The 144,179-nt window shown below is 36.2% G+C and overlaps 3 protein-coding genes and 1 long non-coding RNA gene across 6 annotated transcripts in view; 2 read left to right on the forward strand and 2 right to left on the reverse strand.

Annotated features, from left to right (window-relative positions):
• Positions 1-47,538: 47,538 nt before the first annotated feature.
• On the reverse strand, positions 47,539-83,087 carry LOC145670304 (uncharacterized). Of its 3 annotated transcripts, none has more exons than XM_081738776.1 (3): positions 82,970-83,087; positions 63,418-63,578; positions 47,539-50,057 (listed from the first exon to the last, which is right to left on the reverse strand). In XM_081738776.1, the coding sequence occupies exon 3, from the start codon at positions 50,036-50,038 to the stop codon at positions 49,361-49,363; it is 678 nt and encodes a 225-aa protein (XP_081594902.1). In that variant the 5' UTR covers positions 50,039-50,057; positions 63,418-63,578; positions 82,970-83,087; the 3' UTR covers positions 47,539-49,360. The 3 variants fall into 3 exon arrangements, with proteins under 3 accessions (XP_081594902.1, XP_081594903.1, XP_081594904.1); XM_081738777.1 differs by lacking the exon at positions 82,970-83,087 and adding an exon at positions 82,873-82,953; XM_081738778.1 differs by lacking the exon at positions 82,970-83,087 and adding an exon at positions 82,882-82,948.
• Positions 83,088-91,120: 8,033 nt separating this feature from the next.
• Positions 91,121-103,170, forward strand: LOC145670305 (uncharacterized). The gene is made up of 3 exons (XR_014128254.1): positions 91,121-91,263; positions 94,989-95,083; positions 102,468-103,170. It is a non-coding gene; the product is annotated as an uncharacterized LOC145670305 (long non-coding RNA).
• Positions 103,171-116,455: 13,285 nt separating this feature from the next.
• On the forward strand, positions 116,456-117,223 carry LOC145669984 (uncharacterized). Its single transcript, XM_081738324.1, has one exon. It carries the CDS (start codon positions 116,456-116,458, stop codon positions 117,221-117,223), a length of 768 nt encoding a protein of 255 aa, XP_081594450.1.
• Positions 117,224-124,111: 6,888 nt separating this feature from the next.
• Positions 124,112-144,179, reverse strand: part of LOC145670306 (protein kibra-like) — a 118,753-nt gene continuing 98,685 nt past the window's right edge. The window contains exons 11-17 of the mRNA XM_081738780.1: positions 140,690-140,882; positions 139,160-139,457; positions 137,534-137,706; positions 134,469-134,669; positions 132,185-132,526; positions 129,721-129,854; positions 124,112-125,861 (exon numbers count right to left, since the gene is read on the reverse strand). Coding sequence (XP_081594906.1) covers positions 125,582-125,861; positions 129,721-129,854; positions 132,185-132,526; positions 134,469-134,669; positions 137,534-137,706; positions 139,160-139,457; positions 140,690-140,882 — 1,621 coding nt within the window. The 3' untranslated portion in view covers positions 124,112-125,581. The remainder of the gene's footprint in view (positions 125,862-129,720; positions 129,855-132,184; positions 132,527-134,468; positions 134,670-137,533; positions 137,707-139,159; positions 139,458-140,689; positions 140,883-144,179) is intronic.

Consider the following 144,179-nt stretch of genomic DNA (forward strand, 5'->3'; position numbering starts at 1 on the left):
CATGCATAGGCAATTTACATGGCAAAACCACACTTGAAGGGGTGGTAAAAATCCATGTAAATAAGTCTGTAGTTGTATCTTTATAATACTACTTCTGCAGTTGATTAATATTTAATCTGTTGTCATGTCTGTGTTGTCTGTAGTGTGGAAGTGTTTTGTTAGTGGGGACTTTGTTATTTTTTTTTAATATGTCATGCAATTCTGCTGCTTGTTCCGTTGCCTCGCCTGGTCGTCGTGATTTATTCCTGAAAAGAGAAACTTAGGTTGCTTTTGTTATTAGTGTCTATTGTATATGACTATTACCCAGATTCGTCAATTTGTGCTAATTATATACATATTTGTACATATATATTGATATGCTTATATACAAACATACTATATTACCCTATTGATTCTCATTTGGTCAATGAAATGTTACGTGTTTTAGTTTTTTTTTATTATTTATTATTTTATTATTTTTTTTTATTTTTTATTTATTTTTATTAATATTTTTTTAAATTTTTATTTTTATTATTATTTTTTTTATTATTTTTTTTTATTTTTTGTATTTTTTTTATTTTTATTTTTATTTATTTTTTTCTATACATATACATACACTCTACACACATACATACATATATTTGAAAATGTTTTTTGCGTCTAAAGTATACATACGCACACACACACATACATATATACACATATATACAATGTTATTCATGTACATATCCACGCATACACGCTCGGACATACGCACACATTCACAAACATATAGATATTCGTAAACACAAATGTACATACATATACTCACACATACAAACTTACATACTTACATATGCATTCGCACCTACATACGTATACGCTCGTACATATTTGAATATTTTACGGTTAGCTTAAGATAAGTATTTCTCCATCCTCTGAGTAATAGAAACTTTTATGGGTTTAATATTAGGTGTAGTGGTCTCTTGTGTTTGGTGTAGGAGTTTATTGTGTAGGTGCCTAGTGTATTTATTAAAGTGTTATTTATGTTATGTTTGTTGTTGTAAAGAGTTTTCGCTTGTGTCTTTATTATTTCAGCAATGGGCAGGATGTTCATACTATATTGTAATGGTTTTAATCTAGTATACCTAGGACAGTTTGTGATTAATTTTATGATTTTATTTTGAAATGTCTGCAATTTCTTCATATTTCCTATCAGTGCATGTCCCCAAGCAGGGGCTGCATATGTGAGTATCGGTCTTATAAGTGTTTTGTATAGGGTTGCTTTTGCATTTCTACTAATGTTTTGGCTTGTTAATAGCGGTTTTAGTTCGGAAAGTCGGCCAGTGGCCTTGCCTATTTGCAGCTTGGTGTGTTCTTTGAAATTTAGGTTTCTATCCAGGGTGACACCGAGGTATTTTGCTTTATTAGACCAGTTTATTGGGGTATCAAAAATTTCAACGTTGGTGGTAGGGCTCTTTTTACGTTTTGTGAAATATACAGCCTCACATTTAGTGCTATTTATTTTTATTTTCCATTTGTTAAACCATTCTTCAAGTGTCGGAATGTGTCTCTGGATATATTTTACTGCCTGATTTGGTTGCCAGCTATGAGAATATATACATGTGTCATCTGCAAAGAGCGCTATGTTGGTGTCTTTATGTTTTGGTATGTCATTTACATAGATACTGAAGAGTACCGGCCCTAGGAGAGATCCCTGGGGGACACCTGCTTCTATTCTGCGATGGGTAGATTGGGAATTTACAACTGATACATAGAATTTACGGTTTTTCAGGTACGAAGAGATTAGTTTAACATAAATATCGGGTAGGCCAATGTTGTTTAACTTATATATAAGACCCGTTTGCCATACTCTGTCAAAAGCTTTTTCTATGTCTAGAAATACTGCTACTACACTTTGGTTTTTGTTAAATTTATCTGTTATTGATTCTATGACTCTAACTAGTTGGTGTGTAGTAGAGTGGTGGTTTCTGAAGCCGAACTGTTCTTTTATTAGCACATTGTAGTTTTGTATGTGTTGTTTTATTCTTGCTAATATAATTGACTCGGTTAGTTTAGCTAGTGTGTTCAGTAAGCTAATTGGTCTATAGTTTTGTGGAAATTTAGGATCTTTTCCTGGTTTCGGTAATGCAACTATTTTTGCTGTTTTCCATTCAGTGGGAAAGTGGGCTAGTTTCATTATTGCATTTATGATTTTGACTAAAAAGGAAATTCCTTTTGGTGAGAGGTTTTTGATACAAATATTTTGAATGTTGTCAGGACCTGCAGCTTTGAAAGGCTTTAGTTTCTTTATTACTTTGTACACTTCTTTCTTGTTTGTTTTTCTTGCTGACGTTAATGGTTGACTTTCTAGCAGTTCGTTTACTTGTCTTTTAACTTGCCTTTCATGTTGTCTGAACTCGTCATTTTCATTGGGTTTGAAAGTTTTTTCTAGTGTATCAGCTAGGGTGTTGGCCTTATCTTCATCAGTAAAGACTAGCCCATTTTCCCCATGTATGGAAGGGGTGGGTGTGTATGGCTTGGTTAAAGTTTTAGTTATTCTCCATATACTGTTATCTTTGAAATTCGCGCTTTCTACTTTTTTATCCCAGGTATACATTTTGTATCTCCTAATTTCTTCTTTTATTATTCGTCTTAATTGATTAATCTGAGCTTTAAGAGTTTGGTCTCTATGGTTTCGGTATGCTCTTCTAAGTTTATTTCTGGTTTTAATTAACTCCTGGATTACATTAGGTAATTTATTGCTATGTTTATTATTGTCTACTAATGGTATTGATTTGTTAGTTGCTAATTGTATAGCTTTAGTTAGTGTGTTAACTGCTTTTTCTAAATCTTCCTTTGTGTGTATAGGATACTCGCCTGGTAAGTTTTCATCTATTGTATTTTTGAATAGATCCCAGTTAGCTTTTCTGTAGTTGAGTGCTTTTTTAATTTTTTCCAGGTCTGGTTCGCCATTTATTGTTATTATAATGGGTTGATGGTCTGAGTCTAGTTCGTTTCCTACTTGTATAGTGAGTCTTGAGTTAATGTTTTTGTGTAAGGCATAATCTAGTACGTCCGGCGCGTTTCCGTTGTGAGGGTAGTGAGTCGGTTGAAATTGGGATAGGATCTGCAAGGGAGATCCTTGCAAGAAGTTATATAGTTTTCTACCATTGTTGTTGGATTGTCTGCTACAGAAGTGAGGATGTTTGCTATTAAGATCCCCTGCTAGTATTATTGAACTACTTGTATTGGCTAGTTTTCTGATGTCTTCTGTGTCGATTTGTTTAGAGGGGGAATTATACACAGAGACAATGTTAACGTGTTGGTTGTTCACAAATATTTTGATGCCAGTAGCCTCAATAGTATTGAGAGTGGGTAGGATTATCTCTGTATGTTTTAAGCTTTTCTTAACTGCTACCATTGTGCCTAAGTTGCTGCCTATTGTATGCCTATCATTTCTGTATATTGCATATCCTCGGATTGCTGTTTTAGTTAGCGGGTTCAGCAGTCTTTCGCTAATTAATGCAATGTCTATTTTGTTTTGTTCAATGTAATCACCTAACTCATCTACTTTCTCCGTCAACCCTTCTGCGTTCCAGGCTAGTATCCTGAGTGTTGTTCGTTTTCTATTTAAGCTGCCCATTGCTTTTTTTTTTTTTTTTTTTTAGTGTGTTTGTGTTTGCTGATCTAATGTTGATTTCTTTGCAACTCTGCCCGCCCAAATTAACAGATTATTTATAAAGTCTCTTAAATGAAATAATACTGAGTCTACATTTTTATTATCTACAATTTTAGGAAACAGGCCTAATGATTTAGAGACAATGTCTGTAAAGTTTTCTGTTTGTGGTTTAGTTATGGGTTCGTTTTTATTTTTATTGTGTTGTTTTGATGGCTGTGTACGTATTGGTGTGGTTTCGTCTTCTGTGTCACTACTAGATGTGCTTATTGCGTGTGTTCGTGTTGGCTTTGATCTTTGGTATGACTTCTTTCGTTGGTTAGGTTGCTGGGTTGATGTTTGGTTGGAGGTAGAAGGTTGAGGGATAGGTTGGGTTGATTTTGGTTTTTGTTGGGTCATTTTGTTGGTTTGTTGTGGTGTCGTATCTGTTTTTCTCGTTCTTGCAGCCCTTCCATCTCGCAAGTTGCCAGATTTTCTGGACAGAATCTTCTTGTACACCTCACAGCCTCTGTAATTGGCGGGGTGGGGGCCTCGACAATTAGCACAGGTTGGTGGTTCGCTTCTGGGCTTTTTGCAATCCTTCGTCCAGTGTTCAAGTCCACATTTAACACATCTGGGCTGGAGATTGCAGCCGGCCGCAGAATGCTGGACGTTCTGACATCTGTGGCATTGAATTACATCTTGGGGGGAAGGCCTATATTCCTCGAATCTGACTGCAATATGCAAAATATGCGGCAAGTTCACGAGCTTATCCTTTAGTTTATTATCGGGCAACTTAACGAGATAGAGTGGCATTGGAACCTTTTCTTTTCCCTCGGTTTTCTTGTTTTTGTCACTGTACACCCGTTTGGACATTTGGTGCACTGTGACCCCTGTTGTCTGTAGAACCCTGTTTATGTAGTCCTGCACGTCTGTTATAGGCATGTCGACTGGTAACCCCCTAATTACCACCCTGGCATGCTTTGCGTTGTTTCTTGCTGTGTGGAAATGAGCTATTTTGTTTTCCTGTATGTACGCTAATATTTCCTTGTAAGCTATCTCATTCCACACGTTTAACCTGAAGCCTTGACTGGTGACTGTCGCGGTGAGATTTCCAAATTTTCTTGAGATGTCACTGAAAGTTTCTCTGTTTGTAACTGTGATGTAAGGATATTGTCGTATTAGTGGTTTCTTTTGTTTTGTGTTCAGTGTTTGTGTCGTCTGTGTAATCTTGGGTGATTTCTGTAGTGCTCTAGAGTAAGTTGTCTCGCAAGTGGTGTCACTAGAATCGTCTGTTGTGCTATATGTGATGTTTAGTTTAGAAAAATCTGACTCTACATCTGTGTCTGAGCAGCTACTACTAGTATCATCGTTTATAGGACTTATATTAACTTGGCTTATATTCTTATCATCTAATGACAAATTCCGCCTATGTCTGCCATCTCTAATGTCATTTGTATTGATACTAATTGACTGACCTTTGTCTTGATCTGACCTGATCACCTCCTCGGCTGTTTGTAGTTGCTCCGGGATGCATCCTACTTCTGAGTCTGATGCCGCTTTCCTCTTCCGCCGGGCCATCTCGATTTAGCACTGTTACACTTGTATTGGTAGTCACTTAGTTAATAGCACTTTGACCACTCGTCGCGTTCAGTTGAGCGTATAAGGCACTTTACACTACGATATTTACTTTGGACTTTGAGCTTTTAACAGATATATTACCTCTCAGAGAGCGTCACTGTCAATTAATGCCAGGCGCCGAGCGTCCTGCGTGGTCCTTGAAAGGGCCGGTTACGTCTAATACACGTTCCTCGTATTTCTAGTTTATTATTTGAGGACGGTACCTCTAACCTAATTCTTCAGGGTTAGGTCCCCCTAGAAGGGTAAGGGCCTAAATCCGTACCCCGAAGCACTCCCGAGTACGCGTAATACTATTTCGGCACTCCCGCACTGCCTTAGCCAGCCATTTTCACACAAAAAATACGAGATGATAACTATATTGAGGGACGGTTCCCTTGATCCCTATTTACTAGGCCCCTACTGTGTAGGATCCGATAGCCTAGTCACTCCCGAACTCCTATCAATTGCCTCACCAGATGGATCGATGAGATGAAGGCATATATATATGGTAACTATTTAAGGACAGAGCTACGAATGGGAGCTTGTGATTAGCTTAGGGAAATGCTGGTTTCTGGTTGGCTGAGGGTTGCTGGCTCCTGATTGGCTGTTGTTGTATCTACGACAAATGGATTTGTTGAATGTCTTTTTGTTCCTGAAAAGGTTAGATCAGATAGGGCTAGTTGAAACCCGTGTAGCCAGAATGGAAGAAAGTAGGAACGCTTTCAAAGTTTCAAGTGGAAATCCAATCGGAAAAGACCATTAGAAAGACCTAGGCGCAGATGGGAGGACAATATTAAGATGGATCTCACAGAAATAGTAATACAAAGTAGAAACTGGATCCAGTTGGCTAAGGATAGAAGTCAATGGAGAGCTTTTGTGGAGTCGGGTTAATTCATGCAAAGTGATAGTCCAGCGGCAATTTTTCTTTTTTCTCTATCTCCCAAAAATCTAATTTTTTCATAAATGTTTATCCTATATCAGGGTACTTCAAAACCAAAATTAATTATTTTTTACATCCCATGGCGACGCAACGGGTGCCGCCATTTTGAGTTTTTTCGATTTTAGGCGTTTACGTTTTTTTTTTTTCTTGAATATCTCAGCATGTATTTGTCCTGCCAAATTAAAAATTGCTGAACGTCTCCAACTCGTGGAGAGCTGAAACTTTGATCTCTTAACATTTTTTTCCTAAAACCACTTGAAGAGGGTGAAATCAGGGTCTGCAGAAGCAACATTTTTGGACATTTGAAAACATGTTTGGGAAGAGGAAACAACTGACGTAGAGGTCTGAATTTGTGTATGCATATAGTCCGGGGTCATATGTTAATACAAAAAATGTACAGACCTGTAGCTGCTCCCAAAGGCCTGAAAAAAAGTAATGCTGGGGAATTATGCCAAATTAGCACATTTCGCTGTCGAATATCTCCAATGGGATTGGATAAAAAAATCTGAAATTTTGGGAATAGTTAGTCCTTTAGTATACCATAACACACAACAAAGCGCAGAACGCGATCAAAGTATTAAGTAATGACGCCATACTCTAGGAGGTGTTTTGATCATAAAATCTACTGAAAATTTGTTGTTGTGAAGTAAAATAAAGTAGGATGAATGGTTAGTGCAGTGAAGGCTCTCAAGCTCGTTTCTTTCCTCTAGTTGTGACACTGTCTTATCAGTCCCACAGCAGCAATGGTGAAGAATGCCGCTATCAACAGAAGGCGAGGAAAGTCAAAATGCACCCTTGACAAAAAAGTCCATAAGTATTCCTTGCTCTTGCTGCTTGCTATATCAATGATACTCAATCATGTTTATTCTTGTTTTAAGTGTCAACTCATGTAGGAGACTGTTGTCCTTTCGGTTGATCTACATTCTCGAGTCAGTGAACACTTACTCGCTGTAAACACTGACTGCGGAATGTAAACGTCAACATGTTGTATATTCAATGTGTCAGGAAGGATAGCAAAGTTTCCAGCTCTTCGAACTATCAGATCGTGTTAGGTATAGTGGAAGATTAAAATGCTTATTACTAAACTCATTTTTAAAAGCAGTTGCTGGGATAAAGTTAAATATTTGGGAGTAATACTAGATAAAAAAAAAAAACTTACCCTTAAATGCCACATGAACTCCCAAAGAAATAAAGCTAGAGCTAGAATACGAACTCTAGCCGGACTTTTCCGCTCATCTGCCCTCAATACCCAGAGCAAAGTTACATTGTGCAAAATGCTTGTTAAATCAATAGTCACATATGCAGCACCAGCATGGGCTTTTTCAGCACGTTATTATACGCGGGGTTTGAAGAAACTCCATCGTTCTGTACCTACGACTGCGTTTAGGTTTGACTCCGATAAAGGACCACATACAATATTTATTAAGGAGTCTGGAATACAATTTCATCCGACTACTACAAATACAAACGACCACTTCATGCGCTACAACAGAAGTCCAGTTAAATATACTTTTGACAATGATTAAAAAGACATGTAAATATGTAAATAAAGACGGTATGACGAGGCCTGTTTGGCAGAGAGACAATTGATATATTTTATTCAAATGGTTGAATTATTACTCATTAACAAAATTAACAAGTCCAAATAGGATGTTAATATCAAAAACTAATTAAATACAAACTCATTATTTGCTGAGCAAAACTATATTTTCATTAAAATTCAACACGTGTTGAATTTTAATGAAAATATATAGTTTTCCTCAGCAAATAATAAGTTTGTACTTAATTATATCAAAAACTTATATATCACAGAGAGTATAATATACTTATATACTACACAATCATATTACAGGGATGTAATGGAGGGTATACGCGGTATTACGGCGTATGCCCTTTTCTAATTTTTGGAAACTATCGTATAGCCACTTAAAATTTAGGAATTTTACAATCGAAAAATCAAGCGCGCCCTCTCCCCTGCTGGAACTGCTACACATATGGCCACCTGAAACACCAATGCACAAGTAAGAGAGTTTGTCACAGGTGTGGTGATTCCCACAATGACCCATGCAAACTACCAAGCAACAGGAACTTCTGTGTCACCTGCAAGCACTCTGGCCACAGGATAGGGAGTGGAGAGTGTCCTAAGAGAGCAAAGGCTACTAACTAGAAGTACACACCAAGGATAATCTCAGAAGAAAATTTCAAGAAATCCGGCCCTTATCAGAGACAGGACCAAACCAGCAACCAACAATACAACAGAAGCACACAGGAACAGGATGAATCCAACTAGCCACCACCAATAGCAGCAATAGAAGAGGCAATAGAAAGAGCAACACATAAAATCATAACATGGGTCACTTCAATACTGACGGTCACAGCAACAGCCAGATCCAAACTTACTGAAACAATAGCTACAGCCACCAAGAATATCTTTCACCTAACAATAAACACTCTAACCACGACGAATGGTCAGCTGTACATCACCAAGCCAAAAACAGTAAGTCAGAAGCCAAAAAGCAGGGGGAACTGTGAGAAAGCAGAACCATTGGAGGTGAAGAGATAGGACGCTGTGACCACTGCAAACCGATGACGACCAGCGAGGCCAAGGAACAAGACTAAAGACTTGCATGCTAAAAAATAACAGATGCCCCACTAACAAAACACTCCCCAATACAGACAACACAGATTTGCATTTAAAAAATTAACAGATTCTAAGCTAGGTTTGCAATATAACAGATAATTTATTACTACAGACACTTTTACATGGATTTTGGCCACCGTTCAACTGTGGTTTTGCCATGTAAATACTATTGCATGCAGCATGACCGATACAGGTTTTTTATCCCTCTATCAAAACATAATAAAATCTTCCGCGCTTTCCTATCTTCTAATTTACCCTTCTTTCTTTCTATCTTACACTTTAGATACAGATCCGCGAGTAAATGTCTTCCGTAAAAGATAGAAACCGCGACACACACCCACCGATAGCAGCTTTAGTTTACTAACTGCATGGGGGGAGAGGCATGTAGAAGTTGGTTGATGCCTTACCCACTATCCAGGGCGCGGGCTTTCCCGAGGAGCGTCCTTATTTTTAACTTTTCTGTTTCTGTTTCTCCAGGTATTGAATTGGGGTTATCTAGATCGAATTGGGGAGACTAACAGAGAAGAATTCTGCAGTCAAGAATTGAAGATGCCGAGTTTCGCAGCTGAAGACGCCGTGACACACCGGGAAACCTTGCACTGTTAACGAAGGTATAGTCACCAGCAAAGAAGAACTTACTCTTAGTATAAAGAATAAAACTTAGAGAAGAGTTGTGTGTTAAATAAAGAGAAAACTGAAACAACACATATACACACCGCTTCCTGGAGAAATAAACATTGTTTTCCGTCGGCTGGACCCTCTATTGTGCGTCAAGCTTCGCGCTGGCCATATCGTTTGAACAGCCTTTGGCGACAGTCGGCTGACCGGAACGCAATATTATCTCTCTAGGATAGCATAGAGAGGCACGATACACAAATTAGAATAATGTACCCTGTTTAGCCAAAACGAGTGCGGACATTATCAGAGCCATACCCCGCCCGCCCATCAGAAGAACGCCGTCAGAAGATGATCCAGTTCTCTGGAACGCCAGAGATGGAGCAGGCAAAACAAGAAGACACCCAGACACTAAAGATGATCACAATAATAGAGTGAAGAAGCTTTTAGAGCGTTACCAGGGGAATGACCTTGAGGCATTCCTGCACACTTCACCAGTACTCATGAAGGGTGTCTCTCACAGATGAAGACATCAGGGCTATCATCGCTGAAAGGATGGACGAAAATTCATTCCTGGTAGTAAATGATGGAACACAAATAAAAGTATTCTTCAGGAACAAGGCCGCGCGGGAACTGTTTCTGAAGACTTTCCAATCAGAAGACTGGTAGACACGTAGTGTTAAATACGTCGTTCAACTGGCCAAAGATGGACCACCACGAACCGAAGTCTGAAGAAGCTCAACAAGGGGAAGCAACCAAAGAGGACCACCTACCCCAAACTCCAGAAGAACCAAGCACACAAGAAGCCCTAAACGTCAATGAAACCCAATTAACATCTACCCGCAAAGATGAAGGAGGACAATTTGATAACAACAACCAAGAAGACGAATTCCACGTAGTCCAGAGAAAAAGCAGGAGGAAGAGACCCACTGAAATGAGAAAACCAAATCAAGTTTCATCACCAAAACTAACACAGGAAGAGACGAAACTCACACAGGGAGAGACCACACACACGCTGGTGGAAGCCAACACACAGGTGAAAACCAAAAACGTGCAAGAGAATGCAGTAAACTCCGGCCTTTCTCAGGACCACGAGGAACAACCAGGCACCAACAGAGAGCAAGAAACCACGGCCCAATCAAAAGATAGGAATGAAGCACCAATCAACCAATCAGAAGCCAGAAAAATTCAACAAGGAACCAATCAAACAAAAGCACTGAAGACGAAAGTACAGCTACCAGTACAGCAGCTATAGGTTCTAACCAATCAGAAAATAGCACCAGAACAAACACAAAACAATCACCCAGTTCCAGGAGGAAACAAGGCAAAGAAGCCTCCCATGTTTACATGTGTAATCAAAGGCTATCCCATAAACAAGGAAATAAAGGATCTTGAAATTGAGCTACACAATCAGAACATCAATTTCAGTAACCTCATCAGAATCAAGTCAGAGAATGGTCCCACACAATTTGTGAGGCTTTTCTCAGCTAGCCCAGACGATGTGAATAAACTAATCACATATGGCTTAAAATCAGGATCCAGAACATACAAAATAGAGCAGTTATGAAACCAGCAGCGTCCCATCCCCTGCTGAAACTGCTACGCATACGGCCATCTGAAATACCAATACACTAACAAAAGCATATGCCACAGATGTGAAGACACGCATGAAAACAGCTGTAACCTCCCAATAAACGACAACTTTTGTGCTACTTGCAAAAAAGGACATAGAACAGGTAGCAGTAACTGTCCCGAAAGACCAAAAACTTCTCAAAATGCAAGACTGAAGCTGATTCTTGAAGATAGACCCAAAACGACAGGCTCTTTTCAGGGAAAGAACACCAGCCAAGAAGTATCAGGCAGCACAACAAAACAAGAAAAGACCGAAAAAACACCAACGACAGAAACAATAGAAGAAGCAATAGACCGGGCCACACACAAAATAATAACTTGGGTCACATCCATCCTAACAATAACAACACCTCCAGAGGAAAGGCCAAAACTAACAGAAACGATAGCCATAGCCACAAAGATCTTCAATCTGTCAGTCCACAACAACAGGTCAGCTGTACGTCACAAATCCACAAACAGTTGCCAACAAGATTCATAGCAGGGGGACCGGCGGTAGAACCAACAACCTAAAGGAAAAGAAAGGAGAAAGCCAGCTGTGACCTGCGGACCGATGACGACCCTCAGCACCGACAATGGAGAATGATATCGATAAATTGCATGCGAAAAAATAACAATGTCCCCACCAACAATACACCTCCCCATTACCGACAACACAGATAAGCATTACTATTAATTCAGATAGGGTTTTAATTTAACAGATAAGTTAACATATTACAGATATGTTTACATGGATTTTCGCCACCCTTCTATGTGGTTTTGGCATCTAAATACTTATACATGCAGTATGACCGATTTAGGGTTTTTTCCTGGCTTCTAGGTTTTTTTGTCCCTCTCTCAAATCAAAATGATCTTCTCTCGCGCTTTCCTATCATCTCTTTTACCCTTCTTTCTTTCTATCTACACAACTTTAGATTCGCGTGTAAGGGTCTCCGTTTAAGATAGAAGCCGCGACATACACTCCCACCAGACAGATGCTATAGTTTACTAATTGCATGTGAGGAGAGTCATGTAGATAGATGGTTGATGCCTTACTCTCTGTCAGGACGCGGGCTTTCCCGAGGGACGTCCTTATTTATAATTTTTCGGTTTCTGTTTCTCCAGGTATTAAGAGAGGCAAGGACAGTCCACTCGGTGCACAGGGTCACAGGGTCAATTATAAATAGCGGTGTACAGGGCCAATAGTTTTTGCAACAGGCAGTGGACGGAGAGTTCGTGCTAAGTACAGCGTCAATTAGTACGTCTGGTAAAGCTGCTAATAACCAATGTTAATTTCCAACGATCGGTTAGATCACTTGACTAAGACTACAGGCTTTGCAAGTCTTTATTAAGATCAGACTTAGACTTGTACAAAAAATCGTTGTCCTAAAACTACTTATCCGGGTCTTTTAAGAGCCAAGAACTAACATATTTCCTTTATGCCTCCCGATGGTTTGACAATGATCGTTCTGTTCTTCAAAGAACAGTACTTATCCGGCTCTTTTTAGAGCCAGGAACCAGTGTTAATTATCAACGTTCGGTTAGGTTATACGACTAAGAATACAGACTTTGCCGGTCTTTTTTAAGATCATACTTAGACTTGAACAAAGTATCATTCTGTTCTTCTAAGAACAGTACTTATTCGGTTCTTTTTAGAGAAGAGAGCTAGCGTATTTCCTCCCTTCCGACAGTGCTGACGTTTGAGAAGGATCGTTCTGTTCTTCTAAGAACATTACTTATCGGGTTCTTTTTAGAGCCAAGAACCAGTGTTAATTGCCAACTACAGGAAGACTACAGGCTTTGCCGGTCTTTACTGATACCAGACTTAGACTCGTACAAGAGATCATTCTGTCGTTCTAAACACAGTACTTATTCGGTTCTTTTAAGAGCCAAGAGCTAACATCGCTGGCAGACACACTGGGATGAGCAGATTCACAATAAGCTGCATGCAGTGAAGCCCCACCTTGGAGTCTGCTCAACGAGCTCCCGATCATCTCGCCTGAAAGAGCGGACTTTGGGCCGCCTTCGGATTGGACTTAGTCATCTCACTCATGCACATCTTCTGCGACGTACGCCTCCGCCTGTGTGTCGTCATTGTGGTCAGCCCCTGAGTATTCGTCACCTCTTAGTGGAATGTGTTCCTCTTGATCCTGAGCGAGCTCGCCTTGGATTACCAGCCGATCTGGCCATCTTGCTTGAAGACGATGAATCCATGATCCAGAAAGTGTTCACTTATTTGCAGAATCTGCATGTTCTGAATGCACTGCGAGTGCATTTCTCACGTCACTTTTAATTAATTTATTTCTGGTTTTATCTAATATTTCTTAGCTTTCTTGATGATTTTATGCTTGTCATAGCATTTCCTTGCTTTTATTCTATTACTGCACTGTTATATTCAGTACTAATTCTGGGCTGCCCTAGTGTGTTCACCTATTGCCGAGCTGCCCCGGCAGAGAAGATTAACATGTCATTGTGTACTAACCAGTCCTAGTATTTGTGTATTGAGTTTGCACATTTTCTAAATGCTATGACATTTTACTTCATCCATGCCCTGACACTTTAGCATGCTCCAGATATCTCTTTTATTTTATTATGTCTGCGCTACTATCTTTTTCTTATTGGATACTTTTATTTTGTTGCTGTCAAAGGGTGCAAAAGACCCCGTTGTCGACGCGCCCATCCAAACCATTTCAATTAATCAACCAAGAGCTAACATATTTCCTTCCTCCCTCCGGATCGTTCCGTTCTAAGAAGAGTACTTATCCGGCTCTTTTTAGAGCCAAGAACCAGTGTTAATTACCATCATTCGGTTAGGTTATATGACTAAGGCTACAGGTTTTGCCGGTCTGTATTAAGATCAGACTTACACTTGAACAAAAGATCGTTCTGTTCTTCTAAGAACAGTACTTATGCGGCTCTTTTTAGAGAAAGAGTTAAAATATTTCCTCGCTCCCGACAGTTATGAGGGTATCAGGGTTCGATCCTTGTACGTCCCCGCTCGGGAAAACATTTTATGAGGCTGTGAGGGTTCGATTACCGTGTGTCCCTGTTCGGGATAAGCCATATATTAGAGGATATTTGGGTTCGTTTCCTGTGGGCTACTGTTTGTAAGAACAGATTTAATGGTACCGGATTTGATCCCTGAACGTCCTTTTACTGATTCATGAAAGAAAACAGATTCTTGAAGTAAAAAATATGAACCCCCAAGTAAGCATTAACCAACTAAGAACTAAACTGGTGAAACTCAGGATTCGAACCATGGACTTTTGATACATACCGTGTTCGTGATTACTTCCTGCTTCCACCTCAGCTGGATCAGCTGATTGTTCCATTCATGGTTACCCAGTGTACGGTGTGTTCGGGGAACGCTGGATGCGATATGTATTCCTTTTCCATATATTCTGCGAAAAATAATACCAATCTGTTCACTGCTGAAACTGTAAACATAATAAATAAAATACATGCACAATACTTATCCTCTAACGCAAAATATTATTATATAGCATGCACATTTTTACGTCACTTGCATAGCAATTAACACACACAAAATATATATTTGATACATATATTTCAAACTAATTAATCATTGTGGCACTTCACATTTTACAAGCACTAATATATATATATATATATATATATATATATATATATATATATATATATATATATATATATATTAAAATTGTAATGATGTGGCTCCCGTATTACGCGATGACCGAATATTGATATTTCCGCGCACGTATTCTTGGTTACGAAAGTTGAACAATTGATAACGTAGGCATGAACACTGTTCACTGATGACGAGAGTTTTTAGCACTGTTTATTAGAATATTCACTCCTCCTGCATGCTGGTTCCATTCTTGCTAACAATGGCTACTCCGCTACAGCATTTTGTAGATAATTAAAACTTAGGTGCCTTTTTATATTGAAATCTTCCTTTTAAATTACTTTTCTAGTTGAAACATTACTAATGAAATTAACACAACAAATTGCATTGAAACTTTTGACTTTGCAATTATCACTATAAAATATTGGAGTGGTTGGTGGTATATTCTAATCTCTTTTGATGTCAAAGTTCCACTCCACGCCTTCTTGTGAGAGCCAATTTTTTGTTACAATGAAGGCGTATGAATACAGTGATAGGACGAAAGATAGTTCCCACAAAACGTTTAGTTTTTATGCAATTCTTTCACTGGCAAGAATTAATTGAATAATTAGTACATCATTGGGTACTCATTAATTACATTCAAACACATAGTAATGTAAATAATTAGTATTTACTTTAAAAAATGCACATTATGGCATATAGACTAACACTGCCTTTTAGCTTAGGAATTCAGCTTCCAAAGGTAGGGAAAAAAGGCAAGCTAAGCCGCATTTTTTGTCCGTATTTGGTCGTACGAAGACAAGAGTAGGTGGGCAGACGCACACACACACAAAAACTTGTCAGCGAGAGAGTTTGCAGCATTTTAAATTCTAAGAATTCTGTCTTGGTGCGCACTAATTCCAAGAAATCTTGTTTCGTATACGAGGGTTGATTGAGAGATATATAATGATAGCGTTACACAATGCTGACGTTTGAGGATTGTTCTGTTCTTCTAAAAACAGTACCTATCCAGCTCTTTTCAGAGCCAAGAAGCACTGTTAATTACCAATGTTCTGTTAGGTTATATGACTAATAAAAAGGCTGTGCCGGTCTATTAAGATCAGACTTAGACTAGGACAAAAGATCGTTCTGTTCTTCTAAGAACAGTACTTATCCGGCTCTTTTTACAGAAGAGGTACTGTATTTAAGAGGTCTAAGACTACAGGTATTGCCGGTCTGTATTAAGATCAGACTTACACTCGAACAAAAGATCGTTCTGTTCTTCTAAGAACAGTACTTTTTAGAGAAAGAGCTAAAATATTTCCTCGTTCGCGACGATGCTGACGTTTGAGAAGGATCGTTCTGTTCTAACAACAGTACTTATCCGGCTCTTTTCAGATTCAAGAAGCACTGTTAATTATGAATGTTCTGTTAGGTTATATGACTAATAAAAAGGCTTTGCCAGTCTATTAAGATCAGACTTAGACTAGGACAAAGGATCGTTCTGTTCTTCTAAGAACAGTACTTATCCGGCTGTTTTTAGAGAAGAGGTAATGTATTTCCTCCCTTCCGACGGTGCTGACCTTTGACAAGGACCGTTGTGTTCTTCTCAGAACAGTACTTGTCTGGCTCTTTTTAGAGCCAAGAGCTAACGTATTTCCTCCCTCATGATGGTGCTGACATTTTACAAGGATCGCTGTGTTCTTCTAAGAACAGTATTTATAATGATAGCGTTTTAAAGCCAAGAATCACTTAATTACCAACGCTCGATTACGTTATGTGACTAACACTAAAGCCTTTACCGATCTTTATTAAGATCAAACTTAGACTCGAACAAAGGATCGTTCTATTCTAAGAACACTGCTTATCCTGTTCTCTTTAAAAAAGGGGCTAAAGTATTTTCTCTCTTCCGATGGTGTTGACCTTCGACAATCATCATTGTGTTCTTGTGAGGACAGTACTTACTCGGCTGTGTTTAGAGCCAAGAAGAAACGTTCGCTTAGGTTATATGAATAAGACTACAGGCTTTTCCGGTTTTTACTAAGATCAGATTTAGACTCGAACAAAGGATCGTCCTTATTTATCCGGCTCTTTTTAGAGAAGAGAGCTAACGTTTTTCTTCCCTCCCAAAGGTGCTGACGTTTGACAGGGATTGTTGTGTTCTTCTAAGAACATTACTTATCCCGTTCTTTACAGAGTCAAAAACCAGTGTTTATTACCAACCTTCGGTTGGGTTATATGAGTAAGATACAGGCTTTGTCGATCTGTATTAAGATCAGAGTTAGACTCGAACAACGGATCGTTATGTTCTTCTAAGAAAAGAAGAATATACGGTTATGCTGGCTAGGCTAAAGGAGACAGTGATGATGAGAAATGAACGAAATGGTGGAATGAAGGAAGTGGGAGGAAATACGAGAACCCCGAGAAAACCCACGCACACGGTGTTCATCTACCACAAAGTTCACTTGGCGCCAGCCGGGATCGAACTAGGGACCCCATGCACCGGAGGTGAAAGCTCTACCACTGAGCCACTGGGGCCCCTTAAAGCATGTACATTCATTCTCAGGTTTCTATTTATTCATCTGGAATTTCTTGTATTAATGTCTTCATTACTTTGTATTAAGTTAGCATATCTGGTTATTTACGAAATCCTATTTTCCAGCAACGAATACTATCACGCGAGTAAACTAACTTCCCATGCCAGAAAGCACGAGAGAATAGCAATTCCTGAGAAACATAAAATCCTGTCCTGGAACACTTTATACACGATCATTGTAAGTCGTTAATGCAAATTCGTAGTTTCACTATTCCCCAAGGGGCCTTAAGATTATTGGCAGACGAAAACTAATTGCTTAAAATTTATATTTCATATTACAGTATTAGTTTGTCCCTCAAACGAAACAGTAATTGGTGAGTTAAATGATGTAAGATCGAAAGGAATATGAACAGGGAAAAACCGGAAGAAACCCCAGAATACCCGCCTACTCGGTATTTATTTACCACAAAACCCATATCGCACACCCGTAGTTTGAACGCAAGAACTTTGGCGCAAGAATGAACGCTCTCTAGCGAATTTCTGTTTATGTTAGTATCAACATGAATAATATTTCAAACTAGCAACCTGAAATATGATCGATCGCTTGGATTAGTTTTCGTCATTCAACGCAACACGGGACAATGAAGTCAGTAAGAAAGAACCTGTTTGCTTCTCTAGTTGCACAACATAAGGATATTGGCGAAGAACAAGATCAACAGCAACACAAAAACATAATGGAGTTCCCATTTACGATTTCTTTTCCTGTAGTAAACTACGAAGATATCAACATTAAAACAAGAATTGCTCATTAAGAAACTCACTTCCACATTGTACTCCAAACAAATTATTGATATTATTTTACGACAATTTGAATCTCAAATTCCAATCGTCCTTTTTCCTTGTCTTTGATTTCACTGCAAATGGTTGAATAAATAAATCCAGTCTGTGTTACATATTTTTGGAAGGGTGCAAGCAGAGCTGTCTCGATGGGGCACATTTTCCAACCCCCGGAACAATTTTTGTGTCCATCTTTCAAAACCTGGCTTCCAGGTACGAAATCTTTTTTTTACGCGTCTTGTCTAAAAAAATGTTTTATAAAACTTGGAAAATTTCGTATTGGCGTTGAAAAAGCATACAAAGATTTGACTCAGAGAATGACTAAGAAAGAGAGATTGAAACTTTATTTGAACTCATGTACCATAAATATTGTCCGCAAATTGCTGTATCATTCTTGAGAGGAGAATATTAAAATAAGAAAAAAAACAATTGTTTTAAGCTTATCAGACGAATTATCATAATTAAATCATTACAAATGTATAATTATTGATGGAAAATTATTAATATGTACCTATAAATATATAACAATAAATATTGCATTACAAGCGCAAAGTAGAAAGTACACTTTAGTATCTACAGATGTATCCTATATTTAAAGATCAAAAGTCTGATGAAATTAGTCCGGCTAGCCAAAGAGTATTGATGCAATCCATAACATTAATGTGCAAGTTTATCAGCTATTTTCGTAAACACATACGCACTTTGCTTCTTTGCGAATTAAAATACATTACAATGAAAATACAGAAGCTTAAATACAAGTAACCGCATTCCAAAACCCTTTCCTTTGTGTGATAAGCTACCTTCACTTACTGCACGGCAGGAAGCTCCGTTAAAATCGAAATTAGTAGAAACAAAAATGAAAAAAGGTTCGAATTATGTGTGCGTCGAAAATGAGTTTCTCATTGGATCGTTGATCCAACTGCGTTTTGTGGATGATTTACCAATATGTTCCGCTGCACAAACGAAAGCGAAAGATAATGCGCACAACTACAGAACATAGGTTTGTTACACATCATTAGCAGAAAATACAGATAAGTTTCTAAGTTCAGAGTTGCTAATTAAAACACGAGCACTCAACTACATTCGAAATAGTCTTAAAATTTCATTCTTAGCAAATCGACATTTCCAAACACTTAGCAGAATTCCCTGACTTTTCATGGTTTTTCAGGTCTATAGCCAGCCTGTATTCATCTCTTAGGGAATGTGCGACAAAAAAAGGAAAATAAATCCCTCACAGAGATATAAGTGGGATGTTTCCCCAACCTGTTGACAGTAGTACCCATCTTCATTATTTAAAAAAAAAAAAAAAAAAAAAAAAAAAACTACGTTCTTAAGGTAAAATACAACAAAAATTTTACACCTATCTGCTTTAGTGAGATATTCTTTGTAAAGAATATATATATACATGGGTTATTCCACGGGAATGTACACCAAAAATGTATTTTCTAAACTTATTTGTTTCGCTTGTTTTTGGCACCCATATCTTCGATTGAGGTCTAAAATTATGAATGCTATATAATTTGCTGCAGTTTGTAAAGTGCTGAACTGACAACAGTGCTGATCCAATATGGCCGCTCTGTGAGACAAGCTGAAAGCCATATCGACTGACATTTAATTGTCGATCATTCATTTTATTGAGAATAGAAGAAAATGGTGTTTACAATTTTGAGTGCAGAGTACTGTATTGTGTATCACTACATATGCGAATGTTGTCTACTTTCAGCTGTCTAAGTGGTATTTCATATTAGAAAACTAGTCTTGTGCTGTAGTGTGCGTCACGAAAAAAAAAACATTTTTTCCTGCTGAAAGTTAGTTATTGCATATAAAGGTTTAATACTTTCAATTTTCCTTCTTGATAGATAGAGCATCTATTTGCCGTGGTATTGATTTGGAAACTCAAATAAACACAGACTTACAATTACTGAAGTGTATGTAGTGTGCGTCACTGGTAGTGTGTGTCACGTTCAAGCATGGCGAAAACTGTTGCACAACGTAAAGCAGAGTACGGAAAAACTCCGTACGTCCGGAAATAATGCCGAATTTCGAAGAAAAGAGACTCAAAAACAGAGACTTAGACGTGAAAGGAGAAAGAGAAAATATTACAATTGAAGAGAAGAAGCATATGCGAAAGAAGAAGAGGGAAGAAATGAGACATATCGTCAGAAGAAGAAATTAAGCACAGCTATTGATGCTATGGTAAATAAAGAAGTACCAGTGCATCTTCACCTAACAAAGTGTTTTCATCTCTGTGTTCATATGGAAAAGCTATGGCTAAAGTTAAAAGAAGCATACCTCATAGTTCCAATAAACGTAAGGTTGTTGTTAAACAATTGTTTGAACAGTTTGCACCCAACAATAACAAGCCAGCCAAGACACTAGATCAAAGTTCATCAAAAACGGCAACTGAAGAACAGTTATTCAGTTTTATTTAAGCGATGCAATATCTTACCAGGCAGTAGGACTTCGAGATTGTTTAATCATCAGAGATTCATTCGGCAAACAAAAAGTTCAAAAACGGTACTTGTTCCTAACACTCGGTGAAACAGTTCGAGAAACAGATTCCTGATATAGGGATTGGAAGATGTAAATTCTGTGAACTTCGGCCGAAACACGTCTGCTGAACGCAAACACCACCAAATCTGTCTGTGCATCAATCACGAGAATTTTAGATTACTGTTAAATTCATGTTAATTTCTGTCAAACAGCACAAATGATCTCATTTCGTCTCGAAGTGTGCGACGATGAATCTGAGACCTGTATGTTTCATACTTGACAAGAATGTGGTGAATTACCAAAGTTCGTTTCGCTTCTCAACTCTACTCAACCAATAGACACGAATATGGATAAGGATGCGCACGAGACGAGACGAGACAGAACTTTCCTGACAAAATTCGAGTCAAGACACAGTTCTTCCAATAGAAAAATATACATTTTTCGAGTCGAGACATATCTTTTACAGTACATTTTCGAGTCGAGACAGCCTCAGATCTTGTCTCGTGCGCATCCCTAAATATGGAAATCCCCTATCAACAATACACTACTGATGAGACTGGCAACGTGCCGAAAGAGAAAATGTCAGGAACATTAAAGGAAGTGATGAAAAAACTATAGAATAAACTACCCCATTTTTTTATAACATGCATTTATACTGCGTCACCAGGCAAATTATTTTAAAATCCTGAAAAAATTGGGTTGATATAGTTTAACGTCCCAAGATTATGCCTGCTAGGCTAAAGAACACGTGGACCTACTGATAACAGTGGAATCCTAACCACTTTGGTCCTTCAACTGTACCCCCACCGGGAATCGAACCCGGAACCACGCTGTCCGAAGTCAAGCGTGCTAGCCACTAGGCCAAGCAGGGGTTCCCTGAAAGAAAATGTACCGGAAAACACAATAATCATGCAAATAAATTTTAGTGAAAACTACACATTTCCGAAACATACTAAATCGTTTTTTGGTCGCCCAATAAAGTATATTTGAGTTTGCTCTTTCATTTCTCGAATATCTTTCGACATATACCTCAGTTTCCTAATTTTCTTAAAGTGTGTTTTGGCTTCTAACAAACATTATTGAAACGAAACTACTGCAGGTATCGATAGGCATTTGAAAAAATAAAAGAAACAATGTGCTTATTGAATAACCAAAATGCGTTTATTTATTTAACGAACACCAGATGCGACTCAGAGGCTTTTTACACTGGATACGTAATAATAACAAAGGAAAGGATTTGGGAAAGTGTCGGCCGGAGTAGATTTGCTAGGTACCATCCCGGCACTGAGGGAAAAGCAGAAAAACCCGTCACAATGGTCGGCAGCGGTATCGAACCCACGATCTTCCGATTGCGAACCAACGCTGTATCAACAGAGCTACCTCAATAGCATGTTTTGGAAATACATTCCACAGTTGTACGAGGTACGATGAATAACAAATTCAAACAATCAATAAGATCCCAAACAATAGGAAAATTTAAGTGTTGTCATTGAAGGAAGTGTAGTGTGTGTCACAGAGAAATTTAATTGTCATATGTTTACTACAGTGAAGTGCGAATGAAACGGTGGTTGTGAGAACACTGCATTCCTTCTGTAAAATGTTTATGTACAAAATACATTTTGTAAAGTCATACGGAGGAAGATTTCCTAAATTCAAAATATGAGTAAAATTTTACTTCCCTTTCTGTAGTGTGGGTCACGTTTCAGTGTATAAATATAACCTGGTATTTTAATAATTAAATACAAAAATATCAATATGTGGAAATTATAATGTCCTTTCTATAATCATATTTGGTGGTTTCTATTTAAAAATCGTTACATTCATTACCATAGTTAAGGTTTAAAATATACGAGCATTTTCCCTTGTAGAGTGCCTCACGCGTGGAAATAGCCACATATATATATTGGAACATCCTATATTTTTTTTCAGACATTTGGTAGGCACTGAACAATTAGATAGCATAAAATCTGACTGCTGGCTTGACCAGGACTTGAACCCTGCTCTCCTGTTTGCGGACGATTGTTTTATCAATTAAGTGGCTTCCTCGCTGAAAAAAAGTTTCCAATTTCTTCGTTGTCACGGTTTTGTCAATATTTTTCTTGTCAGCATTATCATCTACATAAATTCTCAATAGTAGGAAATCATTTCTTTTAATCTTACGCATTAACTGAACCGTGCCTCAGATAGAATTTGAGAACTTTTTAAAATTAAATTCACTACAATGTCAAAATGAACGGTATTACATTTGGTAAATCAAAAAAAAAAAAAAAAAACTTTGAAATAACTTTAACTTTAATTTCCAGATTTGTATTATCCTGATTTAAAAAAGCAATAACTTTATGTCGGAGGCAGAATATGATTTTTGTTATCTACTTTTAGTTCCTATTAGTCAGTATTCGACACAAGATATTTATTTTTGTATTGAACCATCTTTACCATATTTTCATCAATATTTTGGTGAATATTTGTCTTTCATAAATTGTTTTACTATTCGTAGAACGAGAATGACCTTGAGTTCTCCTTATACTCCAATTAGCAATCTACGAGGTGTGATCAGAAAGTAAGGTTACAAAGACTGCGGTGAAACGTGTATATATTATTTCATACAATCAATACAGCCAACAGATAGTATACATTAGGTTACTTTTCGACAGTCTGCATATTGATCGAGGCACTTGTCGCATCGTGGAATGAATTTGAAGATTCCCTCATCCTGTCCTTGCATGTTCAGCTACATTGTCATGAAATGTTTCACCTCCTCATCTGAAGCAGAGCGACGGCCTCCTAGGTGCTCCTAGTAGGTGAAAGTCGCCTGATGCGTGATCCAGGCTGTAGGGAGGATGGTGGATGATGTCCCAGCGAAACTGCTTCAACAGCGTGGTCGTCTTCTGCGCTGTATGCGTGCGCGCGTTGTTCTGAAGGAAGATGACACTCTCGGTGGGAAGTCCTGGTGGAGGTCTCTCCGTAAATCTCTACCAGCTACCGGTGAATTTTAGCCGCGGTTATATGTTTCGCCCACAGAAATCGAATAACTGAGCGAACTTCTTCGTGAGACCAGTTTTCCAAATGAGTCGCCATTTGTGTTTACCTACAACCAGTGCCGTAGGTGGCGAGTGGCTAAGTTGTCAATTCCATATATTAAACTTACAGCACACTCCTCATTCTACTATAATAGACAAAACTCTCCAGAAATATGGTCCTTGTAACCTTAGTTTCTGATCCATCCTCATAGTTATAAGTCATTAAGTTATTTATTTTTATTTAAAAGAAGAAGTAAGATACAGCCAGGGGTGTAGCCAGCAGGTTTATGTAGGAGGGGCCCGTCGTTTTTCACGGGGGGCAGCTACAAAGCCAAAAGAAATCATGTTGCAGCTAGTGTTTTTGAGGCCTGATAAAAAGGAAAATTTCAGTTTCATTCGGGAAACTAAAAAAACACTGGTTTCTAGCTTATTATTATTATTATTATTATTATTATTATTATTATTATTATTATTATTATTATTCGCTTTTTGTCCATAAATTATATTACAGGTAGTTTTTATTATGTTTAAACAATAATTACTGTCCCGGACCAAACATGCCTTTGTGCATAGCTATTTTAGTTTAAGCCCTTGTACATAGCCCCTCAATCTACATAAAGCTGATTTTCTTTAAAATTTCACTTATTTTCTTTAAGATTTCCTGACAAATATATTTATTTATTATTCGTGACTAAAAGAAGAAACATAATTATTTTATTAACATCTATGTCTCATTTCCTGTTCTAGGGGCCGTCCACATATTACGTAACGCTATTTTTGACCAATTTTTACCCTCCTCCCTCCTGCTTGTCACATTTCGTAACGCAAGGCCAAACTCCTCCCCTTTGTTACGTAACACTTTTTGAGTTTTGTTTTTTCATTATTTTGATTATTTTAGGGGTTATTACAATAAAAAACTCTTTTTAATGGTAGAACTTTTTATTACAAAATGCTTATATTATTGTGAATATATTTGTAGCGTTTTTCGCTAACAAACCAAAGTATTAGAAAATAGTAAACTCGTAATAATATTTTATCCCCATAAGGTTGTTTAATTAACCAATCCTAATTCTTCAATACTACTGTCGTTTCCCCAAGGAGATCGCATCTATCATTTTAGGTCACTGGTGATTGGCAAGGAGAAAGTACTGCGGAAGATACAGTTAAAACAGGATTTAAAGAAATAAAACCTCTTCTTCCGAGATCCAGGATGCTTCGTGCATTTGAAGTTCGCCAATGTCAACGATGCAAAGTTCTGTTCCTCGTCGACCATAGATTCGAAGTGGCTGAACACGTGAAGTAGCAAGACATCTCGTTTGTGAACAAGCTTTCGAGCATCTTCTTTGGACTTCGGACTTCAGTTTACTACTTTACAAATTCTTTCTTTCCTAAATCAGATCCTAATTCTCAGAAGTAGCGATACAAGTGGGAATGCGAAGGAATTATAAAGCGGTGGTTACGATCACTAACAACTAACTCTAGAAAAGCGTGTGGCGTGAATGCAATGCTGCGATAGCCACAAAACGGAGTTTTATTGTATTGTAATACACATAGGGTTCTTCACCATTCATGCTGGTGTCTAATGTGTCTTTGAATCCTTTCTGTATGATTCAAATTATGTAGGCTATAGTTCGCAACTTTTCAAAATAATGGATATCTTAAAGAAGATCTTGAAGAAGAAATGAAACAAAATAATTTAGATTTGGTAGGCGTTTGTGAAGTTAGATGGGAAGGTAATGGGGTATTGAACAGCGAAGGATATAGAATGTTTTACTCAGGTAATGAAAAGGGCGGTCATAATGGCGTAGGAATAATTCTTGCAAAGCGCTTAAAGGAGAAGGTAGTGAAAGTAGAATTTATTGATGATAGAGTTATGATGTTAAGACTTAAAGGGAAAACGAAGGATCTAGTGGTGATACAGACATATGCACCGACGACTTCGCATGCAAATGAAGTAGAGGAAAATTATGAGAAAATAGAAGAAATTATAGATAGGGAGAAGAAGGGTGCATGTATAATTCTAATGGGAGATTTCAATGCAGTTGTGGGAGAAAAACTGGAAGGTAGTATCGTAGGCAAATATGGTTTAGGCGAAAGAAATGAAAGGGGAGAGGGACTGGTGAATTTCTGTAGACAGAATTCACTAGTAATTGGGAACACTTGGTTCAATCAGCACAAGAGAAGAAGATATACATGGAAATCACCAATAGACGGCGGAAGATATCAGATAGACTATGTTATGATTCAGGACAGGTATCGGAATAGCTTAAAGAACGCGAAGACCCTTCCCGGGGCTGATATTTTCTCTGATCATAATCTTGTGCTGGCCGAAGTAGATATTCAACTGAAAAATGTAGGCAGAAGAAAAGTAGGTAACAAAGTGTTGAATACTGAAAAGTTGAAAAACGAGGAAATAAGAAATCTTTTCGCTGAAAAATTCGAAGAAAAATGTTCAAACGAGGAAAGGATAGGCGCAGGTAGTAACGCACGGTGGGAACATATTAAACGTTGCTTACAGCAGGCTGCAGAAGAAACAGTAGGTTACCGCGAACACAAAACTGCTAAGAAACCATGGGTTACAGAGCAGATGTTGCATAAAATGAGGGAGAGGAAGATGTGGAAACAGGTTGATACAGAAGAGGGCAGAAAGATGTACAGAAAGTTAAATAATGAATTACGAAGAGAAACAGACAGAGCGAGGGAAGAGTTTTACAAAAGAAAATGCGAGGACATAGAAGAATTAGAAAGAGTTGGGAAATATGAGGAAATGTACAAGGAAGTGAAATCTATGGAATTTCGGAGGAAACAAGGAAGTATTATGATGGCAGTAGAAAATAAGAATGGGAAAGTAGTCAGCGAGAGAAATGAGGTCATAAGAAGGTGGAAAGAATACGTTGAAGACTTATATGAGAGTAGGGATAGACCGTGTAGCCTAAATGTTGAAGTAGAAAATGAAGTAGGCGAGGATGATAAAGGATTTAGTATTCTTCGGGATGAGTTTGAAAAGGTTATATCCGAGATTAGGAATGGAAAGGCAACAGGAATAGATAACATATCAATAGAATTCATCAAAAATATAGGAGACAAGGGAAAGAAAGAATTGTGGCGACTATGCAATGAAATATATGAAACAGGAGAATGGCCAAGAGACTTTCTGAAAACGATAATGATACCGATGGCTAAGAAATCGAGCCCAAAGAGATGTGAGGATTATAGAACTATTAGTCTCATATCTCATGCAGCTAAAATTCTGCTCCGAATACTGAACAGAAGGTTATATGGAAGAACAAATAAAGATGTTGAGGAAGAGCAGTTCGGGTTCAGAAGAGGTAAGGGCACAAGAGATGCTATTGGATTATTAAGGGTGATCGGTGAAAGATTTATAGAAAAAGGGAAAGAGATGTATGTTGTATTTATTGATCTAGAAAAGGCTTTTGACCGCGTGAATTGGGAATTGTTGTTGGGAGTTCTAACAAAGATAGGGTTGGAATGGAAAGATAGAAGACTCATAAGAAACTTATACATGAACCAACAAGTAAGTGTTAGGATAGGGGAAGAACTGACGGAAGAGAGTGCAATTGGAAGGGGAGTTCGACAAGGATGCTGCCTCTCGCCAACACTATTTAATGTCTATCTTGAAGAGATAGTGAAAAAGAGCCTACATGATGATGATGGCATTTCGGTAGGAGGTAGAATGATTAGATGCATAAGATTTGCAGACGATATGGCGCTTGTTGCAGAATCTGAAAAGAAAATCAATAAAATGTTAGAAAAAATGAGAAAGGGCTTTGAGGAATATGGGATGAAGATAAATGTTAGAAAGACAAAAGCCATGGTGATTGGAACGAAGGGGTCTGTGTCAAATATAAAAGTAGGGGGGGGGGGAGAAAATAGAACAAGTGAATAGTTATAGTTTCTCCTTTTCATTTGGAAATGTAAAGTTTTTCTATGTACTACTGGTTCATAGAAAAATGGTGCCATATAATATTTACTGTTGTGTGAGTACATATTGGTTATTTGTTTTTCCGTGGAGTTAAGATAGCTACAGGAATTGCATTTTAATTGCAATCCGAAGCAATTAATATTACAATTGCTTATTTCTTTAAATGTCGTAGCATATGCTTGTAGTATTTACTGTCTTTCATTTTCTAAGAGTAATAACATACATTTAATGGCATGTGTGGAATTAAAAATGTAAGTTTTTCATTAATTCCCAGTTTCAATATAACCTACAAAACAAGCTTCATTATTTATTACTATGATTAATTTTATCCTTTCCATTTATTTGTTTCGCAAATTTGTTATTAAATAACCTAATCACAATTTTCCAGACTGAATTTTAAGATGTTCATGAGCAAGGAACCAAATCTCTTCTAACAATTTCATTGTTTAAGACTACAAAAGGCTAGTACCTACTTGCGTTGCTCTTGTCAATTTACTTGATAAAATATGAAATATGATATACGATATTTTAACTGTAAAAGATAGTATCCTATTGCATACTATCTTTTACAGTTAAAATATCGTATATCATATATAGTAACTGTAAAAGATAGTACCCTGTAAAAGATAGTAGTTATGCAACCTTTCGTCGAATATCCAGATCATGTCTTGCTCCCCTACTTTTAACGTCCAATCGCCGCCACTGAATCTACCCTCTGTGGCGTAATATATCTCATGGAACCAGGGCCTACCATCCAGCTTGTGCCACTCATGTCTTTAAGGCAGGGTGCGAATCCCGGGGCGGAATTTCCTTCTATTTTGTTTTAATTCCTTCCAAACGCAACAAACTGAAACATTAATTCCTCATAAAGCAACCAACTATTTTATTCCCCTTCAAATATACACAACCTAATTCGCGCACTGCTTTTGGGTAATATATGCTCAGTACATCTGCTGCTCTTGTAGAATCTAGTCCTTAATGGAAGGGTCAAGAAAAAGAAGGAAAGTCAACCGTCTCCAAGTACAAACAAACGAAGTTTTAATTTCGAAGTGTGACTTGACAAGTTATTTAGAAATTACAAAAGCATATCTACAATAATTAAAATTTAATATATAGAAAACGAATTAACACTTGATCTGAAGTACAGCATGACCAAATGAAAACAATATCATTTACTAATATGAAAGGCGGTAACTAATTCACTCTCCTGTTTTCTTTCCCGATCTTTCAAGCATAGCATTTTTTCTAACAGTGGCGATATTATTGCACCATGCTACATTACATTGGATAGTACATTTGCCCATAAGAATAAGTTGCTTGAAAGTTAAAGTATCTTTTTAAAATAAAAAATACTTTACTTTAAATACAACTTACATTTTTAAATATATAAGTGCTTGTGTTATCTCTTATCCGTTTAGCAACTGTAGAATAGATTGCTGTATATTTAGAATAGTTCTCATCAGAGCCGTAGCTAGGGTAGGGGCCAGCGGGGAGGTTGCTCCGGGCGCTGATAGCAAGAGGGTGCCGAACGAGCAAGAAAAAAAGAAAACGTATTAGAAATGAATAAACGACGCGTCGCCCCGAAAAAGTATTGGCGCCCTATTAAAGCAATATTGTTGTTGGTATGGAAAGAAATAGATTTGTTAAAAATTTTCTTGCTAGCTACGCTCACAATCCAAACATTTCAATAAGATTCACAACAAGTTTTTACTTATTACTTTTTAAAAAAAAGCTATTATATATGATTTTTTAATTACGATGTGACATACATGCTGCCAAGTAATGACTTACAGTGTACACAAGAGCGTTTTCAAAATCAAAAACGGTCAGTCTTAAATATGTATGTATTCGGCGTTTTGATAATGATGAGTTTGGTTAGTTAATCGTTTTAATCACAATAGTCAGAATAAAGGTATGAAAAATGACAGGAGTGAAGAGACACACACAAGTTGCTGTTTGCGCGGGAATATTGAAAATAAAGGTAAACAAGGGGAATAAGAACGTTCTTGAATTTGAAACAGTAGTAGAATAGGGGCTTAATGGGTCAGAACTTAACCCCACGAATTTCGTCTTTTTCAAAGACTGATCACTACCAGTGATATTTTTTATTTCATTGACATATGAAATACTTCCAGTTTAAAGAAATTTATTGGGATCATTTCTCCATCAACTACTTGTATCGCCAGGATTTTTTTTTTTTTCTTACGTATCTAGTTGTGTGATATTTTTATCTATCCCCTCATGAGAACTTTTGAGAAAACAGGCAATGTACAGTGCCTATTTTCGTATGTTTTAATCATGTGCTACAGGTATTACCTGTAAAGTAAATGGTTTGGAACAGAAACAGACACTTATCCGGGAAATAACACCTGTTTTTGAATGTAATAATTCTTGTTCTGACAGGAAATCACGTGTGCGCACTGTACATTGACTGATTAGTACCTGTGCGACGCGCATGTATCCATGCAATGTTCAGAAGAAAATTTTGCGGGCTGCAGACATGTGCAGATCAGCGAATGTAAGTTCATGTGTGTCGTGGTACTTAGTGAAAACGTGTCTTCGTATGTAACGGTACCAACACATACACTGTACTCCACCGATATTGTAAACATGTACATTCGCGTTCCAGGCCAGCCGGTATTTTAAATGTTGAACGAAAATTTTCTGCATATTACATATAATGTATTCCGTTTTTTAACGTGATTTTCAGCTATGCTGAATTTTCAAAAGAAATCTGCTGTGAACATGAGCTGTTTTTTCCCTGTATTGCCGAATGTTCATGTAGGTTCCAGAGAATTGTTCATCTAGCAGGAGTTTGTCGTTTACATGTCTGGTACATGGTATGTTTTTAATACGGAAAATAGGATTTCAAGGTGGTTTGTTTTAGCAGAAAAGGATTTATAAACATGAACTGTACATGGTATGTAGTGACAGCATGTATTTGCAGGTTACAGAGAAACAGTACACTGTCTGAAATATAAAAGAAACATGCCCGGTAGACAAAATGTTTTAAATCCGAGAAAAGGCCATTTTCAGATGGGTTTCTCATTAAAAAAAAGAAAAAAAAAAAGGAAGCTGTTTTGTTATTAGGTGTATGTTGCTTGTATCAACATCATGTACATGCAGTGTCCAGCTACATGTTGCTTTCGAATGAATTCTTGAATTTCCAGCAAAACAGACTAATCCCGACAATATTGGAAGGCTCAATGTGTGGGTAAAAATTTGCAGGTGCGAATTTATATTTTCCTGGACCAGCAGCAGATACTGGTGTTTAGAAACACTGTGTTGCTGGAAATCCAGTCTTGATTCTTATTCCTTCAGCAAAATTTCGAACTCAAGTTTCATTCAACAGTGTACACCTTTTATAATTACCACAAAATGGAAAATAACTAGTAGATCGAAAGACCAGGGACAGGTTAAAAAACCGAAAATTGTGCCCTATAGTGTAGATGCCCGCTAGTTTGAAATAATGGCTGCCATCTTGAAATTTTAAGTCGGATAGCCACCAAAAACTATACAGCAAATTTCGGGTGTCGTGTTTTTACCCTCAAAGATAAAAGACTAAAAACTGCGCCCTGTAGCGTAGATGCTTGCCATTTTGAAATTTGATGTTGAATGGCCGCCAAAATCTATACAGCAAAATTCCGGTGTCTTGTTCTTCTACCCTCAGAAATGTAAGTTAAATGGCCAAAAATTACGCCCGGTAGTGATAATGCCAGCCACTTTGAAATGATCGCCGCCATCTTGAAATTTGACGTTGAATGGCCGTCAAAATCTACTACAGCAATTTTCGGGTATCGTGCTTTTACTCCGAAAGTTTCTAGTTAAGAGGCTGAAACTGGACCCTAGAGTGTAGATGCCCGCCAGTTTGAAATAGTGGCCGCCATCTTGAAATTTTAAGTCGGATCGCGGGCGGCGGGGCATGAAATGGGAAACAGCAGGGAAATGAAATTTTGAAGTTCCAGTGCTGCCTATTAGTTTTTTTTTTTTTTTGCATTACTTCCTGTTTTATTATGTCATTAGTCCTTTAAAAACAAGAGAGAGAGAGATACGTGTGTGTGTGTTCTAATATGTTTATTAATAATAAGTAACCTTAAATTCAAAATTTTCAGTCATTAAGAAATTAAGTAAGTACTTTAATTTTAAACATATGTAGTAGCCAAACTATATTTTGAATTTCAAGTACAAACATTATTCAAACATTAAACATATTCTTCATCTCTATCGATCAGTATTAAATATTCGCAAAGGAGGTCCGTTACATTTCACAAAATATTTTTTACCGTAAAACAATCAAAATTAAAATCTTTATGTGGTCACATACAGAACAAAATTACAAAAGTTTACAATTATTACTGGAAATTGATACTGTAACCCATTCGAACATTCTTTTAAACAAACGGTTTTTAACGTATTAAAATTTCATTTCTTATAGATAGTATGAAACGTAAATAGTTGTAAATTTTCATAACTATTCTCAAAGTGGATTTGTGTACAGTCAAAGGCAGTTTTGTAAGTTTAACAAAAAGTCCAAAATAATCCTCTTGAAAACAGCTTTTATTTGTAAAAGAATAGAGAATGATCACTTTTGATGTTGCAATAGTCTGTGCAAGCAGCTTGATAAAAATTCAAAGTACCATAACAACAACAGCTGTTTCTCTTACTTGTAAAAAGAAAAAAACAAAGAAAAGCTTGATAAGGTGAGTGTAGGGGCGCCGAAGTCCCTAGCTACGCCTCTGTTTTTCATCCCCCTTCTGAACATTTCTGTAGTTTACTGACACATCGATTCGACTGTGATATTCCTCATTGTTGTAAACAAAAATATAGGAAATTTTTCGAACTTTTAATATTCCCCTTTCACCGGACGCAAATTCTTATTAATTAATACACTGAGAAAAGTCCGTTATCCGGACAGCGGTATATTGTACAAATATAAGGAATCATTGTGTTTACCACAGAAATCTGCACGGAGCATACGTTATCCATATGCTACAGACTTGCCTCGCTTAGATGTTATATCGCGCCGTTGCAAGATGTATGACACCTAACAGGCTTCCATATATCACATATACGCCAGCTGTATGTTACATGCGTATATCTGTATGTGAGATCCTGAGCACTTATATAGTTCTTTCGTTCGTACAGAAAATACTTTATTCGAAACATTTATACGGAAAGTATGTATAAAATATACTTTTTTCAGTTACACGTTTGCTGTACGTTAAGTTCAAAAACTACAGAATTTACACATGTAACCTACGTTATTACTACGCCACATACATTATTTCTCAGTGTATAATTTCACAATACGCCCTCTGTCCGCCTCTCAAGTTAGTGTATAAGATATAAGAAATTTACAGCATTCAATGTAGGGCCTACTGAAAACCTTTTGACGCAGTAAGTAGACACTTTTGATCGATGTAAAGCAACTTTTAAACTAAAAAATGATTGATTCAAATGACTGGACCAAACCACATGTTCAAATTAAATATAAACAAATTTGTTTTTTCTAATTCATTTAGTTAATTGTAAACAAATTAATTTAAGTTATTGGCCGATGTAATGACTGTTAGTGAATATTCTGTTTGAACGCATCGTTGGATGACTAACAGTTAATGAAAATATAATGAAACTAATTGTAGATCTGAAGTGAAGTGATTCAAATAAAAGCGTATAGATATAATTAAATACTACTAAAATTAATCCTCAACAACGTCTGAAAAATCACTTAAATTGGGAATATTATTAACAAGTGTGCTGTCCACCGGCGATTAGGGGCGTGGAGGTAATTGCTGCCCCCTTTTTTGGCTTTACACTACAACCTAATTACATGCTCCCTTACTATTAGTGGTGTTTTATCTTCCTTTTTAGTGTTCATGCCTAATTGCCGTCACTGGTACTTTCCATTACAAAAGAATGGATCTGTGTTTTTGCGCAACTACAACTGATCACGGAAAGTAAGATAAATTTAACGCTTTATTAAAATTGTTTAGTTATTTAGTATATGAAATATTAAATTTGTCTAAAAAATGAGGTTTGCACGTTTATGTTATATAGGAACATAAACTGCAGATAATAAAATGTAGGGTTGTTACAAATGATTGGAGCTGTTTCATAAATTTGGCGTAGCTATGATATTTGGCATATTAGCACGAAGCTTTACCATAATTTATTTAATTTATTTAATTAATTTATAATTAATTTATTTAATTTTGAACTTATAGTAGTCAAATTTGGTCCAAACCTTAGCTATTCACAACTCTCTATCCTCCAATTCAATTCAGATTAGGTTATTTTTAAACGAAGTTAAACTATTCTAAACGATTGGTTTATTTAAATTTTACTACATGTTGGTACAAACATCCAACTGCTTATTAAAATGAATTGAGAACTACCCAATCTTGGTTCAGATTATTCGTTTTCAAATGAAGTTTAAACTGTTAACTCATTAAAGACATTTTGAACCAAATCCATTCGTTCGTTTAAATTTATTTTTTTACTTCATTTATTTCACAACTTATGAACCAATGATTTGAAGCAATCTAAATCGGAAGAGTTTCCATACTGCTTCAGAAAATAAACAGATATTTATTTTATTTTAAATTTTCATTTTTCTCAGTGTAAAGATCCCGTCGAATTGTGTTTTTAAATACTCATAGTCAGTGGTGCCCACCCCCCTCATGTCCATGACGCACCCCCCTCAATTGTCTACCCGTAGGTGTTCTTCCATGAAAAAAAAAACTTTTCGATTAATTTTTACACCCCCTCAAACATATTTATATAGATTTTTACCCCCCCCCCAAATATTTCAATGACGCAGTTTGCGTCATAGCCCCCCCCCTTGTGGGCACCCCTGTCATAGTTCTTGTATTCATTGTATAAGGCATATTTCACTGTAAGAAAGTGTCGTTATAAGGAATTAAGCAGAAAGTAAAAAGAAAAATGTAAACAAACTTGTATGCTATACGAAACTGAAAACAATTAAATATCAATTAATTTCGAAGCTCTAGTAATAAAAATACCACTAAAATAACACACTATTAAGTAGGAAGTTGCGTCAATTAAAATATTATATAAATTCTCCTGGCAGTGATGGACATGCTACTTATAAACATAGTAAAACGAATAAGTTGAGTTTAACGTCCCTTTTCGTAGCGAGGCTATATGAGACGAGGCCTACTGATTAACGTGGAATCCGAAGTACATGAGCTCCCACCGGGAAGCGAACCCAGGTCTTCCACGCCAAAGGCACGTACGCTAACCGTTTCGCCACAAAGAAAATCAGTAAAACGATTAACTCGTTTGTGAAATAAATTATTTAAGTGTCAGGTATTCATTGTTATTTAATACTTTGTAGTGATATACCTTAAGTTAACGTATATGTGGGAAGAATTGATAGTAATCACACCACAGACGTTGAGAAATGCTTACATGGAATACTACAAGTTAACATGAACTATTATGAGTGAATTCCTATTTCCTGCAAATGTGTCATTTCAATTTTGGTGTTAGATATGTTTCGTTTTGAACGTACATAAGCTTTTCAAGTAAGTGTTGGTACAGTCCCCATCATGACGACATATAATAATAAAATGTTGAAAAATATTCAACATAGCTGGTACTTTGGATTGAACTAGAACTTTTAGGCTGGAAAGCAAGCACACTAAAACGAGCGGTACAATGATTGTGCTATTTAGACTTAGTACGTGAGCATAAATGGCGAAATAGGATTATTAGGTCTATTAAATTTAAATATGTGTACAATCTGAGGTTTGAAATAATACACAAAGAAAAAAACATTAGGCTATGTATTTTGGTTTATCACATTTTACTTTTCACGAGTAATGTTAATATCACGTGAAAAAAAAAAATAGTGATTCTGAACCTATTTTGCTACAAGTTCTTGTACGATTGAGAAGGTACTTAAAATAACAAACAGCAGGTGGCCGAAACAGGAAAAAAAAAAAAAAACGAATTTCGATACTCAAACGTAATTTTTTGCTCAGTTTTATCAGGCAGATATCGAGATAGTATCTTATTGAAGGTCAGGATTATTACTTTTTATTCTTAAATATACCTACTAGGTACCTCTAGCCTCTATGCTGGTGATGATTCTTTCTAAAAATATTGTACGGGTAGCGTGGGACAAAACAAAATATCAGAGAACTGCATTTGAACATTATGTGGTGAAGGAGTATTCTCCACAAGAGTGAAATGTAATTTATCTTCGCTACTGGGAACATTTTTATTCATATTCGACCGGAGAGAACCAAGTGCCCGAAAGTATGTCTGGAAGTAACATTGCTGTTGGTTGCCCTAACCTTCTTTCCCATCTTTTGCTTTCTCTCTCTTTTATAAATAGCGTGAAATTTTCAGTTTTGGTCACATGTTATTAAAAGTCATGTTATACTTCTCTTTTTAAATGGGGAGGGGGCGCGGTGGCTTAATGGTAGAGCGTTTACCTCCAGTGCTTGGGGTCCCTGGTTCGATCCCAGCTCGCGCCGTGTGGTCTTTGTGGTGGGCAAACACCGTGCTCGTGGATTTTCTCGGGGTTCTACCGTTTCCTCCCACTTTCTTCAATCCACCATTTCACTCATCTCTCATCATCACCGTCTCCTTTAGCCTAACCGGCATAACCATGGGACGTAAAGCTTAAAGAGTTCATTTCATTTTCTCTGTTTAATATCAGAACATGAGCAACTCTAAATGTATGGCTTCATCTTTAAAACCATCTCGACCTTTATGGGAAAAAAAAAACCTATTGCGCAAATATTAAATTTAATGTTAAATTCGCAATCGAAAGCCATCATGTTCGATTGGATTGGGTTGGAATTTACCGACCCCTTAAACAGCGAGGCTACATAAGAAGTGGGATCCGAACCGCATGAGCTCCTGCCGAGAATCGAACAGGATGTCCCGCGCCGGAGAAGCGTACGCTGACCATATAGCCACGGAGGAGCTCTCATTATTTGCGAATTCTGATTAAGAAGTATTGGATTTAAATACCTTTTTCTCTATGCACTGAAAATTATGAATTGTAATTAGGAAATAATATCTCGTTTTGTGCAATAGAAAATATTAATTTAGCCGAAATCGTGTATTGTATAGAAAGATTGAAACTAGATTGGAATTATGATTTCTGGTAAGTCTACCAGCAAACCTCAGCAACGATTCGCGAGGACAACACAAAAACTGGTTTTCTCTTCTGAAAACAATAAGACCAGACTGCGAAGAAGGCCTGGAAAGGGCAAGGGACCACCTGCTGGTCGAAAACTCTCATCTCAACAGTTTTTACGCTCCGTATTTACGCTCGAAGTTAAAAGCAGCCAGACTTTTCCAGCGTATAAAAGTTCGGTACGTAAATTTACCCCAGGTCCCATACACTAACGCAGCGTTTCCCAACCTTTTTCAACTTGCGGCACACTTATAGATATTATTATTTGTAAATATAAAACACAATGGTATTTTTCTGTGATTATTGATCTTCTTACAGAGAAGAAAGCTCTATCACTGGTTTTTCCCCGTGGTAAATCATTATGCTTATGTTTCATTCTAATTTAAAAATTGAAAACAATTGCAATGAAATATTGAACTTAGGTTTTTAAAATACGTTTTCTTTTTAAAAACTGTATCCAACCTTTCACTAAGAAGGAAGATCACTAAATAACAAACAAACAAATCTCTTTTACTTTTAAAACACAAATGTAGGTAATTTGTCGAAAGGATTGAATGATATTTTAAATTTTCAAGTTACGAAATAGTCCGTAATAATAACCATTTTTTTCAACATTAGAAATGTACAGAACAGTAACCTGGTATGAAACTTAAAATTGTAGATTCATAGTAGAGGTTCATATTAATGTGAAATACAAATATTTTCCCTACGTTTTGCAATTTGATTACTATAAAATTAATAATTTTGTTTCGATTCCTCGCGGCACACCTGTTGGGAAACGCTGCACTAACGTATTGACAGCTGATAACAAGGCTAGCATATGAAATTTTATGGCTACGTCGGAAAAATACGTCAATGTATGGCTCACTTTACTCAGACAAGATTATATTGTATTTCTTATTTTAAATTTCTAATTTTGATATAGAAAATCAATATAATTTATTTATTTATTGATTACTTCTTTTACGTGGCGAAGTTAAAACTCTGCAGCCTTCTCCGAGCACATCTACGTATCTCGTTGGGCGATTCTCATCTACCTAAAAATAATTTTTTCGACAAGAAGGAAATAATTATTCACAGAAGCATTACATTTCGAGAATTGTGTTGCAAAATGAAGCCTGCAACACAATTGTCAAAATGTAATGCTTCTATAAGTGGTAAGAGGTGTAAAAATTAGTGTACTGTTTTAATTATTTTTTGTATCTAAACATTTGCTACACAACTCCTCAAAAGGTATAGAACACACACCTTTATGACATACATGACATGAACTGTTATAAAATGTATGGAAATGTATATGGATGAAATACATTGCGCTATGTGGGAACTGTTTCAAGAGCAAGGGGGAATAGTAATGATAAAGATTTCGAATCGGAAGGAGCGCGGGAAACGTCTATTTGAGTTTTACGTCCTACGGTTGTGCTAGAGACCTGCACGGGCCGGGACGACTCTGTTATTTCTTTAGCCCGGGCCGGGCTTGGGCGGGCCGACAGATTTCTCTTCAGGTCTGGCAAACTGGGGCCGATTAATTGAAATTCTTTAATAATTATTGACTCTCGTTAAACGATAATTAGAATAAAGGCAAACGTTGAAGAAGTGTGCCCGTAAAAAATGTTACAAAATGAAACTTATAATTTATCCGACCCGGGCCGGGCTTGAGCCAAGAATTTTAAAAAACTTATCGGGCTGGGTCGGGCTCTGGCCGAAAATCTCCAAAACTTTTCGGGGCTGGGCAGGGCCTAATTACATTCGGGCTGGATTGGGCTCGGGCCGGAAAATTCGGCCCGTACTGGTCTCTAGGTTGTGCCGGGCAGGCTAAAGGAGACGATGATGAGAAAAATGAATGAAATGGAATGAAAAAAGTGGAAGGAAACAGGAGAACGCCGAGGAAACCCACGCACACGATGCTCAGTTCACTGGACGCGAGCGGGGATCGAATCAGGAACCTCATGCACCAGAGGTGAACGCTCTACCACTGAGCTACCATGGCCCCTCCTTCCGATTCGAGTACCTATTATTATTATTATTATAGGATTATAGTTTAAAATATTTTTTAAAAAAATTTAGTATAGGGCACTTTCGATTCAACAAATTTCCAAGTTAGCCACTAGCCTATTAACTGAATTTGCACTTTGCTACGTTAAAAAAGAATTGTACAATCGGCTTCAGTACTGTATGTTTTACATGAGGGTGATTCAGAAAGTAATGCCTCCAAGGTGATACCTTTATTTGTGTTTGACAGATAGCACTGATATAGGTATCAGTGCAAAGCTTGCAATGTAAGCTGCAAATGGTGGTATCATTTTTCAACATAATCTCCATTACCGGCAACACACTTGTGCCAACGCGAAATAAGGATTTTCATGCTCTCGGTGAAGAATTGTGGTGGCTGCTGGCGATACCATTGCCGAACTGCTGCTTCCATCTTAAGGAAGAGTCAAAAGTCGCAGGGCACAACGATATATCCGTAACTACGAGCATGAAGTGCATAAGTCCAATTTTGGCGAAAATGAGTTAAAACCAGTATTATATATCTTTCGGAGGTCTCCAATGAATGGTTGGTTGTATTTTGTTCTATACGGGTTGATGACGTAATTAACCAAGTATATAATGATGTATGTCCAGTATGTATTTGGTGCTTTAGTAAGTGTTTCTGCGGTTTTCTAGAAAACAAGGATTTGTGACACGCACTTCATGCTCTCAGGTACAGATTTATCGAACTGTTCTTTCTGGAGAGCTTTCAACACATCTAAATTTGTTACTTGACACGCCCACACTAAAAATCTGATTATCATCGTGTAATTAAGAGAAAAACTATCTGTGTAGTAAAGAGAAAAACTAAAAGTACAGAAATAAACATGCTTAGCTTATCTGTGAATGAAAGTACTGTTTCTTACACTGAATTAAAGGAACAAGTTGTCTTTTCTTCTTTCTTCAAGACAATGTCAGTTTACATTTTAATTTACTATTATTTCTTTCCTTTGCTATCAGAATCATTTTTTTTTTTTTTTTTCACAAAAAATACTGCTTTCTCATTTTCACTTGTAAAAACAGAAATCAACGAAACTGAATAGCAACAATTGCACTTATTCCCCCTTATCAATCCAAAAAGAAAATTGTTTTGAATTTGAAAACACGTTGGGAAGCTTTAAAACTGGTGGTTTTTCTCTCTTAAGAGCCAAGGTTTTAACAGTCATTTCTGCTAAAAGAGAATAATAATAATAATCTATTTCGCTGCAACAGTTCTATAACCATGAGGGAAGAAGGAATGGTTCGTTACAACTTTTCTCATATTTCCCTTGTTGGAACCGCAAGAAAATAAAGAAATAAGTACCAATTTGCCAACTGTACTGAAATGATTAGTATTTTTTCTTCAGTCTTTCTCTTGAAAGGAAAAAAAAAAAACATTGAAACGAAAACGTCACACACATACATACATGTATATACAGGGTGTTTCAAAAGAACATCAACAACGTTTGGGTTGAGTTGATTTTGAGTTTAACGTCCCGTTCAGCAGCGAGGTTATATGAGACGTGGACCTACCGATTAAGGTGGAATCCGAACCACATGAGCTCCCGCCGGGAATCGAACCCGGGTCTCCCGCGCCAAAGGCGCGTACGCTAACCACTTAGCCACGAAGGAGCTCCCGACAACGTTTGGGAGGTGATTCCTGACACTAAGATAAGACGAAAAGTATAGACCAACCTGGGTGCACAAATGCTTCCTTTCGGAGTTGTAGGCTGCCGAAAACTTGAAAAAATGAAGTTTAAGGGTCCATACCTCCGATATTATGGAACCTACCGTAGGCGGGTCAAGACTTTAAGAACTAGTATGTGCCCTATCCAAATATCCATGTTTCAGAATCCTGAAGTACTTTCTTAACAATTTTTATAGAGGTAGTTGGTGAGTACTTCAAATTATATGTCAGTATCCAAACTGTCTCTATAAAAATTGTTGCGGAAGTACCGCAGGATTCTGAAACATGGATATTTGGATAGAACACATACTAGTTCCTTGACATTTTTCATGTTTTCGGCAGCCTATAACTCTGAAAGGAAGCATTTGTGCACCCAGGTTCGTCTATACTTTTTATCTTATCTTGGTGTCAGGAATCGCCTCCCAAAAGTTGTCGGTGTTGTTTTGAAACACCCTGTATAATTTAGTTGAGTTTGATTCTGGCGTTGTTTGCTCCGATTCAGCGGGATTTCCATAATTTTTGTTAGGTATTTTAGCGAGACTAAGGACTGAGAATTGACAACCCTGGGAAACAGTAGTTGTGGAAAGATAACCATAGGAGTGGGTATCTCAATATTGAAGATGTACTAAGTTACAACATTGTCTACTAATTTGCTTTTCTGTGTATTTTGTTTGCAACACAATGGATGTCAAAAATACAAGAACAAATTTACAAAAAGGAGATAACACTTTATGCACTGAACAGCGGGAAATTTTCATTACTATAGTTTTTTTTCTTTTATTTATTTATTTATCGCGAAATTTCTTCAAAATCTTACTTTTACCGCGCTTCTTTTCCACTAATACGTATTTTCAAGTTACTCAGCTTCAAAGACAGAAAATTCGCATTTAAACAGACATGTTAGTACAATTGTTCAAGATCAAAGCAAAATCGAAAATTTTCTAAATCCTACTCCATATCAGCTTTCACAGAAAGCTCAAACTGAAGTAATTAAAGCGTATATATATCTCTCTATTGTAAAGACATTGATATTATAATTGCTGAGAGATTCTTACAATATCCTCAAACGATAGTTAAAGTAGGATCTCAAAATGGCAATGTAAGTGTTTAAGATTTAGTGCCCCAACCTATCAACAGTTCTCGAAAACGATAGTGATGTGCAGAAAGAAACCGCTATACTTCGAACTTCAGTAGTTGAAACTAGTCAAACAACGATAGACAGAAGACAATGTGCAGCAACTACCGATGTGTGGACCGACGATTACAAACATATTTGTTGTATAACTCTTTTTTTTTGGAACAAGGTGTTTTTTACTGTAGAATTTTCCGCTGAGTGAAAAGCAAGTGTGAATATAAAGAGTTGATTCGGAAAACCACTGCTCTGGAACTGAAACAAAAGACCTTTTCATAAATAGTTTTCGTGCAGGTCAGGGAAGTAACAGTGAATGCTCTTTAGGGTTGTACTATATGAAATTGTTGTGCCCACATTATAAATACAATATTACGGAACACTTAAGAGCTTTTGGGAAAATACCTCCTACATGTAAACTTACTTACATTAGAAGTTAAAGAAATGACAACATACCTGAAAGATACAAGCTTGACCAATCAGTTGAAAACTACCCTTCATCAAGAATATGAATCGCATTGGTATAGCAGAATTTACATGTATCAGTCGTTTGAGAGTAATTTCAATGATATTGAAACTATTTTGGTTGAGCGCATTAAGAAGAAACAATGGAACATGTCGAACAAGATTTATTGAAGATGTTCATCACTTTCCTGAAACTATTCAAAGAAGTGTCCCTACAGCTGGAAGCACACACATCCCACACTACCACTTGGTCTGCCATTGCGATTCAACCTTATTATACATCTAAGTCAACCGGATCCAACAGACTCAGAAGACATGATAACATTGATCTCATCAATTGGCATCAAGATAGAACCTTGAAGTTACTTCATGAAAAATTTCCTGTTAATAAGATTCACCAGATTGCTTGTTCCCTATGGCCAAACTTTCGTCAATTAAGGATGCTTTCAGACAAAGGGGAGGAAGAAACAAGGTCTTTTCTTAATAAATGAGATGAAAGCTGAAGGATAATTATTATTATACCTTGCCATTAATCTGAAGATTTTTCCTCGCAAGATGTTACAGTGGCTGGCGCTGGAACGCGTGGAGATAAAAGAGTTGGAGAAGCTGAGAGGCAATAAATAAATAAATAAAACTTTTGAAGACGGAAAAGTTTCGGAAGACCTAATGAAGAGGAGGACGATGAAACAATGAAATATTTGGAAGGAAACTTCAGTGATACACTTTCAGTTGATATAAAAAGTTTATGAAAATGGGAAATCATGAAAATTATCTCCCGTATTTGTCGAGATTAGCCAAACGGTTTCTTTGCATTCCCGCAAGTGAAAGTAGTGAACGATATTTTAGTGCAGAGGGGACAGTGATTCAGCAGCGTCGAACCAGTTTGAGCAGCCGGAGTGTGGATTGCGTTCTTTTTCTTCATAGCAATCAACAATAACTACTTTGAGAACTGTCTGAGCGAGTACTGTACACATTCATTTCAATAAGAATTTGCACACATTGAAATTTTACTTTAATATTTAGAATATTCCTGTTTCAATTTCATTAGAATTTACATAAATGAAATGATGTGAAATAATTAGTTTAACGTCCCACGGTTATGCACCAAGGCTAAGGGGAACGGAATTTATATAAATAACCATTTTCTTTAAAGAATTCATATAATTAGTAAGTGTAAACGATAACCTTTATTCCGTTTTTCTCTCTGAATCATGTACGCTTTTAAATAGGAAAATGAAACCTCTAATTGTTTTAACAAAAGAGACACTGACCAAAGCTTAAAACTTTATTTTAAATTATAATTTGTAACTGTTTCGGATATCTAGCTTTGGTCAGTGTCTCTTTTGTTAAAACAATTAATCCAAAGCCATGAATAGTCTTACTATCTCTAATTGTTGTCAAGAAAAATATAATTTTGCGTTACTTATTAAGTTTCTGCAATTCGGACTTATTTCAGGCTCATTTGATTATCTCACGCGCTCGAGCCAGGCTCGGACCTCACATTATAAATTCACGGACCAGGCCGGACCCGGGACAAAAATCCAGCCCGTGTAGACATCCACTACGTCATACTGACTCCATCACAGCGTCAGATATATCTTACTCACGGAAGGGTCCGGTGATTAATGGCAAGGCAGTGTATATAGAAATGTAGGATCTTAACTTCGATAATGAAAAAAAGAGCTAGTTACAAAAATATTTTATGTGGTTCTTTGCAAACTTACATTATGTTGTGCTATATGGATTCTCCATCTTCTATGACCTGCACAAATGTCTTAAAATATTGAAGATCAATATTACACAAAACCTGCGTTTATATGTTCACAAGCCTGAAAGAAAATCTTACTTTACTTAAAATACCACATAATAGTGTTCTAAAATATACATAAAGTCTTTAATAGCAAACATACAACAAACGACATAAGTGAAAACAGCGAACCGCTGAAAATTCAATAATTATATACTACATACAAAATACTTCAACTAGAATAGTCGAATCACGTTTGAAAATTAGTATAGTTTTGTTTTAGGAATATACGACGGTGGTTCAGAAAATAAACAGAAATTTAAAGTAACACCTATTGACTCATCGCACACACAGCACAAATATTATTTGTAATTCTGATTACCTACAGTCACAAACTCGACATCTCTACAAACAGAAATGTCCACCACGATCCTCTGGAGCTTGGATATACTTATCATACATCACTTACAAGGAGAAGGCAGACTTTGGTAAGTGAACTTTAGAGCTTTTTTTTTTTTTTTTTTTTTTTTTTTTTTTTTTTTTTTTTTTTTTGAGAGGTGGTAGTGCATACATATTTAAAGAGTTAATATTACAAACTGGGAGAGTGCAATGGCCAAAAATAACCAAGAAAAACCGTCTTAAAGTTTTCTACTCGCCGCATGTATCGCAAGACGCGCAAAATTATCAAGTGACGGCGTGGAAGAGTGAGAAGAACCTGAGATTCATGTGCGAAGGTTCCCGGGTTCGATTCCCATTCGAGTTAAACTTTTATTTTCGTTTTTAGCTTCAACCAATAAAGTAGCATTCGCAACTATAAGTAAAATATTATTTCACCATATGTTTATAAAGTATTAAAACAATAGAAATTTTCAATCACTTGTAAAATCTTTCAATGTTCCATGTTAACTAGGAACAAAATTTAATCTCTTCCGTAAATATTATTGTTACCTCAGTCGTAGTGTAAAAATGTACTTCAAGCTGTGTGTCTACATCTGTTGACAGTGTGCGAATTACAAGGGGAATGAGGGGAAAATCTCCTTTGGTTATAGCAACATCCAGTATTAGCAAAGGGAATTTTCCCCTCAACTTCTCTGTAATTCGCACACTGTCAACAGATGTAGACACGAAGCGTCAAGAATATTTATTACACAATGACTGTCGTAACCATAATATAACTCGTGATATCAGTATATTTACGGAATAGATTAAATTTTCTTGCTAGTTAACATGGAGCATTGAAAGATTTTACAAGTGATTGAAAATTTCTATTGTTTTTATACATTATAAACATACGGTGAATTAATACTGATAGTTACAAATGCTACTTTATTGCTTGAAGCAAAAAACGAAAATAAAAGTTTGATTCAAATGGGAATCGAACCCGGGACCCTTTGCACTTGAGTCTCAGTTTCTTCTCACTCTGCCACGCCGTCACTTGATAAGTTTGCGCATCTTACGATACATGCAGCGAGTAGAAAAATTTAAGACGGTTTTTCTCGGTTATTTTTGGCAATTGCGCTCTCCCAGTTTGTAATATTAACTCTGTAAATGTGCACTACCACATCGCAAAAAATGGCCCCGAAGTTCACTTACCAAAGTCTGCCTTCTCCTTGTTAGACATGTTACCGATCTAATACTTTCCCACATGACCTAGGTAAATTTAAGCATTTACTTCAGTGTGGTATCAGTACTTTTACACAGCCGGGTACTCAGTTGCTGTCAATGTATTTAGGCAATTAGTGACACTTGTCTTGAATGCAGTGGAAAGAAAAGTTTTAAGCTTTGAAAACAAGTGACACTCGGTGGATGCATGATTCAACAAACATTCGCCGTCTTGTAACCTTGCTCAGACAAAGCTAAAAACTATACGGCACGAACTCTATCAGTGACAATGCCTTGGCGGCAACCGAATAAAATGACGGTGTAGAGAAACTGATTTTGCGCTATAATACTAAATTTTCATGATGCCTAGACAAGTAGATTAGCGTTAATAACATGTATCCATAGAATTTTTTCAATCTATCTTCTTTCACATTTTACATGTATAACATATATATATACGAAGTTTAACCAATACTATTGATACAAATTAATATTTTAATATCATCAACTAATTGATTATTATTAATAATAAAACAATTACCTTTTAGTGGTTATTTCTTTTAACCAATTGTACATATAAACTATTGCACAAAACGTAACATAACATATGACTTCTTCCATGCTTCTTTCGTTTTGGAAACCGCATCATTAAAATTTGCTTTGCCGTAAAATATGAGAGAGGATATCGGAAAATTATAATTATCCCCCAGAAGTAATTGAGTGAGTCTGATATAACTTGGCCTGTGTAGACATTAGACCTTACATTATGATTTCGTGAAAATTATTCATGTATGTTATTTACTTTCTCTACATATGGTGCAAGTTGTCAGTGCAAGATGGAGAAGACAGAAGTTAGGTTAAGTTTCAGTATTTGAAAGGTTACAGTGCCCGGCAAATTTATGATAAAATGATGCTTGTGTATGGTGATAATTGCCCATTCCATGACACTGTCGTGAGATGGAAGAGGAATCTCCAAACAGGTCATATGTTCCGAATGTTTGATCTATCTCTACGATTCTGAAACAAAAGAGATGAGGAAGAATGAAAGCACTTCTCTCTCCTCAAAGAGGCAAAGGTGCAAAAGTCTGCCGGTAAAGTCATGGCTCAGTTTTCTGGGACTGTCGTGAAGTCATCCTCACAGACTACGTTCAGAAAGGTTGTACTACTGATCACTTCTGAGGTTACGAGATGCTGTTAAGGAAAAATGTCGCGATATGCTCACCAAAGGAATCTGTTTCCTTGCGAACATTGCACTCGCTCATGCATCCCAAGCAGCGTCAGTGAAACAATGATTTTCCGTGCAATCTACAGAATTCTACAATGAGGCCTTCCATAGGTCAAAAAAGTATGGGAGAAATGTGTAATTCTGCACGGAAACTATGTCGAGAAGTCTTAAGAAAGGACATAACAGTCGTGTCTCTATTAGTTCATGGTGGTAATTGAAACTTCCCGATACCCCCTCGTACTTGCTTTGTTGTTTTTTCGATAACGATAAAAGCAAAATCAATAAAAATTAAAAACACAAAAAGATCAAGTAGAGGTGTAATTACAAATTTGATCAAATTATTTTGATATACACAAAACTTAAGTATAAATTCATTCTATTCAAATGAAATTTATACAGGGTGTTTCGGAACTTGTCACATTTAAATGGTGATGCTACTGATGATCGAAAACCAAGATGTCTGAATGGGTTGTTTTTGAATTCAAATTCACACCCTGTCGAAAAACTAAGTTAAAACCACCACAAAATAACTTAAAAGCAGCACAAACACTATTGGCTTTACACGAAAAGGTAATGAAAATTTTCAATAGAAAGTTTATATATCATCATTATGGAGGTTATTCGACATTCTCAACATTTGCAGGAGTGTCCGTTTTTCACACGGGAAAGATATTGTTTTTTTTAATAAATATAAGCAGAAACTGCCTGAATATTATAGACATTTCTCCTTTAGCCACGGAATTTTTCGAAAGCGTCAAAACCCCTGTGTTCAGTTATTTTTAATGTAGAGTTTATATGAGAAGATTTGTCTCCCTAACTTGAGGCATTCGCGAATGCTCTATCCTTAAAAGAAAAAAATAACTTTACCCCCTTGGAATATGTATTTCAAAAAATTTCTCCTTATCCTTTGGTTTCGTAACAAAAGGAATTTTCTGCCCCAATTTCATCTTTGAAATGAAATATTTAAGTGTTACGTCCCACGATTATGCCGGCTAGGCTAAAGGAGAGGGTGATGATGAGAAATGAATGAAATGGTAGAGTGAAAAAAGTGAGAGGAAACGGGAGAACCGAGAAAACCCACACACACGGTGTGTATCCACCACAAGGTCCACTTGGCGTGAGCTGGAATCGAACCCAAGGACCCCATGCACCAGCTCTACCACTGACCCCCCCCCCCCCAATTTCACCTTTCTAGCTTCAGTAGTATGGCCTAGGAGTTGATAAGCAACCACGTTTACTCTTCTATACAATAATATAGATGAGAAATTGCTTGCACTACGTTCTTTATAATTTCAATTAGACGCTTCTGACTCGTTCATGTTTATCTCTTCCACACTGTTCCTTGGGAAGCTAATAGTATCTGCGTCGCTATGTTTCAAAAGTTTATTTTTCACCAAAGCTGATTGGGCTTTCCTTAATATAGCATTCTTCGCTTGTTTCCGTACACAGAATGATCTCCAGAATGTTGTAACATGGTCTGTGAAGCACCCTCACATAACGACAAAATTTATATAATTACAATATATTCTGTAATTCCTAAGCATTTAAAAATATAGTGTTACTTGGTTAGATGACTACTCTGTGCTTTATATGTTCATTTTATTGGTTCTATTAGACAGAACACATAAAAGATGGTAAAGTCTGTTAGTCAACACACATTATATTCTCTTAACATTTTAAAGCATTAATACGTTGCTTGGATTAGAATAGACATCAAATTATGATAGTTTCTACTGTAAATGTCACTGGAAGTGCACAAAAGACATAACAGACTGATCTTGTGTACGAAGTAAAGCATTCAGTTTCATAGTTCTTTATATACATATACACAGCAGAAATGTACACAAGTTACGAAAATTTTCAACAATTTTTGGCTATATAAGAAACTACAACTACTATTTACATTGCATTTGGGATGGACGGGCAATATATGAAGCAAAACAACAAAGTACGTAATGGTCAATTACGTTCGATCTATGTTATAAAAGAACGTAGAAAAATATTAAGTTTAAGCAACTTACATAAAAATACTAACAATATATTTATAAAATAACAGTATGCGAAGAATATACACATCAATAAACATTATTTTATATTTCGTAATTTTCTCAGTGAATGTTGTACGTATATTGTGATTTCTTTGTACCACAATTCTACCATAATGTTCGTCTCCTTTAATCTGTGCAAAAACGTGGGATGTAAAGCTCAAAAAATAAAGCAAAAAATACAATAAAATAAATTAGAAAAACACCATGTCTATACTTATTCTTATGAACATATTACAAATGTTTCGTTAAAAATAATAATAATAATAAAAAGGCAGTGACTGGAAGAAATTGTGATATTTAAGATCTCTTCATAATATGTCATAATTTCTTATTTTATTTTCTTCTTTTTAATACTTGTCAATTTATTTCACAACTTATTAAGACTATGACACCTAGTTATCATAATTTTCATACGATACTATAACTACAAATTCAATTTTCATTTTTAAGCTAAACAGCTTTAATATGCTGGTCAAGGAATTAGACTGACAAAGTAGAATCTCATCTATGACCATAATGGAAGAAAGAAAAAATCTACCGATCAATTCTGCTATTTGGTGGAGCCAGCAGCAACCTCCCTTCATTATCTTCGGACAAAATATATTGCTTCTACCTAACTATAAACTTTACATTTACTTTGTAGATTTGCACTAAATATTCTTGGTAATAAATAAAATAACGCTTGACTAAGCCATTTGCTTGAGCACTTGAAGTAATTATAAACATGGCTTTCTTCTTGAAGGTAGCTCATCCTATTTTAAAACGAAAATAAATATTGATAATCTACAAAAGAATCTCTTGAAACCACCAAACTTAATTACTTTAAATTACTTTCAAACTGATCCATTAAGTTTCTTCTACATCTCGCGTTGTCTTCGTAGTAAATCTGCCATATTTTCCAACCAAAAGGGTTCACGCCATTTAAGGGACCCTCAAACGCAACTTGTAACCGACAAGGCCTTCGAGATTTCGTAATTTCAAATTTACATTGTGATTTTCTAGGATCAGAAATTCGACACAATTCTACACAACCACGGACGTCCACGATCTTCTGGACCTTGGATATATTATTCATACATACATCACTTTGACCTGTAATCGGTGTGTAATGAGAAAAACTGGCTGTTTGTGTATCCATCATTTTTTGGCGTTTAAAACTTGGACACAGTAATAAATCACTGTGGGTTTCTTGCAACGAAAGATCTGATAAAGGGATCGCTAGATCATCTTCAACATCTTTCCTTCGAACACCTTTCCGTTTCGCAGGTCCTTGAATAGCATCGCATAGAGTAACATAATCAATGGTGTGTGTTGTAGCAGGTACATCATTCATTAGAATTCTAGCAACATCATACTTCCCTGTTATATAATTTCCAAACCAACCTAACACGGCTTCATCTACCAATAAGTTCACAAATTGGTCTCTATGTGAATCGAATAATTCACAATAAATTGACATAAATCTTAAATGAATGTCATCTGGAGAGGAATCCATTTTACACGTAACTGGAGATCTGAAATAGAATTGTTTAAAGAGTATTAATAAAAATATAAGCATGGTTTATTATGGCTTAAAATCAAATGGTCTTTCTCATTATTAGTAAATCAACACAAGGAATGATACTATGTTATTATTACATGTCGAATTTTAGGTCAAAGGTTACTTTTCTTTTACAAGTATTTAAGGGATAGCAAGTAATGCCAACGTTTGATTAGCAAACGTTAACTGACAAGTTTGGTAGTGCCTAAAATAACCTATAATACAGGTGTAATTTAGTGACCCTTTATTTTCTTCCGTAATGAAATACTAAGTAACTGTTCGAAATATCTGAATAGGCAGTTCTTTGATTAACGTCTTTCCATATTGCTTTCTGTTTATAATATACATTAGAGAAAGACACAATGAAATAAATAAATAAAATATTGTAGTTTAACGCCCTACGGTTGTACCCTTTTGGTTAAATGAGACGGATGATTAACCCTTTAATTGGCAAGCATTGATAGCATTACCATTAAAATATTTAGTTTGCTTTTATGATTGAACCATGTCTTCCTGATTATAATTCCATAATTTTTAAAATATTTCTGTACTTTGGTTACAAAATACAGGATGTTTATCACAAAGTAACATTGTCATAAAATAAGTCTTGTGTGTTGCTACTGAGCAACATTGCCCTATTATGGTCAAATATCATAATATTTTCAGTAATTAGCAGCAGTTTCGTTTAAATATCTTCATACAGAGAAAGAAACCACAAATAAAAAAATAAAAAAGAACTTTCGCGGAGCGTAGGAGATAAAGCTTCGACAATACGAAATTTGACTGTCCCCTGTTGACTAAGATTAAAAATATCTAAACAAGTAACCCACAAATCATGTATATATTGTATGAATGCAATAATACCAATTAAATGATCACTGAAGTTATAATTCGTGCGGATAACGCAATAGACTGCGATGTTGCTTGAGAGCAACGGTGCCAAATAAAGAGTTAATGAAAGTAAATGACGGTGAAATTAATTTTTTTGTACACTCTCACCAGAAGTCGAATTAGCGGCCATCTGAACATTTGAGACAAAAGGAGAAGGATTTATGGTTTGGTTTAATATATATAATTTATCATCCTACTTACAGATTTCTGTAATTCCTGAATATTTTTTGTACTTCTGAGCTTTACGACTCTGCTCTGGAATCTTGATCGAGGAGGAAAAAAACAGGAAGAAAAATAAAAACATCAAGGAATAAAATGGAACGGACTTCATCAAGGGAACAGCGATGCTGGAAACACATAGCTCGAAAATGCCATCAAAATGTCACAGCACTGAAGATTACATCCAAATTAGAAGCTCAACGATACATTTCGTATTCTATATTGAGGCTAGTATATAATCCTTCAAAAAAATTCCAGACTACGGTTATTGTTCGTATGAAAGTTTATATGGTTTATATATATATATATAAAACCTGAGATTGATTGACGTAGGTTCGCAGTAAGAGAGAGAGAGAGAGAAACACAAAAGTGTTACTGAGTCGTTGATATTTATACTGCATTTGAAATAATCACCCTGAAATACAATGGCAAGAGTTCCAGTTGAGCTTTTGACGTGAGTCATTGCATCTGTTATTGATTAATAAGTAAGGCAACTATAAAACATAAAAAGCAGTAAAAGCATAATGGAACCTTTCACCTATAGTTGGTACCATATCTGTGATTTTGACTACTTTACATATTCAAATATGCTAATTTTATAAGCATAGTAAAGCATAATGCTTAATGCTTTTTATTCCAGAACCTATATATGGTACATCAAAGAAAAATATGTTAATATATTTTGTCCCAAAGAAAAAAATTATCAACAAAGGCTGTTATCAATGCTGCAAACAATGGAAATCAACTAACAATTGCCTTTACGCGTAACAATTGAAAGTTCGAATTCCTCCTCTCTTCGCACCTTCCGCTCAGTTTTGTTTGTTTGTTTCCTCATTTTGTGTTGAAAGGCAGGCAAGGCTGGTTGTGCTTATTCCAAGATGCCAAAATCAAGAGTTTATGCAATCTCAGAAAATAAGAGAATTCTCAACTGACCATTTCAAAGCAGAAGGTGGTAATCTGCTTTGTACTCTTTGTTCTGAATTCATTAAATATGGGAAGTCTACTGTGCAGCTACATGTTCCTTCTTGGAAACATCGCTTAAGGAAAACTACACAAAATGATGATGTATTTATTGATGTAATTTTAGTGGGAAAAATTAATAGTTTCATATACATAAAGCATAATATACAACAGTTGTATAAAGTTGGTTGCCCTATTAATAAGCATGAAATATTTTGGGGTGCGGCTATTGGAATGTGATATCTTATCATTTAACTACCTACTATACAGGGTTTTCATAAAGTCTGGACGGATTTAATTCGCTTATAATTTACATAAAAATGCTCATATTGAAATCAAATAAAATGCAAACGGTAGCGGAAGGATTAAATTTTTACCTGTAATCTGCACCAGCTCAGTTCCGAGTTCCATGGACCGTCTAGGAATCGACTTCTGTGGGCTGTTGATGATGCTTTCCCTTACCCTGCTCACTGTTGCAGGCGATGTTGGCGGCCTCCCACTTCGAGGACGGTCCAGGACGCTTGCTGTCTCCAAGAACTTAGCATGCCACTTTCGGATTGCACTCTCAGTCGGTGCCGGCTTTTTGAACTCTTTGGTGAACTTTCGACACACCAGAATTGGTGATTTTAGCTCTGCGTACCACAGAACACATTGCGCTTTCTCTTTCACCGACGCCATCTTTGATACGGTAAAAAAAATAGTCTTCTCAGAGGAGTTTTTCATTTATTTATTTCTTTAAAAGACACACACACCAATACAGCTTACAACTTACTTTTAACAGTCAACATTGAAACAACAATGGATGGAATTTGGTAAGAAACTGACCCTTGCCCTCCCTCTCCCTCTCTCAACGTGTTCAGAGTTGCCGCTTATCTAACAGTGTTGCCAAGTAAAACTTTAATCCTTCCGCTACCGTTTGCACTTTATTTGATTTCATTATGAGCATTTTTATGAAAATTATAAGCAAATTAAATCCGTCCAGACTTTATGAAAACCCTGTAATTAAAAACGATAAGCAATTTCATGATTTGTTTGTTTGTTAAGAGCTTGAGAATAAAGTGAAAATTTATAGTTTATAATTTATGTTAAAGTTCTTGAACCTTATATGAAAAAACTTTTTAAGTGTTATGTCCCACGGTTATGCCGGCTAGGCTAAAGGAGACGGTGATGATGAGAAAGAAATTAAATGGTGGAATTAAGGAAGTGGGAGGAAATAGGAGAACCCTGAGAAAACCCACACATACGGTGTTTGTTCCCCACAAAGCTCACTTGACGAATCTTCAATGAAGAATGTTTAAGGATATATAAATACAATTATACACAATGTTTATTGTAGTAGGTTGCCATTTCCGTATTTTATTTTAGCCAATGTAGAAATGAATTGTGAAAAATCTGGTATTATGATGAAATACTATGATGAAAAACTAAATGTTAAACAATCACTCTATAATGCGGGCCATCCAAACTAATAAATGTGTTGGGGAATGAAAAGTAGGAAATGTACTGAGGAATGAAAAATATACTAACTACGAAAATAAATACTCCCTTGCCGCTCATAATGATTGTGGAAATGTATTGCACACCAAGAAAGATACCATTTAAAATAAAGCTAAAAACAAGCACTTCTATTGTGTAGCGATCGGTTTTCCGATCGCTACAAATCTGATTTGTTTGGTCCACATTGTCATTATTGATTGTTTTATTTTATTATAAATATTTGTTTATTTAATTTTAAGCTTGCTGTTACTAATTTTAATGTCACTATCAATTTTCAAAACAAATTTTATTTAAACGAGTCGATGAATTATAGTTTTCTGGAATACTAAATGAATCACTGGGCGGAAAGTGCATTAAATTCTGTATACATGCATTTTTTTTTATCTTTTTCTTATTATTGACCGATTGAAGAATATACAAAAATGTCGACGTAAACAGTGAAAGTTATTAAATGTAAAAAAATGAATTAATTTGACGTTTTTAAACAATTTAAGTATTGTCTAAGTTAACTACCATAAAATATTGACAATCATATTCTTTTGTCCGCTAAATGAATATATATGGTAAGATGTGTTCAAGCAATATCATTGAGATATACCATAACATGAATTGCTAAGAGCCTAGCCCCGCCTACTTTCGTATCCCAGATGATTCCCAATGTTAAATACATTTATCAAGTTAGATTTGTATGAAATAACTATTTAACAAATAATAATACTTTTCTGAATCTAGAAGGCTAATATTACAGCTTATGTTCAAACTACGAGATGGGTGTTTTCGGGTGTTTTCAGATACGTATTCTTAGCTATTGTTATATAAAGCTCTGCAGTCATGTACTGATATGTCGCTATCTTAAAGTAATGAATGAGTTAATTGAAGTATATACGTCGAATTCTTGATAGTAAATGAAATAATTTAGGTACTTGCTGTAGGAAGTAAAATAGTGTTAAGATAACTGATGTATCCTATAATCCGGATCATTTGAAACCAGACAGCTGTAATATAGCTCTTGTATCCTGGTATTTGAAATAAACATCAAATTTTGGAACTGAGATTTGGAATCCGTATGACTATTGTAATGACTGTTAAATGCTGTGAATCTGCTTCCCCGCATGATATCCGGACCTGCTCGACTGGTGATAATTGGAATGAAAGTCCGAAATACAATTTATACAAGTTAAGGTTTCCTTAGTGCAAACGAATGTCTGTTACTATAGAAAGAAATGTGGCATTACTATTGAGTGTTTTAGAAAATTTAATCCACAATTGTAAAGAAGAAATTAAAACCAGCTGAATATTTTGACTTCATGAAATTGTGCCTATTTTGTTGGAGAAACTTATAGCTAAGAGTTCGTGATTGAACTTTCGAAAAATTACTAACCTTACTTAGATAAAGGTACACTCATGTCCAAAATGATTGTCGCATGTCTATAACTGTCTTGTAAGAATATAATTTGATAATCATTTCGCAGGGTTCTTTTAATACTGATACTATGTATATAATCGAAAAACGTATATTTGTGGTAAATTTCATAAGAAAAGAATTACAAATACGAAAATTAGAATGAGTAAAACAAAATGTTCCTAAATGGACAAGAAAGTTTTATTTTCGTTTTATTGTTCTTATTTACTGCTCTTTTGACATGAAATTTGCCTCATACATGTCTGCCGATTATACACACACTAGCATTATAAGAAATACCGGGCGAATTTGTTATCAAATTATATTCCTACAATAACATATTTATAGACATACCGCAATAATTTTGGACATGAGTGTACATATTCTGCGCACGTTAGTGAAGAAATTTGTTCTCTGTATTGGGCAAGATAATTATCGAAACAAAAGCCAACATATGATTCAGTCAATTTCGTTCTGAAAATTTCAATGACCAAGATGCTCGCACCGGGCGACCAATCAGAACAAAAGTGTATGATATTCTGGCATAAGTTGAGCAAGACCAGCATGTAAGTAATCACGGCATCGCCAATGACCTAAATATTCATCACCAAACTGTGATATACCATTTAGAGACAACTGGGTACAAAAAGCTCGACGTCCGGATGCCACATGATCTACAAGGGTCGTTAAGGTTGAGCGGCATTTTTATTTCTTCAGAGGAAACAGAGCACAAGAAGCACCCAACTATGTCAGCTTTTTAAAGTATTCTCCGAGGTACCGTTGTCATCTTTGTGGCAGCTACCTGATTCCTTTGACGTAGAAAGAACTTGGTTGTTGTCGTAGCCACTGGAGGACATCGTTCCGCAGTGCTTCATCTGTCGTGAATTTCTTCCCTCCCAAATGTCTTTAAGGGGTGCAAACAAATGATAATCACTGGGGGCTAAATATGAACTGTAGGGGGATGGAACAGAATTTCCCAGCGCATTTCGGCCAGAGTTGTTGTTGTCACATTGGCCGTGTAAGGGCTTGCATTGTCATGGAGAAGAATGACATTTTCAGACAACATACCAGGTCTTTTCTTGCGAATGGACTTTCGTACAGCACCACTCAACAATGTGGAGTAATACTGGGCATTAATTGTGCTCCCTTTGTCCAGAAAATTCACACGGATAACACCCTTCATGTCCCAGAAGACACTTCCCATGATCTTTCCAGCGGACGGCTGCGTTTTGCTTTTCTTATGCGGGAACCTTTATGCCGCCACTCCATGCTGCTTCTTTTGGTCTTTGGGGTTGAATTGTGCAACCATGTTTCATCACACGTGATGATGGATTGCAACAATTCATCACCTTCGGCTCGAAACTGATTCAGAAGCTGTTCACAGACCGTCATGCGTGTCCACTTCTGATCAAATGTCAGCTGGTGGGGAACCCACCTTGCACAGATTTTGCGGAAGAATAAGTGGTCGTGAATGATTGTCTCAACACTCCCGACACTGATATTCACCTCGGCAGCAATATCTCGCACTGTTACTGGCCGGTTCTCAAGAATCATTTGCTCAACACGTGCGATATTTACTGGTGTGACTGCAGTCGGGCGAATGTGTCTATGCACTTCATTTGTCACCAGTTCCCGTCCTTCGCGAAACTGTTCACACCATTCGTACACTCTTGTCCGTGACATCGTTTGTTCACCATACTGTGCTTGCAATCTTCTGAAAATCTCAGCTGGTTTAACTTTCTCCTTCACAAGAAATTTGATTACACACCGCTGCTCCACAGACACACTGCTTGCCACCATGTTAGCTGCAACTCCTGCGCATGCGCCAAATACGTCATGCCGGGCGCTAGTTACTCGAGAAGGAATACATTACGCCATCCGCAAGTTTCATCATGATCCGGCTAGTCATCGATTATTTACGTACGAAAATCCCGGTCAACCTTGAACGACCCTTGTAACTCACAAGCATTTACTCGATCGAATTCTCATCTACGAATCTCTACTGAAACGTAATGAACTCTACCCATTTGAGAAACAGTTAATCACGAGTGACGAAAAATAATGGACGAAATGACCAATCAGAAACTGAAAGAAGTTGGCTGGAAGGGTGTAATGCATCCAGTATATAGCCTGAATCTGGAACCGTCAGATTATAATTTGTTTCAGACCCTGCAGAACTCACTGGCGTTAAGTTAGTTTCAACAGAGGCCTACGAAAACCATGGCTCATATGTGTCATAATTGACCAAAAAGACAAGAGAAGTCTTATAGCAACGGAATTATGATACTGTATGAAAATGGCAGGTCATCGAACAAAATGGTGCATATGTGGTTTCATATTGTTATTTTCACATCCTAATAAATGTCTTCTCAATTTTGACGTTCAAAGGCTAAATACTTTGCAAACAACCTGATATTTCACATCCTTACATAGCAAGTCAAACTCTAGCACCATTCTAAATTTGATCCCGATCGGATGAGTTCGGTGAATGGGTTTGTTATCTAAATTATTGCGCAGTTTTATATAATAGTGCGTATGCTTCTGTAGTAGGTCAAGGGCTGCCACCATGCCAAATTTGATCCCGATCGTATGATTTACATATAAATGGATTTTTGTTTTCGAAAATATGATGCAAAATGCAACTAGTCATTATTGGGGAACCGTACGCATCAACAAAATAATATTTCTCACGCTTATACAGCACGTCAAAGTCTGCCATCGTACCAACTGTGATTCCGATCGGATTAAGTTGTTGAACTCATATAATATAAGAATTATACAGTGTACTTAATTTCTGAGAAATAAAAAAAAAAAGTACAAAAATAATTGAGGAGCTTGCTGTAACAAGAAATTAGCTTCAAATTCGACGGTTTGCAGTATTTACCCGTTCTTTTTCCCAAAATAGCTCAAGCGATTGACCTAAAAAGGAGTTATCTACTCCTACTAGTTCCCAAAGGTTTACTGTTTGTAGTTGGTTGCATTGTTCGAGCTAGAATAAAACTTGAATTGTTAAAATGCTTTACATTTCCGAAAACAAAACAGTAAAAATGGAGCTCCCTCCTTATTGCAGCAAGACCTTCAATTTTATTTATGCACATTGTATACCTTCATTAACAACAGTATATATAATCTTGCAAAATATTTATAAATATATTAAACCCTACATTTAACTCTATCCATCTTGACTCGGGAATTATTACTTAAATAATTAATATTTTTTTCTGATCAGAGTATGTACTTCTTTATTAAAATTATTCGTGATAGTTTCAATAACGTAACGTTATCTTCATCAGAGTTAATTCGCATATGTATATATGTTCACATTAATGTAGGTACCTACATATTACCTACAATTAACCCTTTCGTGCAGAACGTCCACTGGAGTGGACACTGCTGATTGGTAACGATTGTCTGTCGGAACTCTCCACCCGCAACCCAAGTGCATTCTTTTTTACAAGAAGTTAGCTGGATGGCCTAACGATCTGAATTTTTCTGCCACCTATCTTGAAACTCTGAAAGCAGGGATGAGACGTCATGGTGCATGCTTGAAACGTGGTGACTTCTTCTTTTTTATCTGCTGACATCTTCTACGGAGGACTTGCCAAGCAAGTGAGATTTTTTTTTTTTTAATTTTCTTTGTTACTATGTCTGAAACAAGTTGTCATCATGATATTATCAGGTTTTGTTCTTGTATCTACAGAAATCATCCAAACAGACATGTTCCATGTAGTGGACAGCATGCATTTGAAGCACATTTGTCTTCAACAATCTGTCCACTGTAGTGGACTTCATGCATCTATTGGAGATATGATTGGTTTTGCAAAAACTGTTGCTTGTCACTCTCAAATATATAATTGGAGCCTCTGTGGAAACCAATGAGCCTCATCAATACTTCTGACTAATATATATGTGAAATCTGGGTTCGATTTTAGTTGGTGTCACCACACTTGACTCCAACACGCTATGCAGACAAAATTGGTATGTGCAGAACACCTCCCAAAAAGACCATCTTTCCTGAAATCAAACTGAAATCAGGAACATGTAGTCCTGTACACACAAAATGCCATGAACATATGTTACTCAGTATGTTGAGGATGACAGACGTGAACCAACATCAGCGAATAAAGAAAAAGAAATTGAAGATCCTTCTCTGACTAGAAGCAACCAAAGGCAACAACAAGCAAAAGTGAGGTGATCAAAATGTGGCAACAAATTTTCCAAAATGTTTCTCCATTTCTTGGAAATAAAAATGTAAATATTACAAGAAATGAACAAATTTATTTGTTTTCGCAGTTATTTACAGATGACCTTGTAAATGACTGTTTCAGACCAATGTGTGTGCAAATCAAAATGGCAAGGAACAATTTGGATTGACTCAGGTGAAATCAAAGTGTTTCTTGAAATAAATCTTGTACTCACTTATCTGTTACCCAAGAAGACGACAGGATTGGTCTTCAGATGAAGTTTTACGTTGTAAAGTTGTAGCTGACGTAATGTCAGTAAACCGGTTTGACATCATATGGAGAAAAGTTGCGATATGTACTGAATAAACTGAAGGAGAGATTCGAATTTGCTGTGAATAATGAAGAGTATGAATGCATTGAAGGGCAAATCATGCCATTCAAGGGCAGACTTATCATAAACCAATATACACCCACGAAGCCGAAAGGTTGGTGGTGAAAATTTGGGTAAGGGCATGGAGAAGTGCTAACATGTACGATTTTGATGAATATGTTGAATTTTAAGTCTTATTATTTGTACCAAAATCACATTGGCAAGTTTTTTTTACAATTTAACTTTTATTCCATTTATTTTTAGTGTAATTTTGCAAACTTTATGTACCACAATTCAGAAATGATTATCTTACCCAAAATGCAAAAGGTCCAATCAAGTGGACAAATAAAGATAATGATTAAATTCTGCTAAGAAAATATCAAATTTCAAAATTTTCGGTTTTACATGTCATAGTACATCAAGAACACTTTGTAAGAAAAAAATCAACATCATATGTCAATGAGAACATAATTCATGCACGAAAGGGTTAATATGAACATATGCGCCAATTATCGTCTGATGAAGATAACGTCACGTTATTGAAAATGTTACGAATTATTTTTATTTTAATAAAGAAGTACATATTCTGGTCAGAAAAATATTAATGATTTAAATCCTATAGCGTGTGATTTAGCAAATCTATGCTTCGACATGTATTTCGAAGAACTGAACCCCTTTCGAAAATCCAGGTGAGCAATTGCGCTCTCCCTTGCCCCAACCTGCAACCGGCCTGGTTATTATTTGTGTGATATATGGGTATTCTTCAATATTTCAAAGTCCTTTTCAACCCCAAAGTTGTATAAGACCGTCAAATGTCTTCGATAAGAATATCTTAGACTTATTAAGAAATAGGCAGATAGTAACGTAAAGATAAATATCACGAGGGGATGGATCACATATAATCATTTTAAATTAGATTGCTTTTACTTAATAATAAAATTCAATAAGATCTTTACTTCTGAATCCTTAAAGATGCAAGGTCCTTAAATGGTGTGGTTAATTACAATATAATAAAAAAAGTATACAGATAAGCCAGAGCAATTTCTTCAATGTATTATTTATTAGATTGAAACTGTGTTGCTTTGTGCAGAAATAGGTTGTTACACTTCTAATTGAAGCCCAATTGACTGCAGATCCTAGCCCAAAGACTAAATGAGAATTTCAGGGAACAGGAAATGTATTTATGGTCTGAACTTATTTGTGTACAATCACCAAGATTTCAGCTCCTGAATGGGCATACGATTTTGCTTTTCACTTTTTTTCCCCTGCTATACATTATGTCTCAATCGAACGTTCTTTTTAATAAATCATCATCTCTGGAATGGGTTCGAAACGTAGTTCTTTGCCTTTAACAACTCTGTTTATCCAAAGAATTATCCCTCGGATATTGCTCCACTGAATGAGACGTCTCGCTTGCTAATTTATGTATGAAGACAATGAGTGAAGTATGCAGTTCACGGGTTTTCAACATGTTTGTATATTTGGTATATTATGTACTAGAGCGACACAGCAAATAGTGTCAATAAATTTCATGACAGGAAAACAGTGGTAAACATTTATGAAAGAAAACTAAAATGTTAAATCCCATTCCTGCCTTGAAGAGGACTGGTATGATTAACATCGGAAGATTCACATTAATTTAAAATCAGGAAAGGTTATTTTTACATGATGAAACATAAGCAACCTTCATCAGTATTCGCATGCTTATTTTAAATACTAATTACAGAGTTACTTGTGGTAGAACTTTTCACTGTTACTTGATACTACTTACAAAAACTACACTACAACAGAAAGTATGCTACAAAATTCTTTATCTGCTTCGCTGAAAGAATAATTGTTTTAAGTGCTCGACATTAAAAGAAAGAAAGAAAAGAAACACTAGTATACGCAGCAAAATGTATTAACGCATATCAGTACTTCAAGTTTTGTTTTATTCTCTACTACATTCTAACATATAATAAGATTACTGTGTCATGAAGGTTGCAATACTGACACTGCAAACAAATGTTATTTCGGTTTGTTTCTTGAAATATTGAACCCTTTCAGAAACGAAGACCGCTCAACTTCCTATGCAAAAGATGGATAGGATGACATATATATCACTAAAAATACCAGTATGTGTTTAAATATTCTTGCGGTTACCCTGCTACTTTCGGTAGTATTTTGGTAAATGACTTCTTGGTTTTGCCTCTAATGAAGGTAACTGGACAAGAGGACACCCAAACTGACAGGGAAACAATTAACAAGTCGGATAAAAAAGATGTTTAATCATTGTGGTCTATGTAATAATGATATTGCTTCCATCTCTTTCTTTTTAATCGTTCTAGATTTGAAATATAAATCTTGTATCAAATTTGCGACTTGAAATTACCGTATTTCCCTGTATGACAGCTACGGTTTGATCTACAAAGAAATTACAATATGCATACCGAAATATTATCGTTTAATTTCTACCCCTGTCTGACAAAAATGCAGGGAAAATGAGTCAGGCCTAAGAGAATTCGTATGGATCTAGTCATTTTCTCAAACTTGTCTCTGAAAGCCAGTCTCGGCTTTTGTGAACACAATTCCACCACCATATGTACAATTCTAAACTAAACATTGTAACTACTGAATGTTAAAAGAATTCAAGATTTCTCTTCAAGTCTCCTGTCCAATATTTGTGGTGGACATCATCTTATCTGTGAATTTTTGGGGGTACTCCCGTTTCCTTCTACATTTTCATTCCACCGATTTATCCATCATCATCCACTCCCTTAGCCTAAAGGGAAAAATCATGGGACGTTCAACTGAAAGATTTCATTTTCCTATGCAATATGAAGTGACTAAATCAAGCATATTTTTAAACTTATTGGTCTACTAAATTTGATCTAAAAAATGAGATATTGATTAAGATGCGACTTTCATGCCTGCATTTGATTAGGGTCCCAGAATAGTCAAAAAATACCGCACGTTATTTCTGTTTTAAGCAAAGTAAATTTGATTTAAATCAATCAACCCTTAACAAAATATAGACAGATCTCAAAATAATGGTAACACCTGTAGTTTGCAACACGTAAAATATGTGAGGTCAGTAGTCAAGTTGCAGCGCCTAGCCGTTGTTAGTGATGTGTTAAGAGAATCATCTCTAGCACATGAAGCTAGGTAAACGGAAACACGTGTTAAAGCGAGCAGATGGTGGTGATGCAAAATGGACACCTCTCTGAGTTTCAAAGAAGCCAAATTGTGGCTGAGCGGTTAGTTGCTACAAGTGTATGTAAAGTGGCCAGTGTATTAGGTGTGTCGCGAGGAAGTGCTCAAGGTAATGACGGCCTACCGAACTCATGGAAAAACAATATCCAGTAAACGTTCGATTCTTGAAAGCACTGCGTTCCCGCGTTTCTCTCGATTATTGTTAACAATTGCTCATCGCTAGTGTAGTCAGGTGAGTCGGCAGTGGACAACTAGTGTACTCAGAAATGAGAATCGTAACGTCATTTTGTAAATGGCTTTTCTTTATTACTTATATTTATTTTCGTATATAGTAAAATTGGTCACTATTTCAAACTAGAAACCACAATTTTTCTTAAAATTACTTCTGTTGAAAGAAACAGCAGCTTCCTAAAAATTCATAGTATGTTTTTAATATTAGTGTTTTACATTAGATAAATAATTATTACAGAAGGAAAATATAAAGTATATTCATACTGAGTTCCCTTTTCCCTACGCGAAAATTTCACAATCATAGTCTTCAGGTCTTTTCTCAGCCTGTTTAAGGTTATTAAATTTAATAAATCTATAACTACTTTGAAATTATACATAGATATAATACCTTGATACAATTTTAGTCGTTTCCTGAGCTGGAAATCTTCATTCTTCTTCAGAAAAATGAAAGACAGCAGTATGTAAATCAGGTCAACTGGAAGCAATCACATTGCTTCTATCCAAGTAAAACACATTAAGCGATGCGTAGAATATTCTTTTACAGCTAACCTGTAATAAATATATATACCTTAATCAAGTTAACAACCATCTTCTTTTAAAATTATATGTACCATACCTTAAATATTAACAACACTAGTACAATGACAAATTAACACCAAAAAAGGAAGAAAAAAATCACGATTTTCAAATAAATGGATCCTTATGGTCCTAAACGTACACAAATCGTGACGGAACCCTACATATATTTACAAAATTCAAGCAAAAGATGGTATTACTCATTAGGCAAGATCTTAAAAACCTTAGTCAGTGGTAATCGGAACTGTCCGAACAGTCATATCCTCTTACTAGTAACACTAACTTAATGTATGTTCAACGACGTTGCCATAGTTTTGGTCCGCGTTACACTATGATTAATGACTTACAAAGTGGGTTCTTTCTTTCTTTCTATACAGAGAAGGGGAAAATGAACAAACATTGACCAACTTGCCTGCATATAAGGGTCGTTCCTTCTCAACAGAAGAAATATTCTGTTGAAAGCAGGTTGAAAGTGTCAAATAACAAAGCAACATCAAGCACTTGGAGTTTCCAGACTACTTTTTTTCTTCGCCAAAATATTTAAGACATTCCATTCTTTATTCATGTGACAGAGAAGATCAGCTTTTGCTCATTCCCTATTTTCGCCGAGAGCTGTCGTCCAGTTCAAATTTTGTTGGAAACTCCGAATTTCGGAGAAAATATCTGTTACACTACCATGCAGTGGGAGGAGAACGCTAATAGGTCAATTTTCTATACCACCCACTAAGGCTTTTAAGATCCTTTCTAAAGAGTGTATGATACAACTCTTACACTGGCTCTAATATATGATTTAGAGTGTGTGTGTTAACCTCTGAAAACTACTATACGGCTTCGTTAACTGCACGAAATTCTGACACTTACACGTCCTGTTTCTAAAAAGCTGGTAGGTTAGAAAAAAATGTTCGCGTATGTTCATATCCTAGTCGTGTAAACAACTACACAAAGTTTAATTTAAACGATCATGCATTCTTGGTGTAGTCGATAACGTCATGGAGCTGTGTACCATCGTTCATTTTAAAGCAGGAGGTAAAATAATACTTATTTGTGAATATGATTCCCACTTGAATCTGACATTGAGTGTTATGAATTGTTTACCCGAATTGAAATGGAGCCGCGGTGGCTCGGTGGTAGAGCGTTTACCAATGGTGCATGGAGTCCTTGGTTCGATCCCCACTCGCGCAAAGTGAACTTTGTGGTGGACAAACACCGCGTACGTGGGTTCCCTCCCACTTTCTTCATTTCACCATTCCATTCATTTCTCATCACCATCGTCTCCTTTAGCCTGGCCGGCATAACCGTGGGACGTAAGATTTAATTTAATTTCATTTTCACTTCCGAATTGAAATTAACTGTTTTCAAGTCAGCTCGATTCTTCTGAATGGCGACTTTTCAACTTGTAAGGGATAATTTCAGTAAGTTTAACTTTGAAAACGGTACATCTAAATGTAAAACTTTAAGTAATTTTATGACTTATTATAATTTAAAATTATTACACAATGTTGTTAATAAATTTAATCGGACCTTAAATTTAGTCTTGTCAAATATGTCAGAAGTGGGAGTCAGTAGCGAATCATATCCTTTAGTTGAAGAAGATATGAATCACATCGTCATTATAATAAACATCAAATAACAGTTGACAGCAAAGTGAAGCAGAAGAGTAACATCTCTGAATACAATTTTACAAAAGTAGACTTCTTCAAGTTGTATCCGGGACTTTCGTTAGTAGATTTTAATTGCTTTAAAAAATATGATAATGTTAACGATTTAGTGAGAAAATTTTATGATGTTAGTTATAATATATTTGATACAAATATTCTGCCTAAAAGGAGCTCACGTTATAACTATGCTTGCTGGTTTACAAAGGAAGTTTTGTAAAAAAAAAAAACAAAAAAAAAAAAAAAAAAAACGAAAGAGAAGTATCATAGTAAATATAAACTTACCAGCTCAAGTAAATTAACTTCTACAAAAAAAAAAAAAAAAAATGCATAAGGAAATTTAAAAAGACACCAACGCAATATGTAATTCATTTATCCAAAATTCGGAAGAAAATATTAACACTAATCCTAAAGAACTCTGAAACTACTTAAAAAATATGACTAAACATCTTCCTGGATGCACATTGCAGTTTGAAGGGCAAGACCTCAATCATAATGACGAAAGAGCTAATACTTTTGCTCAATACTTGGCCTCCGGCTTCCGTATTTGTATCCTCTCCATCAGACCCGAGTGTGACTATGGCATACATCTTATCAAGTAAAGCGAATGAAATCATAGGATCGCTGCGTGCGAATGAAATTCATTTACACGAAATTTAAATATCAATAGAAACCTTAGTCCAGAACAGCTGTAAAATCTGATGGACTACTCTCGTATATAATCAAAGCCTGTATTGACATATTTAAACATCTTTTACGGATTGCTTTCAACCTTTCCATTAAAACATTCACCTCTCTTGATAAATGGAAATCCTCGTTAGTCTGCCCGATACCTAAATCTAATAATAAGTATGTAATTAATAACTTTAGACTTACATCAATTTTATGTACTTCTGCGGAAGTATATAAATAGATTACTGACCATGTTAAACTAGTAATTCCAACAGTAAATAGAGTGGTCACTTATCTTGACATGCACTTACAACTTGTAAATTAATAGACACAAAAGCTGGAACTTCATACCATGCAAATATCGACTGGGAGATATTGTTTAACCTCTTCAATACCACCAGATTAACAGTATTGCCAACCAAGCATAAAGTTGTACTTTTTCAAATTCTACTACGTCAGCTTATGGAATATTTCAAATAATCAGGTAAAACGAGAATTTACAATTTTAAACCTATTATGCAATGTTGCAAACTGAAGACGGTACAATATCAGAAATATCTAAAATTAAACAATTTTGGGAGGGTTCTACAATAATAATTACGCAGATGTTACCGACGGGGTACACACACACATCCAAAGCACCTTTGTATCGAACATTATGATCACCACGTAACGTGTTTCGAATGAGCAGAAACAAAGTTTAAAAGGAATTGAAAATTTAACTTATTTCAAAGACTTTATTTCGAAAAAGTGTTTAGATAAATATCACATCCAATTACGAAGATGATTTTCAACAGACATAAACATCATAATGTGTTTACAGCAATTTGATATCTCAAACCACTCCGAAGGTATGAAAAAATGGCTAAAGTGTCTTTCCTAGTAAGACAGTAAAATCGGCCCTTGATCCAAATTGGGTCGTTATTAACCCAAAAGGTTACCTCAAGGTGAGGGCCCCTTCAAACAATTCTTTGCCAGAGTTCACTCCTTTCTCTTGCGTTCCTTCTCCATTTGTTCTTCGTCTGCTTCGATTATGTCCATTTTAAAACAGAAACATCAAATACAAAGGTTGTTCAGCCTACGTTTGGCCAATTTCGTTCCTTCCCCGTTCCGGGCAGAATGGACTCACCTGACCTGGCTCGTGGCGTCCTGCAGAATTGTGCAGTGGCTTCCTGGGAACGGAATTGTTTTTCCGCGCGGACAACAATAACGCACAAAACAAGACTATTGTTGTGAGTGTTGTGTTGTTTCCAAGTGTGTGGGTTTCCGCTCTGTGACCAAAATGCCACCCAAACTAAGCCGGTTTTGGGAAGGCTATGTTGCGGCTCTTTATGACGCCCACTTTAGTATTTCTGTCATTAGATAACAGTGCAAGAAGAATGGTTGCAACATCAGTTTAAGTGGAATAAAAATGTTATTAAAAAGTACAAGGGCAACGAAGCTCCACCATTTGGATCACCAACGAAGTTGCCTAGGAAGCGGGAATGCACCAAGGCCACCTCCACCATGCAGAGGAAACTTCACAAAATGGCAATGTAAGAAAATCCGCTAACACAAAGGTGTGTGGCTAATCGTCTTGACGTGTCTTTGGGGACTTGGAGCCGGACGTTACACCATCAACTCAAGCTGGAAAAAGTCATGAAAGCTCGCGGCCATCTTCTCACGGATGCCCACCAAAAAGAACGAAAGTGTAACGCCCGGAAGCTGTACGAATGCCATCTAGAAAAACAAAGGTGGATGTAAGTCGTAACGCTCGATGAAGCATGGATTTACCTTTCCGACTGCGGCAAACCGAGAGCCATCATGTACCGAGAGAAAGGCGCCAAGAACTTCAGAAGGTGGGTCCGTGTCTGTAAAGAATCCTTCCCAAAAGGGTTCATGGTCGTTACTGGCTACTATTACCGAGATAAACTGAAGATTCGTAGGGTGGCGAAGAACTGCAAAATAAATTCGCAGTATTTTCAGGAGCAGATCATGCGGCCGATCTACGAGCTTGAGATTCCAACAATGTACGGAAATGACACCAACCTGGTGCGCATTCACATGGACAAGCCCTCATCACATACCTCACGATCGTCCCTCACATTCTACAGGGAGATGGAGGAGGCAAGTGGTATACAGGTGATACCTTTCAATGAGGTACCTGTTAAATCTCCAGATGCAAGTCTTATGGACAATTGTGGATTTGGATTGCTGAAGCGGGCTTTGGGAAAACGGCGTGTGACAACTGTGGAAGGACTTTGGAAAGATGTGCACGGGCTATTGTTAGGAACCAAGGGAAACACGTTGAGCAGTTACGGACTGGCGCCATGGATTCTTCTAAATTTTTAGGTAAGTCGAAATTGACCAATTGTAAACTGAACAACCTCTGTATATCTCCGTAACAGTGCTTCCACTTTAACCGACTCTTGCATAACAAAGTTACATACACACACCTTGCGTCGCCTCCTCGTATCTACCAGTGCTTGCTTCACTGGCTGCACACAGTGGCGCTCTGTTAGTTGCATCGGGAAACGGCGATTTGCTACCGATGAATGTTTTTCCACAACTGACGTTTCGAATACGCACTAGAGGCAGCGGAAAAACAGGGTACGCCTTCTATTTCTATGTTTTGCCCGGAATCGAAGTAACTTCACGTATCTTTTTACTGTAGAGGGACCAGTAATTATTTGGATAACTATTGGATAACAGAAGAAGCGTTTTGTTTTAGATATTATGTGTACCATATTTACCAATTTACTTTCTTTGTTTCGATTTTTCTTTGGTGATGTAAGCTGTATTTCGTTGCTGTTTCGTTTCTTCATTTACAGGTATCTACACCTTATTCCAAAAAGTTGGAGGGTACTGATTATGGCTGTTTTGAGGCACAACTTTTCCAAGTTCAACTTCGGGTATCTTCGGAAACGGTAAACCAAAAGGTGGAAAGTTCGAGCCTCCAAGTCAACTTTTGCAATCGGCAGAAATTGTGCAGATATATTTTTCTTTTAAGTATAATAAGACATGTTGAAATGTTATTAAGTATAGAAAAGAAGTAAAATTGATTGAAAAACTGAACGATACAATATTTCGAAACTAAGTATACATGTGAACATAGCTGGCTTTGTCATTTATGTTTCCATACGTAAAAGAACATTTCCAATAAAAGAAAAGACAGCGAAAACTTTCAAATGAAAAGGTATGTCAAATTGGGTGGCATTCAAAAGCTCTTAAGAAATAAGGAATGGTAACGTTTATACCATACTGACACACCAAAGGGGTCACGAATGATGACAAGTCAAACTGGAAGTTCAATTTCTTTCCGTACGATAAAGTAAAGTCTAAATCTAGGTCATTTTTCCAGAAAGAGTTCGGAAATGATTTCTAACACATAGTGCGTGTGCCACGGAGGCTCACTGTTTGAGGGTCAACGGAAAAATTTCAAATGGAAAGATATATCACACTGGATGGCATTCGAAAATTCGTAAAAGAAACAGAAATGACAAAGCCAGCATGTGCTCTAATGTATACATATTTTCAAAACATCATTAAGTATTTCAATCAATGTTACTTTTTCTACACATAATAACATTTCGACATATCATATTAACTTAAAAGAAGAAGAAAAAAACATCTGTACACATTTTCCCGATTACGAAGTTGGATGGCCTCAAACCTGGGATCTTTGGTTAATTGTCTACGAAGATACACGAAGTTGGACTTAGAAACTTTTTGCCTCAAAACAGCCATAATAAATGCGTTTAACCTTTCTGGAATGTGTACATACTCGTAAATGAAGAAATGAATCAGCAACAAAATACAGCTTACATCATCAAAGAAAAATCAAAACAAAGAAAGTAAATTGGTAAATATGGTACACATAATATCTAAAACAAAACGCATCTTCTGTTATCCAATAGTTATCCAAATAATTACTAGTCCCTCTACAGTAAAAAGATACGTGGAGTTACTTCGATTCCGGGCAAAACATAGAAATAGAAGGCGTACCCTGTTTTTCCGCTGCCTCTAGTGCGTATTCGAAACGTCAGTTGTGGAAAAACATTATTCATCGGTAGCGAGTCGCCGTTTTCCGATGCAGGTACCGGAGAGCGCCACTGTGTGCGGCTCTGGTAGATACGAAGAGGCGACGAGAGGTGTGTGTAACTTGTGCAAGAATCGGTTGAATTGGAAGCGCCTTTTTTTTGTTTAAATAATTTGCTTTATGTATTTATATCACATATGGAGAGAAATAAGTTTGTTTCGCCTTGGTGTTATTATGCAACAACCAGGTTATGCTAGAAAGGCTCTCGTAAGCTTAAAGCGGAATTCAAACCGCTTCTTGTCTTACATCCGAGAGAAATTGTCCTCCATATGAACTCGAAACTGGGACTAATTAGCCACAAATGGATACGTCTGCTGACTCACTCATGAAGGACTCCTGATAAAATGCGTTGTATTGATCTTTACATGTTAATATAATTGTCAAGAGTCACTTCAGAAGGACTAAAAGATACACAGTTACACAAGTGAAACCATTATACTGAATTACATATGGGCAATTACAAAATACTGCAGAGTACAGAAGAACTAATTTAGTCCAAGTTAGTTTACTACGACTTTTATTAGTCCAAGTTAAAGAAATAAGACTTAATTTGCACATCAGTAAGAAAAGTGAATAAAGATATTAATTATTTGAGTCCACTTTCGCTCTGACCCATTTATACATAAATAGATACCAAAGATACTTCTGATTTGAATAAATACCTCTCGTGGGTTTGTATAACCCCTCCTTCCATCCCCAAAAAAGTATGGCATTTCGATGTATTTTATCAATAGTAAACATTATTAAAACGAAACAATATTTAGAATTTTTCTTTGATTGCAACTGCGTAACAATAATAACGAACTATAAAAAAATTACAAAAGAAACATTGATAAACTTTTTTTTTTTTAAATGCTTTTGTACTATAATCTCTCTGAGTACTGGGGCATTTAGGTCTGAATATAATACGAATAATATACGGGAGTGAAACGCGATAATCCACAAGTGTGTGTTCATCAAGATTTTACGAACACTTACATTTTTCGTTTTTTGGTTTAAACCAGATTCTTTTTATTTATTTTATTTTTTTAAAAAAAAAAGCTGGTTTAAGCCAGCCAGCCCTGCTTTCAAGCAAATAGCTCCTCCAGAAGCAGAAGAGTTTATTCATTATTTTGAATCAAACGTACGTATCCGGTTTATAAAGGAGGGTGGGAGGGGAAGAAATCCTCCCCAAAATTGGAATGTGGATCAGGCTACTCTTGGAGAACCCACGTAATAATTTATGCAAAGATTGGAGCAATAAATTTTCCCGCCTTACGGGTACAGCCATCCCACAGTATGGAAGTTGGTTGAGTGCCTGAAACAGGACTGCGCGACAGTGGAGAGAATTATCCTGCAGTATGAAAGCGGGTAAGTGCCGAAAAAGAAAGCAAAGCGAGTGTATGTTGATTTACAAAAGAGGCTCAAGAATTTGTTTTTCGATTGGATTGATGCAAAACATCTCTTAAAAAGTTCTTGCACACAGTTGCTCTCAATTTGAGATTTTCAACGTAACAGGGTACAAAGTGATAACTGTTGTTGCATGTAATTTATGTCATAGGCTACAGTACTACGAAGTTAACTACGGATTTGCATTATAAGAAACTACACAATACAAAATTACAGTATATAATAATGTAGTTATAGTTGTTGCATTTAAATTATGTCCTGACCTATAGTATAATGAATTTGACTATGTGATCTGCATTATAAAAAAATATATATAATAGTGTGGTTACTGTTATATGCAAATTATGTGCTGTATGTAGTATATAACATCGGACCAGAAATAATAGAAAATGAAATTAAAAAAAAAAAAAAGAAAGTACCCAAATATTTGTTTAGTAAATTAAGTAGTATAATCAATTTGTTTCCCGAATGTTCTAGAACTAATATTTTTTTTACGAAGCTAGAAGTTCTTCAAATAATGCATGGAAGAGGTAAGTTTGAGTAATAGATTTGAAAATGTTTTCTTACGTGTTCACATGCTTTGCCTTCCTAACATTTTTTTCCGCTCTAAAATCTATCATGCCATTTTCAAGGCGCACTACAAAACACACATGAGAAGTTGTGTAACTTTCTGGAATTTGATCAAGCGTCTGGCTACCAACATTACTCTTATGATATGCTGAGTTGCATAACTTATAGTTGCTGACCATCAATGAGCGTATTATTTAGTTTCTTACCCAAATCACTTGTTAGTAACTCTGGCTCACTTAGTAGTGATTACGGTTCGTTATTCGTATTTGTGGTGAATATAAATACTGTGTGAACGTATGGCATAAAAACTGCAGCATATAAAACACGAACCAACTTATGCTAGGTGACTACTAAAAAGCACGAGACAGGGCAGGAGCGCAGCAGGAAGTCCCGACTGGAAGCGTCCGTATGGAGCAGGCGCGTCAGTATACGCACAAACGAGATCGTTTACAACGAATCACTATATAAGTCTTAGTACCAGTTCGGGAGCCGTCGATGTATTTGGGAGAGATACTAAATGCCATTCATCAATGAAATGCCAGTTCGAAAACCAATAGCTACACAGCCATCACTGGAGTGAACATACAACTCATAATTAGTGAATGTCGTAAAGACGCTTTTGTAGTTGTGGAAACAACTACAGGAAAACAGAGGTGATACTTGAATAAGAAAAAATAATCCGGTGGGGGCCCTCGGTCGAAAAAGGCCAGCCGTCCTGAATGAGGTTTTTCTCATTCACACCAGGTCGTACGAGCCATTCCAGGTCAAATCAACACAATTTGAGATCAAAATTTACCTTACCACCTCAGATTATCCTGAAATTTTGCACAGGGTTACTATTCATATAGACTAAGAAAAAAAAATTCAACTTTATGTATCAACCGGTATTGAAGATAGGGCTATGTAAAGTTTGGAAAAAATGCCCAAAATAGCATGGTCAATGTATTTTGAAATTGGAATTGCAGCTCTCCTAATTGAGCTAGCGAGCTGGTTAGGTGTCATTTTACAGCATTTTTCATGCCCTTTCTTGTGATATACAATATCTTATAGGCTAATCCAAATTTTTATTTTCAAAATCAAAATCAAACCTTTACTTCAAAATTTTTCAAAAAAGTACTTATTTTAAAATTTTGAAATTAATTCCATGAATAGGTAGTATTGTTGTAAAGCACCTGGCAAAATATGAATTTGGAACGATAATGGGTTCATTGTTAAAAAAAATTTGAAACTAACACTAATTTTCATTAATACCCTGTACCTAGTTAAAAAATACACGAATGCATTTATTTTTTTGTGGGAATAAATCCGAACACTAACATGAAGAGCACAGTAATGGGTCTAAAACGTATCATACCGACCCATGTAATCCGCTGGCTATACTTATTACCTCACACTTTACAAACTAACTTAAAGCAAGTTAAAGTACTGATACTTTTAAACTTCAAAATAATATTAATCATGATGTCCACAGAAAATTCCATCTCAATTTCCCTGACTGCATTTCCAATTTTTCCCTGACTTTTTCTGGCCTCCACCATCCCCATAGCCAGCCAACTCTCACCTTATTTACTGTCGTATTATTACATTTTATTACACATTATGCACACAAGATTACAAAGATACAGAAAGATTTTTTAACGTACATTTACAAGTTTACAAAATGTATTATATTAGCACATGTTGACATAAAACTGAAAAATATCATGGTTTAAAATAAAAAATAATAATAATAATAATAAAGCGTCTTCTGTACAATATGGAGAATGTGTTCACATGAAAATTTCTCACTTATGATTGCACAACTATCCATAAAAGTGGGGAATAAAAGAGTTTATATTTTTAATAAGTGTTCCATATTACAAACTGCCTTTCTTCTTTTCCAGCTCATCGATTCTTGCTTGAAGAGCACTTTCTTCTGATTTCAAGTTATTCTGCAACTTTTGTCTTTTGTCATTTAAATCTTTTAGCTCTTGATTAATCCTTCTCTTTTCTACAACTTTCTTTTCTTCTTCGCGCTGTACACTTTTCTGTTTGTCCAGATAATCTTGGTACCTTCGTCTGGAACATTTTACAGACTGTAGTAAGCTCCTGGTGATGGATATATTACCTACACCCCCAGCACTGCTGATAGCATCATGCACAAGTCTTTGAGACACCAGAGAGTGTTCTACAAGATTTTCTACAAGTAGTGATTTGTTGATGGAGAAACCACTTTCAACCGGTGAATTGCCATGTGACATTATCAAGCAAATTTTCACTACATTCAAAAGGCTAGCAAACTTGACATCATCCTTTAGCATCTTGTAGTAAAACTCATCTAATCCTACAGAATCGTCGTGTCTTGCAGTAAACTCGCAAAAGTATGATTTCAAGGAACCTTGTGCTTCAACACACAATACACTGAACTGTTTCTTTGCCTGTTCAGCCACATCTGACGAAATCCTGTTTGCACTGTGAAGGTCTTCAAGAACAATCTGCGCTCTCTTTCTTGCTAGAGATGGCTGCTCCAAAATAATACTTGGGGCAAAACAAGTGACACCACGCACAAACCTGTACTTCAGCGGGCTTCTTTCACGCAACTTCTGAACTAAACCTATGATTAATTTGCGAAACTCAAGTTTGAATTCTGCTTTTTCCTTGTCTGTACATACGGTTTCTCTTAATACTTTCCTCGTAGCAAAACCAATGTCAATCATTGCTGAAGGAAGAAGGTTCTCATTTGAAAGTTCCAAAGACATCAGTTTTTGAGCAGAGTCAGCTTGCTGCAATATTTCTGGTTTCACACATCGAGCCAATAAACTATGCATTAAGTCCAAAAGTGCTGTGTGCAAGAAAGGCATTAGTGGCTTTGGAGACTGAAATCTTCGAAGAAAAGTTTCACATTCTGCTGAAACAACTCTATAACCAGCCAACTTACTCTTCAACAGAGGGTCTTTCATCTGTTCCTTTAAAGAAGATTGTTGCCGACAACTAGGTAGTGTAGAATCTTGTATGAATTTCTTCACATTGTGATAAATTTTCACAGCCCTTTCCAAGCAATCCACATTCTCAAGCCATCTGATAGAACAGAACTTTTTTGGGAAATCGGTGGATCCTGTAATGGTAGTATATTCCGCCCGGCGAGCTGGGCTGTTATTAAAAAGGTAATACATATCCCTAAGAGTCTCGTCTAAATGCCACTGTGATGCCTTTAGCCCATTTTTCATGCTACCATGCAAAACATGTAGTCCACAAACACCAGTGTCTATCAAACTTTTTCCATCGGGATTTCGTTGGCACATTTCACTCTTTAGTTTTTCCCTGAAGAGGAGATTTACGTTTGGTCCATCCATGGAAACCTGCAGTAAATTGTCTAATGAAAGACCTATTCCCTCTCTGAATCTCTCCAAAAGATCATCGGCTCTTGCCCGTCCCAAAAATACACTACTTAGATATGATGTAGAAACTTTTTGTTGATTTACATCCCAGAATCTTACGACTAGGTCCATCTGGCCTCTCTGAACTACTTTATTCAGAGATTCGTCGAAATATATGACATAATCTGAAGCCTGTTTAACTCTATCCATAACACAATCTTTAAAATATGGAGCCAAGCCATGATTTACTAGATAAGAGGCTTTTGTCTTCCCAAGGGTAAATTTGGAAGCAATAGAGCTGTCAGGAAACATCAACTGGAAAGTTTGGCTAATGTTCTGGCAAGCATTCAAGGATATTTTCTTTGCAACCAACTCCAAAGTCCATATTATTTCTGCCTTCATAACTTCTTCGGTCTGTATGTATGAATGTAAACCACGCTCTTTATTTTTGCTATTGATTTCACCACTTCCTTCACTTGATTCTGGCTGATCATCTTTATGCTTACACACAGTTTGATCAGATTCCTGGCTACAGTCACTTGTACCTGATGACTGACCTGTTGAACTGGAAGGCACAAACACACTGACAGCAGGTTGCATGAGTTTAGCTTTCAAGTTCTTAAGATGTTGAGGTCCTTTAGCATGAGAGGACACTGCTCTTCGTCTCATGTTACTAAGCTTGAATGATTTTGAACATACTTTGCAAAACGCACATCCACTATTTCCATGTACACGTCCAATCCAACATGAAAATTCCGGGTACAACTTTTCATCAAGCCATTGATCATTAAAAGAAGTTGACTTATTAGCCATTATGATGACTCATAAGGTCAGATTATTGAGTTGACATCCCACTTAAACCTGCAAAAAGAGAAAGTGATATTAATTTCTGAAGCAATGCAAAGAAAGGCATCTAAAATATTTTTGGAAGTGAAATTAGAAATTACGTACAATGATATACTTACCAGACAAAAGGTACTGATAGTAAACTGTTACCACAATTTGATTACCATCACTAATATATGTACGAGCTTTCAAGAACTAACTCACTGTTCACATCATCGTCCGTGCTGCCCTCACCCATCCTATTCTCCCATCTAAGCCTGATGATGAGAACAGTGAGTTAGTTCTCGAAAGCTCGTACATATATTAGTGATGGTAATCAAATTGGGGTAACAGTTTACTATCAGCACCTGTTATCTCGTAAGTATATCAATGTTAGTAACTACAAAGCGGTCCAACTTTTGCGGTTTAGAAATTATGTAGATAGGTAGATACAATAGAATATTATGCTCTGAAGCACAGAAAAAAATATAAATGTATTGTAAGAAAAGGTCACCCTCCACCTCCAAGGGCAACCGGAAACAAGATTTAGATTAATACAAAATAAGAGTATCTTTTTACTTTTTAAACTTAGTAGACCTGCTGTATCCTTAAAAAAATAATAATAAAATAAATATGGACTGATCACTTAGCCACTGATCGCAAAATCGAGTTTTTCTTGGCATTGTAAACTAATGATCTATACAAGAAAAATTTAAATACAATTAAATTAGCAAATATGTATAGCTCATAAAGGCATATGCATATTCTAGTCCCTCAGAAAAAATCCTAAGACACAATTAGCATATTGCTAATATGTAGCAATTTAAATCATCATTGGGACTGCACTTGAAAAATAAAGGAAATAAAGGACATATATATTTGTCCTATAATAATTGTCACAAATTTCCAAAATATAGGAAAACAGGACAAGTGGGAGCCCTGTTTATATAAAAAAACACTGTGCTCAAAGGAATAGTTAACTGATAAGGACTTTGGACTGACAGCTAGGCCAAGTTTGTTTACGGGAAGCAAGCGCTCACGGAATAAGCAAGCCCATTATGCCTGCATCATTGACTCACAATCACATGTTCACGGATGTAGTTTATGGTGCAAGTCTTTTGAATCATCCTGTTGCTTTTCATCATTGGGTACAGGCCACGCGAAACAATCTATTAAGTATCTAGACAAGCCCTCAGTTTTGGTATGTTTCATTATTGGGCTCAGGTCGTGCGAAACATTTCAACTGATATTAACAACTGAATTTTTTTCGCTTAGCCTACCAAAGAGCCTGAAATATTGACTTGGTATTTCTATAGTACAGGTGTTAGAAAAAGATGAAAATAAAGTATGTATGAAACCACGAAGAGATTCAAAATACTCTACTGTCAAGTAAAAAGCAAACAAACAAAACAAAACAAACAAAAAAAAACGGAAGAAAAAAATGAGCCGCTAGGAAGGCGGGAAAGTACCTTCTGATAAGCATCAGAAGGTGAATACAAAAATACTTGTACATTTCCATCAACATATGGTGTTTGTCCCTCCAGGAATCAACTGCAAAACATACAAGAAATCTTTCTAATTGTAATGTTTGTAATTGATCGTACAATTTCTTGTGCATTTTCCCTGACTTGGCAAGCTTTTCTTGTGATTTCCCTGACTATCCCTGATTTTCCCTGACTTTCCAGAATGTGGACACCATGTTAATACAAGTTCACAATTAAAAATGTTATTGTAAATAAACGTTGTTTGTAAAAAGTATACATATAGAACTGGTACAATAACAGGGCTGGCTGGTTTAAACCAGAAGAATTGGTGTAAAAAAAAACAATGCGAAAATGCCACAAATCGTAATCACAAATGCCACGTGAATTTCACAGTGACGTTTTCACATATGTCGAATCATCTGTGTTAGTTGAATCTAACTTTTGCCTTGTAATTAAGGAGCCCGATGAACCCTCAAAATTTCTCGCAAGTGGAAACCGAGTACTGGTTCAGATGCAGCTTCAAGTAATATGTCCAATCCTTCATAACCTCGCTGTTACATAAGGATGTTGAGCGTAAATAAGCCAAACGAATTGAAGCAACTTTAGCGGGTAGGCATGAGTTGATTGCCAAGCAAAAGGGAGCCTTCCTTAACTACACAAAAGAAAATCTCAAAGAATCAGAATTTGCTGTCATCTGTGAGTTTTCTGAAAATTATAGTACAGTGCTACAAGATAAAGCATAGAGCTACCACTGGACAAGCAAACAGGTCACAATCCATCCTTTTATATTTCAAACAGAAAAACAAAGTTGAAGATGTTAAACATGTAGTTGTTTCCGATTACCTAAAGCACAATGCAGTTGCTGTTTACACCTTTAAAAAAACTCATATCATTTCTAACATCCAAATTTCAAAGACTTCCAAACAACCTTATTTATTTTTCCGACAGGTCTACCGCGCAATACAAAAATAAGAAAAACTTCTTGAACCTCTGCTTTCATGAGGCAGGTTTTAAAGTGAAACGAGGGTGGTACTTCTCGGCTATAGCACATAGCAAAGGGCCTTGCGATGGAGTAGGGGGTTCAGTAAAGAGACTGGCAGGTCGTTCTAGTTTGCAAGGACCCTATGACAATCAAATTCAAACCCCAAGACAACTTTTTGAGTGGGCAGTAGAAAACATTACCAAAGTAAATTTTGCCTACTCAACCCAAGAGAAATATACTGAAGCTGAAATGTTCCTGGAAAGTCGTTTCGATCAAACATTGACTATCAAAGGAACCCAACAATATGATGCATTCATTCCCAAAACTACATCAACATTATTGGTGAAACACTTTTCAGATGCTTTGCAGGGTTGGTGAAAGGAAGTGTCAAAATCTCCAAATAAACTTCAATTAGAAGACATATCAGGCTATGTCACCGCTGTCTATGAAGGAAATTGGTGATTCGGGTATGTTTTACAGAAAAATGAAGAACTTGATGAAGTAAAAATAACTTTTATTCATCCACCTGGCCACCTCCTTCATTCTCATATCCAAGAAACGCCGATGTTCTATGGATGTCTGTAGTGGACGGCTGGACGTTCTGATAAATGTGAATCCTGTAACACCTGATGGAAGAAGTTATGTTCTCCTTGAAAGTGATGTATGCCGAACAAATGTGGCTTTTTCAAATTTCAAGTGGCAAACATGTCCCATTACTTATTGAAGTTTTACTATGAAATCATTTGTACTTTCTTCAAATTAGTGTTCATTTTTATTTTCACAAAAGTGTAAAACTTAGTATTCTTCTGTTATTCCCATATGTACAGAGTATTCTTGAAAAATAAGTATTAGTTTTGAATTTTTATTAACAATGAACCCATTATCATCCCAAATTCATATTTTGCCAGATGCTTTACAACAATACTATCTATTCATGGAACTAATTTCAAAATTTTAAAATATGTACTTTTTTGATAAATTTTTATTTTGAAAATAAAAATTTGGATTAGCCTATACGATGTTGTATATCACAGGAAAGGGCATGAAAAATGCTGTAAAATGACATCTCAACAAATTCGGTAGCTCAATTAGAAGAGCTGCAATTCCAATTTCAAAATACATTGAACATGATTTTTTTGGGCGTTTTTTCCAAATTTTACATAGCTCTATCTTCAATACCGGTCGATATATAAAGTTGAAATTTGGTATTTTTCTTAGTCTATCTAGAGGGCATCTATGTACCAAATTTCATTTCAAAAATCTGAGATGGTGAGGTTAAGTCACTGTGTTGAATTGATATGGAGTGACCCGTACCTAACATAGATCCCAAGCCGTTTACCCGCATAAAGTGCTCACGGTGAGACGTCATTCCTCAAACGTGACTGGTTAACATGGCCATATATGCCGAAAGCCCAGAAATCTAAATCCTAAATCATTGAATAAGAAAATAATAAGATGTCAACAAGGCTAAATTTTTATTATTCCATATAAGAATACGTTTCTTTTTTTCATCTCTGTCATGTAATTACTTATTCAAAATACAAATGCATCGTAAACATAAAGAAAACAAGTAAACTGTTAATTGGAAGATTAGAACAAGTAAATCAAATCCATAGGTATATAAGGTGTACTATCAAAAAATCGCACTTCCCTCACTGTCATCATAAATAATACGCTAACAGAAGACTGTGAACAGGACTGCAGTTAAGTTTAAAATATCACAATTTGGAAAATATAAAGGTAACAATCGAAAAAACATGTGTATAATGAGCAAATTTCCGCATGCGACAGTAATAAACATTAAATAATAAGGGAGGAAATGAAATGTAAAAGTGTGTCATATGCTCCAAAACAATAGGCACCATCCATTGCAACGAATAATAATGTAAATTCTCTCACTATTTACTTCAAGAGAATTCTGGGAATAATTTTGCATGGCCAGAAAGAGATTGTAATTGTTACACATAAAATGCAGGAAAGCAACTGTTTGTACGCAAAAATAATCTCCTAATGCATTACAAACGTCACTACTCGAGTAGACAGTTCTACCAAATTTTGACCTATTTCATACATTTTCAGGTTAGGTTACGCTCGTTAAGACATTACTCGAGCAGATGGACCTCTAAATTTTCTATTTGGTAGAACTGTCTGCTCAAGTGAACCATTGCAAACTCCTATTTTATTAGCCAGTTTTTAATCTTACAAAGTATTGCAGAAACTAAGAGGATCCACCAGTCGAATTACTATAAATTATATACTAACTTGAATGAAACTGAGCGTCAATTCAAAGATATTCATTTGATGATGTTTTATCTTAGATGCACTACATTTTGGAAGATTTACAAGTAAAATTCGATACTTATAAACAACAAATTTCTGCAGGTGATAGAATTAAATACAAAGTAATACAAATATATTTTGTTTACAAGCGTAGAATTACTAGTGTAAAATCCTTACAAGTGCTTTACAACGAATAAAATAAGTGAGCGCATATGAAACATGACTACTTTCCACCGGTAGTGTATTTGTGCACATTGTACAGAAGCTGTATTTTATGTTTACAAGTGGAACTCTACTAGTATGACAACGTGACAAGTGGTATTGAAACTCGTGATCACTGCCAAAACCCACTCGTCTTCACTACCCTCGCTTACGCGTATACCCACCTTCGCTGACGCGCCTGCTCCTTTCGGGGGACTAGCTCGCTAGCGCTCGTTCCTTCCAGCTTCACCCTGCCCTGAATCGATTAGATAGCATTTGTGCTTTTTAGTAGCCATCTACCACGGTTTTTGCACTGTAGTTTTTAAACCTACATCCGGATGCTGTATTTATATGCAAAAGTAAAGAACTGAAATTTTTCAACAATTGCTTACGACGGCCTTCTTGAAATTTAACTATGCCATGTGAAATATTTTCACGTCGCCCAGCACAAATCATTTAGGAAAATATAAGAAGAAAATTAGTGAATCAATAGTAATCTTTGAACAATTAAGTTCTTATTTCGACAAAGTAAACCGCCACAATTCATTTTTACTTTAAGGCTCAAAAACGAGACTGGACACCGCTCATTCCAGCGCCTTAATCATGTGGTTCTCGCCTCTGTATGCAGTCTCTGGATCTATAATAGAATTTGCGTAAATTAAAAGCCAAATCCGATTGTACACGCATATCTGATAAAATGCGAAGTTATAGGAACACAAATAGAATTAGAACACAAAGTTTCGGGTTAAGTTTAGAGTTACCCCTCCGCTTTTTATAAAAATCAGGAAAATTTACAGGAGAAATGAGGTAAGAAATGAAAATTTGAAGTTTTTAATTGATGTTTAGGAATGTAAGTTCTGCAGGAGAGTTATGATTAATTCGAGAAAAGATATGTGGAACTTAGTACTATTTGCCGGATGCGGAAGGTTTCAGCAGTATGGTAGTTGTAAAATACAGCGAATATGGACAACAGATGTAACGGATGCGCAAAAATAATGAAGAAAACCTTTTAAATTTTTGTGAAGCACACGGAGTACTGAAGTTAAGTGAAATGTAACAATTTTTAATACTTTAAGCACTGTTTTTTGTATGTTGCAAAGTCCAAGGGCACCTTCAGACTGGAGGGGCAACTCTAAACTTAAGTTGAATAAAGATATTTGCAGATAATGATAGAGAAGTTGGATATAGTATACGAGAGTGCCTCATCATTTAGCGAGGACTCACGAAGTGCAGTCTTTTAAGGATTATTCATTGAGAATATAGGAACTTGAAAATGAGGTAAAAATGCGACTTTCATTTAATTACTGAGTAATATAAAATAAAATGTACGTCGGTTTGCGTTGCGTTTCGTTGTGTTTTATGGTATGCGAAGAATAATAATGTGCCCTTGTACGTAGTGTATGAGTATATGTGGGGGATTTGAAACACATATCGCATGTCACGTGCACATGGATGCTTCTTACTACTTCTAAATGTAATAAAATCATTTTTATACGTAGTGCAACAGTAGGAAGTATCCACGCGCACAGATCATGAGGCACTGTTGTATACTATTACCGAGAAGTTTGTGACAGTTTCTCTAATCAATACCACATGCAAATCAAATGTTACTAACGAGCATCTAATATATCATGTGACAATTTTTGCAAGAAACACTGTATGCATAGCAATCTGGCACCCTCTATCACTCTGTGCAAAAAATTGCAAATGAAGAAATAATGAATTAAAGGAACTTAATTTAGGAAGAACAATTTCTAGTGGTGTCTTTAACATACTGTGATTACCCAGACTCCTAATTTCTAAGAACATCTATATCCACATATATATGTAAAACTTTTCTTGTTTCAAAGGAAACGTATCATCACTACTTACAGTTTCATTTTTGCGCCATACTTCTCTTCTAGCGATGGATACAGTGTTGCCAACAAGTTGATACAAAATGTCGTTAAATGGGAGACGAAATGACTCCAATTTTGGGTGAAAAGTCGCTAAAAATTATTCGTGGAATTTCGTCTCTCTCTCTCTCTCTCTCTCTCTCTCTATATATATATATATATATATATATATATATATATAGTGTATGTGAGAGAGAGACAGAGAGAAAGAGAGAGAGATGTGATTAATTCAAGTCATAGTACTATCTCACTAACTAACTCTATGGCCTATGGAATCCGGAGATTCAATGCCGCGTTCACAAAAGCTCTCCACTGACTTCTATCCTCAGCTAACTGCATCCAATTTCTACTTTGTATTCCAATCTCTGCGAGATCCATCTTAATTTTGCCCTCCCATCTGCGCCTAGGTCTTCCTAATGGTCGTTTTCCGATTGGTCTTCCAGTCAAGACTTTGAAAGAGTTTTTACTATCTTCCATTCTAGCTACATGACCTCCCCATCTAAGCCTCCTAGACTTGACGACCCTAACAATGTTGGGTAAACCGTATAAATTATGTAGTTCCTCGTTATGAAATTTCCGACATTTCCCATTCCTGTTCCTCTTGGGCCCGAATATTCGTCTCAGAATCTTGTTTTCAAATACTTTCAGTCTATGTTCTTCCCTCAGAACAAGCGACCATGTTTCGCAACCATACAGAACAACAGGCATGATTATCGTTTTATATATTTTAAGCTTCAAATTCCTCGGCATAATTCGTGACGACAAGAGATTTTGAACCGAATAGTAACACGAATTCCCTGCTTTCAGTCGATATTTAATTTCTTCGTGAATATGATTTTCGTATGTTTACATTGATCCTAGATATTTGAAAGTATCCACTTTATCAAAAGTATTATTTAATATTTTAACGCATTTATAATTTGCCGCATTACGGTCCCGACGCACTTCCATGTATTTAGTTTTCTCTGCATTTATTTCTAAACCCATGTCCCTGCAAGCGTTTAATAAGATCTCTGCATTTATTTCTATTGTTCTCCTATCATCCCCTATTAAATTTACATCATCAGCATATGCCATAACCTGGTGAATACCGTTCAACTCTAGGCCGTGGTTGCTATCTTTGATTTTCCTTATAGCGTATTCAAGAACAAAGTTGAATAATAATGGCGATAACGCATCTTCTTGTTTCAGGCTATTTTCGACGTGAAAGCTCGTGGACAAAAATTTTCCTACCCGGGCTTTACTTTGGGATTCATTTACACATATCTTAATTAATCTAATTAGCTTTCTCGGTATTCCAAGTTCTGTAAGAACGTTGTATAATGTTTCTCTCCTAACCGAGTCGTACGCCTTTCTAAAATCAATAAATAGTTGTTGTACCGGGGTATTGTATTCCTACTTTTTTTCGAGTATTTGGCGAATGGTAAGTATTTGGTCCATAGTTGATCGATTTCGTCTAAATCCACACTGATGATCTCCAATAATTTCATCTACGTATGGGGTCAATCTTGCTAATAGAATATTTGAAAGTATTTTATAGGATGTTGACAGAAGAGAAATGCCTCGATAATTATTAGTCAGTTTTGTCGCCTTTCTTGTGAATTGGAACAATGATTGATTCTTTCCACTCTTGTGGCAATTCTTCCTTGTTCCAGATAAGGAGAATGAGTTTGTGTATCTTGTTCCACAATTTTTCGCCTCCAGCTAAACCGGAATTTCATCTACATCCGGAAATTTGTGTTTCTTTAATTTCTTTATAGCTGTTTCTACTTCTATTCGGTTGGGTTCTGGAATATAACGTTCTGCGGTGTATATCTCCTTTTCTCCACGCACACTAGTTTTCGGTTGCGTGTTAAGCAAATCGTCAAAGAAATCTTTCCATCTATTTAAGATGCTATCCGTATCAGTGAGAACTGTACCGTCAGATTTCTTTAATATATAAGCACGAGGTTGATAGCCTTTCTTAATTCACTGATCCCCTTATACATGTCCCGGATGTTTTTATTTTTACTATTATTTTCAAGTTCCTTAATTTTAGCTTTCAATTATCTATCAATAATCAATCATAGTACTATCTACGCTACAAAAATAAAACGTAAATGAGTGAATCACATGTGATTAACAATAATTTCACTTTTAATACAATATATATATATTTTTTAGTTTATGATCAATTTCACTTCAACAAAATCAAAAATGAGTTTAGAAAAACTAACAAAAGTAAACATCTACAAAGAAAAATCTTACACGTTTCACTTTTACTCACGCTTCTACAGATAATCAGCTTGCTATCGGTAATGTGTATGATTTGTGCCTCTGAACGGAAGTTCTACGAACTAAAGTATATTATAGGTTGGAGTTGGTTCCCGTTAGAAGATAAGAGATAACAGCAATGAAAGCGGGATATGAAGTTAAATGATATGTACTACCCCACCTCGTCAACACCTGCGCTGATTCAAATAAGCGAAAAGAAATAAACATATATCTGAACTGATTCGAACTAATAGTACTTGATTACAGGTCAAGTTGTTCGCAACAGAAAAGTCGCTAGATTTATGAATAAGTCTCCAAAATCTCGTTATAAAATCACCGAAAAAGTCGCTAATCCGAAAAATTATTTTTTTCGCTATCCTGAAAGTCGGATCCCCTAGATTTAGCGACTTTTCCCCAGAATTGGCAACACTGGATGGGTAGTTCTGGAATGATTCGTTCCAAAAGAACGAATCTTTCAGAAGAATGAAAGGAACGAATCTCTGAAAGGAATCGGATTTATTTGGGCGGATTCACTCACAGGATGGATTCACTCAGGAAGTTTACGTATTGAGTCACTGGATTAGGTTGGTGCACCAGATGGCGGAACCAAACATCTGACGAGTGGAGTGATATGGATGGGACAAAAACAGTAGTAAACAATAAACCGACAATGCACAACAGAGAAGCAAATAATGCACGTACTGCGCATGTCTGAAAACAAGCAATCTTTCTTACGCGCTCTCGTGTCACTTTTCCGCAATATTCTGACCACCGCAACTGCTCTTCCAACTGGAGGAGAGGGGGAGATCGGCTGCCAGTCTTATCACTATTTTTTCTCTTTCTTTCTTTTTGTTTTTACTTTTTCACATGTGTTCAGCGTTACCAGGTCTATAGATTTTCGTTGCAAGACGGATAATAAAACTATTTGCTGTAACACGAAGCTCTTATTCAATATATTCTGATGTAATGTCCATATAACCAGTGGTCGAAGTGAGACGGTATGCGGCGGTATGCCATACCGCCTTTGGTTTTTCAGTGATGAAGGCATACCGTCTCTGGTTTTTCAATCATTAAAGCATACCGTCACTGGAAAGCAGATGCTAAATACCTTTAATAAATCCACTTTTATACACAGTAATTGACGAATAGTTTTGCACGTAAAAGGTTTTATTTCTTAGGTAGAAATAATTTCTAAGTTGACAACACCGACATTTTTCTTATCATTTTCCTACCTTTTGTTTTTAAAATGAGGTGTCTGCAAAGAAGTTCACCTAGTTTATATTTCGATGTGCCATATTGAATTGTTTCTTCCTTATGCATGTGTTTAGGAGTTGTCTGCTATGGGACCGAATCTTCCGGGTGTTTGGAATACCCAACAGTCGAGTGGGAGACCGGGAGTTTTCCCGCAGGAAATTATTAATATCCTCATTCGGTTTTTGAGCATTTTCGTGTATAATTCTCTATAATACAACATAAGGAGATATATATATTTTTTTTTTTCAGAAAGTTGGAGAGGATCAAAGTCTCTTCATCCCCCTCCCCCGCGGTACTACAGAGAAGCTCTCCAATGGTTTTCAGTCATTATGTAAATAGAAATGCAAGCTTTTAGGCAACATATCCTCACTGTATTTCAACATTTAGGTAGCCGGTATGTCAAGTAAAAATAGTAATAAAACATACCACCTCTGGTTTTTTACACTACACCTGTTCTTTCCTTATAAAAATAATCTACTTCTACAACTTTTTTTTTCTGATAATATAGGTGGTAGTACATAACGATTACTTATCATCTTTTGGAGTACGTAATAACAGCGGTTCAATAATACTTAAGCGTAGTGTCTTGTAGTATTGGATTCCCCAAACTTGGCACCCCTCTCAAGAAAAATGTATGGGTGCGCCCCTGCTTCTATAGTTCATTTCTTCAACCGGACTGCAGTTCGTATATAAAGAATGCCGCGTTCTACGTGTGCTGGCTCGTGCCATAAACAAGTCGTCGTCCAAGGAATCTTAGGGGAAACACTCCCGATAACTAAATGACCAACCAGAACCCTCATTTCAAACAGTTGAAAATCACTTGTCAAATCCACGTGGAGTCTTAGCTGCCGCAGTTCAAAATGCTGTCTTTCAAGTTAGTTCCCGATTCCCCGTTCCCAAGGCGAGCTTCCTTGTTCTTACATTGCCCGACATCTGTTTCATATTACCTAAAGTATTGGGAAGAAAGAACAGACATAATGGTGTTAAGATGTTACAACTTCGCAAATGCGGTCAAAAGAGGAATGGAGGAAGCAAGCGATGTTGTTGTAAATATCAGCATGGGAACTTCAAAGACATATGGCGAACACACTACAGCCTAAAGTCTCACGCATGCCCATATTGCAAACGGGGTTTACTCAGGCTCGTGGTGACTCAGGCTCACTATCGTCAGTGGAGCTCATACTATCTCAGACTAGGACTAGTTTTAGCTTCGAACACTGCATATAACCCTATACTAATATAAAATTCGCATTCGCATTGATTAGGTTTTAATGCTTATTTCAACACCAAGATAATATGAAAAAAATGAAATGAAATCTTTGAGTTTTACGTCCCACGCTTATGCCGGTTAGGCTAAAGGAGACGTTGGTGATGAGTAATGAATGAAATGGTGGAATGAAGAAAGTGGGAGAAAAACGGTGTTTGTCCACCACAAAGTCCACACAGCGCGAGCTGGGATCGAACCAGGGACTCCAAGCAGGGAGATGAACGCTCTACCACTGAGCCACCGCACCCCCCGAACTACACGAGTTACCACTGGAAATACAACTCAAGTCTCCCGCAAGGAGAACCAAAAATCCGCGTAAAGTTATTATTATTATTATTATTATTATTATTATTATTATTATTATTATTATTATTATTATTATTATTATTATTATTATTATTATTATTATTATTATACAATTTATTAATGCTGTACCGTGCGTCAAGACAGTGACATAACATGACAGGTTAGAGCCTTTGAAAGAAGATTTAGTATTACCTGCCGAACATTATGGGAACAAAGTACCGAAGAATAGATATTTGCTGTTTCATTTTAAATTTTCATTATAACAGTTTTTTAATAATTTATTAAAAAATATGTAATTTTCAAAATCCAAATGACACTCCTACCAGTGTTTCTTCCAGACTTGTTTTTTTAGGGGGGCACTGCCACCCGGAGCTCTGAGAGTGCCCCCCCAGAGGAGACCAAAATACGTCTATAATATGATAAATAGAATAGTACCAGGAGTGTCCCCGGAACATTTTTTCTGTAAGACCGACTGACTCGTACACAAGGAAGCCCGAGACTTCGTTTGTTGTTGCTGGTATTACGTATTTAAATAAATAGTAAGAATGAAAATTCAGAACATTTACTTTTTTGCGTTTAAGTCATGTAAAAAAAATGAGAAGAAGAAAAAGAAGACCACCTCTTTACTCTTTAACAGTTTCAACGTGCACTCTTAGCAATACGCTCTAATAAAACAGAAAACTTAAAAAAAAAAAAACAAAAAAAAAAACAATATCTGTATCTGCTCTTGTCCTATGTGCAATATTATCTCTGTCTTATCAGGAAAAAGTGGAACCTTGTGAACATGTTTCAAAAGACGGCAATCCCTCCTTTTGCTTCTACTCATTCCAATTTCCCACACCACCACACTGCCTGCAGCAAAAGGCAATAAGAGTGGTTTGACGACTTTAGGTGAAAGGAGGAATCGAATTGGAGAGCCATATGAGAACTCAGAATTATTCCGACTCATCAGAACCAAAGGATTCGGTCCAGAGAGGAATGAATCCTTGTTTGGGGGAATCAAATCGAAAAGATCATTTAACTTCATTCGCGGAACCAAAGGATTCGGTCCGGAGAAACGAATCCTTCTTCGGAACCGATTCAAAGGAATTGATTCCGGGAAAGGAACCAAACTGCCCATCACTAAATCCAATGTTACCAGCTCCGATTTCTGGTCGTATTCCAAAGAGTAGCAGTAGAGTTCTATAACATACAAGTACAAGGTACCGTGAAGTCTTATTAAAAAGCTAAATAATAGCTTGGAAACAAGATCTCCATTACAAGCAACGCTCTAAAAACAAGGGCCCCATTAAAAGCGGGGTTAGAAAACGCCGCCTCTTTACATGCAGGGCTGGAAAACGGTGTCCCATTATGAGAGGAACTGGGAAAGGGGGCCCCCATTGTAAGCAGAGCTAAAAAAAAAAAAAAAAACTCCATTAGAAGCGGGGCTCTGAAACAGACGCTCCATTATAAGCGGGGCTAGGAAACAGGGGACTTATTTCAAGCAGGGATGGTAAACGGGGGCCCCATTATAAGCGAGACTTGGTAACAAGAGCCCTATTGCAAGCAGGGTTGGGAAACAGGGCGCTATTACAAGTGAGGCCCTCATTACTTGCTTCATAAGTGCAGAACAATGCAAAATACCGTTGTTTTATCTTATTTGCTCTCTTATTATTTCGAAATTATTACAGCCAGTTTTTGTCCTTATTTTTTGGGGGGCCCCCAAGAGAGTGAGGCCCTAAGCTATAGCTTGTTAAGCTTATACGTAAATCCGGAACTATATGCAAATGCACTATACATTGTGATCCACCTATTCCCCCCACTGGTAAATTAACAAATCGAACCCTGAAATAGACTCAGTTACTTACGTTATCTTTTGAGTTTTATGGATAGTTTTCCATTTATGGAGATTACAATGTTTCGTCCATTGAAAAGTACATGCAGCAGTGAAATGATTAAAACCACAACATGTGAAACGTTTGCTAAAACCTGGACAAGCTTTGGAATAGGAGCATGATTTCTAGGGCAAGCTTATGTATTCATATACAGGGTGGTCATGCATCAATGAAAGAAAATTTGGAAGATGAATCTACAGGTAAAAACAAACAAAAAATGTCATATGAGCATTGGGTGAATGCGGCTTCGTTTGGACGCTAGAGGCATCTGAAATGTCACCTTCCGAGGCGGGAATTTGGAATATGGCAAAGAACGGAGAGAAATACGAATGTCGGATCAAAAGATATCAAAGGAAACCCCATCCGAAGAATCCAATTATGCATAAGTGATGGCGAAACAGTGGCGGCGCCAGAAGGGGCACAAAGAAAGTGAATGAAACATGGAGAAAAGTGAACAATTTACACTGAGAAATTGTAGGAGGGGATGTTATATGGAACATGCATCCACAAATGTTAATGAAAAAGGCAACAATGGCAACGTTGTAGGAACACTATGGGAGGCGGAATGTAGGAATACAGTGTCTGTATAACGGAGAGAAATAGAAATGTCGGGTAAGAAGATACCAAAGGAACACCCATCCAAAAAAAATCCAATTATGCATAAGTGATGGCAAAGCAGTGGCGCCGCAAAGGGGCACAAAGAAAGTGAATGAAACTCGGAGAAAAGTTCTAGCATAGATGTTGTTCTCAGATGAGGCATTCATACCCCGATAGCACAGAAGTTTTCCGTAAACTTGCCTATTGTTCGTCATACCAAATAATGTGAAAGTTTTCATTTTGTATATGCGGAAAATGCAATGCAAACTTGGAATGTTTGTGGCAAATTAAATATCATTTGCAATTTTTATGAAAGAGTAAATTTAATGCAACAAATTTCATACAAATGTAGTTTCAAAACTTGGCAAAAGCAAACATTTGGCATTTTTCTGCAAATTTGCTTCCACCTATCTAGTCCGCTTGACAGTTTCAATTCAAACTTTGAATGTCTTAGCAAATTAAATATTATTTTCAAGTTTTATGTTATAGCAAACTTCATTCAGCAAATTATATACAGATGTAGTTTCAACAATTTGCGACTACAAACTTTTGCCAAGTTGTCTTCAAGCTACCTACCCACAATTCACTGCGCTTGGACGTTTCACGAAAGAGACGTCATATGTTTGTTTTCTTTATGTGTTGCGGCGTGTGAGTGCTGTTGGACGAGTTCCTGGACATCAAAACATTGAGAGAGAGAGAGAGAGAGTGCTGTACAAATTGGTAAGTGCACAGTAATAGTTAAATATTCTTTTATTTTGTATAAAATAAAAATGTTACAGGAGTAAATGTGAATTATACGATGTTCGTGTAGCGCTTGCTAGTGAATCGAGTCGGACCTTTCAATCTGATAGCGCGAAAGGTTTATTGGATGCAAATATTTTACTCTTTGTTTTACTTACCTTTAGAACATTTACAAGTAGAACTGATTGATTTCTGTGTGAAAGAACTTAACATGATGTGAAAACAATGATTTAATGCACAAAGTGACGTGCAGGTTTACTTTTGGCGCACCACACGAAATAATTGTTGAAAAATTGATACTTTCATTGGTTTCTTTTATATTGTCTCCTAAAAGATTTCGCTAGGTTATATTTGAAAATATCTCACTATGAATAGATAAAATTCAAGGAGGCCACCAGAAGTAATTGTTGAAAAGTTACGATTCTTTTTCGATTTCCATATAAACACGCCTTCGTGGTGTATGACATAAGAACTACAGTCCAAAAACACAACCAGCCTGTCCTAAATGACCACAAAAAGCACGAGTGCGATCTAACCGAGCCAGGGAGGTGCAATGCTGGTGTGCCTGCGCGGGGTACGTCCGTGGGAAGTGGGCGCGTCAATGATCATGGGTATACGCGTAAGCGAGGGTAGTAAACCTAAATGGGTTTTGGCAAAGATACGAATTTGAATAGAACTTGTCATGGTGTCATACTAGTAACGCTCCACATATAAACATAATATTCAGCTTCTGTACACTGTGCAGAAGAACACCGCTGCGCCTGTGGAAAATAACATATAATAGAGTCATCTTTCATATGCACTCAGTTATTTTATCGAGTGACGCGGTGGCTCAGTGGTAGAGTGTTCACATCCGGTGCTTGGGGTCCCTTGTTCGATCCAGCTCGCGCGGTGTGGACTGTGGTGCTGGTGGGTTTTCTCGGGGTTCTCCCGTTTCCTCTCACATTCTTCGTTCCACCATTTCACTCATCTCTCATCACCCTCTCCTTTAGCCTAACCGACATAAACGTGGGACGTAAAACTTAAAGATTTCATTTCTGTTTTTTCAGTTATTTTAGCACAGAATTGTGCTTTGGTCCAGGTCTTAGAAAAATGTAAATCTGGTCCTGACAATTACACACGACACAGGGAGAAATATCAGATTAAACTGACGAACGTAATTTTGGCAAATACAGTACAACCATGTTAATAAATATTGCTAAACGCGCGAAGAATATTGAAGGTAGATTGTACCACTGATTTAAATAATTTGCATATTGTTTTCCTGTAAAGCATTTTTACAGCGCATCTTAAGTTTTTTAGGCATCTTTAGTCTATACAATTAATTGCAGGGTACGAAGAGAGTAAAGCAGTTGCTGGATAGTGAACTTTCGCCAATTGTATTCTTGAAAAAAAAAAAAAAAATTAAATGAAATGAAATCTTTTGCTTTTAGTCTCACGGTTATGCCAGCTATGCTCAAGGTGACGGTGATGATGAGAAATGAATAAAATGACGGAATGAAGAAAGTGGGAGGAAACGTGAGAATCCCGAGAAAACTCACACACAAGGTTTTTGTCCACCATAAAGCTCACTTGGCGCTAGCTGGGATCGAACTAGGGACCCCATGCACCAGAGTGAATGCTCTACCACTTAGCTACCGCGGCCTATTACACTTTTGTTCATAAGTAGACTATTCAATTCATTGTGTTGGAAAGTTGAAGGGGGGGGGGGGGATCTGAGATGTCCCGTATTCTCATGGAGAAAATATGCCAGGTTTATTTACGCTGTAAGATGTTAATTTCATGTAAGAAATTTTAAAACATTTATTTATTTCATACAACACGAATTGTATCTTTGTTTTAAATTAATAGACCCCTTTTGGTATTCATATTTGGCGAACGTCAGTCAGGCTTCTGGATGACTTGATCTACATTTGTTCATTTCTCTGCCGAGGTCCTTCATGGCTAAGCCGTTAGTGTACGCATCTTCGGCGTGGGTGATCTGTGTTTGCTTCCCGGAGGGAGCTCATGTGGTTCGGATTCCACTTTAATCAGTAGGTCCCGTCTCACATAGCCTCGCTGCTGAAAGGGACGTTAAACACAAAATCAACTCAATTCCTTTGTCTGCCTCTACCATACACACTACAGGGTACAATTTTCGGACTTTTAAGTTAAAATTTTCAGAGTACACGTACGCGACACTCTAAATTTCCCGTATAGATTTTGGCGGCATACCAACGTAAAATGTCAAAATGGCGGCCATTTTTTCAAAACAGCGAGTATCTACGCTACGAAGCGCAATTTTCAGTCTTTTACGTTGAAATTTTGACGGTGGAAGCACAAGATATGCTAAATTTGCTGTATAGATTTTCTCGGCGATTGAATGTAAAATTTCAAAAAGGCAGTGAGTAGAAAATTGCTGCAAGTTGTGACAATGACAATCTTGAAATATAAATAACATTTTAACACTTTTATCCCAAAGACATTGAAATATTTCGAAAAAAACGATTAAACCCGAAAAAACCCATATGGGCCCAGGTGTGTTGGGCTTTTTCAAAAAAGCCCGGGTTTTTTCAAACCCTGGTTTAAAAACACTGAATTATACAAAATAATCCACGGTTAGTACTAGTTACATATATTTTAATATAAGGTGTATGAAAATGCGGTATCCATAAAAGTGCTAGTAGTTTGAATTAAATTTATAGTCTGGAAACTTGTTTCAATACTTGAAATACATAGTCGTTATAAATATTAAGTATTGGAATTTTAAAATGCGCGGATTTGTGTCGTGTCACATAGACTTTTACTTTTTTTTTTTTTTTAAAAAAAAAGGTAATATAGAATTAGTCTTTAGTTAAGTAAATAATGATAATTTTTTACGACTTCGCACAATAAACCTTAAACGTCATTTGTGTTTATATTGTAAAAATAAATTGCGGAATTCTCATAAAGGAAACGGACCAGAATATATTAAATTGCACCATACGTTCCAAATGTTTAGAATTTTCTTTGTGAATTTGAATTTGGAGGTTTTCGTAATGCACACCATGGGCCATAATATAAACATTTTCTTCAGTGTTTAATGGTAAATGTAATGTTTTTAGGTTTGATACCCTGAGAGAATCCTACCACACAATCAGAAAAGGGGGATGAAAGGAGCTTATAATATTAAATGCTTTTCGTTTCAGATTAAATACTTTTAGTTTCTGCCCATTCAAGTGTAATAAAGCAAACTGCTCAATCGAGGTCTTTTAAAACTGAAAATAGGTCTATTTCTCGTGGTTTGTTTCTAGTGTTTTGTTTTAATGAATGCATTTTATAACATTTAACCTATTGCACTTTGTTGTACGTTTACTTTGGAACGCAAGATATTTTATAGAGGATACTGTTGTTGAAATGTTGCAGTGTGCGAAGCACTACAAGTGACGAGTCTAGGAGGAAAAAAAAAAACTTTTTTTTTTTCAATTTTTTTACAATTCGAAATCTGAAAGTGACCGAAGTTGAGTCATCTTTTGATATGAAGGTTTTTTGGTGTTGAATATCAAATCAATCCTAGTAACGCTCACTTTGGTCTTATTCGGCTAGACTCTTTGCATTTGACGACTGCTGTGGTATTTGAAAAGTGTCGGACAAGGCAACCACTATGTTCAAATAATGTGTGTAAAAATTAGAATAAACCATTTGATGTTTAACATTTTGATCAAAAATATTCTTTTTCAATGCAGATGCTGTTATGAAATCACATCCCAACACAACCCAAGATTCAATAAAGAAATATACAAGGATTTGTGAATCAAGCCAAAACGAGGTTAACTCGAAGGTGAGTAAGCAATTTTACGTTCAAGTATCACTCGGTTATTTCATTACAGGTATAATTTATTAGTTCATTGTTTGATGTTGTGTTCACTCGAGATGCACACAATCTCGAAAGTCGAAAACCCCGGCACGCCGTATGCTTTCTTCATTTGTCACTTTGTTAAACGAAGGTTAGAGACAAAAGACGACAACCAATCAGAGTCGATTTTACAAATTGACCGAAGTTTACTTAAACGAGGTTTACTGAACTTCGATTTTCAATGGTGCAACAAAAGTCCGGGAACCACGTTTAAACTTGAAAGTTTAATTTTGAACGCGTTTAAGTGAACGCTCGTTTAAACTTCGTTGGTGCACACGGCTGCGAGACTTAACCATGAACGTTGTTGGTGCAACATACATTTACACCGAGCTTGGTTATGACCCTCGTTCAACAGTTGAACTTCGTTGGTGCACACGGCCGTTTAAACGAGCGTTCACTTAAACGCGTTCAACATTAACCCCTTCAGTGCGTAATTTTCAGACGCGAACCGCTGTAAAAAGTGTAGTTTTTTTCGAGAACTTTGGATGTTGATTCTAAATCTGTTTCAAAATCACTTACATCAGAATCACTAATTAATAACTCTTCCTCGATGTCAGCATGGTTGAAATATCGTTTTGAAGCCGTTACTGTGCTGTCTGCTCTCAAACAAAACAAAGAATGAAAACTGTATTTGACGAAGCACAAACTCTATTTTAATTTCTTTCTTCCTCTTCTTCTTTTAATTAAGCAACAATTGAAACCAGCTGAGCGCAAACTCGCTAAATATTGTCGGGATAACATTACTCATACTATGGGCAAGTATATTCGCCATACGCAATACAAACTAGCCAAAGCAAAATGAAAGCATAAATATACGCCATCCGCACAGCAGGTGTGTTTTGAAGACACGAGTTAACTCGCCACCCACACTGAAGGAGTTGAACTTTCAAGTTTAAACGTGGTTCTCGGATCTTCGTTGCACCATTGGAAATCGAAGTTCAGTAAACCTCGTTTAAGTAAACTTCGGTCAATTTGTAAAATCGACTCTGATTGGTTGTCATCTTTTGTCTCTAACCTTCGTTTAACAAAGTAACAAATAAAGAAAGCATACCGCGTGCCGGAGTTCTCGACTCTCTAGATCGTGTGCATCTCGACTGAACATAATCAAAGAATGGACTAATAAATTATACCTTTAATAAAATAAGCGAGTAATACTTGGTGTTGCAATATTGGTAGAAGATTTTAGATTAGATTGTAGCGTGTAGTTTTATACGAATCCATAGTATAAGTAGTAGTAGGAAAGGGTTAGAGGTCCGCAGGGGTTTGTTGGGTTCTGTTCTCCGTGCAGTTTTACTATACGTTTACACGTCCATTTTATGTCGAGAACTGAACCCAACTAACCCGTGCGGGGCTTCTGACTTTTTCCTACTACTACTTATACTATGGATACGTATATTAAAACTGCACGTTGTTCTCGCCATAAAACGGGACAAATTAAAGACGTCTGCAATTTTTTCCATATATTTTACAATCTGTGGATCCGTAGCCCCTATAGTAACACTGCACTATAAAGATTACACTAAACTTATAACAAAGAACACATATAATGTGAATCTATTGACCGGGGGGAACTTCTCCGCGAGAACCATGAAATTCCCTCATGACCATATCCTATAGGTCAATGTTCCGTTAAGGGGGTCCAGTGTCTTTGACACCACTTGTTTCTATTGATTTTCGTTTGATTACATAATATAACGTTATATTAGGTTTGGTTAGATTAGTTTAGGTCTGGTTAGCTTAAGGGGGTCCAATGTAGTTTTGGACCCCCTTAACGGAACATTGACCATCCTATCATCCTCAATGTGGATTCCTAGTACATTTCATCCCCAGTATATTAAAATTCGCCACCACTAGAAAATAAAAAATGAAAAAAAAAAAAAAACTTCTGGAATCCACTGTTGGGGAAAATTGATTCAACAGTTATTCATATTTCATCGTGAAAATGTTATTCTAATGCCTTTAACATTCTTTTCCCTGTTGGTGTTTGCCTACAATTCCTAGTTAGCGTAGGTAAAGTTGAGGAGCTCTACCATTTATTCTTTCCATTTATGAGCTAACGACTTCTGCATTTTTAGTTTCTCACCTGTCCACCAGCTACGCACACATTTATAATATGTTTGCAAACTTATATATTATACAACAAGTGCAAAAACCACGCACGAATCTGTGCTAAATGGCCAAAACAACCGAAGTTTGTATCTATTCCGATTCGAAGCAGGGCACAATTTGAGTGATCGCTCGTGATTTTCTCCGCGAAAGCAGGCACATTAGCGATGGTGGTGTGTGCATAGGAAAATCAAAAAACATTCGTTACACATGTAAGTAATGTGTGATTATAGAAACAGCGTTAAAATGTATTGTTCATAATTATGCAATTATAATGCAAAACTAGTTTGTAGTGATCACCTACTACAAATTGGTAGGTATTTTTTGTACTAATTTGCTCATCACTCCAACATATGGTTCTACCGAATTTCAACGTTTTTTTTTTTTTTTTTTTTTTTTTTTTTTTTTTTTTTTTTTTTTTTTACATTTCCAGGTTAGATTAGAGCTTTCTTTTACCAGAGCATGCACTAAATGAAGAGCGCCATTACTTTAGGATGGCTCAGTAACGAATAAATAAAGTGTGGACGTATAGCATAAAAACTACTGTGTATAAAACACAAACCAAGTTATGCTAGGTGGCCACTAAAAAGCACGAATGCTATCTAACCTAGTTACAGTAGGAGCGCAGTAGGGAGCCCCAAGCGTTTGCGTCCATAGGGAGCAGGCGCGTAAGCACGGGGTATGTACATAAACGAAGACAGTGGAAGAGCACACTTACATATACTATAATTTCTTTATCACTAATAATTAACTTCAATATGCTGTGATAAATGGTAATTACTTATATTCACATTTTCATTCCTTCATGAAAGATATTTCACGTCGTTTTTTACCTATAAATTTTCTATTTGGTAGAATTGCCTGCTGAAGTGAACCATTAATTTGCTTACACCATGGCAAATTTGCCTGTTCACTACGGACGCACCTCGAATATAGCCGAGCAGCTTCACCTTGGCGTAAACCGTAATAGGTTCAAATATAGCTTGTAATGAGTAGCTTGCGAAGTTTGGTACGTGGTTTTGAGACGTGTGGCTTTCACTAAGTTTCTATGTGTCTTATACAATTGTACGCAGTATATGTGGTTTATTTCTCATCCAGTTATTCCTCGTAAAACTCATTACCCAGTTATTCCTAGAGTGTTATCAACCAATTGTGCGCAATTGGTTGATAACACTCTAGGAATAACTGGGTAATGAGTTTTACGATGAATAACTGGATGAGAAATAAACCACATATACTTTTTTTTTTTTTTAATCAGCTCATAGAATTTTCGACAATGAATTTTCTAAACAATTTTCCAGTAAAGGTTAACCTTAGGAGGGCATAAAAGTTATGTCTATAAATACAGTATTTTTTTTCTTTTTTTGTCAAAACTCCATGCAAATAGCATAAAAATCCTTATCCAATTATTTATCGTAAAACTTATTATCTAGTTATTCCTCAAGTGGTATTAACTTGTGCGTACAATTGTATAAGACACATACAAACTTAGCTTCATATAATGAAAGCCACACGTCTCAAAATTACGCACCAAACTTTGGAAGCTGCTCGTAACAAGCTATTTTTTAACCTATTACGTTTCGAAGGTGAAGCTGGAGGGCTATAGTCGAGGTGCGTATACCTGTAAGCAAATTAAGGGTGAACTCGTGCAGACGGTTCTACTAGACCCTCTAACCCTTTCCTACTACTACTAGTACTACTACTTAACTATGGATGAGTATAGTAAAACTACACGCTACAATCTAATCTAAAATCTACTACTACTAATATTGCAACACCAGGTATCACTCATTTATTTTATTACAGGTAGAATTTATTAGTCTATTCTTTGATGTTATATTCAGTCGAGATGCACGCAATCTCGAAAGTCGAAAACCCCGGCACGCCGTATGATTTCTTCATTTGTTACTTCGTTAAAAGAAGGTTAGAGACGAAAGACGACAAGCAATCTGAGTAAAGTTTACAAATTGACCGAAGTTTACTTAAACGAGGTTTACTAAACTTCCATTTTCAACGGTGCAACGAAAGTCTGGCAGCCACGTTTAAAGTTGAGAGTTTAATGTTGAATGCGTTTAAGTGAACGCTCGTTTAAACTGTGTTGGTGAACACGGGTGTAAAGGGCACTTTTGATGGTAATAAATAACTTTTCTTCCATGATTACTCATCAGTTGAAGCATGTGCTTCGGTTATTCAGCGATTTTTTTTTTCTTAAAGTAGCACTAAGAAACAGTTAAAAATTCAGTAGTCATTATGAAATGAAAGTAGTTGTCACTTCAAAAGCAGTGCAATCTTCATATCGTCCCTAGTATTCTTTTCAAATAATGAAAAAATAAAAATACTCGTGCAAGTTTGAACCAATGCAAGAAAATCCATATTTTCAGTGAAAGCACTTTATAACCACATGGAGGGTGTAATGGCGCTGATTTTTATATGTTTGTAGTGTGTTTGCTTACGAGGAAAGTACACGAATCATGAGAGTTGGATTTTTATGAAATTTTGTTGTAAAATTAAGTTCTAGTTGCTAAGCAGGACAGTAGTGGTCATTCGTTTCACAAATATTCCATTGAGCTGCTACATGCATACCATTTTGAAATCAGGTAGGCAATAAAATGTGAAGAATACCTGTTTGGATCCGTCAAGAAGGAAATATGGGCAGATCCAACACAACTATTGGAAATCGGGGTAGATAACTTATGTTTGAGGGCACTTCCAGTGCAATGTCACGATCTTAAACGCCGCCATATTGAATTGCAAACATAGTATAAATGAGAATGGGGTCACGAGGGGTATCAAAGACCACTGGAATTGTAAGCAAAGTCTACATATCTGCTGCCACTTGTGAGTTAATAGCTGTCTCACACAGGAATGTATGGAAGCCATTCGACCCTCGAAAACATCTTTTGGTGTGTTGTAATTAATGAAAGATAAGTTGCTTATTAAAATATCCCCGTGAGGAATCTTTGATGGATGGCCACATGTGATGGAATACTGAGCTAGGTTCGTTCTTTGTAGCCTGCCTGAATTCAAAATGAAGGATGTTTCTATTTATAGATAAAAATGTTTCATTATAGTAACATTTTTTTCGAACCTGTTACTTTGACATGTTGAACATTTTGTTGATGTTTATTCTAAACAAAATCCAAGTAATATAAAACAGGTTATTGTAATAGGCTCAGGGAAAACAATAAACAACTTAATAACTTTTATTCATGATCACAAACCATCCTTAAATCTGGATTCAGGCAAATGCTACTACGTACATTAAGTCTAGTCAATGCTGCAAGAGTGACGTTACATAGACACCACGCCGCCATATGCACTCTGTTCTTTGTTTCCTGTTCCCTGCTAGTTGCTTTAGTTCTTTCTTCGTGAGTTTTATTCGATTTTGTTTCTTAGTGGTATGAATTCGTTTTTGTTTTAATATTATTTTGCCTTGTATCTTTGCTAGCTCGCTACAATAGAAGGAATTTGCTTATTTTTCCATATCATGTGGTAGATATTTTCTCATGAGAGGATATATGAGTGGGTTACCAATCTGTTATTGATTTGAATCATTTTCTCATGCGCCTTTGCATCTAACGACCGTGTATTCTGTTAAACCATGTGTGGAAATAAAATTATGCTAAAACAATTATGTTTACAAAGAATATTCAGTTTGCGTGGTGTACATTTTCTATAACGGAAGAGGACGTCGGGTGCATATAGGGCCAAGCCACATTTTCCAACTTTCCAGATAATACGTTTTAAAAATTTAGAGCAGTTATGACCAACGTCTTGGGATTACGGAGTCGAAGATTACAAATTCCGAAACGTCGAAGGTCACAGGAGCCATTCAATTTTCAGGAACTTCTTTATATATTTCATCATTTTTCAAGACCGCTTTGGTATTTGTGGTAATAAAACAAAGTGTCTGCAACCATCAACTTTGTCAACCATTTTAGGAGATTCGGGGATATATACATTATCCCAAAACACCCTAAAAGCATAGGTGCTATAGTTGAAAAAGAGAGAAATAAAGTAATGCTCTCCAAGACTATACAACAAATGAAAAATGTTTAAAGCGAATAGTGTCCCTCACGAAACGTTAAGAAAAATTGTTGCTTTCGAAAATGTTCAAAAAAAAAGCATGATGTTTTTAAAAACTGAAAGCTATGTTGTTCCTTATGAAAAGCTAAGAAAATTGCTTCCTCGATTATTCACCAAATCAGGAATCACTTTTAAAAATCGGGTACCGAAGTTCATAGTCCTTACAATTAGTCTTGTGAGGCAGCAATTCAACTCTTTGCTTGTGTTTGTTCTAAAATTCCTGCAATAATTAGCATTAAAGTAAATGATTTTAATGTACAACATACATGTCATCATGAACCAAAAGTACAAGGGAAGTCTTATTATCTTTCGAAAATTTGACATACAACGTTTGTATATTTAAAATCACAAATTGGGGTAACAAAGAATCTCGAGGGTCCCATGTGCTACCTTCAGTTGTATGAGGATTCCAAAGTCTTATGGCCATTGAATCACAATTCAGTGATATAAAATCGCAGCCCGAACTGTTGGACTTAAACTAAATTTGGTGCGAAGGTATGTCTTGAAGAGCAAGTTATGTCTTGGAGAAAAAGAGAATTTTGGCCAGGTCGCCATCTTGAATGAAATAGGGCCGCCAGTCAATATACGATTAGAAAGTGCCTAGCGCGAACAACTAAGGCTAGAGAAGCGGAATTCGCTATCATGGTATATCATGAACAGTAGTTTGCGGAAAATTATAAAGTATTAAACAATTCGCAATCTTGAGTTTATGACCACCGAAAGTGGATCATTAGGTATAGGTTACATTAAAAACACGATCCAAAATAGCGGGAAAACCTATATGAAAAAGCTGCACAGGCTGAAGCGCTGGAGCTAGAGAAACGAAATTTGTTCTGATGATTGTATCATGAAGAGTAGTTTATGAAACAATTGCGAAATTTTCAAAACGATACCGTTTTTAATGGAAAATGAGCACCAAGTATCGGAAGCAAACTGAAATCATCGGAAGCAATACAACGTACGTGATTTATTCTGTAGACATGTAGACATAAAACTGCCATCCGTGGTCCTCAGATATTTCCTTGTCAATACGTGAGAAATTGACTCTCGTCTTAATATCATGTTGATAATCGAATGTTATAGCGCAAATGCATAATTCTTTGAATTTTCATTTCAGAGAAGGCAGAAGCAGAAGTACTCCAGTTTCCTTGGATGAGAGCAGAAACACCACTCGAGTTTCAATGGATGAGAGTGGAAGTGCTACTCGAGTTTCATTTGAGGAAAGCGGAAGCACTATTCGAGTTACTCTGGATGAGAGAGCATCCTCATCTGGAGGTGGCACTCACAGTAGCACAGTCTCAGTTTCCAACGGAAGAACAGTGATGGCGAAAAGTGGTGATAGGTCTGTTTTGAGTTTGTAGTTTTTGTTGGGTGCTATGTTGAAGGAAAGTTGCACATAATGAAGTGAGAGTTGTTTAGCTTGCATGCGTATGAAACAAGACCTATAACTAAACTTAAGACTTTGTTCATATATGGTTGAAACCGCATGGTGATAAGTTTGTTTTGTGCATTTAGTTTTTCTTTTTCTTTTCTTTTTTTTTTTTTTTTTTTTTGTGCTAATTTTGAAGGAGAGTTACACAAAGTGAGAATCGTTTAGCTTGTATGCGTAACGGAAGAACAGTGATTACGAAATATTTGTAACTATTTGTAAGAAGTAATCCGAACAACTTAAGACTTGTTTATATATGGTTGAAACCGCACACGGTTGATAGATCTGCTTTGTACATTTAGTTTTTGTTAGGTGATAATCAAGGAAAGTTGCTCATAATGAAAAGAGAGTCGTTTAGCTTGTATGCATATGAAACAAGAGTTAATGTTTACCATCGGGGTAGTTATCAACAAAGATGCATTGTACATAGTTTCCAGTAATATAACTGTTTTGTTCATCCACGAGATAATTTGCAGCATCTGTGCTGTAGGTAGTGTGCTATATTATGAACTGAAAGATCAACATCATTCAAATACCACATTCACTATGCTTTATATATATATATATATATATATATACAAACTCGTATTACTTCCGTGAAATTCATATAATTATATTAAATTTTGACAAAATGGTCGTATGGTATTTTGTGAGCTGGTCAATGATATCGGCAGAGAACTGGGTTTATAAATCTATCAGTTGGTATGACTCAAGCGGCTTGTAACTGCTAAGAAAAGTTACCCCCAAAAATATTCACCTGTTTTTCGAAATAAAGTAATTAGCATGAAAAGGGTGAAAGTGTGAAGTATTTTTATAATTGAGTGTGTAGGGAAACTGCATGGTACGAATGGATTTTTAGGTATATTGTACTCACCTCACGGACCTCGTTTTTGACAGCATCGACCAAAGCATGAAGACCGGCAAATAATAGTTAAAAACCACAATGTAGTGTTTTATAGTTTGTGACCTCGGTTCCAGATAAAAAACTGAGAAATGGAGAATTTTAACGTGTAGCAAAATATTCCTTACCAGAAAACTCCAACTTCCTACCTCAAATCGCCTCCGAATTTGCACCAAGCATGGCGAGCATATATAAAACACAACCGGATGTTTTTGTTTCTCAATATAAGATAGTATTTAGCTGAAGTAACTGATTGCAAGTAAGAATTTTGAAAATGAATCCTGTATCGTGCAGATGCTATGCAACCAGTTTGTGTGAGTGATGACTGGGTCGCTTCTCGATCAAGTGTGTGTCTATACGCCAGATATTGGCACACGTTTGTTTCTGGATGCATGTTCCGATAGTTCGGGGGAAAAGCTTCCGGGTGTGTTCTATCTCTGCTTGATGCGAAATCAGGTTGATTTGAGATATGAAGAAGGCAGAGTTCAAAATTTTGATATTTTCTTCCATTTTCGCACGATTTTCAAACTAAAAAAAAAAAAGAAAAAAAATGGTGGGAAGCGTTGTGAATAGGCTTCAGATACTGGCATCTGGTACTAAGTATTTTTATATATACACAACAACTTACTTTTCTCAACTTTTTTTTTTTTCTATAAAACAGTTTTTGTTAATCTCCTTATGAATTCTGTAATATGATCACTGAGTATTGTTATAGTTTGTAGTACATTGTCATTCTAAAGTCAAAATCAAGCAATAAATATATAATGCCCTTTATTTACCGTATAGTATTTTTTTAATGTTTCATCCTAATCTTCTTAGTTATTTTTATCTGCTTGTTCTCACACATTCTAATGCGGTTGTGCCATTACCATGATTTTTACTGGTTTTTTTCGACATGATAATTTAGAAAAGGCTTAATCCTTTGTTCTTGGAGCCATCTGGATGCCGCCATGTTTGTTTATGCATTTGGAAGTGTCTGTTTTCCCTTGCGCATTATCTTCGAGTATAATGTGTTGTTATTGGATAATTTGTCGTCAATTGCTACTTTGCTGAGTGATTGTGCAGCCGACTTTGTAAAATTTTGGATTAAAATGTACAGGCCAAATTCGTTAAAAGGTAAAATTTATTAGATTTGTTTCAATGACTCGCTTTTAAGTCGAAATCTCCCTACGAGGAACCAGAGAAACTTTCCGTGTCCATTACAAGAGTAAGTGATGGAATAAACGTTGATGTAACCTTCAGAAATATTCAGGTTTAGGCGTTTTCTATTTTTTTTTTAAGTATTTATGTATACTCATATATAAATTAAATGACGTTAAAATAGTCGTTAATAAGTTACTTCTTATTTTATGAACAAGAAAAGTGCAGCTGGAAGGTAGCAAACTATCTTCTATATTTGCTCTCTTCAAAAGGATGTGGGCTGATAAGGGTCATTTTTCGCCCATCGAACACCGGAAAAATGTAAAGTGTCTATAGAGGCTAGATACATTCTGTTCTCTCATAAGTCGAAAGACACACTACCAAAATAAATTGATCCTCATATCAAAACTTACACAGCGTCATATTATTATGAGTTTGGTTTATTTAGGTTCATCGAATCCTTCTTACTACAAGCCTATGTCAACGACAGCAAACATTGTCAAAATGACGCAAAACTACTTCTTTTTGGGCACTAATTTCTATGACTTATTTTCTTTCTCACATATCTATTATATTCACATACAAAACATATCTTCCAATATACAGACATTGCAAACTTGTCTGAATCGGACTATTCATTTTTCCGGTATTCGATGGGCGAAAAATTACCCTTATCAGCCCATGTCGTTTGATATTTTTATATAGTTGTAAAAGTTTCAAGACAATTGCTGCAAATTTTGATTAAGATATGTAGAAAAATTCTGAAACTAGTGAGGTATAGGTCAGAATATAAACTGCTTGGAATCTAAAAACTATTAAAGCATACGAAACACAATGTCTCATTCCGATTACATTTAGACAGAACCTGGAAATAATGAAAAATATCTTCTAAACGTCACAGGTGATTACTCCATGTATGCAACCGGAATGGTAGATTGTGTTTTCTGTTTTAATAATATTAAACCGCAAGCAGTTATTATTTTGACTTAAACCTCGATCACTAGTTTCAGAATTTTGATACATATTTTAGCCTTATACCAAATTTGAAACAAACAATACCTTCTAAATTTGCTACAAACAATACCTTATAAATTTGCTACAAACAATACCTTATAAATTTGCTACAAACATTACCTTCTAAATTTGCTACAAACATTACCTTCTAAATTTGCTACAAACATTACCTTCTAAATTTGCTACAAATATTACCTTATAAATTTGCTACAAACAATACCTTATAAATTTGCTACAAACATTACCTTCTAAATTTGCTACAAACATTACCTTCTAAATTTGCACCAAATATTACTTTATAAATTTGCAGCAAACATTACCTGATACATTTGCAGCAAACATCATCTTGTGATCGTAAAAACACTTTCTGCAATGTTGCTGCAAACCTTTTAATATTTTTACCAAATTTATCAGCTCATTTTCGGAAATTTTGTCAAAGAAAATTTGCACAAAATATTTGCAGCAAAGTCCTGGCAAACTTTCTTGCTGTGCAGTCGCAAACATTTCGTTTGTATTGGCAGATGTTTTCGTTTTCTGAGGCAACTTTGCTGCAAACTCAGCCAGCGTCAACTTCGTTATTTGCATTGAACTTTCGGCAAATTTTCTCATTTGAAAAGGCAAGTTTTTTGCAAACTTTTTAGTTTGCCTCTGCAAATTTTTAAACATTTTTAAAAACTTTTCTGTGCTATCTGGGATACGGGATGGCATCACAAATGTCCACAATGTCCATCGATGGGCACCCAACAACCCACATGCAATTGCAGAGACGAAGCATCATCAACGTTTCAATTGCATGTGTGGGCTGGTATTATTGATGACAACGTTGTGGAACAAACATTTCTTACCACAACGACTGAACGCAAGCAACATCATATGTCCAGTTTCTGACCCAGGGCTTACCTATTCTGCTTGAAGACGTGCCACTGAGGACACGACGGTGTATGTAGTTTATGCATGATGACGTCCCTGCCCATTCATGTCACATTATTCGTGCATATCTGAACGAAACATTTCCACGCTGGTGGATAGATCATGGTAGCAGACGAGCGTGGTATTCACCCGACCTGAATACTTTAGATTTTTTCCTGTGGGGTAATGTGAAGAGTCTCGTGTATACCAGAGCCCTGCACGGGCCGGGCGCGCCCGGTTCGACCCGGCCCGACCCGTTTCAAGTAATATCAAACTGGACCGGGCCCTGACCGGGCCGAGCCGGGCCGGCCCGGCTCGGCCCGATACTCTGAAAGGCGGTTCGGAAACTAATGTTGTCAGCCTATTTGTTTTTTTAATGTCCTCCACTACCTCTATTTTTGCCGTGTTTGTACGGTCTTACTGTCAGCCTATGTTAATCGTAATGTGTTTGGGAAACTGACTCTTTATTCAAGACTGTGATGTACTGGTAATACTATTACTATTACTACTTCTACTACTACTATTACTACTTCTACTATTACTACTACGACCACTGCTAATACTACTACAAGTGCTACGACTTCGCTTCAGAGTTGACATGTCTGGTGGTACCGAATTTACCTTCTAAGTACAGAATAAAATTGAGAAATGCTACTTATTATGGCCGGTCTGCGTAGAATGTGAACCGATGCTTGATCTACGAGGGAGAATAGTGGCTCAATAGAAAAAACACTCACATCTGGTGCTAGAGGTCGTCGGATCAATCCCTGCTCATGCTATGTGAGCTTTGTTGTGGACAAACATGGTGTGCATGGGAGTTTCTGGGGTGGTCCCGCTTCCTCCCACTGTTTTCTTTCCACCAATTCATCCCATCATCATCCATTCAGCCTGAGCCGTAGTTACCTAAAGAACGTATGATAAAGTCAAGTACTTGACCTAGTAAGTAGAATTTGGTACGCTACCATTGGACCACGGAGGGCAAAACCATAAACTGGCGTGCTCATAAGATCAGTGCAATTTGTAGTAATGTTCAATTAGCAAGGCAAATATCGAATGGTGTTACATGTTCATGTATTGTTTATAGTATGATGCTACAAATATAACAAAATATAATGATCAAATAAATCACCAAATCGCCAGGGTCGATTAGGTGTTCCTGGAACGGTGGCTCAGTGGTTGAGCGTTCACCTCTGGTGTATGGGGTCCCTGGTTTGATCCGAGCTCTCGCCAAGTGAACTTTGTGGTGGACAAACACCGTGTGGGGGGTTCGCGGCGTTCTCCTGTTTCCTTCCACTTTATTTACTCCACTATTTCATTTATTTCTCACCATCGTCTCCTTTAGGCTAGTTGGCATAACTTGGAACCACCTACCAAGAAGAATAAACTAATGGATTGGGAAGATAGACATTCAGTCTCTGGTGAATTTGATGATGAAGTAGACATCTACCTCAACATGTCATCATGTGTAAGAGAACTAGATATACTGCAGTGGTGGAAGCAACAAGAACAAACATTACCAAAATTGTGTAAATTAACGCGTCAGTATCTCGTCATCCCTGCTTCTAGTGCGTCTACTGAAAGAGATTTTAGTACTCAGGAACGGAGAAATGCTCTAAAGCCTGAAACTGTTGAATCTGTTTCCGTGCTATTCGATGCGTACAAGGACACACATTAAAGCGATGTTCATTTTGCACTATTGGTTTCTTAGGAAACCTTATATTTTCATTTTCTTAATATCAACTATCCCTTCTATTATATGTGATGTTAAGAGGCATTTTTGATAGCTGATATCTATACATTTTTCATTCAGGGGACTTTTGAGGTGTTTTTTGATCAACAATGATATGTGTGGATTTTGTTTTGATTTACTGCCTCGCATTCCGTCATATAGCTCTGTTATTTACTTGTTACGCACCGTTCCAGGAACAGTTCATCGATCCTGGGGTCTGGGTGATTTATTTGATCATTGTTTTTTGTTATTAGACTAGCATCGAACTATAAAGAATACAGGAACATGTAATATGATTTGGAACCTGCCGTGCTAATTGAACATTACTACAAATTGCGCTAATCTTATGAACACGCCAGTTCATGGTTTCGGTCTCCATGGTCTAATGGTAGCGGAACAAATTCTAATTAGTAGGTCAAGGACTTGACTTTCTCATATGTTTTTAGGTAATTACGGCTCAAGACGTATGGATGATGATGGATGAATTGGTGGAATGAAGACAGTGGACGAAAACGGGCTAATCCAAAAACTCCCACGCTCACGATGTTTGTCCACCACAAAGCTCACATAACACGAGGAGGGATCGATCCGACGACCTCTAGCACCAGATGTGAATGCATTCTACTGGCCAGACTACGCAGACTGGCCATAATAACTAGTATTTCTTCGATTTTTTCTGTACTTAGATTGTAAAGTATGTACCACCAGACATGTCAACTCTGGCGCTCGTAGCAGTTGTAGTAGTAGAAGTAGTAGTAGTAGTAGTAGTAGTAGTAGTAGTAGTAGTAATAATAATAATAATAATAATAATAATAATAATAATAATAATAGCAGTAGCCGTAGTAGTAGTAATAAGAGTAGTAGAAGTACAGTACTTTACAGTCTTGAATAAAGAGTTTATTTCCCAAACAGTAAACACATTACGATTAACACAGGCTGCCAGCATTAGTTTCCGATCCGTCTTTCACAGTGTTCGGGCCGAGTCGGGCCGGCCCGATTTGTGCCCGGCCCGGTTAGAGCCCGGCTCGAGATTCGGGCCGGGCCGGGTCGAGCCGGGCACAGAATTCAGATCTATTCGGGTCGGGCCGGGCCGTCTTCGGGCCTGGGTTTGCAGGGCTCTGGTGTATACACGGCCCGTGCATGACATTGAAGATCTTGGCCAGCATGTATGAGCTGCATTTGCCACACTACGGCAAACGCCAGCGTTATTGCCACCAGTCAGAGAATCCTTACGCCATCGTGTAACTGTCTGTCTCGAGAAACAAGACATATTGAACACCTTCTGTAGGACAGCATTATGTTGACCATGGTAAGTAGGGGAGACCGGGACACGTTTTCCAACTGGCTTTAGTTCTGAAAGGATCTGGTAGATCGCTCCTGCGGGTGGACTGGCTGAAGCAGCAATGCTTGGCACGCCATCTACGCAAGTTTCAGTTAAGTAGCTGTGTTGACGTAGGCAGCAGTGTGACCACCGCTAGTACTTTCGTACTAGATCTAGTACCTTTTAAAATATTTTGTTGTTCTAGTACGTTCACCAATAAATCTAGTACTTTTCTCCGCCTCTTCTTTTCTCATAAATACATTTGGGTGAGAAAAAATCTCGTGAAAGGGAGCAAGTCATAACTCCCACACTCAGAAAATGTCAAAACGCCCATACAAACGGTCATAACTTCCACACAAATGAACAAATCTCCCAAAGCACGAACGGTCATAACTCCCACAGCCAAAACTCTCACACAGGTAAGCGGTCATAGCCCCCGACGATCATAACTCCCACACAAATGGACAAAACTCCCACACGCAGAAATTGTCAAAATCGCCATACAAATGGACAAAACTCCCACAGCCAAAACTCCCACACTCACGAAATGTCAAAACGCCCTCACAAACGGTCTTAATTCCCACACAAATGGACAAATCTTCCAAATGCAAGAACAGTCAAAACTTGCATTTCTTTTTATTATTTTCAGCGTATGAAACTTACAAGACGTGCAACCAAGATCAGTTCAAAGTGTGGGAGATTTGTCCGATTGTGTGGGAGTTTTGTCCATTTGTGTGGTGATTGTGACAATTTCTGCGTGTGGGAGTTTTGTCCATTTGTGTGGTGATTGTGACAATTTCTGCGTGTGGGAGTTTTGTCCATTTGTGTGGGAGTTTTGTACATTTATGTTGGGATTGTGACCGTTGCTATGTGTGGGTGTTTTGTCCATTTGTGTGGGAATTATGACCGATTGTGTGGGCGTTTTGACATTTCTTGATTGTGGGAGTTTTGGCTGTGGAAGTTTTGACCTAGGCCCTCATGAAAATCTGGCAATGTACGAAAATTTCACTGTTCCTGGTAATTTTTTCTACTTTTCTTTTCAACTGTGGTATTTACAAGAGTGGAAGTGGGAGATAGGTTCCGTCCGGTCACCTCCTCCAACGAGAAGGAATTTTGGCAACTTTATAGTTCATTCTATTGGGGAAAATAGGAAATTCAGATGTGTCAAAGAACGAAGGGTTAAAACTAATAAATGACGATAATAAACAATAGTGCATATTTGGTGATCCGTTTAAATAGTAGGCTATTAAGGAATTAAAACTAGATTTTTTCATTAAGCTCATTTTATGGTATTTCTTATTTTCTCCCAATATTATCTATATTTGTCATACTTTTATTACTTCAGTGATTTTACAGTGAGTTCTAATACGACAATTAAGGAGGAATTCCGGCAGGAATTTTAGTTTGGGAATGTAAAGTCAGAATTGGGAGGGTGTAATTGGTGTGCAAGGTTTATATCGAATTTGGCCTGTAAAAATAATAATAATAATAATAATAATAATAATAATAATAATAATAATAATAATAATAATAATAAAGTTGGAGGTTCTGTCAAGAGTCTGGGAGGTTACTGCCGGAGTGCCACAGTGGAGGAGGAGCTGCTGGAAACCTTCTAATAAGATCTTAAAATGTGATAAATAGTGTGAAACGGGAGCAGATAAAATTTTAGTACTTTTTCCCCAGATCTAGTACTTTTTTCTGCATAGGTTAGTACGAAATATTTTTGTTGGGTGGTCACATTGGTAGGCAGGAGATCTTGTGAAATCATTTTTTCCAAAATGAGTAAAGTAGCATGTCTGCATTAAAACAAAATAAATGTACTATTGTTAAATGTACTACTTTGACGTTGCATGTTCTGAAAATGGTATTCTTCCTTTACGTAATGATGATGTTTGTTTTGCAAATAATATACACCATTACTTGTCAAGGTTATATTGAAGTTCAGGGCAGGTTTTCCAACAACATACGGGGCACGTATTCCAATATTTTTCCGGTCTCAGTCAGTTTCTCTAATTTTAGTAGGACTATAACAAATGCATGTAGGGCCTACTATGTAAAGAAATCTCCGAAATAACAATGTATGGTACAAAATACGTAGCCCGTGACCAGGCACGCAGCCAGGGGGAACGTAAAAAAAGCTAATGTTATTCTATGCTGACTTTTTTTTTTTTTTTTTTTTTTTTTTTTGCAAAAATTACGTCCCAACAGCCCCTCGAAATATCGAAGCGGCTATGGCCCTATCCCTTCCCCCAAAAACAATACTGAATACGTGCTTGCCATTGACCATATAGTCTATTGTGTAAAAATTTTTAATTCGAGTAATGTAGATGATGAAGATTGTTTATGCTTTTATTGCTTTGAACCTTTCTCCAACACTCAGGCAAAGGAGAAATGGGTCAGGTACACAAAATGCAACAACTGGGCACACGAAAACTGTACAAAGGAAGATGTATTTTTTGTTCGCGTTCATTGTGATTCAGACAATGATGCCTTTTGTTAACTTATTGATTAGTCCTATCATAATCTCACTTCTCTATACTGTCCAAGGAATAAACAAAAGGTACATTTTCAGTAAAAGCAACGATTTATTACCTGTGTTTTATTAGCATGTGAAGTAGTTGAAACACTTGCCCCTATATAGTTTTAGTAGGTTGGCCAACTTGCCCCGCACACGGGGCACATTTTCCAACGTCACACGATCACACTTAACCATTAGTAGTGAAACTCAATATTCATTTTGTGGAAAAATACCTGCTCCACTTCGTTCATAAAAGTATAAGGAAGAAAATGATATCCCGTTTACCTCTAAATAGGTTTCAGATAAAATACCACACATGCAATTAAAAAAAGTTGGCAAATGTGCCCCGGTCTTCCCTACAATACCTCTTATTTTTACAGTACACTAAGTCTCATCTTCCATACGTGTTTTGTACGATTTGCACGTTTCATCACTAACGAGGAAACCTTTTATGGTGTCACACGAAATGTGGAACGAGACTATGGTCAATCGATTGCGATCGTACGGAACTGTTGCGATCGAGGGTTTTTCCTTCCTATGGATTTTCGTGTTCACTAAAACAAATCGATTGACCATAGTCTCGTTCCACATTTCGTGGCACCGGAAAAGGTTTCCTAGTAAGAGTGTTTAACAGTTTCTTTGTAGCTCACATGCGTCGCCACTGTTCCGCAGTACGTGTGCATAATTGGATTCTTCTGATGGCATTTCCTTTGATATCTTTTGACCCGACATTCCTATTTCTTTTCGTTACAAAGATACTTTATCCCTACATTCCGCCTCCCATAATGTCCCTTCAGCGTAGCTATTGTTGCCTTTGTTCATTAACATTTGTTGCTGCATGTTCCATATAACATCCCCTCCTACTGTGTTAACTATTCTTAACAACGTTTAAAAAGATCTATGAAATATTAAATTTTTATTATTAAAATTAAAGGCATCAAAAAACTTTTGATCATGTATGTACAGCAATTTCATATATAGTGTATAGATAGAATGTGAAGAAAACTTCCAAATACGAAAACAAGTTAGAAATAAAATTCAAGGATGTATGACGTCCGAGTTGTTTTGTAGTAAAAGCCAGTGAAAGTACTTCATGTTTCATATAAATACTTTCCAAATTTTACTGTCGAGGAGAAGCGACAGAGAAGCGACAGGGAAGCGACAAAGAAGCTATAGAGAAAACACTATCTCTTCCGGAACGCTTGAATATAATGAACGAGAAAATCAGTTTAAGAATGCTTTTCCCATAACAGAATCATCCACTGAAAACGTAGTGATGTCTACTTGTGGAACTACATCTTATAAACAAGACAATGATGAACGAAATAAAGTTACAGTTCCCTTACTGTTTAAGAACCATTTGCCATATATTCGAGGCAAAATAAATGTCACAGACTGTAATTTTCTTCTCGATACGGGCGCTCAAGCCTCTCTCCTTCACCATTCATTAGTGCCTAGGAATTGTAATCAGTTTTCCTTACATACCAAAGTATATGGAATATATTCCACACCACTAAATCTTACAAAGGCAGTAATATTACCAATAGAAATAGAGGGCAAAATTTTTCAAGTACTTTTAGGATCTCGCCCATTGCAAATATTCCGATTCTTTTGTCCAATTATTTTCTATTGCATCATAATGCTAATATTAATTATCAGGACAGTTCTTTGCAATTAGTGCATTTTGGTAAAAATTACAGATTGCCAAAAGAATTCAATAAAGAAACCTCTCTTTCGGCCAAAATTTGTAAAAATTGTAAATTTAACTTTTATGTTAGGCAAGGTGTAGTTATCCCACCCAATTCAGTGCGGTATGTTAGGCTTACTTTGGATACACACATTCCAGATACAGAATTTCTTGTGCATACGCCAATATACAAAAACATGGAATCATGTGTTTTTGTTCACACAGCAGTAAGTTCGGATAATTTGATTCTCCCAATAGTTAATCATACTCCACGTAGGAAGTATTTTGCTAAAGGGTTGCATATAGCCCAAGGCGCTTTGCTTCCGAAAGATATAGAACCCACACAGATATATACTGTTAGGAAATTATACGAACCTACCAACAAACAAGTTAAAGATAGAGTAAAAACACGCTTAGAGAAAATTAAGCAATATATAGATCACTCTAAATTTCAAATTAATCCAGATTTGACACCAGATCAGAAAGACAAAATTTTGAATGTACTCAAGAGACATCCTACATGTTTTCAATGGCATGATAGGGATTTTCAAAGCATTAACAGCTTTTCAGCTAGCCTAAATGTCGTGGATCGTAGTCCGTGGACAGTACCGACTTATACGATACCTTTCAGACTTCGTGCTCAGGCTAGGGCTAAAATACAAGAAATGTTAGACAATGGAATTCTAGCACCATCCAATGTGTTATATCGAAATAACTTATTAGTTATTCCCAAGAGAAATTCGAATGATGTACGTACCGTTTTAGATTTACGCATACTTTCTCAGAGATCGCGACCTATCAACGATGTACAGCCGGGAACACAAGATGTTTTAGACCAATTGTTCAATGCTAATTACTGTTCAATAGCAGATCTCTCTAGTTCTTTTCATCAAATCCCACTTGATGAAATTGATCAGGATTTAACTAGTTTTAGTGTCAGTCAATTAGGTTTTTCCCATACTTTGCTAAAACTACATAGATTGCCACAAGGATTTCGTACATCTACTTTGATATTGCATAGAGTTATTAGAGCAATATATAGAGACTTCTCGGAAAAAGACTTTCTAAATTACATTTACGATCTAATTTTCAAAAATAGCATATTTGACGGCATGTTGCGTGTGTTAGAACGTGCTCTAACCACTGCCGAAAAATATGGTCTTTTATTTAACCTAAACAAAACACAATTTGGTGTCCAAAAATTCAAATTTCTCGGCCATATTATACATAAAGGCCAAATAACACAAGATCCCGATAAAGTTAAAGCAATCACCGCCTTAGAACGTCCTAAGACTGTAAAACAACTAAAATCGTTCCTTGCTATGCTCCAATTTCATCGCGCATTTTATAATAAAATTAGCTTAGTGGCAGCTCCATTGCATAAATTAGCCGCCAGCAAGCAAACGATAATACAGTGGACTCCTGAGCTAGAGGACCGATTTGAGCAACTTAAAAAGATGGTGACCACTGCACCAGTAATGCAAATATATAATCCAGCAGCCCAACATCTGCTTATCACGGATGGATCCCAGATTGGCGCCGCAGCCGCGTTGTTTCAGAAACTACCACACGAAAAGCATTGGTCAGTAGTTCAATACGCCAGTGCCACACTTCCCCCTAGAATTAAGGAACGACCCATATATCAGATCGAACTATTTGCAGTATTTCTAGCTCTTAAGAAGTTCTATAAATTTTGATAGGTGGTAAATTTACATTGCTTACTGACAATCTAGCTTTAACTGCTGTTAAAAAGACCACAACCTTGACAAGTCAAATGACAAGATGGTTATCTTTTATACAGTTATTTGATTTTGATGTGTGCCACATGAGTTCTAATAAAAATATAGCAGACTACTTATGTCGTCATCCGCTCTATTTATCTCCTGACGAATATGAGCAGATAGATGAACAAGAACACCCACTTACTTTATTAGTGTTAGATGGCAGCACAGATGTAGCAGCGTTACAGAGAGAAGATCCCACTTTCTCCACTATATACAGAGTGCTCCAAAATGAGAAAGACCATCCTAAATATGAGAAATGGTCGAAAGGATATGTGATACAAGATCACAAACTTTATAAGATCCTTTTCTCACCATCCTTTCCTAAATTGAGGCTCTGCATACCAGCATCTCTCAAAGATACAATCTTTGAAGAATTTCACACTGACAGTCACCCTGGTATTCAGAAGTTAAAATTTCTCATTAAGATCGTTAGTACATCCCCAATCTTCAAAAATGGCTGCATAAAAAGATAAACGCTTGTATTGATTGTAACAAATTTAAACGAAATTATAGACCTAACAACATTCATGTCCAAACTCATGAACACAAACATTTGTTTGATGCGTTCTTTGTGGATGTTGTAGGAAAATTACCAACTTCTGATGGTTATAATTATTTCTATATAGCTACTGAAGCTCTAACGTCATTTTCCATCTGTAAACCTGTCAAAGATATGACGGCTACCACTTTTATAGATTTCGTACAGAATGAGATCATTATCAAATATGGGGTACCGCGTATATTATATCTTGACAAAAGTCCAAACCATCAAGCAGCGAAAACTCAAGAATTTTTAAAATCATTAAATATTGAGGTTTGCTATGCACTTCCAGCATCACACAAAACTATAGGCTCTGTAGAACAAACAGCACAAAAGATACAAAACGCTCTTCGTTTTCTTACGAAGCTAGACCATCAAACATGGTCACATTATCTTCAGCAAGCTGTTAGTTTCTGCAATAATTCACCTCATACTCAGACAGGAACTTCGCCCTTTTCCCTCCTCTTCGGAGTGAATTTTAGATATCCCGTAGATAACATTCTCAGAATTCCTAAGGAAGATCCCGATGTTAATGAAAGATTATTACAATTGGATGAACTTCGCTCCTTAGTTAACTTCCATAAACATAGGATTTTCCAACTACTTAAACAGAAAATTGAATCAAAAAACAAACTAGTTTCATATACACCAGGCGATCAGGTTATGGTACAACGTCTTTATACAAAATGTGGCGAGTCTCCTAGTCTTCGAGAGAAGTATCAAGGGCCTTATACCATTAAAGCCAAGACGCATGACTCTAACCAATATATTATACATATTGACGGCAATTTACAGAATGTTGCACAGGAACGTCTTAAGTTATACATTCCAGATGTTCCTCATGATCCATTATTTCAGGCCAAATATCGCAAATTTATGGCGAATCAAGCCTCGAAATAATCCTATTCAAACAAAACTCTTTTATCGAGTTTCTTTTAGTGTTTTCTGTTAAACACATATATTATCTCCAATAATCTAAACATAATATGTTAATTTATTCCTTGTTTATAGAAATACATAGATATTTCCTTTCAGTAGAGATGAGATTATTTTAGTATTAGTATTATTATTATTAATTGTTTATTCTTATCTATATATATGGTATTTTTTATGGTGTTGGATCACTTTTATTTTGTTTCGTATTTCTTTTCATATTATCACATACTTTCACTTTCCATAGCCATTTCACTTTTAATAAGTAATGTTTGTAGTATACTATTTAATTATAATAGTTTCGAAAGTTCTACGCCTTAACTAGGTCACGTGCGTTCAGTCAGTCCAAGCATACAGTTTTCACTTTCGGCGATATTATTTATAATTTCCATTATCCTTTTCGTTCAATTCCCATAGTTCATTAGGTTAATTTTCCCACCCTAAAATATTATTTTGTTTAAATACCTTATTTCTTTTAGGCAAAACAAAATTTTACGAATATTAATACGAATATTTTGTTATAAATATTCTTTAGAAAAGGTTCATTACAATTTAAGTTACTTACATTACAATTTAGCATATTTCAATTCATTAAAATTTCAATTTTCATTTTCCTATTCCATTTTTTACTAGTTATTGCATCTGATATTTACTTTCAGTAATATAAGCAAAGAAATGAAATTTATATTCACTATATTCTTTAATATATAGATCTTTTAGTGTAATATATCTCTATATATTTTCAATTTTTAAGTTTTATATATATCAATTTTGAGATTCTTTGCACAGGATGTATTATCTGTGTAGTATGTGATGTAAATATGTAACACATTCATATATTGAGTTACTATGTGTATAAGGATATTAATAATAATATCCCATTATCCCATCCTAGTTAGATCATCGCGTTACCAACCCATTCCCAATTTTCCTTTTTCCTTGTATATATATATTTTATATTAGTATTTATCGAATTTTAATTCTCATATCTCATTCTCTACACGCTCAACTGCTATATGAGTACCACAATAAGAAGCTATCAACTAGCCTTCCTGGGGACAACGATTTGACCTCAGATGACCTCTTGTCAAGACGAGATGTCCATCGCTATCAGACGCCAGATGACGCCATTCCAGTATCCAGACGACTTCATGGCAGTTCCAGTTCCAGTATCCAGACGACTCCATGGCAGTTCCAGAGTTCAACCGACTTCATGGCAGTTTCAGTAGCAGATCCCAGAGAACTTCACAGCCCCGGAAACGCCATCAATCTGTTTCCAAGATTGATACCACATGGTCTCAGGAAGAAGATGTCTTCTCCATCGTCATTCCGCTTCCAGGATTGACTCCTAGTTCCAGTGAGAAGATGCTCCTTCCAGCCGCTGTTCCAGTTTTCCGGTTACTGTTTCCAGCATAATCTCCAGCCCGAGAGCAAGGCAGTAACTACATCTGCTTCGAATCACGCCAAGCTTCCGATTCATCATCTCTCGCTCACCATGATTCTACGCATCTTTAACAACCCTGCATCCCTGTTCCTGACGAGCGCGCTAAGGACAGAATCATCAACTGTAGCAGAATTTCCAACCCAGTCCTTTCATCATCGTTGGTTCTCCAGCCAAGAACAAGTTTCCAGCAAGGGTCCAGACTTCGATTCTTCGCATCATACCGATGTTGAAACATCTCATCACACATCGCTCGTCGCAGTTATCTTCGAGACTGGCCATCTTAGAAGATCACCGCCTCCTATGAGATGTGTCCATCGTTCTCCAAGTCGACGCCTCTGCCAGAGACTTCTCAACGGGATTCATGGAAGACGTCCCATAGAATCAGACGTTATGAGATTCACTGCAAGGTTCTTCTTCAATCAATGCTTAGATGCGTCATCATCATCATCATCTTCATCTTCTCAGATGGGCAGGTACCAACCACTCCACCGTTTACAACTCTCGCTGTTATTCCAGCTACCGTTGCATACATGACGTCATCGATGGTTGTCAACAAACTTGCTCCAGTTCAATGAACGATCTTCAATACCTCTACGTATTGACTACTCCCCTTTTGTTTACAAACACTTGTGTTTAGTGTTTCCTTTAGTGAAAGTGTTTTCTAGTGCTTACAGTACTCTTACAAAAATATCATACAGTAGAACCTCATTACATAGACACCAACCATAGTGCGTGTAGTCTATGAAATATTAAAAAGTCGTTCTCTTCATTATTTGATACATGAATTATACAAATAAGAGAACTTTAAAACGAAGAGAGGGCTATGTGTTAACTATTGTTAACAACGTTTAAAAAGATCTATGAAATATTAAAATTATTATTATGAAAATTAAAGGCATCAAAAAACTTTTGATCATGTATGTACAGCAATTTCATATATAGTGTATAGATAGAATGTGAAGAAAACTTTCAAATACGAAAACAACTTAGAAATAGAATTCAAGGATGTATGACGTCCGAGTTGTTTTGTAGTAAAAGCCAGTGAAGTACTTCACGTTTCATATAAATACTTCCCAAATTTCACTGTCGGGGAGAAGCGACAAAGAAGCTATAGAGAAAGCACTGGCGATAGCTACGGATGAAACATGGACTTCTGGCTGACGAGATTTGAGAATTATCCGTTCTCGATTTATTTCATGTAAGTTTACCTTTTCTTTATGTTGAATTTGTTCTTGATATGAGAATGTATTTTATCAGTTCTCATGGAGGTCTCCTGATAGGCCAATTCATGCTATCAGATCCTTCAGATCTTGGTGAAGCTTTATTTAATTTTGCAATTATTGATAGCACACATTTAGTGTACTAAGTTCTGACAATATTCAATTACCATGTCTGCAACTTCTGTAATATTTGATTTGTCATTCAATAAATCTGCATCTATTTGAATTTAATTTATGAGGCATTTGAAAACCTAAAATTAAAACAATGAACCACTATACTACCAATATCAGGTTTCTACCAATATCAAGTCAAAACTCTCTTTAGAATATCACTATGGAAATAATCCTAACTCCTTTAGTAACCTTTTAGTGATTATATTTAAAGTTAACCATCCTTTTAGAAACCGACACACTACAGTTTGTCAGTGTAAATTGTTCACTTTTCTCCGCGTTTCATTCACTTCCTTTATGCCCCCCTCTGGCGCCGCCACTGTTTCGCCATCACTTATGCATAATTGAATTCTTCGGATGAGGTTTCCTTTGATATCTTTTGCCCCGACATTCGTATTTCTCTCCGTTCTTGCGATATTGCATACTATCTTTTGTAGAATAATACAGAAGCAAGGAGAGCAAGGTATGTCTTCTGAATGAGAACGGTGTGGCAGAAAATGAAAACAGCTGCGAGATTGGATTGAGAGGCTTTTGCCTTGGCTGTACCAGGCAAAGCTTCCAGGAGCATGAAATGCAGCGGCTACTTATTCTAATGCAGGTTATAAGATAAGCTGGATGACTGTTGTCAGACAATTTAATGAAAAAGGGTTACATAAGAAAACTCTTGAGAACCCACTTTTAGCTTATAAACATGTTAACGCTAGAAGAGAGTTCGTGACTAGACACGGTGCATGGAGTGATGAACAGCGGTGGGACGTAATTTTCTTGGATGAGGACAAGTTTATGATTGTTGGAAATGACAGTGGAATGCAATTTTAAATGAGAAAATGTGAAGCCAAAGTACGTTTCGAAAAGAAGGAAATTTGACGAAAGTGCCACGATGTGCGAATGCTTTACTTCAAATGGAGTAGGATGAATTAAAATCTGGAAAAAACAAGTTAATGCGGTATATTACATTGATTTTCTGAACCGAAAGTTACTACGACCACCTGTTGACTATTTCTCAGGTTCTAATTTGAGTTGATTTATTTTCGAAGACGACAATGCGCCGCGTCACAGAGCATAGAGTGTAGCGGACTGGTTTCGAAGTATGAATTTCCAAAGATTATGGTGGCCACCTAATTCTCTGGATATGAATCCTATATAGAATGTGACATATGTCACAAAAAATACATGGGAAGATATATCAGTCTAGAAGACAAATCACTGAGAAGCTGGTTCGAATCTGGCACCTCGAACTGGATATTACCTAGGTACATTAAGTAAAACACTTGTAAACATCATATCCCGTTGGTTTGCAGCATTAAGGGCTGCCTGTGGCGGTATAATATAAGACTGAAGTGTCATAGATTGTGTTGTAAACAATTTTCTTTTTTCATTTACTTTCAATAACTTATCTGTCTAGCGATAAACTTGGCACAGAGTTACTGAAGGCGCAGAGAGAGAGTGAGATATTTCAAATGAAGCAGTATAGTCAACTGGAACGTTTGTTTAATCTTTATATTCTATACTTCCTTGAGAATTATACGCTATCTATAACTTTTTTTTTAAACATTCTCTACACAACTCTTCTACAGTCGATTACCGTATTTTCTTAATCCATCTAAATTGTAACATAATCTTTCTATAAACATCTTCATTCTAGAAATAATAGTATCTTCTTTGAGTCTGTTCACAGGCTATTCTCGTAACAACCACCACATCTGATATGTGTACTTTTCCATGACATTTTCTAATCCAATTGTATTCTCAAGAGCACCCAAGCCCTCGGTCCGCTGTATCGTCACAATAACTTTAAATCTGCAAACTGCCTGCACACTAGCGTCATCTATTGGAATCAGGCAGTGCGGCGTTAACTATTACGAATTAACATTACACACAAACTGACATAGTTTGCTTTTATAGCAGGAATTAAATTCAGGACTGCTACACTGTGTACTTCCTCCATTCCTTCTGGTCTGTTCCTTTGCATATTCTTCATTATTCCATATAACTGTTTTAGTCATTATTTGTTTCCAGATCTGAACTGAATTCTGATCACGCTTTGTCTTTTCTTCTTTTACTCTTTTCTTACACTTTTTCCTTTTCTTCGTATTTGTCTCCAATATTCTTCATATTTTTGCCCTAGTATTTGGCACAATTTCTCACTGACTGTCATACTTCTATTCACCCACTTGAATTTTTCTTCTTCTCCCAGGGTGTTATACCTCATGTTTCTTCCATCGCGTTATCAGTTTCCTTAAATTTATTACTCTTTTTCTATCAATTTAACTTCATGTTTTGGCATTTACGAACTTATCTTTTATCTGAATTTCTTTCTTACTTTGTTGGTACTGGAGCTGTGTCAAAGGTTTTTGATTTCTTTGTTTTCTGAAGCCCCCAACCAATAACTCATGATAAGCACCCATTCCTACACTACGTAATACTGTAATGCTTATGTTCCTAAGTGTTTTTCCCCAATCCAACTGTATTTTTTCGCGGTAATAGATAAATAGTTTTCTTAAGGTAGGATAAAAAAGAAAAGGCTTTTTACATCTAACGTAGCTAACATCTGATCTAGTTAATATAATTGATTCAAATCTATACGAAGTCAATAGGATATGTCGGATTCTCTTGAATTTGAAGTTAGATAATTCGAACAGAAGTTTATTCCTTGAAAATTGTATTGAAAACAATGATAAAAATCATAGATAAAATTTTGAACTTCCTGTCTAGATAATCAGAAGTAATAGTTCAACAATCTTTACGTTGAACAGATTGGAAACATAAGAATGTGTGTAGTTTCAACTGATTTTCAGTTATTCAGAGGCAGCCGTAAGGAAGAGTGACACAAAAAAACAATCCATCTGATAATGAAGACGAGATCAAGAAAGAGCATATTTCGAACTCATATGAAGATTCCGAAATGGTTAACAGTTTAAGACTGAGCTCCCTTATGGCTAAGCGATTAGCGTACGCGCCTTTGGCGTGGAAGACCTGGGTTTGATTCCAGGAGGGAACTTACGTGGTTTGGATTCCACGTTAAGCTGTTAACTCCACGTTTCATATAGTCTCACTGCTGAAAGGAACGGTACACCCAAAATCAAATCAAAAGTTTAAGATTTATTCGAAGTCAACCAAAACGTTACTAATGATATCTTTCAGACTAGAAATAAAATTGAATATTTTGCTGATCCCGTAACCACACTTAAATTAAAGCAAAGCTCACGAATTTCCTTAAATTAGAACAGATAATTAGAATTGATACTCGTGTAATCTTGTCTATTAATTCAGTGTATGTAGTACTGTACTTAAATCTGTTTTCCATGATACCTGTAGCTTAAGTGCGAGTATCATGGACTGTATCATTTGTGGTATTATATCACGCATATAATATGCTGCCCTACAGGTAAAGTCTACTGCATGTTAATTATGTTTTTCTTAATACAGTAGTTTTGGTTGCCTGATTTTGGATATTTAAAAATACATATTTTTGATATTTCGAATTTTATTCGCGTCCTCTTGGACTTCGAATTAAAAACAATCCACTGTATATTTTACTAGCTTACATTCTTCTCACATCTTTATATGATGTTAATTTCTAACATTTTACCAGAAATGTGGTTGTAATCGATGTTTTTGGATCAACAGGTCCAATATATTTCAATCAAAGATTTTCTTGTACGCCTTATAACTGGACAACTACATACAGTATAGCTAAACCCAAACTATCACTTAACTCAATATGGTGTGCTTATTCCGTAGAAAATACGGAAACTCGATTTAGGGGCCGTTCAAAAATTTTGTGACCCTTATCCAAAAACTAATTATTGGTCAAGATCGCAATTTTTTTTCTCCACTTTACTTGTATGTGCACTCAAGTATGTTCAAGTATTAGTAGTAGTAGTTTGCTTGTATCTGTAAATATTTAAAAAATAACGTATGTAAAAGCATTTTTTCAAACTTGCAAAATACTTTTGACAAAACTTATAAACAAATTTTGCATGTCTATTCAGGTGTGTCAATGAAACTTTCAAACAATTCCATAAATAACATCTCTTTTATTCTTTTAGGCACTATCTAGTTACCATTACTTACAAAGGTCAGCATGGAAGCTTTCAGATATATCTATAGAACATACAAAAAAAAGTCAGTTTCAACGCCTAACATATTAACAGTGAAGTACAAAAAAAACCTACATACATAAATCTGTACATATATTACATTTGAAAAAAAAAAAAAAAAAAACGATACTGTCCTTACAAAGTATTATCATACGTAGTTATTGTCATACCCAAAACACTATCCCGATGTCACAAACGTTGGACAACTCGAGACAAATAAAGGGAAACCCCTCCACACGGAGTCAACTGGAAAAAAGAGCAACAAGGCACCAGGATATATTAGTATTCGCCATTTTACAGAATTCTTTAGTTCATAATCTAGAGACATTATCCATTCCCACAAACAGAAAAATCCTCTCACAAAAAATGCACCACGAAAAAAAAAAAAAAAAAAAAAATAGAGAGAGAATTACTTCACAGCAATTTGGAATTTTGTGTATATATATGTTAGCAAATTTTTAAATAACTCACGATGATAATTCATGATGATATTCGATGATAAATGAAATACAATGATTTATACAATGAGGAATGATATATGATAATTATTTATGACACTTTGTCGAGACGTTTTACTGTAAGCTGGACCTGGTACAAAGAATACAAAGCATATTCTGGTAACAAATATTTTACTTCTAACAACTTGTACTCTCATTTTCTCTACGGAAGTGACAGACATATACAGAATTTATAATATTAGTTTCATACAGTTTTAAGGCAACTTCTGGTTCGCACTTTTTCATAATGTAAATTAACAGCATTCTACACTCGTACAATTTAACATAGCCTTGGCATAACAATTATTGAGCAATGAAAAAAATCTCTCAGCAAAAGAGTTTTCTTTATTTATATAAAATACTTTGAAAACATTTGGCAGAAAACTTTATATAACAAAAGTCTCTATCTCAACATCAGATCTGTTATGTTTTTAATGGAGGAACTTATCTCGCAATAAAACCTATTGAATAACACGAAGATCAGCTTCGTTTTTCCAATACGTGGCATCCCCCTCCCCCTTCTTCAAGAAACGCGGCTGCTTACTCGATGTGAGTTAAAATACAATCATAACGCACTTTTTTCAGACTCAAAGAATAAAATCAAGTACCAAGCTACCACTGGTAAAGGACAATATAACCTTCCCAATAAAAACGTACCAATTCCCGAGAGCTTCATATGCAGACCAGCTGCAACACAAGAAACTCAGCTACTGCGACCACTGATGGCTTAATTTAAAACTTTCGGCATTACAAGAAGGCAGTGCCGAAGAATAATAAATTACTTTTGCTGTAGCTGCGTGCAATTGGAGTTGTTCAGAAACTCCAATGCAACCGATGGCACAAATTGGCTTAAGCCACTTAGTACTTCCCAGAACATTTCAGGTACACATTCAAACTTCTACCCCCAATACACGATCGACAACATATTCAAACCTCTTCTCAGACTGCGACTCGCTTTCTTCTTGTGTCTGCGTAACTTGTGAAGATGCACTGTCCGACTCTTGATTCGATTCTTCAGATTCCACAGAAGTTCCATCCGATGAGCTGGTCTTCAGGGTCCCATCTCTCTTCAGTGTACTACAATCCGAAGCACCATCATCGTCTTTACCCTCGCTTAAAGGCAACACAGGTACACTTATGTTTGGTCGCGTAAAGAAAGCCATCTTTTCCCTGGGGAAAAAAATCAACTTTTAATAAATCTATTCACTGTTTTACAGTGAACAACATTTACATATTTCTCTTGATAAAACAAGCCTTTCTCTATATTGCATTTTTATAATTTACTCTAATCTTACTACAGAAAGAAAGATAATACTACTGAAAGAAAGAAAGAAAGAAAGAAAGATAATACTAAAAATTACTACTTAATTTTCATCTTTTAAATACCATTAACTACGAATAAACTGGCGTTTCTTATGTTTCTTTATTGTTGTTTTGTTTCGAATACAGCGGAAAATAGTTCCAAACTTATCATGAAATAGCAAAATGTTTAATTATTTACTATTTTCTGATCATCATGTATCCACAGGCGCACACAATCTATATCTATTAAGATTAGTTCAAATTACGAATACCACTAACTACTGCCGCGGCGAAATAATTATAGCTGTGTAAAAATAAATTACTTTTAAGAATTCCACACAAAAGACCGGATTTCGCATTTCCATTTCAAGATTACCGGTAGTATTAAATTAACATGTGAATGCGGTTTTAATAGATACTTACTAAAACCAAGAAAATATATTATTTCTTGTTTACTCTGTATTAGGTAAAATACTACTTAACTCTGCTAAAGACAGTAAAGAGAATAGGCAAAACATATAATTATTAATGAATGAGTTTGCATTCGTAATAAAAATTACAGACATTAAATATTTCACCCATATATTTATGCAACTAGCAGCTTAGATACTTTGAGGGTTGCATATCAGCGTTACAAGAAACGTACATTTATGAATAAATGAGATATGGATAGCCACCATTAATCGTTACCATGAAGATGTTAACGAATTGACTCTGTTAACAAGTAGTTGTCTGTTGCAAAATAAACAAATAAGAAATTCGCTTTCGTTCACGGGTTATCGTGTAGAGTAACCAACGGATGGACGTTATTAACATTGCAATCTTGTACGGACCACTGGTGTGATAATAAACCTATCAATATGAATGTAATAATAATAATAATAATAATAATAATAATAATAATAATAATAATAATAATAATTCATGTTTGCGGGCCGATTTGACCCCTCCCCCTCCTTTGTCATAAGTGCTACCCATTTTTGTTTCCCCCAAAATTACTTTCATTTGTTTTCTTATATCTAAAACTAGTATTACTTTTCAAAAATGTTGCTTTACTCCTTTATATAAACACTTAGGCTTTCATAGAACTTGTCGACTGTTAGTTATAATACTGGTTTTCTGCATAGTATTATAAGAAATTTTGGTATAATATATAAGCAGTTTTACGCACTATATTGAGCCCGTTTTTTAAAAATAAAAGGCACAATTCCTTCAAAAGTTTCTTTTTCGAAAGTTTGTCCAACACGTTAACTCAAATTGAACAAATATACTCTGAAAGCTACTTAAAACCAGCGCGGAAAAATTTGATCCCCCCATGGTCCTTCATGTAGCAGATGAGAGCACGGACTTTTTAGGGTTAACATTCTTAAGAGTCAATCTAACAAAAAATATTAACTGGAAAGTTTCCACGACTAAAGTGAACATTGTAAAAACATCAAGTATTTCGTTCTATGTCAAAATCTATTGTGGAAGGCTAAAAAGGAAAGAGCAAAGACGATCCTGATGCAGTCAACGTAATTTCGCATGGTGATGCGTAGGAAAGAAAAAAGGGTAAATGTCATGTGCAAACTATATACGTGAAAGATGAGCAATGAAAAGCCATACAGTACAAAATGTTGGCTATCTATATAATATTTTATTTATTATAGGTTAATGATTTCCATATAAATTAGAACAGAGATGGCTCTTTCGCAATCGGGGTTCATTATCCCTAAAAAGACTCACGCTCACTAAATACTAACTACAATGGGGTTCGAGCTAGCTCAATCACGCTCAAATTTACTTCATCGGGGTCTGCGCTCGCTCGAACTTAGATTCTGTCTCGCTATCTCCTTACAGTACTTGTGTTTGCACGTGCTCGTGTACAATGATTGAACTTTAGGCAGATTAAGTCCGAGAGTTAGATATCCCTGCTCTGTTCTGTATCTAATTCTGATTTCTGATTTTTACTCAAGAATTACTGGAATCTCTTTCTATATTAAGTTTTGATTCATGAATATTATAACCTGATTTATCTCGTTGACTTGTTTCTCACAAATGTTCTAAAATTCCGAAACACTATTTCAGGTACTTGTTACATTATCCCTAATACATGTCCCGGTGTTCCTCTTTGTCGTAGTAAGAATAAAGTACTTCACACAAGTATAAATGGCTTTGTAAATGCCTGAGTCAAAATGCACGTTAAGTACCTTTTACGATCGGTAACTTCTTAATGTTTTGGAGTAATGTTGAAGTGAAATTTAAGCATGACTGCCTTTAAGTCATATTAAGTTAGGGTAAATGTGCAGTTTCGAAGCAAGATTAAATTATTTTATTTCTGCTGGGTTATCTTCTATTCTCGTTGAACCTAACTAAATCTTTGAACATACTCATCTTCCCAAAAATTCAGGCCCGGATTTATACATTTCCCTTAACATTAGGGAAGGCACCTAAGAAGTCCTTATGAAAAAACATATGACAAGAAAAGCAAATTTGCAATATAGAAAAGGAAGATTCTTTTGATTTCATAAATTCTGCCAAATATATTACGAATGAAGAGAAAATACTTATGGGCCAATCCCTCACAATACTCGTTCTCTTCAGGCACAACACGATGTGCACTCTAGAGGGCCACACACAAACTCGATACTAACAACTGCAGTTCATATTCCGCAAAGATGGCTTACCGATTTCAATTACTTACTGCCAACTCTTGGAACTTTCAACATAAATGTGCGAATGCAAATAGCTGTTTGTAAGAGAAGGAAATTATACAGTAATTGATTGTCATAGCTTGTTAATACTTTACTTAACTAAGCAAAAATTTTATTCCATTTCAAAACTGTTTATTAATTATGTAATATGAATAAGAAAATTGTTATACTGGTTAGTCATCACACATCTGCATATACATCAGAACAGCATTGTCACATCTCAACTCTATAATAATTACCTAGGTACCTGCCAGGTAGGAGCATGATTATGCTGTTTTATTAATATAGTTTCTAAGCGACTTGTATTACACCCCTGGATGAGCCGCGGTTGGGTAACGTACAGAGAAAGAATTTCCGGGAGATTTATAACTACGAGCCTTAGAGTGTTGATTTTCAATTATTAACCTTAAGTTCTAGCATTAGAAGCTTTCCAAAATCTTTTTCCTCTTACGCAGCTTCTGCGAATAGCTTCTGTGCGCAGTGATTTTTTTTACCCCCTTTTTTTTTTTTTTTTTAACTTTATAATCAATATATAACTAAATCAATCACTGACAGCCTGAGCCTGCTCCAACGCCATCTGCTAAGAGACCATGGAACTACGTCCAGCCCAGCGACAAAAATGTGCTCAGCGCGTCGGTAGTCGTATCTCTTACAAGCGTATCAGGATCTTTCTGGATCTAGTGACCATCACGTTTTTATTCATGTAATTTCCAGTTTGCTTCATGACATTGGGTGGACACCAAAAACTTGGGATGCACCGGCCAGCAATCAAATATAGGACACATGGACGTGAGTCCAATGCTCCAACCATCAGACTATGGAGCACCCTTGACACATAATTACTTGACAGAATTTTGTTTTCTTCTGTTAAAATCAATATAAAATTAAGAGAATTTTAAAAGCATGTTGGAATGTTGGATTATGACTTCTGAAACAGTTCCTCAACGTATACACCTTAACTTCTAACAAGGGATTGCATTCAAGTTATATATATGCACAATTCAAAAGCAAGAGCAATACATGGAACTACTTACTTGAAAGAAATCATGTCTGGCTTTCCTTTCCCTGCTTTGCTTTTCCTCAATTTGTAGATTTCTTTCGAGGCCTTCTTTATCATCTTTTCCACTTTTTTGTCCTCTTGATTTTTGCTATGTCTACCGCTCTCAGCCTGCAATTCATAAACGAAATAAAATGAACTTAATAGCAGCAGTAGTAGTAGTAGTAGTAGTAGTAGTAGTAGTAAAAAAAAAAGAAAAAAGAAAGCCCGAAAACTGTTGCGTACGTTCTGAGAAAATATCCGTTTTACAAAGAAATTTCAAATTTTTGGAAAACACTCTCAATATTTGTGATGTCCTGCATTGTAATTAGATTATTTTAATTATTTTCTGATGAAAAAGCTAGCCCATCCAATAGTAGCTGACCTATCCTCTTCAGCGTGGATGGCTACTGATAATAACTGATGATAATATTCTTTACGAAGATAGATAACCAGTACATTTTTTTCCAATATGTTTGATTTCACTGTGCAAAATATCTATGCAATCTATGAAAAGGGCACATAGAAAACTTCAATCTACTACATCATATATGAATATGAATTTATGTATGGTGGCAGAAGAATATAACATGAATTCTGCAGCTTGTGAACAGACACGACAAATGTTTAAATGAAGTTGTCGATTATGTAGATAAGTGAGGGGAGTTTCAGGTATATAACATTTTTTTAAAATAAATACTGTGTTTTCATTTTGTATAATTAAACTGTCTTTATTTTCTGGATGACCCTCGTAGTTAAAATGTGGAAAAGACTGGCCAGGACATGGAGAAAAAATATTTTACTGGATGGATAAAAGACTGTAATCGATGGGTTGTATTAAAAAGGACAGTTCTTCCGACAAAGCAGAGAGATTAGCACACGATATTCCCTTTCTACTGCATTTTAAACCATGTGTATAGAGACAGCTTTCCAGTCTCTCTGTTTGAAACGTTATTCATCATTGAGCCTCGATCCCGTGTCATAGAAAACAGAAAGCCCGGCTGAGTGTTAAAAGCCAAGCACTAATGGTCATTTGCTTGATTGTCATACAGCCTTCAGGAGCAATTACACTTCTGTTTTACGGCAAGCAGAAAAACATTGCTCATCCTTTTAATTGCAACGTAACAAAATCAAGTATATGTTAATTGAGCTTTGGCCACATGTCTGATATTTTTTTTCATTGTAAAAATTAACAATAAATCACAGGTAAGTAATTAACATGCTATGCTACAAAATTTTCCTACTATCTAACTCGTAATTAGTATTCCGTCGTCTGTGCCTTAATTCCCTTGATTGATCAACGCCTCTGTTAGTTCATTACCAGACATAGCCTTCTATGTTACATTCTCTACTTGGGTTATGACAAAAATCACCATTGCCAGGTTATCTACCCGCCACGATTGTGCATTTATCCATCATCAACACGCAAACACACCAACTTTGGAAGGATATGTTACTTGCTCGTTTATTGGAAACTGCTGACAATCAAATTCCTTTTAGGTATTGGAATGTGTCAATTCCTGTCTCACATTGAAGAACTATTATATCATGTTCTGTCATCCGATAGACAAGGTGCCTTTGGATTAAACAACCACAGAGTGGTTAGCTGACTTGGTATTTGGTACTTTTCCGAAGTGGTCACCACATGTACACAACTAATCACACCATCTGACGTCATAACCCAATCTCAGGAAGAAAAAAAAAACTCATTGAAACTTCCTATTAGAATGGATTGGCGTTTTGTTATCCGTACAACTCATATCGTGTCTGGGTGTAAAAAATCGGAGTGCACTTTGGACTTATTTATTCGAAGTGCTAATGTGGGCATTATGTGGTGAGATTTATCCAACTTATAAAGTTGCAATAACTATTTACTTTTACCTTTTACCTTAATAAGCTGCTACGAATCTGTCAAGTTTCGTTTCTATTTCATATACAGAATAATTTGGTATTTACTAATTTATAATCTTAACACTGGAATTATTTCTAGCTCTTTTAGTTAATGGTGGACCAGCCCCGTATCTGATTTATTTTTATTTGTGAGTACGCTCTTTACCATTAATCAGTAATTCGCCATTAATATGTTCTTTTTCAATAATAACAAAATCTATCAGAATTAAACCAGACATAATGCCTAGAAATTTCAATAAACCGGAATCGAACAAAGGCCCTTTCTTTCTCCGGGATATTACATTGTATTTTTTTAAATTTATTTATTTATTTATTATCTACGTTCTTACTCATTTGGTTCTATCTTCCACCATTCCACCAACACAATTTAATGGCAAGCACATAATTACACTCCATCTTTTAGTTCACAATACAGAGGAAGAACTTACTGTTTCTTGGATCAGTGTAAGAAAAAACCTTCTTTTTTCAATTATTGGCAAGATTAATTACAACTTTCGATTATTCGTAACATCTTTGTAAGCACTAATGTTAATTTAAGAAAGATAATTTACCTGCATCATGAGATTCTGGAACTGTTCGTCTTCCAAGATCCACGAAGCAAGATCAGTATCGCCACGACTTCTAGCCTCTTCTAACCTCTTGATCAATTCCCGTAATCGCTGCAGTTCTTCACGCTGTTGTTGCAATTTCGTATGCTGTGCCTGAAGGTCCAGCTCCAGATCCAGCGACGTTCGGGCAGTGGTTGAATATAAATGACTCTGGGAGTGCTTCACGTCCTCCGACACAGATCCTGGTGGCTTTTTCCACCGAAGAGATCGTCGCTCGATCGAGTTACGTAGGAAGGGCCCCCGTCTGTATAATGGCATTGAACTATCACTGTCGCTACGATTCAGCTGCAAAGAAATAATACATACAATGTAAATAGTGAACACGTCAGACACATTATTCTTAAAATAATGCTATAACTTTATTGTATCTTAGTGCTTGCCCATGCGATACTGCTTCAAGAGCCGATCTTGCTCTTTTCTTCAGCCATTTGACCGCTTAAAGGACCAAATTATTATTTTTTTAAAGCAAAAATATTCTTACTTTGTTATTGCTTGTTTAGTAATTAATTCAAATTATTTTTTCATAAACTTTTCCCAATGTATACGAAAAAAAGAAAAAGTTTTGATTTTTATTCCCTGTTATCTCAGGTCTGCAAGAAACCGTTAGTAATAATGAATATGAAGTTAGTCCGAAGCGCCCTTACTTCCTGAGAATGAAAGGTACTAACGACACTTGCCGCATTTGTCGATTAGAATTTGTGGCACATAATTTCAATGCACTCTGGTAGATGGCACAAATGGGAACGTGGTAAACAATTTATTCTTAAAACTTGTTAGACTAGAGTATGAAATTCATAGGTATTGGAACACATGATTATCAAATAATTAAACTACAGATTAAGTCTCAAAGACTAGACAAAATATGTTGTGCAATAAATTAATTACAAGGAACGATGTGTAAGCAGTTGAGATTACCTCCTGTCACAATTAAATATGGCAATGTCAGAATGGACATATTTTCGGAAGAATAGACTAAGTGATGCTAACTACATAAGCACGTGTCTTACACTCAACGTTTGTAAGTGAAAACAGTATCCACAAGACAAATACTATTAATGAAGAAATCGGAACCTCTGTAGTATGATTACGTGTATAAGACATGTTGGGACATGGCTTGGAATGGAAAATTAATGGTAACATTGGGATTTCTTCCCTGTTATTCTGAGGTTTAAGTCCATTTAGTCCTGACAACAGAAGCGCTCAGAATTGTACACGTAATTACAGATTTGTATTTACCAACACCTAATATATCGTATCCCAAAGTATCCCCTTGATACTGTAACAACCTGCACAGATTTTAATTCAAGATTGCTTTCATGATCTCCTAAACAACTTCTATTATTCCCGATATGAACTGCATTCTGTTCTTTAATTTTCCTTTTCTCCTTCTTTTCCCCCTTCCTAGGATAAACCGAAATAACTTAATGTATTCCTTTATTTTAGAGCCATGTAGTAGCTGATTGATTTGTACTTACGTCCTTTGTCAGCAATGAGCCTACATAGAGCAAGATCTATTAAAGTGGGATCTCAACCGCTGTAATGCGTTCAATGCTTTCTCACTAGGAACTGAATTCGAAACCTCGTACACCAAAGGTACGCGTGTGCCACTACACCTAGGAAAACTTTTGTGTAATATTTTCACTATTTTCTAGAAAGTTGTTCTTTATTGTCGCCAATGCTCTAGCTGCAATGAAAATGAGGCTCTCGTGAGATCAGCGATGTCAAGCAGTGACGTGTCTGCTCAAAGGAAAGACAAGCCTTCGTATTCATTAGGTGGTTTTGGCAATACGGTGTTCACCCGTTCATCCAGAGTCGTGAGGATAACTGGGAAGATACCTGAAGGGCAGAAGCAGCAAACTCCGGTCTAGAAAACCAGCATTAACTGTGAGAGGAGCCAATGTGGCTGATCACATCACCCCAAGGGCATGAGTGCCACAAGATAGTTGGTAGGCCCTGCCTCCTTATGACCTGTCGCGCCAGGAGGTGTTATCTTTTAGTTCTTTATTATTATTATTATTATTATTATTATTATTATTATTATTATTATTATTATTATTATTATTATTTCTTAATGATCTTAACTGTTGTTAATATCGTAAAAAAGGAGGAAATTCGCTATTCACTTAAATATTAACTTTAACAAAATACAGCCATTAGAGCTGAAATAATAACAGCAATTTATTTAATAGTAGAATGTCACAAGAAAGAAAAGACAGTAATCACTTACCCTGCAAATGTATGGATTTTTGTTTACAGCTGCACTTGGAGAAAAGGTCTGTGAACGTTTGATTACTATGGCACGAGTAGGTTCATCAGTCCTTTTTCTCATTCCTTTCTCTGGGATAAATACGCATTCAGTATTGGTCTCTTTGTCCAGAGTTTCAATAGAGAAATCTACGGATTCCGAGCCTTCCACAGCTGTATCCTCCTGTGAAATACACATAATAAATACTCCTTAATATTCTTCATATTTAATATTTCCTCAATACTTATTTCATAATCATAACTAAAAAAAAAAAAATAAATAAATAAATAAAATAAAATAAAATGAAATAATAATTATATCACTTATTTTACAAACAGAACTTCACAAAAAATAAAAAAAATGCAATCACGTAATGCACAAACATACAAACACACACAAACACACATATACATTCCATTATAGTGCCCACTTGAATGTTTCACTCCTATATATATATATATATATATATATATATATATATATATATATATAGAGAGAGAGAGAGAGAGAGAGAGAGAGATCCTGACGCAACTAATCTCGTGATCAACCTAAGTTTGCAGTGACGTAAGCACTGGCCTACTCACAATCAGAAGGAAATTATTGTATTCATGTGCACATACAGCTGACAGCCAGTGTGTGAAGCGATGCTTAGCGTAGGAATGGACACAGAGCTTCCGATTGACGATCACGTAGGAGTCAGTCACGTTCGAGGATCAGTTAACAAACAGTAGGAATGAAACAGCCAAAATTTCTTTATCCGTGGGATCCTTGTTCCTTCCATTACACTAAAATTTATACACTTTCTGACCCCAATCAGAAATAAGCGCTCTACAACTGGCCACCGTGCCCATATATAGAATGGAACACTTCTCAGATCTTTAAAAAAAAAAAAAAAAAAAAATCCTTCGTTGTCTCTCTGGGCCTTATTGTTGAGTTTTCGTCAACGCAACAATCACATCTTAATTTGCGATAATATGCATAGCAGTTATAATTGCTCATTGGTTTTAACGTTGCGTTGCGATCACCAAATTGTACGATGAAAGCAAATTGTCTTTAATACATTATGGGAAACCTCGTGGTAAATAGGGAAATTTTAAAGATGCAAATTATAATAGAAAATTGGATCTTAATAAAGTATATTGTGATGTTCTTTGTGTTTCTACTTTGTGTTTATTTAAAAATGCGTACTTGCTTGGTTGGATCTGAGTTCCTTTCAGCACTGAGGGCAAATTATGCGTAGACCTACAGTTTAAAGGGTTCCCAGAGGGAATCGAAGCTGGGTCTCCCACACTGAAAGCGCATACGCTAACCTATAACCAAGGAATTTCAAGCGCAAGAGCTGATATTTCTTTCGTTCACATTGAAGTTTGTGGAAAAAGGCGATACGAATTGTACTCTAAAGCCTGAAAGTCATTTTCTTGTAACTGAGGATCACTGTCAATTTCAGCCGAAATTTCTTTTCACCGTGGGAGCCTCGTTGCTTCCATTGCACCAAAATTTATGCACTTTCTGACGAATGACACGCCTTGTAAAATCGTCCATTTTTTTTTCAATCGTGTACCTTTATTTTTCACCCCGTCTCGTGTCTTTGCGGGTTTTGACTCTTTCCGTTCTTCCAAGAGTACCTTTTTCACGCTCACTGACATGTCATATCAGCTGTAAGGCTAAGAACATTACTCACACTCTTACAGGGATCGGCAGGTCGTAAATATGAATACACGTTTAAAACAATTTGCCTTGCTTGGCTATTTAATGGACTGCCACCTCTACGTAATCAAAAATAACACAGAGGTAAACAGACACTGAACCTTCGCAAGGGACGCCATATTGCACATGTACAGCAGAAAACAACTATTCTATACACATATATAAATTATTGTACTTCACAGATATATAGTAGTTCTTTGATCAAATCATAACTGCATAATTTGTTCTACATAAAGGGTAATCTTCTTTAAAATGTGGGATTATTTGTTTGCGCGCATCAATAAACTGCACTGCTTGTTACAGAAAATGTTGCAGCCCTCTGTTCGTTTCTATAACTTGAGATCACTGCGTATTTTTGAGCATGCTTTATGTATACCGTATATTAACTATTTGTTATTTCAAAGTACTAATAAGTTTAATTATCATTTTATTATTAATGTTAAAAATCAGGTTCTGTAGTAGGAAACTCTTTCATAATGGTGCAGTTTCAACACAACTTGGAATTACTTATGGTTAGTGATTTGGAGCTACTGAAACTACGTCACTGAAAGCTTGTCTTGACCATGAGTATACTCATGTACACAATCAACTACGTTTTCTTTTGTAATTTAACTTGGAGCCTAAAAGAAGCCTCTTCCATTTTCATTTGATGACTAATCTACATATACACATTAGTCGAGGCTAACATTATCAAAGAGGAACACGTAATAGCCCTTTATGTTAGAAATAACTGCAAAAACACAGATGTTGTTATTCCATCGTTGTTCTGTAGTTACTAGTACCCCATACGTATGAAACAGTTTAAATTATTATTAATTTCCAAATTGTTTTAGTACCTTAAGTTTCGACATGATTTGAATAGAATAGTTTGAACAAAAAAGGAAGAAAAGACTTCTTTTAAACGCAGTTCATGAAAGACCTCAATATATCATTTAACAGATTATTAAACTAAAAATGCACACAAATTATACGGTGAATTATCCATATGAAAATACCACTTCTTTCAAATAATTTCTAATCTTTGAGGGGGGGGGGGGACTTCATCTACCTACTATGACAACGTTAACTGCAATTACTAAATGCAATATTCTACCAGGAACTTTCATCCCGATAAGTAATATTTGGTGCAGTACTTGTTAGTTGTCTTTTAGTTGTTCTTACTTTCTTGGTAATTCCTTTATCCTTGTATCATCCCTACGGATAGCTGCAGAAAAGCTCAGGAACTTCAATTATTGTCATTGAGCTCAAGAATCTAATATAAATACTGAAACAGTTTTTCTTCTTTTATTCGCTTGAAAGTGTATAAAATAAAACTTTCCACACATGTGAAAGATACTTACAGCATGTTCCAAAACTTCTTCCATTATTTCTTCTTCACTGAAATCATCATCTCCTTCCTCATCGTCTACATCATCATTTTCATCCTGTTCTTCATCCTCGCTGTCTAAGCAACTCTCCAGATGCTCCATATCCTCCAATCGTACATTCACTGTCGACTGAAGTGCTTCAGAGCCTGAAACGATTATGACATATGTTACCTCTCATTGACAGATTGCAGAGTTTCTCAGATAAATGTTTACACGCTGATGAAATGTGAGAACAATTATTTATTACAGAAACTGCATTTGATTTTCCTTTTTACAACTTCCTTGACAAAGATCCAACGACTCGAAGCCATTTATTTCGCGATAATGAATGGATTTAATATTATTAGTTTGAAATGACGAGCACTATGAAATAATTTCACAAATGACAGTTCCTTAGTGTGCAACTTAACTTATGTTTACCTATCTACGTATATTTTACAAAAGAGAGCAATTCGTTACAGCTTAAAGGAAAGTTACAGCAAATATTCAGTGATTTGCATTCAAGGCTCTATGTTAATCTACCATAGCCGTTTCTAATTATAATTCAACGTACAGAAAAATAAATAAATAAATAAATAAACACTTAGCAGTAGAATATCGCACAACTATCAATAACTTATTGTTATACCATCATGAAAATATTTATTCATTCTTATTATAATGAAACGCACAAAATTCCTTTAGATAATACTGTACAGTGGTTCCCAACCGGTGTGTCGCGACACACTGTGTCACGCTGTCCTCTAAGATGTGTCACGGAATTTTAGAATTTAAAAATCACGAAGCATTTAATAATTAATTAAAATCAATTTTGAGACATACTGTACCAGTCAACGTCTCCAGTGACAGCAACAATGCTCAGTTACTGCTTTATAGAAATTTATAAGCTGACACTCTTATATTATTATTAATGAAAAAAATCAAACGAGTGTGTCGCGACATCGTAGCCGTTCAGTGAAGTATGTAGTCATTACATAAAAAAAAAGTGAGATAATAAATGAGACAATCGTGTTTAGGATCTTGCTAGCTCCTTAAAAGATGCATACTAATGTTAAAGAAAATTACGAAGATGTGCTGATGTAACAATTATGCTCCCTGACGGAAACTGAAAATTAACAACAAATGTCGAAAGCATTGGCCACAAATCACAACAACCACAATGAAAAATATGGCGGAAAACGATATTATTGTACATATATAAATTAAAGACGTTTCTACAGAATGTTTGCTCAATGACGTGTGCTTCACTTCAAGTTATAATAAACAAGACTGTTCAACAGCTATCACGAAAAAGTATTTAATTATCCGAATCTTAAAAAATAAGATGTTAAGTTTCTTTCATAAGTATGAGTTTAGTGGTTTCGGTTTCGACATATTTCCCTTCGATGAAAATAATTAATAATAATAATTTGTATATTGGTCGAAAATAATTACTCATAAACTGCAATAATATACTATTTTACACGTAACTAATTATAGTCTTCATTTATATAAAGAAGAATTAAAATTGTTAGGAACGAATGAAATTCTACGTTATGAGTAATAAAGTCATTAAAATTTGTACTTTTTACAGGATAGCTAAAATTGCACGAAATGTACCTTGGTTGCGTGTAAGTGTCGATGTTTGTGAGGAGATGATTGTTGATTCGTCGCTGCTTTCCTCTTTGACTGCACCCTGCCTGTACACGCTGATTTCACTCTCTTGTTTGTCATGGGAAGTCCGACTCTGATGAACTGAAGAGATTTCGTCGGAGGCATTCTTCACTTGATGAGAGGCTTCAGTTGATAATTCGTTCTGCTTCTTGTTCATCTGCATGAAGTGGAAGCTGAGAATATTGTACCATTTGATGGACGTGGTCTCTGGGTTGAAATCAGCTAAACTGACTTGCGCACAACCCTAGAAACAAGCATATAAAAATTAATTCCCTGCCATTTTCTTGTTTAACGAAATAAATTGACGCATATATATAATAATGACAAGCTAAGATTACAATCTGCCTTTCTCCACAGGATTCAGTTATTCATTGGAAGAGTTGTTTAAATGCAAAAGGAGATGGTTATTATGATATCTGACCATTCTACAATTATGCACAAGTTCAAATACAAAACACTCTGACAAGCAAAATGAGTTTCAAGTAAGCTGAACTAATTTTACTGACAACTAATTTTACTAACATAATAAGAAAACAATTTGAGGTAGCTGATATCTATATCGAAAAATCAATTTCACTCGGTTCAGCCGTTTTAATGTGATTCGATTACACATAAGATTACTTTCTCTTATAAATAAACATATACCACTCAATACAAAACATTTTACCGTGCGTTTAATGTCGAAGAAATTAATCGCAAAAATTTATAGAAGCATAAGTCTGCTCCTCGTATTGTATAGATGTGAAAATTGCTCACTGAAACAGAAACAGGAACAAAAGCTGAATATTTGGATCGACAATAAAGGTTTCATAAACATTCTCGAAGAGAAAAGAGAGAGAGAGAGAGAGAGAGAGAGAAAATTTAGAAAGTTATAGGGCAGAACTTCATGACAAATACAGGTCACCGCATCTTGTATGGATAATAAAGTAGAGACGATGATCATCATCGTCTACCATTGGTGTCACATGTCGTTTGCATGGGACATACATATGAACTACACAGAGTTCTGGTTGAGAGGCATGAGTAAGATCTTTGAGTAGACGAAGAACGATATAAACAATATAAAACAATATCTTAAAAAGGTTACTAATAAGTATTTAAACTGAATTAGCTCATTACAGGATAACCTCTAGTAATGGATATTTGTTTGTGCGGCGATGAACCTTTTAGGTTCCTTAATACGTAGTTTCCTTGTAGTCCCATTGGTAGTTTTACCCTGATTAAGATTATCACGATAAATAGTTACATATCCTTCCGCAAAAAATATGTAGACGTGGGAGCAATAAGGTATTTCATTGCCGAATACTAAGATCAAATCTCTCTATGTATCATGCTTCTTGGAATATTCGCAAGTCAATGATCCCACGTAAGAATGTGAATCTAACTGCACAAATTTTCCAAAAGCGATAGGAAATCCAAATACTGTTATCCTTGTTTTACAATAAATTAGGATAAAAGTTAACTTGCGATACTTACCAAACATTCTTCTTGTTGATCCTTATCAATACACCACACATTAACCTGCAATGTTTTGGCATATAACTTGTTAATCGGTACAGGCATAGGAAAGTTCTCTCCATATGTTGGTTTCCGTAAATCTTCTACAGCCTTTGTACAACACGCTAAAGTAGTATTTGAAGAACTCGGCAGTAAGGCTGCTTTAATGCATCTGAAAAAGAACGAAAAATGTAAGATGACAAACTTTAGAGAATTTTAAAAATAAATTTTTCTTTTTTATATAAACTTCGTAAGTTTTTGCTTAACTTACTTTCCATATATTCAGTGTTAGTTTCTAAAACACTTCTGATCTATTTGCTAATGCAAACCTACGAAAAGTCGGTTGTAACAGTTTTATCGCATCCTCTCGTCATTAGTTTGTTCTTTGAATAGCAGTAACACTTAATAATAACGATAATAATGGAGAAGGTCACTATCTTTCATTTTACATTATTATTATTTATTACTCTTCACTTCTACAATTTTTACTTCTAACTTCCTTTAATCTCACATATTTTCCTATTGTTTTTCTCCCATTGTTTTAATTATTTTTATTTTCTCCCACTTTCTTTACCTACATTATTACCACTCCTGCATTTTAGCTGTCATGTTTTCACACTAAGTGTTATTTCCAATAATTTCTTTGCAGTGACTTTCTACGAATCATACCCTCTTCCGCCCAGTATTTTCTTCTCTTTGAACGGGGAAATTATTGCTAGTCTGACTTGATCTCAGTTTCATCCTAATATCAGGGGTAAAAGTGAGGGGGAACGCGGGGGGACGCCGATACCCCACTTTCACAAAATATCTATGACGTCCTCCCATTTTCTAAAAAATTACAATGGGCAAAGATAGACACGGGGGACGGCGTGACGTCATGCGTCCCCCTATCTTTCCAGATCCACTTTTACTCCTGCCTAATATACCTTATTCGAAACTAGCCGACCGTCACATAGCCAGATGCTCTTTTACTTTTTTTTGTTTTCCTCCTCTTTCTCCTATACTCTATGACAAAACGAGTATCACGGAATGGTACACAAAGAATAAAAAAAAAAAAAAAAAATGCATGACTAGATCGGGATTTGAACCGTGCCGACGCCTTAACCACCACTCCCTGAACGGTCACACATCTCTGTCGGTCTTGAAGCCGGTGTTTAGCTATCACCTGAGTCGCAACTCTTGTGCTTGGACAACCTAAACCTAGTATCTACAGTTTAATCCAATGTTCTCGGGATTGCTGCCGGAGTGTATGTTGCTGTGCTGAGCTTTCGTTACCGTATAGCGGTAATATCTTCAGAGCTATGGGTTGGAGTGTGCTGGTCGTACAATTTATATGTAGTCTTAAGGAATTGCTGTGTTTCTATTGGTTGTTGTTATTGGCCAATAGCGTGCTCTGATGTTCCCGGTGGAAACTGTACTCTGATTGGTTGTTAGTTCTTTTCGTACTGAGAAGCAGACGCCAAATATCAGGTAGATGATAACCTTCGTCTCTGTTGATGGAGAGCTTGTGTGTGTACAAATGAATAGAGCTTCATGTATTTCCTGTCCCTGAACTGTTTCCTTTTCTTTAGAACTTCAATTTGGTCTCACATAGCCGTATGATTGTACGGTATGCAGTGTTCGGCTATTGCAGATTTTTCCGGTTGTTTCAGTCTGGTATGTCCCTGGTGTTCTTTCAATCGGTCCTCAATATTCCTTTCTGTTTCGCCTATACAAGTGGCGTTACATTCACATGTGATCCTATAGATGCCCGGCGTCTTTAACCCCAAGGGGTCTTTTGGGGTTGGTAGTAAACTCTTGATCTTCGGTGTGGGGAGGGGCAGTGTGCCGTCTTGATGTTGAATTTCTCCAGTAGTCTTGCTAGTTGATTGGAGGTTTTTCCCATGTATGGAATAACTGCAATATTTTTCTTAGGCAATATTTTCCTTATCTGTCGTATTGCCTTTCTTTTGTGGCGCAATTTCTGTTACTGTATTTTCTCATGGCTATCTTGATATGTTTCGACGAATATCCGTTGAATTTGAATACCGTTTCTAGGTGAGAGAGTATCTACAGTGTCTAAATTACAGAACACCCCACGGTAGCATAATATATTATATTGATCAATGGAATCATACCAACTCCTCTTTAGGCGCAATTCAATGATATGCATTGATTCGTTGATTTGTGTACCACTAAATACGCACCTGAAGAGAAACTGATCAATATAAAATCGGTTATTTTCTCCATTTACAAAGATTACCTCGGAAGCAAAAAGATGGCTATTTAGTTCTACAGAATGCTATTGCATAAGTACTTTTTATTGCTGTTATTTTGTATGCTCATCTTTGTTCTTACCTATTATTGTTTCGATCAGAATTCGTCAAATTTACTACTACTTCTTCAAGTGAATAACACTGAATAACAACTGTCGTAACTCTAAAAAGCTCAATAGCACAAACGAGAATGTTTATGCGTATAGCCATGGACTGTTTACAATGTAATAACACAAGTTTAGTTTTCGTTTTCCGTAAGACGATCCCATACATACGCGTACCAACATTGTATGAACACGAAATAATCATTTAAAATAATATTTATGGAGCAGTTTTCTATTGAAGACAAAAACACGGAAATTAAAAGAAATTAATTTAACGTCCCACAATTAAGACATTAAGGATAAAATGAAATTTAATGAAATCTTTCAGTTTTATGGCCCACGCTTATGCCCTTTCGGATAAAGAAGATGAATGGTTAATGAAGAATTATTATGACGGAACTAGTGAGAACGTACAGGGAACAGATCATGAACATGGTGCTGTCCATCACAAACTCGATGGTATGGGATAGAACAACGAAGTCTTAACACTACACGTGAACGCTTTATCACTCAGCCAAAATGCTCCGGATAAAAACAACGGAACAATAAAATAAAACGTAAAGTACATAGAACTACTTATGAAACAGAATAATCACGTTTCATTATCTACCACGAACGTGAAGATGAATAAGAAAGAATTTAAAATAACTCAGGGGAATAAAGCGCTGTATAAAAAGTCAGCCAGAATTTTGAATCTGAAGATTCGTTATGAAAAAAGAATACAGTTGTGAACTATCTCAACATAGTCACAATACTCGTTTTGGTAAAATTGTAGCACGAATACATTTCAATTCCATGTAATATAAATACATACAAGGTATGCAAATGAAGAAAATAGTCGATAAATGCAACAAAATAGTCTATAAATCTCTTATTTTCTCATATAACAAAACAACTTTCACGTTATGACAATCATCAAGTTAGAAATTTTATTAACTGTACTTACACTTTACAATTCTCGGGAATAAACAATGCAGCCAAGTTCCGTGCTCTCTCGATTCCAACATGTAGCAAACCATCACAGAGTGAATACCTATAAGAATATAATGAATTAATTATTTGCATACTTCGAAACGTAACCAAATCTTAACATTACAACTACAGCAATAT

Source organism: Thermobia domestica, chromosome 14, assembly GCF_964235325.1.
Source record: "Thermobia domestica chromosome 14, izTheDome1.hap1.1, whole genome shotgun sequence".
NCBI classification, from domain to species: Eukaryota; Metazoa; Arthropoda; class Insecta; order Zygentoma; family Lepismatidae; genus Thermobia; species Thermobia domestica.

Excerpts from the sequence above, each read along its gene's own strand:
- LOC145669984 (XM_081738324.1), top strand. The coding sequence starts at position 116,456 with ATGACGGCTACCACTTTTATAGATTTCGTACAGAATGAGATCATTATC.
- LOC145670304 (XM_081738776.1), bottom strand. The coding sequence starts at position 50,038 with ATGGATTCCTCTCCAGATGACATTCATTTAAGATTTATGTCAATTTAT.